Below are 144179 nucleotides of genomic sequence, written 5' to 3'. Positions count from 1 at the left end.
CCTAACATCAAGCCGAATAGAGAGTAGGATGAGAGCTTATACTTTCGCTTATAGAAGTCCACCGTTTCTTCATAAATTCTTCTTTTTCCGCGTCGACCTCTTCCGGCTGACTTTCGTTGGTCTCAAATCTAACTTTTTAGTTATTTAATTTTTTAATTGTATAATTTTAATGCAGTGGTTAAGCTCTAACTTCTCCCCGAATAATCAATATCTACACACATGCATATGTACTGGTGAGAAATGAAATCCCAACACCAAGAACATGTTAGTTTAGAAGAATCCAATTTGGGCTAACCATTTTTCATTGTGTTTGTCAATTTTATTAGAATTTCCAGGCCACAGATTCAAACATGCGCGAAAAGCTGTTTGATATGATGGTATATTATTAAACACTGTAGTTGCGACGATTTTGAATGCAAGCTTGTACACGTGTATGCATTGTGCCAGGCTGGTGCCGGATGTTATTTTGTGAGATGGGGTTCTATGCCTGATGAACTTAATCAATCAAATCACCAGTGGTACTGGATGACGGAAGATTTGTCATCTCACAATTTCCTGTGCGTGCGGAACGGGTGACAGGTCTGGTTAACTCGCAGGCCAAGGCAACTTATCGACACTGTGTTAAGCACATTGGGTAGCAGCAGCGGTATGAGGATGAGCGTTGTGTAGGTTCAGTTCGTCGACACCATAGACAGTTTGGTTTCTGGCGCTTATCTTGCCTCCCCCTTACCAAACGGTAGCCATCACTGGCACCAAGACAGATATGGCCCTCATCTCAGAACACAACAGATATCCACTCCGCCATCCGATGAGCTCTAGCGTGACACCGCTGAAGTCTCAGATGGCAGTGATCCAGAGTTAGTGTCATAAACGCTGCAGGACGTCTGGTTCTAACATACGCTACAAGTAATCGGCTGTGTCACTCTCCTGACAACGGAATGTCTTGTGGCTACTGAAAATGCAGTACGATAAACCAAAGCCATGCACTGAACACGGTCCTTGTGCTGCGAGACCTTCGTCCATTGTTGCCACCGTACATGTATCTCTGTCAATATCGTGGAAAGAACATCCACTTTCTTGTAGCCCTATTACACCACCTTATTCAAACTCAGTAAGGTGTTTACACTGCCTTCTTCTCCTTCTCCTTAAAATCATGTATGGCCCACTCCGATCTCTCGTCAACATAGGATGATTACTAATGTTCACGAAGATTAGAGGGCGTAATTAAGGCAAATTGCTGTGCGAGATCATAGTGGCGTTGCTAGTACCACTCTTCATTGACAAGCGTGCAAAACTGAATAGTCCTCGTTTTTCGGATGTTCAAGCACGCCTTCCGAAATTCGTTTGTTTAGCACACATCCTTAGTGCTGGGATTTCATTTTTACCAGTGAATATATGTATACACGTAAACTCAAACATATTGATATATGTGCTGATTTTTTATAGAAGCTGTATCTGATTTCGTTCCATTCTTATTACAGGGTGGAGAATCCTGAAGCTTCGATGGCATTATGTTGTTCAGTTTGTTTGAAGACCTTCAAAAGTGTAAAAACCCTTAGACAACACCGTATTGTACATAGTGATCAAAGGCCCTTCAGTTGTTGCACTTGTGGAATGACTTTCAAGAGGGCGGCAAACATGGAACAACATAGTTTTCGTCACAATAATATTCGTATTTTCTCCTGCTCTATTTGCGGGAAAACTTATAAAACTGCCAGTGATCTAAGATCTCACTGTGTTACACACAGTAATAAGTATCCATTTTTTTGTTCTGTTTGTGGAAAGACCTTCAAGTCGAAAGCTGAACTTACAAGACATTGTATTACACATAGTGATGATCGGCCCTTTATATGCTCAATGTGTGGAATGACTTTTAAGAGGTTGGCAAATTACAGAGAGCACAGAACCAGGCATTGAGACAGTCGACCTTGTTTATGATCACTTTGTGGACAGACCTTTTAAACTACAGCTGACGTTAGAACCACCGCTGTCTCATTCTCTATATACCGCCTGCTCTGTGCAGCGAGAATTGTGTTTACAGCGATACTGCAGATGACAGCACTTACCGCACCCAGAGCACATATTGGTTAAATGGGAGTCAGTCAGTTATATCAATATAAAATTAAAACTAATCATTAACATCTTATTAATTGAGAAGATACACAGACAGAAACTAACATTTCACATTTGAGCTTGGCTGAAGATGCAGAGACGTAAAGTATATAAAATCTTACCAGTTGCAGTAGATGTATTAGGATCATCCCACTGCTGCATGGTACATAAACATGTCATAATTTTACCGACACGAGAAACAGAGCACCTCTTCAGTATTTACCAGCAGTGGACGCACACATTTTCTATCACTACTTCGGTGACCTTTTGTTCATGACCAGATTTCAGGATACGTTTCATAGCACATAATGCAGTGCGTGCGTCCGTCGTGTCAATATCCTCCACCCTATCTCACTGCATAAATATAGCTTCTATTGCGTCTCCAGAAAACATCTAGTGAGAACATACAGCAACCCATTTGTAGCAAATAAGACACACATTCCACTAGTGATTCCACAGTTAGCGAAACAGCATCTATGGTCTCTTTAGTGAGACACTTCAATTTTCCACGTTATGATTTCAAATTGAATTGTTTTTAACGTACTTGATGAAATCATCATTCAACCATTGTGGTGTTTCATCTGATGGTGATTAGAAATGTTCACAATCTCGATTTTTCTACCGAATTTGCTGATAACTGTCAATGGTGTCGTGGAATGTTAAAAAAATTGTGAATTAATTTAATGAAGCGTCGATTCCGCGTCTGAAATTCTAAACTTGTGTTTAGAAAATGGCGCAGTTCTCTTTCATGAAGCGAATAGCAGCACTAACCGCTGGAGAGATATTTGTACATTAGAATATTCATCTCTTCCAAATTCCTCTGTTCGATGTGTTGTTTCGTAATATCGAACAGTTCTGAATGTCAAATCTCTATGGAGGTGATAAACTTCCTTCACATATTTGTATGTCATGATGCCATTGCTGTCATTTCTCTGTCTAGGAACTGGGATCTCACTTTTTTATCAAGTGGTAATGGTCAAAAATGAAAAGAAGTTTATCACTTGGATCTCATGGATGAGTCACACAGGCCCTCCCTTTTCCCTCTCCAAAATATTGAAACATAGAAACATAGGTTCGATCATTGTCAGTCAACGGCATTATTCATTTCTGAACTAAAAGGTTCGGAGACGTCCAAGCTTTTTACGAGGGAGTAGGCAGTAGGAATAGGGAACTTTTGCAAGTCCGTTTACAACAAAACACAACAGTTTATTCGGGTGAGCAGGGGATTTTCCAGTGTTTGTGTTCCATACACCTTCAGCATTGACAACGCAAGCGAACTCGTCAGTGGTTCGGTCGTCGAGGAGCCGTTTAATCGGCAATTACTGTTACACTCCTCTCTGTTGGTCTGAGACTTTTATATTCAGCTTGATGTCTTTCCTTCACTAATTGGAAAAACCTGACACTACACTCAATTTCTTTTATTTAGGCTACCTGTCCAGAGTACTTTTTAATGGAGCTAACATAAGACCTGGAGTTTCCCCATATTCATAACCGTTTGGGACACTATTCTCCACACAACAGAGTGCCGTGTGATTTGTTCCGCCCGCGCGGATTTTTCCTTGTGAAAATTATGGATTTGATCAAAAAGGTAAGCAGTATTTTGTTCATTATATTTAGCTGCTACCTTTACTCTATTCAGACCATCAATTTCTGGGTTGGCTTTGAATTTGATCTCTAGTCTTTTAAGTTCATTATGGTTAGTCATCACCTTTTATCGCAGTCTCAGAATTCTCGATCGGAGTCTCTAAAGAATGATCTTGTGATGACTGCTGTCATTCATACTTGTTGGAATATTAACTTGAATTGAGACACCGAATTTCGTACTCATAATCCAGTGTATTTCCTGCGGTTGAAGAGCTTGTTTCATCATAGATTTGTTCCGAAGAAACATCTTGTCGCTGTCTGGTCTTTCGTGGAGCTGCTTTCATGTTTTGAAGATAATGGGGATAATTTCAGAACCAACTACGCACGCTCTCTGGCTTCAACACATTTTCTTTTGGTTTCATCTTTTATCTCCATCTCAAAGTTCAGGCTACAGACACGACAATAATCGGATGCAATCCATTGACTACTCTTGGTTTATCATTGCCTTCATATAGCGTTAAGCCAGTATCCCCAAATTTCTTCAGTCGGGGGATTTCATGAACCCTCACACCTGAAGAACTTGGATTCCTTGCTATGATATAAATAAAGCAACACAACAGTTTATTATTTTGCAACTAGAGATACACACACATAAATACTTAATGCAAACACAAGGAACACAAACAGCGTGGGTACTGGGGTAAAGTGGGGGCGTTAGCTGGCGCCCCTAGGTTAGATTTGTGACACTAAGAGCTTACGCCGAGCAGCATGTTAACCACACAACATAGAGCAAGCAGTTTTTAGGATTGGTACGGCGGTGGTTAGAACATACCGTATTGAACATCGTGATAGTAAGATTTTTCTTCCTGAATTTGTGGCATGATTTTTAGAACAGTAGCAGCCCTTTGCCTACACAGTATTACACACTGTGACAGGGCTTCTTTTTGTGCAGTATATGCAAATTTTGAGACTACGCAGAAGTATCGTAATTAAAGGAACTCTTTCTTTTGTTCTATATGTGGACGTCATTCTGGAATATTCATTAACTGAAGACTTACGTTGTCATGCATATGGGAGAGATACTGTAACATTGTTCTACTTGGATGAATGCATTTTCAGGTTTTCTAATTTTACTTCCTCAAGGCGATAGCGGGTCGTCCTCTCATCAAACGCGTCATAAGGCGCTTACAAATGAAGATTGTCTTGGGAAATTATGAGAAATACATACTGAAGGGAATCTCTGCATCTGCCCAATGTGTGGTTCAGCATTCACACTGATGAATACTATATGAGTGCATGTTTTAAGCCATAAGGAGTGGATTCTTCCATGTTAAACCTATGGCAATATCATATGATAGTTTCACTACAAAAGGTAACTTCCAGAGATTCACATTGTGTCTGATTCAGACTAATTCTAAAGATCCATATTTTCATTCCTGAAGATCAAGTGCACAATTTTCAGAAACGACATTTTCCGGAAATTTGAAAAATCTGATTGTCGCTAGACAAAGATTCATTATATGCAAGTTTTTAGTTTTCTATGAACCTGCGACAAGGGTGGATTATCATATTTGATTTCTTGTCAATATCTACTAGAAGGTTCCGAATTTTTCTTTTATTTTAGACCAAATATGATGAGGTAGTCAGTTTGCCAGGCTGTCCGTCTGATGAGATGTGGCAGTTTATTCTCTTTATATCATGGTTTTGTGGCTCTATATTATTTCTTTATGGGTGAATTTATTGAGCACAACTCTGATATTAAGGTATACCAGTTATTTAGTTTGATGTTAATGTACATTTAGTTGACTTTGACTACGCAGATTAAAATATATTTATATTGTGAACCAGTGGATGTAAGTTTCTACCCTCAAGTGACCTGATTTTTTTGGCAAAGTAATTCAAAACCTTGTCGCTCATCGGACGTGTGATATGTATCTTCTTACATAAATTGCATTTTGGGCAGATACTCAGATCTACTATTGATAACTTGCAACACAATTCTAGCTACTGTTGCCGAACTAGTAATATAACCTCTTTTCTCCCCAGAAAAAATTAACAATTTAATGAATCATATGGAATCCCCAGTAGGGGGTAACAAGCCAATAATAACGACGTGACGAGTACAGCGCAGTGAAGGTCATACTGAGCCCTCCCAAGAGAAGAAATCCTTTTAATGACAATATCAGTAGTTTGGGGTAAGAAATAGAAATCAGAAATATTACTAAACGTTGAATTGACGAAGTATACTTAGATTGAGAATATGAATATCCGATACCCATAACTTAAAAATCACTATTGATTCAGAGAATGCACGACCATGTTCTTCCTTTTTAAAATGGATACAAAACGTGACCAACAAATTCTATAATTCATGATTACTTATACACACCAACGTCAACAGGGTTGTCACTCAGGTTTATTTAGGTGCGTAATTTGAGCTAATTACAACATTGACAACTAGATTAAAATCCAAATGACATTTCAATTTACAAAAATGGCGCATCCATAAAGGAAAGAGAGATCATATCAACAAGTCTAAGCTACAGTCTAAACATCTGAACTAATTTTGAATAAATATTAATCAGACAATTGAAGAACGACAAGTCTAGATCCGCGGAAGATTAAGGAAAATCCACACGGACCATTAAAGAGGCCCGAAATGTTTAAAACCCACATATGTCTGTACCATAATGAAAATTTCACTCAATTATTACATGTACTCAGAATATAACCTGCAATATGAAAATACATGTAAATAATGTACAGAAAATATTTAAAGAAATGAATGCCTAGGGTAAGAAAGAAGGACAAGGAGCGAATAGGGTAAATTTTCCAAACTATGTTCATAAACCGCTCAGTCTTTAAAATCGGGCGGGGTATATTGCACCACACACACATTATTCATACTTAGATTTGACGTGCAAAGTTTGAAAGTATCACAGATATACATACGTGACACGGGACCACATAGATCGTTACCGGTAACTCTGGCCGACCGAGCCCGTTGAGGTTAAGTGTAAGAAATATGTGCCCACTAAGGCCAGAAATCAAATAAAGTCTATTGAAAGGAAAAGTTTCTCTCTCTCTCACATCATAATGATGAAAGCGAACACCAGGAGGAGGACGAACTCTATCAGTCTAACTACTGCCGATACATGGAGGGCAGGCGGCTCAAATAGTGTTCGAGAACCATGGTGAAGCAGCTGCTCGGGGATGACGTCGATGACAAAATAATGGCAGGAGAGAGAGAGATTAGTAAACATGCGGGCCGTGAAAGCGGATAGTTCATGATCGAGACCAGATACCAGGAGATCGTCGAAATGCAAGGTGAAATGAGGGTTTTGCAACAGACATCTACAAATGTCACAAACTTTCTTTTATACCGTAGTCTGTGATTGATTACTCATGCTTTGCTCCTTCCATACTATATGTATGCAACCTGCTTATGACAACCGTCACCTAGCAACGTTCTGAACGTCATAACCTTGGAAATAACATTGAACTATATCTAGCTTTGATACTCCAGTTTAAATTGATAGATATTTTCACTGTTTTATGTTTTCTCCTGTAAAATGTGATGATATGCAATATAGTACGGTGTATTCTATTTCCGTAACACCCATATTTATCATTCTTCGTAATTAATCTAGGTTTTAATAGTGTTCGGTTAATTTACGCTTATTAAAGCATGGCTCCATCAAAGAAGAACCCTCCTTATTGCAGATCAACGATTAATACCAGGTTAGTTGAGTTGTACCGCGTTGTGTCGAGTAGTTTTCTGTGCGGTGATTGGACCCTGTGGAGTTTGTAGACCGCGCTTACAAGGTAAGTGGTATGACCAGCTGAGCTTGTGGTACGAGCTATTCTAGAGCAGCAAACCTGCTCAAAAGAAGAGCTTGCTGCTAGTCCGATCACTGTAGTCTAATGTGATAGTAGTACAAGTTGGATGTGCGAAAGGAGGCACAATACAATTGTTCACGTTTGCATGGTTTCTGCTGGAAATATTGTTTCGCACAATGTTAAATTTGAATGTTTGATGTACCGTATGCCAGGAAGGTGGACTATCATGTAATGTAATGGCTGTGCAAACTGCACAAACAGAACGAACATAGCAGTTTATTGCTGATGATTTTGTGAGCCTGCTTTTGAGGAATAGTATTCTTTTACAAGAATTCACACTAGCACTTTTCTATACAGGTGTTACCTTTGCACTATCAAGATTCACGTAGTGTCTTCGTTGTTTACAGACAGGTCAGTGCGCCATACGAAGTAATTTGTTCTCAAGTTTTAATACTCTTCAACCTATATAATTTATTTTAGAATCTTTTTTGCATAATATTATCGTTATTTCCTTATTTCTCGTGTAATCTCCATACTCCTAAATAATTCTGTGCTTTTCTTCCAAAATGAATAAATGAAAATCGGTATCAGAGATAACAATTTAAAATTAAAATGATTGAAATAATAAAATAACGAAGGGAAGGTCAGTAGTGAGATGTACCAATTAAAATAGAAAAATGTTAATGTAATAATTTCCATATAGTAACATTATTACCTATACGGCAATAGATATTTACGGAATCCCTTCCAAGTACAAAATTTTTTATTAAAAATTTGTAGAAGTAAATTAAATTGAAAATTTAATTGCACCGTGTGCCCTAATGAAGTACTATTAAGTATACCAAACACAAAGAAAATTACTTAACATCATACAAGGAAAATCACCATAAAACTGAAGACGATATTCTTCGTTATATAACGTACAAATAAGTCATAAATTAGAACCACCACCAATAATGTACGGTATTTACAGTATATTCCACACCATAAACAAAATCAATCTTAACAACAAATCAATCCCCATAAAAGTACACTTCCACCCGCATAATGGACAAGTAAAAGCCTGCAATAAGTGTCGGAGGAGGATAAAAAATGAACACAGCCACCAAAGCCAAGACAAATGAAGGGCGGTCAAGAATAGACGACTTAAAATCCAAGAATACAGAATTTCAAACGGCATTTATTTGCATTCACACGGACTTAAGATGCCTGAAGAAGGTTTTAGGTCATCAAGATAAAGTTTAAACATCAGTTGGTAAACCAGATGACCGAAACCCAATCAGATACTTGATAATAATAATATAATGATTATAATAATGATAGAAATAGAAGCACGCAGCTCCGGAATAATAAAATAAGGTAAGAAAAGCAGTTAACTAAAATCTGTAGCTGTTCCAGAAGAGAATGATTATGAGTAGATAAATGAACAACAATTTGAAATATCAATAACAGGAGTTAAAATTTGAAACCAAAAGTTATTTTCATATTCGAGAATGCCAATAAGAGCATAATTCGCCCACGCAGCATCAGGTAACGTTATTACATTTTCAAACATCAGTGATTGATGTAACAGATACAAACGGCGTCGAAGCACATCTTCTAGGGTTACAATTTTGTAAGTTTTGAATCAATAGTAGCAATTTTCACTGTAAACTTTTCACTGATTTAACATTTTAACACTCATTTTCCAATAGTGGCCATTAATGTACTCACGTGAATTATTTCAAAACATCACGGCGTGCCTTTAATTCTTGTCTAGTGATTGTTCTGTAAGATGAGAAAAATGTCTTTGATGGCGGAAAATGAGAATTAGCAGAGTTTCGCTCCGCCCACCACAATACAGTTCCATTCCAATGCATAGGCGACGTGGTCTCTCCGCACGCAGTGAGAACAAACGACTGCCTATGTCTAGCCGCGTAAGTTACTTTGGATCGCTAACGTACTCATGTAACAACCATAAATATGCGTAAACATTTCACGGCATACTGTCATAGCAGCTCATGACAAGGAAGGTATTGACGCGAATTTCTAGGATATAGTAAAGTTCGAAAAGCATTAATGGGAGCGAACAAAGTTACTTCTCAAGTGCGCTTGAAAAGGTCAAAATTCAAGGAAGACTGAAATGTTCATAATTACAGATAAAGGTCATCGAACACAATATAAGGTAAATGAGTAAATATACTTCTCAATTTATATGCGTAATTCCATACTTTCTTATAAATTGTAGGTGCCATTCATACCCACCAACAATGACCAATTACTTCTCTTGTTATGGCTGAGATTTAGTAATTTCCGTGGTCTTACCGCACATTTCCTTGTTTTATGTGGATTACTTGAAATATTTCGTGCACCAGGTCTCAGAATCTTGCTTAGAAAGATCCACAAGGCTACAATACATTGTTACTGTCCTCGCTCAGACGGGTCCCGATAGGCTACCAAATGGTTTGGAGTCATAGGACCATGAGGAAGTTGCTGAAGGAGTCGGTAGAAGAACGAACAGATAGATATTCTTCAGGAAAAACGGAGAAGGAATGCCTTCATGGTCGGACGCATACATGTCCTGGCAGCTTCCACAGTCTTTCTGACCAGGCAGCTGTAACAACTAGATTAACAGATTATTAGGTAATATTTACATCACAGTGAGGACATTTATAGTACTTCAAGACATGGATTTATCTCAGTCTCCAGAACAAACAAACTGTCCATAGTTCTGTCGATGGCTTTATCACTTCCCTACGAGAGAAAGCATGGTCTTATAACATGAATGCCCTTATGGACAACGCTTGAACCCATTGACGGAGAAATAATTCCAGTGTAGAGGATTTATGACAGCAGCACTTCTTTAGTCATTACCTCCTCCTGAGAAAAGCAGGATTACAATCTGGTCGCAAAAACATTCTGCGTCCTATTCCGTCCTCTTCCCCACTCTGTTCATGTGGACTTTTCACTTATTTAGAGACGGATATGGAGAATGTGTTCATTATTCCGGTAACTTTCTTGTGAGGGCGAAATGGAAACGTGATTTTGAGATACGGAGTGGATATAGACGCCTCGTTGCTGAAAAATATCTTCGTTTGGTATATACGTGAGTATTTCTATCTATTTAAATAAAGGGCAAAAATATGTGTTATAACCACCGCTATCTTGGATCCTCGGTATGAAAAGTATGACTACATGTCTCGACGTAAAAATGGGTATGATACGTCGTGTTCTTCACGTTGTGAATCTCCAAGAAATTAGTTGTGGTTTCACTGTGCTCCAATGTAGAGAACCGTAATCTTTAAGAGTGTGAAGTGTGGATGATCCCATTTCCCTCCAACCAGGTAGCTGACTTTCTTCGGAAAACGGACTGCCCTATTCTTTCTCAGGAGGAGTATCAACCATGAACATCGTAGTCCAGTTTCCTCCCGAACAGAGCTGTAATGTCTGATAATTTGTAGCCCAGTTCCCTCACAAACGGAAATACAACATTCTTGCAGACTATGGATTAACGTAAATACAAATTAATATTATTCGTATCAATTCGTATATGGTGCGGTTAAAATTAGGTTCCTCTTTCTTAAAATATAAAACATGTCCATAATTTTCAGCTTTAAATGAATGCACTTGGTGTTGTGAGAACATACACAGCCATGTGTAGTTTGTCTCCACCTGCCTTTTTCAGAGCTGAATTATTTTTAAGATTTTCATTACAGTATAGATGTCTGGGAGTGCTGACAAAAAATGAATTTCACTTCGAATGAACAATGTCACGTGCGTTAATAATTTGTTCGACATAAGCACAATGTAGCATATATAAATGGCGGAAATATTGTATAATTCTCATACAAAATGTCACAGAACTCTGCTAGTTTATCGGAAGATGGCATATTGGAAATAAAAACATCTGCAAAACAGTCTTCCACTGACCGTGGATGGAGCAAGCTTAACCCATAGAATCATCTTCAAATCCAATATCAGATGAAGTATTTTGGATTTGTCAACACTATATTCGGTGCTTTCTCAGTAGCAGGATAAAGCCGATTCTAAATCACCAAGTCAGCACCCGAGGTCATTGAGCCCTAGTAGTATGGCTAGGGGGCTCTGACCCGAGGCCATTTACCCCAATTTGAACAGTATGGCTATGGTGGTTCGCGAATTTTTCGTATGAGAGCAGGCCTGACCTCACAGAGGCCATTTTGTAGGGGCCTAACCTCACTCTGGCAGACGTTTCCGGTCAGATGCCCTTCCCTCCCCATCATCGGGTATTCTGCGTACGAGAGCAAGCCTAACTTCACAGAGGCCATTCTGGAGGGGCCTAACCTCACTCTGGCCAAGTTCTACGGTCAAATGTACTTACCTCCTCATCTGTCCTAGTTTCACAGCTAGATGCCCTTGCAACTCATCATCGTGGATTTTGCGTACGAGAGCAGGTCTAACGTCTCAGACGCCATTTTGGAGGGGCCTAACCTCACTACTCCTGATGTAGCGCTGTTTTATGTAGTTTAACCGTCAGATGCTCTTCCCTCCTGTTCTGATCCAGTTTTACAATCAGATGCCCTTTCCTCCTCCTCCTCATCTGGCGTAGTTTTACGGCTAGATGCTCTCCCCTCCTCATCACCGTTGTCCTGATTTGACCCAGTTTTACGGTCAGATGGCCTTCCTTCCTTCCTTCCTCCTCCACATCATCCTAATAGTGTCCTGCTCCTGATCTGGCCCAGTTTTACGGTCAGATGACCTTCCTTCCTCCTCCACATCATCCTAATAGTGTCCTCCTCCTGATCTGGCCCATTTTTACGATCAGATGACCTTCCCTTCTCATTCGACCCAGTCTTTCAGACAGAAGCTCTCCCTTCCTCCTGATCCTAGTAGTATCCTCCTCCTGGTCTAGCTCACTTTTACGGTTTTCTGCCCTTCCCTCCTCCATATTTGGCCCAGTTTTACAGTCAGATGCCCTTCCCTCCTGCTCATCACATCTCTACATAGTTGCTCATCTGTGCAGGAGTTGTCTCTGACAGGAACTGGTCACGTGTCATACTAAGGTCATTCTGTTATAACATGCAGCGAATATGTCTACATGGTTATGCATGTTTAGACTTGTTCGTTATCAAGATCACTCTCTAGTAAACCCAAGCCTTAATAGACGCTATAAGTGTGAATTTTTCTTTAGTCTCTGAGATACTGTGACAGAGAGTAGAGCGCCTCATTCTATCATGAGGAGAACATTAATAGCTTATGTACAAGGCTTTAAAGTGAACGGCAACCAATTTATGTTCAAAGAGGTGGCTGTGTTGGATTGCACAGGGTTGTGGGTGCGAAAACTCATCAGTTTAGTATTTAGCCCACTTTTCCCTTACTGCTTGCAAACAGATGAAGACAAAAAGCAGATACAATGGATATAAAAATTAGGTCTGCAATGGGAAGAAAAAAGAATACCTTATCGCCTTCCAGCTATGATCATGAAAGCACATTTATCAAGAGCAGATCTTGTTTTTTAAAGGGTTGTGAAAAGAAGAAAGGGTTGAATATTTCAAATTCTCAACATGCATGGATTAGGATGTCCATCATTTTAATCTCTTAACATGGAGCATACTGGAGAAACAATTAAACAGTCCTTACGCCATGATGGGAGGTGAAGGACATATGTAAATTGCAGTGTCGAAATGACGTCAATGTAAAAGAAATATTTGTAGAGTGAAGACATCATGTCATTTCTATCTGATACTAAGTGTAACACTGTAACTATTACTAAGGCACTACGCGCAGCAAGAGCGAGAAAGTCGCCAAATTGCAGAGCAATGTATTGTAAACGTGCAAGAATTATTCCTGTTCCAAAACGAGGAGGATTTCTTCCTGCCCTGTTTGCTGGACTAGCAGCTTTATTATCTTCGATGGGTGGTTCTAGTGCTGTAGCAAGAACTGTTAAGGCTGTGGAAGAAGCGAAACAAAAGTTGAAAGAGGGTGAACGTCATAACAAGAAAATGGAGGCATTCATATTGCGAGGCAAAGGCGTACACATACAAAGGCGCCATACTAAAAAGGGCTTGGTATTTTCATATCTCCAAAATACGTCTACTGAATGCACTGCCACATCGAGCTCTAACAAACGAAGAAGCTTTTACGGTTGCTAAACAGTAGTATAAGATACGGGCTCGGCAGCCGCCGCCGCCTCCACCTAGACACGCTCTCGGGAGAGGCCTCCACCGCATTGACTGCGCTGGTTAAGAGCGCGACTCTAACCTCACATCCGCCATCTTGGAGCGGCTTAACCTAACTTTTAATGTGTAAGAGAGCTAGCCTAACCACATGGAGGGTCTAACCTCAGTTTTACGGCTGGATACCCTTCCTGACGCCTAATAGAGTGAGCCTAACCTCACATCCGCTATCTTGGAGGGGCTTGACCTAACTTTCTCCGCGTAAGAGTGATAGCCTAACCTCATGTAGGGGCCTAACTTCAGGTTCACGGCCGGATGCCCTTCCTGACGCCTGAGATAGCGAGCCTAACCTCACATCCGCTATCTAAGAGGAGATTAACCTAACTTTTGACGCACAGGACAGCAAGCCTAACATCATGGAAGGGCCTAACCTCAGTTTTACGGCCGGATGCCCTTCCCGACGCCAACTTCAGAAGATGGCGGCTATACACGGTTCCTGATGAGACACCTTAAGGGTGTTTGTGCAAGAAGGTGGCTACAAGATGGCTTCTATACATAAAATCTTATGAGACGCCCTAGGGATGCTTACTCAAGATGGCGGCTATATATAGCTCCTTATGAGACGGCTTATGGGCGCTTGCACAAGATGGCTGCTGCTCTTATGATACGCCCTAGGGATGCTTGCGTAAGAAGGCGGCGGCAATATGGCGGCTATATATAGCTCCTTATGAGACGGCTTCAGGGCGCATGCGCAAGATGGCTACTATACATAGGCTCTTGTGAGATGCCCTAGGGATGCTTGCGCAAGATGGTGGGTATCTAATTCTACAAGATGGTGGCTATACATAGCTCCTTATGAGACAGCCTAGGGGTGCTCGCACAAGATGGCGGCTATACGTAGCTTCCTATGAGATGGCTTAAGGGCGCTTGCACAAGATCGCTACTATACATAGGCTCTTGTGAGATGCCCTAGGGATGCTTGCGCAAGATGGCGGGTATCTAATTCTACAAGATGGTGGCTATACATAGCTCCTTATGAGACAGCCTAGGGGTGCTCGCACAAGATGGCGGCTATACATAGCTCCTTATGAGACGGCTTAAGGGTGCTTGCACAAGATGGCTGCTGCTCTTATAAGACTCCCTAGGGATGCTTGCGTAGGATGGCGGCTATACGTAGCTTCCTATGAGATGGCTTAAGGGCGCTTGCACAAGATCGCTACTATACATAGGCTCTTGTGAGATGCCCTAGGGATGCTTGCGCAAGATGGCGGGTATCTAATTCTACAAGATGGCGGCTACACATAGCTCCTTATGGGACAGCCTAGGGGTGCTCGCACAAGATGGCTGCTATACATAGGCTCTTATGAGACGCCCTATGGATGCTTGCGCAAGATGGTCGCAGTCTAATTCTACAAGATGGCGGCTATACACAGCTCCTTATGAGACGGCCTAGGGGTACTCGCAGAAGATGGCTGCCATACATAGACTCTTATGAGACTCCGTACGGATGCTTGCGCAAGATGGCAGCTGCTGTCATGCATGCGTTGGAGAGATATTTGAAATTACACTTGCTGTTGTTTGTAAACAAAGTTACGTGCTTTTTGACAGCGACCATCTTTAATCAACAAAGCATCGTGCTGCCATCTTTAACTACTACCTTAAAAATGTGGTGGCGGGCAATTTGAAAAATTCCACATGCTTTTTTGACAGCGGCCATCGTTAATCAACAGAGCATCACGCTGCCATCTTTAGCTACTACTTTAAAATGTGGTGGCGGGCAATTTGAAAAATTATACGTGGTTTTGACACCTGTCAGCCACCAACTTTAAACAACAACGCATCATGTTGCTATCTTTACGGCACTAAGCCTCATCGTGGTGGAAGGTAATTTGAAAAATTCCGCGTGCTTTTTTGACAGCTCCCATCTTTAATCAACGGAGCATCGTGCTGCTATCTTTACAGCACTAAACCTTTGAAATGTGGTAGTAGGTAATTTTTAAATTTCGACGTGCTTCCTTGACTGCTGTCAGCGGCCATCTTTAAACAATGGCGGCTATACAAAGGCTGTTAAGGCCTCCTCCTCATCCTCCTCCTCCTATGTCAAGGCATAGCTTTATCGAACAAATTTAAACCTGCATCGCGAAGGCAAGAGTGTGCACGTGTTGCGGCGATAACATCATTGCGCATGTTTAGACTTGCAGATCACAAAGGAAGTGATTGAAACATAACAAGACTAGAATCAAACACTGTACTCAATGTCGTTAACACCATGCATTTAAAACATTGTTTGATGTGTTCAGATCACTAGAAAAGTGATTAAGACTAGAATCGAACACTGTAATCGATACAAAATGTGTTCAGAACCTGTCAGGGGATACCTTTGTTATAAGAATATCAGATCACTTTCCGTGTTTGCAATAAGACAACAGGTTTTGAATCTATGTTTTTTCTATTGTAACTAAATCAGATTATGATTAACCGAGTGAGTTGGCTGCGCAGTACGGTTGCATTCTGTACTTTTTTAATTTTCGCGCAAGACATATGATAGAAAGCTAATCATTTGAAGTTGCACGTTTCATATATTCATATTATCGTTTACCGAGCGAGTTGGCTACGCAGTATGTGCACTGTCTTATGCATAAGATCCTGTTGTGTGTTCGATAAAGCTATTCCTTAACCGAGCGGGAAGAGGAGGAGGACGTTATAACAGCCGCTATCTTGCACACGCTGTTTAGAATTTTAGTCTTATTATTTTTTTCTGTTCGAATCCTTCTTCTTAGAACAAAGGTATCCCTTGACACGTTCTAAACACATGTTGTAAGTAACGTCATCATGTATGTGTTCTATTATAGTCGTGTTATGTTTTAATCACAACACATCAATCAATGTTCTGATCACATGTTGAAGTTAACGACATCGAGTACAGTGTTCGAGTCTAGTCTTGTTATGTTTCAATCACTTCTTTTCGTGATCTGATATTCTTATAACAAAGGTATCCCCTGACAGGTTCTGAACACATTTTGTATCGATTACAGTGTTCGATTCTAGTCTTAATCACTTTTCTAGTGATCTGAACACATAAAACAATGTTTTAAACGCATGGTGAAGTTAACGACATTGAGTACAGTGTTTGATTCTAGTCTTGTTATGTTTCAATCACTTCCTTTGTGATCTGCAAGTCTAAACATGCACAATGACGTTATCGCCGCAACACGTGCACACTCTTGCCTTCGCGATGCAGGTTTAAATTTGTTCGATAAAGCTATGCCTTGACATAGGAGGAGGAGGATGAGGAGGAGGCCTTAACAGCCTTTGTATAGCCGCCATTGTTTAAAGATGGCCGCTGACAGCAGTCAAGGAAGCACGTCGAAATTTAAAAATTACCTACTACCACATTTCAAAGGTATGAGGTTTAGTGCTGTAAAGATAGCAGCACGATGCTCCGTTGATTAAAGATGGGAGCTGTCAGAAAAGCACGCGGAATTTTTCAAATTACCTTCCACCACGATGAGGCTTAGTGCCGTAAAGATAGCAACATCATGCGTTGTTGTTTAAAGATGGTGGCTGACAGCTGTCAAAACCACGTATAATTTTTCAAATTGCCCGCCACCACATTTTAAAGGTAGTAATTAAAGATGGCAGCACGATGCTTTGTTGATTAAAGATGGCCGCTGTCAAAAAGCACGTAAATTTGTTTACAAACAAGAGCAAGTGGAATTTCAAATATCTCTCCACCGCATTCATAATAGCAGCTGCCATCTTGCGTAGTAGCCTCTAAGCTAGCTTTCTTCATAAGAGTCTGTGTATAGCCGCCATCTTGCGCAAGCATCCGTATGGAGTCTGATATGACCCTTTGTATAGCAGCCATACTGTGCGAGCACCCCTAGGTCGTCTCCTAAGAGCTGAATATAGCCGCCATCTTGTAGAATTAAGTAGCCGCCATCTTGCGCAAGCATCCGTAGGTCGTCTCATAAGAGCCTATGTATAGTAGCCATCTTGTGCAAGCGCCCTTAAGCCGTCTCATAAGAAGCTATATATAGACGCCATCTTGCGGCCGCCATCTTGGGCAAGCATCCCTAGGGCGTCTCATAAGACCAGCAGCCATCTTGTGCAAGCGCCTTTAATTAGTCTCATAAGGAGCTATGTATAGCAGCCTTCTTGTGGAAATAGATAGTCGCCATCTTGCGCAAGCATCCCTATTTTGTCCCATAAGAGCCTATGTATAGCAGCCATCTTGTGAGAGCGCCCTTAAGGCGTCTCGTAAGGAGCCGTGTATAGCCACTATATTGTGCAATCGGCGTTGGGAAGGGCATTCGGCCGTAAAACTGAGGTGATGCCCCTCCATGAGGATAGGCTAGCTCTCTGACGCGTTAAAAGTTAGGTTAAGTCCCTCCAAGATGGCGGATGTAGGGTTAGGGTCGCGCTCTTAGCCAGCGCAGTCAATGCAGCGGAGGCCTCTCCCGCGATCGTGTGGAGGTGGAGACGGAGGAGGCCTCTCTCAGGAGCCTGTGGAGGTGGAGGCGGCGGGGGCCTCTGTGGAGGGGCCTGCGGCGGCGGCGGCTGCCGAACCCGTAACTTATATTACTCCAAACAACTGGGAATTCATTATTTTCGAGGTGCGTGATCAACAAGCAGTTTGCGCACGTGTGCGTGAGAGTGCTGTAATTAAGACCTGGAAATCTATGGTATTTCGATAGTTATGGTGACTTACCTCCACCATTTGAGTTATGCGTTATTTCGGAAGCAGTCCAAACATTGTTTACAGTAAAAACCATATGCAAAATGTCAGTACACGGATGTGCGGGCGATTATGACTTATGTTCTTATATCGAACCCGGAGAGTAGACAAAGAGCATTAGAATGCACGTGATGACTAACGGTGAAAGAACGTTCGCTGTACGCGGAGAAGGACCTGACACAACCGTCTATTTTAGTCCACTAATCGAATTCGGTTATCAGCCACGTAGTTTTGGACTTATGTCGTTTGAAAACTACAATAAAATCTATACAGTGCATGATGGTATAAACACTTTCTGTTACGATAAGTATGTGCTAACGCTACCATCAGGCAGTTATTCAGTAGACGGTATTCATGACTACAATAAAAGTACCTTAATTGAACAGTTTAGTGAAGAAAGTTTTAGTAATAATAACTACAAGTTCTCAATTACTGTGAACAACGTCACACATAAATGTGTTATTGAGTCATCATTCAAGATTGACCTCAAATCACAACCTGATTCGAAAGGACCATTGCTTGGATTTTCAACACGAGAGCTCATACCGAACGTCCGTTACGAGTCGATTCAACCTATAACACTCCACGGTGATCATCATGTAAACATCACTTGTAATATTATTATAGAGCTGAATAGTAATCAACAACTTTCACACACACTGCCCGACTGTATTATTACAGAAGAAAGTGGATATACTATTCGTGAAAAACCGCCAGTAGTTCTTTATCATCCTGTGTCTGTAAAACACATTAGTAACATCATTCTTAGGCTTGTGAATAAACATAATCAGCTTATTAATTTAGATCGGCACACGTATGTAGATTACAAACTCCACCATAAACCAGTATGAAAAATCTATAAAACACGGTGTACATTCCGGAGACATACTACATGTTTTGCGAACACTCAACAAGTTAACAGATGACCTTAAGCAGATTCTCCATGATTTTCGTTGTACGCTACTAAAACAAAATGGAAGACATGCTAGACATTATGAGCACAGTAGAAACACATGAAGGTGTAGTACGAAGTGAGCTCCATTCTCATCAAACGTTTTCGTTTGGACTCGGTAACAATGATGAAATTCGCTTTACCATTAATCAGCAAGATGTATACACCCTACTACACGAAAAGGACGACTAGATAAGGCAGATGGAAGAGGACCAAGCACATCTCCACGAAACAATCATTGTCTAGCTTTTCTCTTTTCTGAAGCGCGATATGAAGTAAGTAATGTGGAAATAGATAAATCGAAGAATGTTCGTATTACAAGTGCAATGAAACACTACCCTCTCACAGTGGTGAAGAAAATAATCTCTCTCGGATGGCAGGATAGTGTCCGAAAGCGAATAACAACCTGGATGATTAATCAGGACGGTAATTTTTTTGGTATGTTACCATTAAAGTATATTCTCGGCCAAGCAGAAGATTTTTAGACGTATTATAATCTACGCAAAACAAGAGCTAATTCTGATCTGTGATCGAAGTGACTACAATTTTCTTAAATCTGCAGAAACACCAGTAGACACGAATTTTACACTTCAACGAATATTGTAGGGTATTCCACATGTAACATTATCTGACCGAGAAAACGTCGATTGCTCAAAAGTGTAGAAAGTGACACACCATTACCTATACGTTTTCGAAGTAGGGAGCTGCATGAATATCCTGTATTACGGCCTAGAAACAAGCATAGCTGGGCTGTTAAAATTGTCAAGTTTTACTGAAAGGCCATTGTACATTATTTGTGAATTTCAAACCCATCTTAAATTCAACCATGAAAAAGAAAGCTCACAATTTGTTCACTGTAAATTATAAAATATTAGGCTATATCTCAAAGGATTTACGCATACATACGAATACATGGACATTAATTTTGAGAAGAATAAATTTGGAATGCCCTGTGACCTGTTTTGTACATTCTAATCATCGTAAGAAGTGGATCAATGTATGTTCTAAAACAGTGGGTGGCGAATCAGCATTATCCCGCGAGGTCATTCAGCCCTAGTTGTATGCCTACTAGGTTATTGACCCCAGTATATTAGTGGTGCAATGCGGATTCGCGTAACGGGGCAAGCCTAACCTCATGGGCCTAACCTCACTTTTACGGCCAGATACCCTTCCCGACGCCGTCTTGGATGGGCCTAACCTCATAGGGCCAAGGTTTTATGGCTAGATATCCTTCCTGACGCCATTTTTCCAGATGCCATTCCTGACGCAATCTGGAAGGGGCCTAACCTCTCAGGGCCAAGTTTTACGTGCAGAGGCCCTTCCTGACGCCATATTGGTGGGGCCTAACCTCATAGAGCATAGTTTTATGGGCAGATACCCTACCCGACGCCATCTCTCCTGATGCCCTTCCTGACACCATCTTGGCGGGGTCTAACTTCACGGGGCCGAATTTTAGGGCTAGATGCCCATCCCGACGCGATGTTGCCAGAAACCCTTCCCGACACAACCATGGAGTGGTCTAACTACACAGAGGATAATTTTGCGGACAAATTCCCTTCCTGTCGCCATTTTGGAGGGGCCTAAGTACACAGTTTTACGGTTAGATGCTCTCCGCGTCACCATTTTGATACTCCCACCAGACGGAGCACATACGGCCTAACCTAGTTTTACGGCCAGAGGCCATTCCCGGCGCTATCTTGGAGGACGCACCTCCCTTGTCATTTTGATAGGGCCTAACAGGGCTCCCCTGTCGATTAACATAGATTTGTCTGCTCAAGGCTTTGGGTCTCCATCCGACGGACAAATAACGTGTCGTCACAGCGTGAGTCATTTGATATGCGGACTTGCGCATGCCTTTAGAGCTGTCACGTTACAGTATGACAAAATTCAAGGCTTTACGTCTCCATCCAACAGATAGATGGCCTCCTCCTCATCGTCGTCTAACACAGTTTTACGGATAGATGCCGTCCTCCTCATTTACTAGCACCGTTTTACGGATAGATGCCCTTCCCTCCTCCTCCTTCTCCTCTTGGTCTGGCTCAGTTTTACAGTCAGTTACCCTTCTTTCCTCCTCACCTGGCGTATTATTTATGCTAAGCTGTTGTCTATCTATCCTCCCCCTTTGTCAACTCTTGTATGACACATCATTTCCTAGGTGGTTGAAGGGCCTAGCAGAGTGAAGCTTCTCCAGCTTTGTGTAAAATATGATCTGACACGAGTTCAAATTTTTATATCGTAACAGTAACATTTTAAAGGTATATGTTTGTAAGCCAATCAGGACGTTAGAAGGTAGAAAACTGCCATTAAGACCACTGCGAGGGTTGTTGCCCCGTCTGAGCGAAGTGTAGCAAGTTTTGTCTACGCTCCTCTGTGAGGGGGTTACAACATCGACCGATCACAGCTCACATTGCAAATACACACACACACTACGGACACCGCAATGACGCAGGTTATCAACAAATTCTACATACATACATACATACAAACATAACGCAACAACAACGACTTTATAATTTGCTGTTATTGAGAGAGCATGAGGCGAATAATGATAATAACAACTCACATCTCCTTCAGTTACTCCATACTTCTGAAGACATACCGCAAAGACAAGTCAAGATCGCGCGCCGAATGTTACCGTTTTACACAGATATTAAGTTTGTTTTCGAACATAATAAACGATCATTATTTTAAGTAATATAATAATTGAATAATGATGGACGCACACGCACGCGCGCACATAACTGTACAAATGAATGTGATTGCAGCAGGCTGGCGACAATACCGAAAACAAATGTCAATGACACAGTGTCCTTGCACGCAGAATGTCTGTCTGCTGTTCGCCGTTCCAAACGGCGGATAGGATAGATGAAAGTGAGGTGGCTAACACAAGTAGAAGCAATGCTGTGTGTCGCCAACCCTCGCTCCAAATTTCAGTGCCCCCCCCCCCCCTTTTATTCACCTCTTACAACAGGCAGGGGATAGCGTAACGCACTTTTGGTTTTGGTCGGAAAGTCTTCGCGTTCGTTTTCCTGTGAATCGTTCGAGATTGTTAATTGTCTCCATACTAAAACAAATACTCACATTAGCCTATTTGGAAAATAACAACGTACGGTTGCTTTTTGTAAGAAGATAAAACATACCTTGAAAAGGTAATGATGTATGCGCCCGACCTTTCTGCGAAGTGGTTACAGCTAAAAATACACAATCTCTGAACGTCAATGTTTATCGTCCATCAGCATTTAAAAACAACGATGAGCACATTGGATGGGGTCCACGTTTACACATTGCCATACACGTGGGACAGAGGTGGGTAGAGGAGATGATTTTGCATGCCACGACATAAATAATCCATACCGCAACAATAGTCAGACATGTTGAATGTGTATACTGACCTTCAGTTTAGTGCGGGGGGGGGGGGTCGTACTGTAAAAATGATATTATTAGTCTGTTGAAATATCAACAAGAAACGCTTGTTTATGAGCCTTTGGGTGCCCCTTTTAGTCGTCTCTTACGACAGACAGCTCAAGTTGAAAGCCCCTGGATGCCCCGGCCTTTTAGTGACCTCTTACGACAGGGGATACCGTGAGTGTTCTGAAGTTGTCAGCCCATGGATGTCCCTTTAGCGTGGGTACTCTCATGTTGCTGTGAGTGCTCCCAAAATAAGAACCCGTGGATATCCCTTTTGGTCACCCATTACGACAGAGAGGGGACACCGCGTGTGTTTATAAGCTGTGAGCCCGAAATACCAACAACATACACTTGTTTAAGAGCTCACGGGTGTCCCTTTTAGTCGTCTCTTACGACAGGCAGGGGATACCATCTCCCAGTTCACAAGTTGAGAGCCCATGGGTGACCCTTTTAGCCACCTCTTACGACTGGCAAAGGACACTGTGAGTGCTCTTAAGATAAGAACCCATGTATATCCCTTTTAGACACCTCTTATGACAGACAGAGGGTACCGTGAGTGTTTACAAGTTGAGAGCCCATGGGTGACCCTTTTAGCCACCTCTTACGACTGGCAAAGGACACTGTGAGTGCTCTTAAGATAAGAACCCATGTATATCCCTTTTAGTCACTTCTTACAACAGACAGGAGATATCGTGTATGCTCCCTTAAAAGTCTTCAACTGCGAATAATTACTCATGATTGTATACCCCTGTCCGGCTACGTAGCTAAATGGTTAGCGTGCTGGCCTTTGATCACAGAGGTCGCGGGTTCGATTCCCGGCAGGGTAGGGAATTTTAACCATAATGTAGGTTAATTCCCTTGACACGGGGACTGGGTGCATGTGTCATCTTCATCATCATTTCATCGTCATCACGAGGCGCAGGTCACCTACGGGAGTCAAATAAAAAGACCTGCACCTGGCGAGCCGAAGTCCTCGGACACAACCCGCCACTAAAAGCCATACGCCATTTCATTGTATACCCCTAACAGCAGGCACGCGAGCGAGGAGGAAGCGAAGGGTCTAATTTCACACAGCGATCACCTTCTCCACACACACATGTTCAGTCTAAAATCTAAAACTAACAGTTACTATTTAACTCCTTTTATCAATCTAAGCGATATGTAATGCAATCCAGACTGTGTGGTGTGTATCGTCCGATCTAGTGGTCTGCGTAATTAGCTGCCACCTACAGAGGCCCAGATTTGATTCCCGGCTCTATTAAAAAAATTAAAATGTAGTAGGAGAGGCTGCAATTGGATTTACATGGACTCGGGAGGTCGACTGCTCTCATCGCAGGGAAGTGCACACAGCTTTAGCGATGCTGCTTTACATTCTCTACTCTTATCTGCACAAGTCCCCTCACTTCTTATGTCCACCACAATTATTATTATTCACATCTCCCCACATAGTCTTAACAAAGCGTAACAGGTAAGGTCATAGCGTAGTGGGGGCGGTAGAATAACACCCACGGTATCCCCTGCCTGTGGTAAGAGGCGACTAAAAGGGGCCTCAGGGGCTCTGAACATTGGAGGGTGCGTTGGCGACCACGGGGCCCTTAGCTGAGTCATGGCATTGTTTCCATTTACTTGTGCCTGGCTCCTCACTTTCATCTATCCTTTAAGACCTCCCTTGGTCAACTCTTGATCTTTTCCGACCCCGACGCTATTAGGTTTGCGAGGGCTAGGGAGTCTTTCATTTTCACGCCCTTCGTGGCCCTTGTCTTTCTTTGGCCGATACCTTCATTTTACGAAGTGTCCGACTCCTTCCATTTTTCTCTCTGATTAGTGCTATATACAGGTTGGTTGCCTAGTTGTACTTCCTCTTAAAACAATAATCACCACCACCACCATAGCGTAGTGGTTGATGTGTTAGCAGAACACTCTCGCTTTAACCGGTTCAATCCTGGCTCAGTCCGGGTGGGTATCAGCCTCGTAACCGATAACTGAATAACACGTAAAAGAACATATGGAGGGGGACTAAATTCCAGAGCAAAATGCGTGCAGAAAAGAGCAGTGAGCATATTATTATTTCCCAGTTCTACGTCTGGAAACATGCATATATTAATTCCATAAGGATATTTTAAATATGAATTTTAAATCACGTAAAATGAAATATTGACAAAAGAGGTTCCATCTTCGATTTGTGACCATAATCCTGCCATGGATTCGAACCCGGAGACCCTCAGAACTGAAGACCGCAACGCTGTTTATTCACAAACGTGATGGGTCAGTAATAATAATAATTGTCGGGGCTGTGTGATACCGCCTCTGTAGTGTAGTGCTTAGTGAGCGAGGAGTGACTTCACACTGCTGGCACGGTCCAGCCGTGACAAACAGGTTCAGTTACTTCAATACAGCATAAAAGGAATCTAGGAATTATCAGTTACTATTTAACTGTCCACAACATGGCAGGTTCGATTCTGGCTTAGTTCGGCAGTATTTGAAGCTGTTCAAATATGTCATTCTCGTCTCGGATTATTCACTACCGTGTAAAAAGAACATATGAAGGGTGACAAAACTCAAGTCTTCGAAAGCCGTAAAAGTAGATGCACATTATTGTTCATCACATTGGCTGATTAGTCAAAATTCAAACCTTCGGTTTAGAAAATCTCGGGTTTGATTCCTGCATAGATAGTGGGGAGGGATTTTATTCGTATGTGATTATTTCTTCTGGCTCGGGGACTGTCAATTTTAGTTTGATCTCCTTTTTATATTCAGTCAACACACGATAGCAATTACACATTACCATATAAGGTTCGATAAAACCCTGGGCCCAGGATGGCAACGGTTTAGATACTGTAGACCCCTCCAAACTGGACACAAGATGGCTACTAAGTAGTTAGGGTCCTCCAAAATCGCGAAGGGGACGGCATCTTTCCGTAAAACTGGCTCCCCTGTGACCGTACAACTAGGCTCTATGTAGTTATGGTCTTCCAAGATGTGTCGGGAGGGGCATCTGGCAAGACCGCATCGGGAAGGGCATCTAGCCGTAAAACTTTGCCCTTTGAGGTTAGGCCCCTCCATGATGGCACCTGGAAGGGCATCTGCCCGTAAAACTAGGCCCTGTGAGGTTAGGCCCCTCAAAGATGGCATCGGGAAGGGCATCTGTCCGTAAGAGTGAAGGTATGCCCCTCCAAGATGGTGACTGTGAGGTTAAGCTTGCTCTCTTACGCGAATCGGCTTTGCACTACTACTATACTTGGGGTCAATGATCTTGGGATCATATCCCGCATAGATACACTACTAGGGTTCAATGACCTCGCGGGAAACTGGTGATTCAGCGCCCATTGTTTTGGAACATACCAGGCTCCACTACTATCGTATTACCTGAAAGAAGTTCGCCCGCTATTTTCGCTTGAAGAATTTGAAAATAAAAGCACCGATTATAGTTATAGACTGCTCTTATCTTGATGAATCTATAAACGAATCTCCTGTCGATATTCCTTTGGAAATTGAAACATCTGAAATTATTCTTGCTAACACAATTATTTATATGAGTGATGTCACTCACCATCCACTAACGAGTATTGTTACAAGACTATAAATAAGGTTAGCACATTATCATAAACATTATTGTGTGCTTCTACACCGTACACTATGGAACGGAAAGAAGAAAAAGACTACACGGTTACAGACAATCGTCTTGTTAACAAACAAAGCTGTGAATGTGCATGCTGCTCGCCTACCAGCGAAACTAATACGCTACATCTTATTTACCGCACTCAAGTACGTGAGGCTATTCAGATGTTCTATGTACATTGAACCTTATATCAGATGCCAAAACATCTGATTCAGTGTTTACAACCAGGAATTTTATCTACGTACGCTGCTCCTTTCTGGGACACCCTACTTCTCCACAGTAAGATGTAGCTTCATGCAGACGACATTACAAGCATCGAATGAGATTGCGAAGATTGTAAACTGTTCACTGTGCATGGATGAACATTTTTCCCTTTTTCAGTAGGTGATAGTGATTCAGAAAGGAGCAAAACACATGGATAGCATTAAGGTAAGAACTGCATCATCATCTTTGCGATGCATGATATGCATGTGTAATATATTGTGAAAACTTAATTTCATAAACAATAAACGTTCTGTTTAATTTAAACGTTGCAGGGGGCATCACAATTTGGAAGCAGGGTACAATATCACATTAACATGATAAGAAGTCCAGCAAACTTGTCGGGAGCATAACCAAGACTGTTGTATAACAGGTAGTAATTTGTTTAATTTTGTAAATAATTACACAATAAATATTTCAATAAATTCAAAATGTTCTACTTATTGCATTCCCCTTGCCTATCGAAGATATTCACACTTATAGCATCTATAAAGGCTTGAGTGACCTTGATAACGAACAAGTCTAAACATGCGTAACCGTTGTTTGATAAGTTGTGTTTGGCTCAATTGATTCATTGGCTGATGATGAGGCACAATGAGCATAGAAAGTAGTACCAATCTTCTTTAAACGACATGTGATATATACTCACATCAATAAATGTTCATTTTATTGAAAAAGGTGGACCCTTAACATTTTACTGTAATGCATAACCATGATGATGTAATCGCTGCATGTCACAGCAGTATGACCTGAGTATGCCATGAGCTCAGTCCCCGTCGGAGACAACTCTGGCACAGGTGGACAACTAAGCAGGAGGAGGAAGCGGAGGGTCGTGTATCAGGTGGGGCAAAAGTTTTCAACGGGAAGGCCTGCGTCTCAACCATCTGAGCCATTCAGCCTGGCAGGCTAAGGTAGGCGGTGGTATACAATTTCTAATTATTAAATTGGTATAACTAACACTGTTAACAGATATTTATCTCTCGGATGGAGTCGAAAAGCCTTGAGCAGACTTCTCAAATACTGTTCAGGACAATCGGTTATAAAAATCCCATCTTATCAGTTTCATCTCACCACAAACAACTGACGTTATGAAGGACAAGTAAACTAGGGAGTAGGGAAGGACATCTGACCGTAAAACTGGGTCAGATCAAGAGGAGTATGCTACTAGAATGATAGTAGTATAATTGGATGGTTCGGCGGCCTCCTCCTCCTCCGGCTCTCGGAAGAGGCCTCCTCCTCAGCCAGTGGCCTCCTCCTCCTCCTCCTCAGCCAGTGGCCTCCCAGTGGCCACCTCCTCCTCCTCCTCAGCCAGTGGCCTCCCAGTGGCCTCCTCCACCTCAGCCAGAGGCCTCTTCCAGTGCTGCCAACTTAACCTAACTAGCGCGAGATAAACAAAGCCACGTGCTTTTTGACAGACAACAACGCACCGCTAACCTCAGTACTGCCATCTTGACGGGCCTAAACCTCAGTAGTGCCAACTTAACCTCACAAGCGCGAGGTAAACAAAGCCACGTGCTTTTTGACAGCCACGTGCTTTTTGACAGATTTGTAAACAAAGCCACGTGCTTTTTGACAGCTGTCATCGACAACAACGCATCGCAAACCTCAGTACTACCATCTTGACGGGCCTAAACCCCAGTAGTGCCAACTTAACCTAACTAGCATGAGGTAAACAAAGCCACGTGTTTTTTGACAGCCACGTGCTTTTGACAGATTTGTAAACAAAGCCACGTGCTTTTTGACAGACAACAACGCATCGCTAACCTCAGTACTGCCATCTTGACGGGAATAAACCTCGGTGGTACCAACTTAACCTAACTAGCTCGAGATAAACAAAGCCACGTGCTTTTTGACAGCCACGTGCTTTTTGACAGCTGTCATCCGCCATCTTTAAACTACAGAGCGCTGTGCTGCCCTCTTTCGTCACCTGTCATCGGCAGTGCTGCCATCTTGGCGGGCCTAAACCTTAGTGCTACCAACTTAACCTCACTAGCTCGAGATAAACAAATCCACGTGCTTTTTGACAGCCACGTGCTTTTTTGACAGCTGTCATCCGCCATCTTTAATCTATAGAGCACAGTGCTGCCCTCTTTAGCTACTTACCTTTGAAATGTGGTGGCGGATAATTTGAAAAATGCTTTTTGACAGCAGCCATCTTGCATCGCAAACCTCAGTGCTGCCCTCTTTAGCTAGATACCTGTGGTAGCAGACAATTCCACGTGACAGCAGCCATCTTTAATCAAGAGAGCACCGTGCTGCCCTCTATGTGGTGGCGGCAAATTGAAAAATTCCACGTGCTCTTGTTTGGAAACAAACTCACGTGCTTTTTTGACAGCTACCATCCACCATCTTTAATCAACAGAGCACAGTGCTGTACTCTTTAGCTAGATACCTTTGAAATGTGGTGGCGGCAATTTGAAAAATTCTATGTGCTCTTGTTGGGAAACAAAGCCACGTGCTTTTTTGACAGCTGTCATCCGCTATCTTTAATCAATAGAGCACCGTGCTGCTATCATGCGGGCAATTTCGTCACCTATCACCCGCCATCTTTAATCTACAGAACACCGTGCTGCCCTCTTTATAGCTACTACCTTAAGCATGTAGTAGCGGGCAATTTGAAAAGTTCTGTTAGCTATCATCCGCCATCTTTAATCAAGAGAGCACCGTGCTGCCATCTTTAGCTAGATACCTTTGAAATGTGGTGGCGGCAAATTGGAAAATTCCACATGCTCTTGTTTGGAAACAAACTCACGTGCTTTTTGACAGCTACCATCCGCCATCTTTAATCAACAGAGTATAGTGCTGCCCTCTTTAGTTTGAAATGTGGTGGCGGCAAATTCCACATGGTCTTGTTTGGTAAACATAGCCACGTGCAGCTATCATCCGCCATCTTTAATCTAGAGAGCACCGTGCTGCCCTCTTTATCGCAGTAGATGTAAATTCGTCACCTGTCATACGCAGTGCTGCTATCTTTAGCTAGATACCTTTGAAATGTGGTGGTGGATAATTTAAAAAGAAAAATTCTACAGCAGTCCTCTCTCGACGCTAATTGCATAAGATGGCGGCTATACATGACTCCTTAAGGGTGCTTACGCAAGACGGCTGCTATACAAAGGTTCTTATGAGACGCCCTTGGGATGCTTGCGCAAGATGGTGGTTATACAAGGCTCCTTATGAGACACCCTAGTGATGCTTGCGCAAGATGGTGGTTGCTCTTATGAGGCGGCTTAAGGGTCCATGCACAAGATGGCTAGAGACGCCCTAAGGATGCTTGCGCAAGATGGCGGACACAAGATGGCGGCTATACACGTCTCCTTATGAGACGCCTTAAGGGCGTGGCGGTTGCTCTTATGAGGCGGCTTAAGGGTCCTTGCACAAGATGGCTAGAGACGCCCTAAGGATGCTTGCGCAAGATGGCGGACACAAGATGGCGGCTATACACATCTCCTTATGAGACGCCTTAAGGGTGCTTGCGCAAGATGGCTGCTGCTCTTAGCTTAGAGGCTAACGTGTCGTGCTAGTTCGATTCATTAAATTTAGGGCTTAAATGCAAAATGTTAAATATCTCGAAAGCAGTGCACCGTAGAGCAAAACGGACAAAATTTTTCTGCCTAATACCTAGGTTCGCAGTATGAGGAACAAGAAAATCATAGTCTAATGATGGGATCAACGGTTCGGTTCCTACTTAGGCCCTTTGGCATTTGCTCTGTTTTAGCTTGTATTGAAGCGAGTCTTCGTAACATGATCAGGTTTAGCTATGGTAGAGAGTATAACGTGCCGTGCAGGTTCGATTCATTAAATTTAGAGGCTTAAATGCAAAATGTTAAATATCTCGAAAACGATGCATCGTAGAGCAAAACGGACAAAATTTTTCCGCCTAATACGTAGGTTCGTAGTATCAGGAACAATAAAAAACATAGTCTAATGATGAGATCAACGGTTCGATTCCTACTTAAGCCCTTTGCCATTCGCAGCTATCTATTTCTACAAGATGGTGGCTGCTCTTATGAGAAACAAGATGCCTTGAGACGTCCTAGGGATGCTTACGCAAGATGGCAGACACAAAATGGTGACTATACATAGCTCCTTATGAGACGGCCTAGGGGTGCTCGCACAAGATGGCGGCTGCTCTTATGAAGAAAGCTAGCTTAGAGGCTACTGCGCAAGATAACAGCTGCTGTTATGCATGTGGTGGAGGGCAATTTGAAATTCTATGTGCTTAAACAACAGAGCACCCTGCTGCCCTCTTTAGCTGAAATGTGGTGGTGGATAATTTGAAAAATTCTTTTGACAGCTATCATCTTTAAACAATGGCGACTATACATAGGCTGTTAAGGCCTTATCATTCTCCTCCTCCTCCTCCTCCTCCTCCTCCCCTCCTCCTCCTTCTCTACCTCCTCCTCCGCCTCTTATGTCAAGGCGTAGCTTTATATCGAACAAGTTTAAACCTGCATCGCGAAGGCAAGCGTGTGCAGCGATAACATTATTGTGCATGTTTAGAATTTCGAAACATAAGAAGAGTAGAATCAAACGCTGTACTCGATACGACATGTGATCAGAACATTGATTGATGCGTTCAGAAAACAAAATAAGTGATCAAGACTAGAATCGAACGATGTACTCAATACATCATGTGTTTAGAATATGTCAGGGGATACGCTTGTTCTAAGAAGATCAGATTGAAACATAACAAGACTAGAATAGAACACTGTAATCGATGTTGTTAACTTCAACATGTGATCAGAACATTGATTGATGTGTTCAGAACACAAAATAAGTGATCATGACTAGAATAGAACACTGTACTCGGTACAACATGTGATCAGAACATTGATCGATGTGTTCAGAACACGAAATAAGTGATCAAGACTAGAATCGAACACTGTACTCAATACAACATGTGTTTAGAACATGTTAGGGGGTACCCTTGTTCTAAGAAGATCAGAATGAAACATAACAAGACTAGAATCGAACACTGTAATCGATGTTGTTAACCTCAACATATGATCAGAACATTTGTTTGATGTGTTCAGAGCAAAAGTACAATTTTGATGATTTGCGCAGCTAACTCGCTCGGTAAACGATGTGGCCAAAGTATAACTTCAAATTATTTACCTTCCATCATTCGTCTTGTGTGTAAAAATCAGTCGAACAAGCTATCGCATAAACATAGCTGAAAAAAAATCGTGATAGGGTATGGAACCCAGGGGTTACATCTTGTCAGAAGAGCAAAAAGGATGAAAGGACTCTTCCTCCTCCTTACCGCACATTCCTTGGCTAAAGGGCTAATGGGCTAAAGGGCTAATGGGCTAAAGGGCTAAAGGGCTAAAGGTGCAACAACCTCGTCGATCGCTATCAGCAAGAACGCTTGTACTTTGTAGAAAATTAATCTTTATTTGTAAATGGTTTCATGTTCAGAACAAGGAATGGAACCTAGGGGTTACGTCTTAACGTAATAAAATCCCCGAGGTGCGATGAGTTACGTTTTTCGAACTAGTGTTTGGAACACTGAACTTTTCAAGATGATAGCAGAGAATTTAGCAATGTTCTGTTGTTGGATTTTAAATTCCGCGCTACAGCATGCATAAGGTGGCAGCCTTGAGGTTTACCGCCGTAAAGATGGCAAGAGTGAGGTTAACAATGTTCTGTTGTTGGATTTTAAATTCCGCGCTATAACATGCATAAGGTGGCAGCCTTGAGGTTTACCGCCGTAAAGATGGCAGCAGTGAGGTTAGCGACGCTCTATTGTCCTTCAAAGTGAGGTTAGGGTTCGTCAAGAAGACAGCTGTCAAAAAAGCACGTGGCTATGTTTACCAAACAAGAGCACGTGGCTGTGACGTCACGGTCACGTAATCAATCCTTAGCTCGACGTCGTTAAGAGCAGTATTAGGGTTAGCTATGCTTAAAAGTCTTGGGAACAGAGCAGCAGTATGAATTGCTATGTTTCAAAGCGTGTACACATGACCTATCGATTTTACATGCATCGACCATCGAACTAAACTTCACCCGCTAGATCGTGCTGCTATCTTAGCATAACCTATACCCATTAAATTAAAGTACAATGAATAGCCATGTTTCAAAGCGTGTACACATCACCTATCGATTTTGCACACATCGACTCTTGTACTAAACTTCTTCCGCTAGATTGTGCTGCTATCTTAGCATAACCTATACGCGTGACCTTAAGGTACAAAGAATAGCCATGTTTCAAAGCGTGTACACATTACCTATCGACTTTGCATGCAACAAATATCGTACTAAACTTCTTCCGCTAGGTTGTGCTGCTATCTTAGCGTAACTTATACACATGAACTTAAAGTACAAAGAATAGCCATGTTTCAAAGCGGGTACACATTACACATTATTATTGCATGCATCAAATATCGTACTAAATTTCTTCCGCTAGATTGTGCTGCTATCTTAGCATAACCTATACCCATGAACTTAAAGTACAATGAATAGTCATGTTTCAAAGCGTGTACGCATCAACTATCGATTTTGCATGTATCAAATCTCGTACTGAACTTCTTCGGGTAGATTGTGCAGGTATCTTAGCATGAACTTAAAGTACAAAGAATAGCCATGTTTCAAAGCGTGTACACATTACCTAATGATTTTGCAAGCATCGACTCTCGTACTAAACTTCTTCCACGAGATTGTGCTAAAATCGTGTAAGTGTGCTGCTATCTTAGCATAACCTATCGATTTTACATGCATCGACTATCGCGAGCATAACTAAGACGCATGAACTTAAAGTACAAAGAATAGCCTTGTTTCAAAGCGTGTACACATTACCTATCGATAATGTATGTATCGAATATCATACTAAACTTCTTCCGCTAGATTGTGCTGCTATCTTAGCATAACCTATACGCATGACTTTAAAGTAAAAAGAATAGCCATGTTTCAAAGTGTGTACACATACCTATCGACTTTACATGTATCGACTCTCGTACAAAACTTCTTCCGCTAGATCGTGCTGCTATCTTAGCATAACTCATACACATGAACTTAAAGTACAAAGAATAGCTATGTTTCAAAGTGTGTACACATCACCTATCGATTTTGCATGCATCGAATCTCGTACTAAACTTCTTCCGCTAGATTGTGCTGGTATCTTAGCATAACTTATACCCATGAACTTAAAGTACGAAGAATAGCCATGCTTCAAAGCGTGTACACGTCACCTATCGATTTTGCATATCTCGTACTAAACTTCTTGCGCTAGATTGTGCTGCTATCTTAGCATAACCTGTACGCATGAACTTAAAGTACAAAGAATAGCCTTGTTTCAAAGCGTTTACACATTACCTAATGATTTTGCACGAAACGACTATCATACTAAACTTTTTCCACTAGATTGTGCTAAAATCATGTAAGTGTGCTGCTATCTTAGCATAACCTATCGATTTTACATGCATCGACTATCGTACTAGACTTCTTCCGCTAGAGCATATAGCAATCGCTTTTGTGTATCCCAAACCCATGTGCACGAACTTAAAGCATAAAGATGAGCTATGTTCTAAAGCGTGTACACATCACCTATCGATAATGTATGCATCGACTGTCGTACTAAACTTCTCCTGCCAGAGCGTACGACTATCGCTTGTGTGTGCACGAACTTAAAGCATAAAGAATAGCAATGTATAAAAATCTTGTAAACAAAGCAGCAGCATTAGGTATAGTCAAGTTTAAATGCGTACACACATCATGTATCCATGATGCACATAGTACTAAACTTATTCCATTAGAATGTACAAAGTTCGCATGTGTTTGTGCTGCTATCTTAGCATAGCCTATGTGAATGAACTTAAAGCATAAAGAATAGTTATGTGTAAAAAATCTTGTGAACATAGCAGAATGTTTACTATGTAGTTGTAGACATTAAACTTTGCATGCTGAGGCGGTATACTACGTGACCGTGACGTCACAGCCACGTGCTCTTGTTTGGTAAACATAGCCACGTGCTTTTTTGACAGCTGTCTTCTTGACGAACCCTAACCTCACTTTGAAGGACAATAGAGCGTCGCTAACCTCACTGCTGCCATCTTTACGGCGGTAAACCTCAAGGCTGCCACCTTATGCATGTTATAGCGCGGAATTTAAAATCCAACAACAGAACATTGTTAACCTCACTCTTGCCATCTTTACGGCGGTAAACCTCAAGGCTGCCACCTTATGCATGCTGTAGCGCGGAATTTAAAATCCAACAACAGAACATTGCTAAACTCTCTGCTATCATCTTGAAAAGTTCAGTGTTCCAAACACTAGTTCGAAAAACGTAACTCATCGCACCTCGGGGATTTTATTACGTTAAGACGTAACCCCTAGGTTCCATTCCTTGTTCTGAACATGAAACCATTTACAAATAAAGATTAATTTTCTACAAAGTACAAGCGTTCTTGCTGATAGCGATCGACGAGGTTGTTGCACCTTTAGCCCTTTAGCCCTTTAGCCCATTAGCCCTTTAGCCCATTAGCCCTTTAGCCCATTAGCCCTTTAGCCAAGGAATGTGCGGTAAGGAGGAGGAAGAGTCCTTTCATCCTTTTTGCTCTTCTGACAAGATGTAACCCCTGGGTTCCATACCCTATCACGATTTTTTTTCAGCTATGTTTATGCGATAGCTTGTTCGACTGATTTTTACACACAAGACGAATGATGGAAGGTAAATAATTTGAAGTTATACTTTGGCCACATCGTTTACTGAGCGAGTTAGCTGCGCAAATCATCAAAATTGTACTTTTGCTCTGAACACATCAAACAAATGTTCTGATCATATGTTGAGGTTAACAACATCGATTACAGTGTTCGATTCTAGTCTTGTTATGTTTCATTCTGATCTTCTTAGAACAAGGGTACCCCCTAACATGTTCTAAACACATGTTGTATTGAGTACAGTGTTCGATTCTAGTCTTGATCACTTATTTCGTGTTCTGAACACATCGATCAATGTTCTGATCACATGTTGTACCGAGTACAGTGTTCTATTCTAGTCATGATCACTTATTTTGTGTTCTGAACACATCAATCAATGTTCTGATCACATGTTGAAGTTAACAACATCGATTACAGTGTTCTATTCTAGTCTTGTTATGTTTCAATCTGATCTTCTTAGAACAAGCGTATCCCCTGACATATTCTAAACACATGATGTATTGAGTACATCGTTCGATTCTAGTCTTGATCACTTATTTTGTTTTCTGAACGCATCAATCAATGTTCTGATCACATGTCGTATCGAGTACAGCGTTTGATTCTACTCTTCTTATGTTTCGAAATTCTAAACATGCACAATAATGTTATCGCTGCACACGCTTGCCTTCGCGATGCAGGTTTAAACTTGTTCGATATAAAGCTATGCCTTGACATAAGAGGCGGAGGAGGAGGTAGAGAAGGAGGAGGAGGAGGAGGGGAGGAGGAGGAGGAGGAGGAGGAGAATGATAAGGCCTTAACAGCCTATGTATAGTCGCCATTGTTTAAAGATGATAGCTGTCAAAAGAATTTTTCAAATTATCCACCACCACATTTCAGCTAAAGAGGGCAGCAGGGTGCTCTGTTGTTTAAGCACATAGAATTTCAAATTGCCCTCCACCACATGCATAACAGCAGCTGTTATCTTGCGCAGTAGCCTCTAAGCTAGCTTTCTTCATAAGAGCAGCCGCCATCTTGTGCGAGCACCCCTAGGCCGTCTCATAAGGAGCTATGTATAGTCACCATTTTGTGTCTGCCATCTTGCGTAAGCATCCCTAGGACGTCTCAAGGCATCTTGTTTCTCATAAGAGCAGCCACCATCTTGTAGAAATAGATAGCTGCGAATGGCAAAGGGCTTAAGTAGGAATCGAACCGTTGATCTCATCATTAGACTATGTTTTTTATTGTTCCTGATACTACGAACCTACGTATTAGGCGGAAAAATTTTGTCCGTTTTGCTCTACGATGCATCGTTTTCGAGATATTTAACATTTTGCATTTAAGCCTCTAAATTTAATGAATCGAACCTGCACGGCACGTTATACTCTCTACCATAGCTAAACCTGATCATGTTACGAAGACTCGCTTCAATACAAGCTAAAACAGAGCAAATGCCAAAGGGCCTAAGTAGGAACCGAACCGTTGATCCCATCATTAGACTATGATTTTCTTGTTCCTCATACTGCGAACCTAGGTATTAGGCAGAAAAATTTTGTCCGTTTTGCTCTACGGTGCACTGCTTTCGAGATATTTAACATTTTGCATTTAAGCCCTAAATTTAATGAATCGAACTAGCACGACACGTTAGCCTCTAAGCTAAGAGCAGCAGCCATCTTGCGCAAGCACCCTTAAGGCGTCTCATAAGGAGATGTGTATAGCCGCCATCTTGTGTCCGCCATCTTGCGCAAGCATCCTTAGGGCGTCTCTAGCCATCTTGTGCAAGGACCCTTAAGCCGCCTCATAAGAGCAACCGCCACGCCCTTAAGGCGTCTCATAAGGAGACGTGTATAGCCGCCATCTTGTGTCCGCCATCTTGCGCAAGCATCCTTAGGGCGTCTCTAGCCATCTTGTGCATGGACCCTTAAGCCGCCTCATAAGAGCAACCACCATCTTGCGCAAGCATCACTAGGGTGTCTCATAAGGAGCCTTGTATAACCACCATCTTGCGCAAGCATCCCAAGGGCGTCTCATAAGAACCTTTGTATAGCAGCCGTCTTGCGTAAGCACCCTTAAGGAGTCATGTATAGCCGCCATCTTATGCAATTAGCGTCGAGAGAGGACTGCTGTAGAATTTTTCTTTTTAAATTATCCACCACCACATTTCAAAGGTATCTAGCTAAAGATAGCAGCACTGCGTATGACAGGTGACGAATTTACATCTACTGCGATAAAGAGGGCAGCACGGTGCTCTCTAGATTAAAGATGGCGGATGATAGCTGCACGTGGCTATGTTTACCAAACAAGACCATGTGGAATTTGCCGCCACCACATTTCAAACTAAAGAGGGCAGCACTATACTCTGTTGATTAAAGATGGCGGATGGTAGCTGTCAAAAAGCACGTGAGTTTGTTTCCAAACAAGAGCATGTGGAATTTTCCAATTTGCCGCCACCACATTTCAAAGGTATCTAGCTAAAGATGGCAGCACGGTGCTCTCTTGATTAAAGATGGCGGATGATAGCTAACAGAACTTTTCAAATTGCCCGCTACTACATGCTTAAGGTAGTAGCTATAAAGAGGGCAGCACGGTGTTCTGTAGATTAAAGATGGCGGGTGATAGGTGACGAAATTGCCCGCATGATAGCAGCACGGTGCTCTATTGATTAAAGATAGCGGATGACAGCTGTCAAAAAAGCACGTGGCTTTGTTTCCCAACAAGAGCACATAGAATTTTTCAAATTGCCGCCACCACATTTCAAAGGTATCTAGCTAAAGAGTACAGCACTGTGCTCTGTTGATTAAAGATGGTGGATGGTAGCTGTCAAAAAAGCACGTGAGTTTGTTTCCAAACAAGAGCACGTGGAATTTTTCAATTTGCCGCCACCACATAGAGGGCAGCACGGTGCTCTCTTGATTAAAGATGGCTGCTGTCACGTGGAATTGTCTGCTACCACAGGTATCTAGCTAAAGAGGGCAGCACTGAGGTTTGCGATGCAAGATGGCTGCTGTCAAAAAGCATTTTTCAAATTATCCGCCACCACATTTCAAAGGTAAGTAGCTAAAGAGGGCAGCACTGTGCTCTATAGATTAAAGATGGCGGATGACAGCTGTCAAAAAAGCACGTGGCTGTCAAAAAGCACGTGGATTTGTTTATCTCGAGCTAGTGAGGTTAAGTTGGTAGCACTAAGGTTTAGGCCCGCCAAGATGGCAGCACTGCCGATGACAGGTGACGAAAGAGGGCAGCACAGCGCTCTGTAGTTTAAAGATGGCGGATGACAGCTGTCAAAAAGCACGTGGCTGTCAAAAAGCACGTGGCTTTGTTTATCTCGAGCTAGTTAGGTTAAGTTGGTACCACCGAGGTTTATTCCCGTCAAGATGGCAGTACTGAGGTTAGCGATGCGTTGTTGTCTGTCAAAAAGCACGTGGCTTTGTTTACAAATCTGTCAAAAAGCACGTGGCTGTCAAAAAACACGTGGCTTTGTTTACCTCATGCTAGTTAGGTTAAGTTGGCACTACTGGGGTTTAGGCCCGTCAAGATGGTAGTACTGAGGTTTGCGATGCGTTGTTGTCGATGACAGCTGTCAAAAAGCACGTGGCTTTGTTTACAAATCTGTCAAAAAGCACGTGGCTGTCAAAAAGCACGTGGCTTTGTTTACCTCGCGCTTGTGAGGTTAAGTTGGCACTACTGAGGTTTAGGCCCGTCAAGATGGCAGTACTGAGGTTAGCGGTGCGTTGTTGTCTGTCAAAAAGCACGTGGCTTTGTTTATCTCGCGCTAGTTAGGTTAAGTTGGCAGCACTGGAAGAGGCCTCTGGCTGAGGTGGAGGAGGCCACTGGGAGGCCACTGGCTGAGGAGGAGGAGGGGGTGGCCACTGGGAGGCCACTGGCTGAGGAGGAGGAGGAGGAGGCCACTGGCTGAGGAGGAGGCCTCTTCCGAGAGCCGGAGGAGGAGGAGGCCGCCGAACCATCCAATTATACTACTAATGATGTGGAGGAGGATAGGGCATCTCACTTTAAAACTGGGTCAGATAAGGAGGAGGGAAGGGCATCTGACCATAAAATGGTGCCAGATCAGGAGGAAGACACTAGTAGGATGATGACCAGGAGGAATGAAGGGCATCTGACCGTGCAACTGGGCTACATGAAGAGGAGGGAAGGTCATCTAACCTTAAAACTGGGTCAAATCATTAGGAGTTCAGTACTAGGGTGACGCTGAGGAGGGAATGGCATCTAGCCGTAAAACTAGGCCAGATGGGAGGGAAGGGCATCTGGCCATAAACTGGGCCGGAGTGAAGTTAGCCCCCTCCACAATTGCGTCTGTGATGTTAGGCTTGCTCTCGTATGCAAAATCCGCGAACCACCATAGCCGTACTACTCAAGTAGGGGTCAATGACCTCGGTGATTTAAAATCGGCCCTTCCTCCACTATGCCTGCCGTAAATAAAAGTGGCAACCAACGATCTCAACATTTGTAAACATTGTTCTCAGTGCACTGCGGATAGCAATTTCGAAGTCGGTGGACTCCATAAGATGCCCACTGCACAGCCTCCCGTATATTGTACGTCACACACATCTACTCGACAGCATAGGCAGTAAGATTGAGGCTACCTCATGTCCGTGGAGTGTTCATCGAACCAATCAACTACAGTTCGGGGGCGACTGGACAGAAAACCGCCCTAATGTACTGCAGTGTGCTGGAGGTGAACAAGGTTCCTGTATCGTTCTCTATTGAGTTAAGTTGAATGATCTTCCAGGGGTCCCATGTGAACATTCCCCACACGATGGTACAACTACGTCATTAGGTCTGTACCTGTTAGAAGCACAATAAATAAATAAATAAATAAATAAATAAATAAATAAATAAATAAATAAATAAATAAATAAATAAATAAATAAATAAATAAATAAATAAATAAATACATCTATATAAATAAAGTTGTTGGGTTCCGCTGTCTGTGGTTTCGTTTGTTTTGCCAATTCTTCAGATATTTATCCTTTTTAGGTCAACTCAAGACCGAATCAGTGGTTTTTATTTTTCGTGCCTGTTTGTTTGTTCCACCATCACGGCGAAACGGCTAAATAGATCTCGACCAAACGTCATGTTTAGAGTATACAAATCCCGGAAAAGGTTTTGATATGCATATGATTTTAAAATCTTTGAGTAGATGGGGGTGTATAGGAAAAGCAGAATAGTTTTCCTCCATGTTCTCTTACATTATTGATTTTCTCTGAAATCCGTGGATTGTAAGTGAAACGTCTCTTTTTATAAACAACTTTCATTATGTTCATAATTTAGCTTGCTCCCCAAATTACTATATTATGCGGTTATCATGCTTTGTGTTGAGTGAGCGACAGAACGACAACGAACCTACAGGTTACCATGGCAACGTCTCTGACTGCTTGCCAGTAGGGAAGTAACGTATTGCCATTTTCGTCATAATTCCTGTAAACTCGTGGTTGTTCCTTAGGTAGAAAGCAAGAGAGGCGTCAATCAGCCATTTTTGCGGGATATTGGCGGAAAACCCTTGGAGATTATAACCTTCCTCGGACAGCTTAAGTCATCCTGTCTTCTGTTTACCTAAGAATCCCTGTGCCTAAATGTGTCCTCTGTTGCCGCTTTCTTATATCCGTAATTCATACCATCATAATTTGTTGAGGGACATTTGATTTTTCCAATACATCGACTTGGTATGTACATATTTGTCCTATCCGGCACTCCTCAGTTATAATCCTATTTTCTATTATTTCAACTTTCTTAACTGTATTACTTTCTTCCTTAATTTCTCCGCATGTATGCAAGTGCTAATCCCGATACCTGGACACAGGAAATTTCCAAGGTGTTGAAATGGTATAAATTTTCGCCCCGGAAAATATCGAAATATGGATACATTTTAATAACGGTGCAGACCTTCGTTTCGGAATAACTGGTGGCTAAACGGTAAGTCGTATTAACAAATCAGATAGCACAATCGCCGTTCTATTGTTGATACGATTGCTCAAAGGTTAGATAGCGCTGCATGTCTCGATTATCATCGAATCTTTCGAACTCGATTTTGACTTGCATTAGGAAAATAGTGAAAATTATCCATCTCTGTTGTGAATGGCAGTTGCTAAATGAGGCAGCCGTTATAGTAGAAACTCCCGAACTCGACTGTGATTGACAGTAGGAAATGTGGCCTGCCATTATACTCAGAACTTCCCCAATGCCTACCTTAAATCGGAAACAACGTATTCTGCCCTCCGTGCTTTGTTTCTAGGATAGCGCTAAGAGGCATGCAATTTAATGTGACCCTACTCACTGCCTTTACAGTTATTTAAGGAGAAATCCATATATAGAATATAGAATACCGTAGCGAAGCACGGGTACAATGCTAGTAAATAAACAAATAAATAAATGAATAAAATTCAACCTCCAGCCTGAACTGTACTCTGGTGACAAGAAAATCTATGGCTTCGATTGTTTGGTGACGCTCTCGTAACTGGTACCACGTCTCATTTGTTGAGGTGATCTTCCTCTGTGCCTTGTGACGTGCTGTGTGGCTTCTGGTCCGTGATGTGACCAGTCTATCCAGTCTCAGTCGACGATGACCGCTGCCAACAACACGTTCTACTGCTCGGCAGTATCGTCGTACTCATGGTGCATTCGGAACACGGTGGCCCCTTGAAGGCTCATAGCAATCACAACCTGGAACGAGCTGAGCTCGTGCGAGGTCTGACAGCACATTCTCCCAGCCGACCACAGCGCCATTTTACCAAAACGGCAGCAGTCTGTAATTCTTCAGCGAATGTGGACGACAAACGGCTTCACAATAATAATAAACAGGTTGGAGAAAGTTGGGTGGTTTGTCAGAGTTCCAGAAGGTCCAAAATAAGCAACGTCGAGGGTCATAAGGACCATAAGGGCCGAGCAGTGTTGGAATTCATTGTGCAGAAGATGTTTAATCCCACACTGTCCAGATACAAACCCTTTCATCTTTCACACAACGAATTTTCTGAACCTTTGTCTGTTTACTGAAGTAAGCTCTAACACATTCATTTGACATTTCTGCATGAACATGAATTATACGAGCTAGCTTCTGAAAGTGGACCGTTACATTTCTCTAGCTCTGATTTTCCCGCAGCTCATGCCCGTCACATCCAGACAGAACAACTGTCCGACTTCAGTGGTCCACGTTCTTCTAGTCCATTCATGAATCTCTGAGGGTCCAGACTTTCCTTGGCTTATGCCTTTCACGTCACAATCTTCACTCCGCCACGTCTCACAGCGACGAGTCAATGCCATTTGAGTAGTCACATACTTTCGGTACATCAAGTGAGGTGTAATTATCACTAATTTCCTTCGTGCCTAGGACAAGTGGAGTAAGAAATATTTAATGGGACTGATGAAATTGTGCTTCTCATTTAGTTCAGCAGTGCCGGTATTGGGTGCAACTGTTATGTATTCCAATGTTCAGTCTTCAAATTTCTGTGAATTGACTAGCCGCCTCCACAATCCTCTATTTGGAAGAAGGTCTGCGGCCTCTTTTGGTTATGGATCTCTGACCATTAAATCGTTTAAAACTGAGTCTGACCACCTGTGATATGGTCTTCCTCTACTTCGGTTACTCTCCATGGTCGACTCCATTATACTCGTAACTATTCTCATCCATTCGCCTCACATGAACCCCCAGAACCGAGATTGGTTTATTCGTGAAGTTTTATCTATGAATGTCATTTCCGTCGAACTTTTATCTCATCGTTCCGAGTAGCCCTGCCATTGTTCCTACCAGAGTTATCTACAATTATTACGTTACCTTCATGTGATTAACTTGTAACTTATGAATGAGATATTTCGAATTCACCCAGATTTCAGTCCTGTACATTTCTGTTTATAGACTGACGTGAAGATAGTTTCATTCCGGGGCTCACTTCTTTCTTTAAAAAGCGTTGATAACAACTGCGAACACACTGCATTAACTTTGCTCCACCTGGAATCTGTTTTGCTTATATACAACCATCCGTTGAGAGAACACACTCTGAGTACTTGAAATGATCCAGCTGTTCCAGTTTTTTTTCCCTACCTGGCATTCAGTGCTCGCAGGTTTCTTCTCTACTGATATCACTTTCAAATCAAACCTGCTACACCCGTTTTCATTACACTGCAGGCTTTCACCACAGTCTGCCATTAAGAGGGAGACTGTATTGGCGAAAATTGCGCATCTCATTACACGGAAGTGAATACCTCCTTGTTAGTTTACACCACACAGCAAGTGATCCATGTACTATGAGCAATAAAAGTGAATTCTGTAACTGCTATAAAATTAGGTTCATTCTCACTGCGGCTCAATCGTTAACAAATTGTCAATACATTTGATTGCCTGTAAAAACCACACAGTACGGTTAACATCTTTCGGTGTGTCCTCACTTGATCTAATAGTAATATACGGCTCCTTAGCGTAGTGCACAGTGCAATAGCCTTACGATACGCGAGAAACTGGTTGGACTCCCGGTCAGGTTGGTGATTGGTTAATTCCTTCAGCTCGGGGACTGGGCATTTTTACGAACAAGACATAACAGACAGTGTCCCCGTTTCTACCATCAAGGTAATTTTCCCCAGACTAGTCAGACGATCCCAGGTGTTCTCAGTCTGAACTATGAAAAAAATAATGCCATAAAATTACATACACCCTAGATTTTGATGGGCAACATATAACTAAATATGGACACGGTGAGGTCCACTAAAGACTATAAATAAAGAAAGGCGAGGCATGACGTCAGTTTTTGGACGAAAATCCGTTTATTAAAACAAACAAGAACATATTTTTTTAAAGAAAGCAAAAAGTATCAAATGATCCAAGTTTTTACATGAGTGTGATGTTTTCTTTCAGCTTGATAAAGTCCATCTTGAGGATCAGAAATGTACAATGTACAATGTACAATGTATGCCGACACACATACTTAACATATCAAATCAAATCTTGAAGTTTCATTAATTTTAACACCCGGGCTTGCGTGCTCGCGCCACGCTCCTGGCTTTACTTTTAGTTGACACTTTTAACTGTAGATGAGTAGGTTCCCCATTTCTACGCACTTGACATTGCAGTGGCGACCCTAACATTAAGAGAGACGTGATATAATGTGCAGAAATGAGAGACAAATAACTAATCTAACTGTACAATATATAACACGCTAAGGGGTAAAATATACTACGCACAAATTTATACATCTCGAGCCATGAGCAATCTCATGAGCATAACAAACGATGTGGAATGGAACCACACAAAATCAAAATCACATAAATGGCAAATGTACACATTAAACAAACATGATGTCATATTTTCCAGGGCTCACCAAGAAAGCATGCGGCATTCACGCAACTCTCATTCACTCATATCCTCCATGGAACATATAAGAAAACGAATTACACTTGAAGCAACACTTCCTATTCAACGCAGGTTCCTGAAATAAAATTACATGACACAAATTTAAAAAAAATAACTAACACATAATTCAACGTTGTATCCCGGAAAAGATTACGTGACACAAAGTAATCCTCAGCGCGGTTATATCATAAAGAAAATCCAACAAAACGTCGCGATATAAAACTCTTGTCAACTGCAACAACCGTAGAGACATGGACAAAAACACCAAGTATAGGCCGCTCAATAAAACTCTCCTCGGTAGACAAACATATCACCCTCGCCAACACAAAGCGGAGATTCACGTCTCCCAAAATAATGCAGCAAACATCAAAACCACAGGGTCAAACGCTTTACACCCGCTGCTCAACAGTCTTCCCAAGGCAAGTCACACAATAAAAAAAAATGCAGGCCTTTCAGATGAGGAAAGCGTCCTCTTACTCAAAATCACACTAAATAATATCATGTCCTAAAGACGCCGGATCTGGAAAAGTATATAAAATGACGTCGTCTAACATACGCTCGCATGAACAGAAACAAGACCGCGCTGGTCACAAATCAAAGCACTCGCGCTCGTAAAGTTAAACATGATTAATAAAATGGCCACCTCTGTAATGAATATGATACACTGGAACTAAGAAATTGCCACATTGACAATCGATAATGTCTGAACATCTGAAAGTTACTGAAATATCTCAATCCTACAACTCGAGAAACTCGCCTTGATAATAATAGTAATAATAATTATGCAAACAATAATAAATTTTACAGATTTTTTCGAATATTTGTAACTCGAAATACGAATACTCGTGAATCAACTACTAATTTACTATCTAGATATAGAAATAGTCGAGGAGATGACGCTATCAAAATTTTGTGGATCCAAACTCCAGCGTATCACAGATTATCATTCACACATCATGCAATAAATCCCAGAAAACGTGACGGCATGTTTACGTACAGTTAAAGCTCCCATTAATAATACTCTAATCTAGTCCTTCCTGACTATAATTTGAATCCTTATTTACATTTATATTTAAGCCCCGAGACGTACACTGCGTCTCAAACATCAAAGCAAAACAAATCAAAATATATATGAGGCTAAAATAAATAACTGACTCGTAAAAGAATAATGACGCTAACCACTCAGCTAAAAAATCAGAATAAAATGTAAGAAAGCAAGCTGCGACCTCATGCAAACGGTCCACATTTGCGTTACAGTTATATTTACGTTAACAAGCTCCCTAACATTTACTTTAAATAGGACGTAGTCTTTCTAAACAAAAAGCTAAATCTACTGAAATTAAATATCAAACTAACCTATCCCCTTTTGCCACATTAAACACGTTCACACTCACATAATTACATTAAAAACTCTGTACTCATCTGTTATGTTGACTTATCGCTGCCCGCCATCAGGAAACAGCCGACCCCATCTTGTTTTAGCCAGCCATGATTATGCCTTCAGAAAGACTTGGATCAGTCCTTTGGTCTCCATCGAGGTGTAGAAAGTTATGTCGTACTTTTCGTCGCTGCTTCTGCTTCTGGATGTCGTCTAAAACATCCCCTTGTTCACGATGTAGAAACTAGGTCAACATTAACCTGCCGGTTACCAGAATACGACAGCCGGGGTAATATCCACTGACCGTGATATCAGTTCCCATTCAGTCGCGGAACCACTTCTCGTATCTAATCGCGTAACTAGGTCAGATATTTCCCTTTTAAAAGCTGGACTAGGAATTGTAAAGTTTATGCCCTCAGGAAACCTTTTACACAGGCAGGCTACTATGCATTCGACATGATTAAATGAAACTGTTCTCTATCTCATGAAATCGAAAGTTAAATGCCATTCTCCCAGTGTTAGAAAACTTGAATAGATTGACTGGGCGTCTTCCAACAAAATTTACAAGTCCCTACACGATCACTCGCGTAAATGGAAACTTATTCTCACGATATTACCTGCACAGTATTTCGCCGAATAATAGATTCACTAACTGACGCGGTCCTCGTTTTTATTAATTCGTCCTCGAAGACGCTGTTGTATCCTCGATCGGGGCCATCACTTCCCTAGACCAATGCTTAGTCGTATGGACTGTAGCTGTATCATTTCATTGGTCCAACACATCGCGTACCTGACGCTAACTTTAAACATCTCTCGCAGGCTTCTCTAGCCTCTCGCCGGGCATCCGAAATGTTGTCCGTTGGAGTTCTATTGTTTCCACGTACAGCTTTGTGTACGTCATTGTCGAAATTCCATATTCCAAACTTAGGTAGCAAGCATCAAACCCGAGCTCCAAGCTCGCTGCAGAAACGGCGACATGTGCTGTAGAATGTAGATGTTTCCTGCCAGTTACAAGTACTTAATAAAATGCAATATTCTCTGTACATTGGAGTAAATTACTGAATTGAGCACTTCAATAAGGGCTCGACAGGTAGATGTAGTACTGAGCAGAGTAATTCTCTCCTCGTAGAGTTGACATCCGATCATATTCACTTTAATATTGTGAAATGCTCGAGAAGAAGATACACGACCTTTCTGTGTTGCGGGCTTGTTATTGCACAGCGAGGTGGGGCAGGACAGGAGTGCAAGGGTCTTAGTTGCTGTACGGCCCCAACATTTGCCTCGTGTAAAAACTGAAAACCACGGAAAACCGTCTTCAAAGTAATCCTGGACAAATTACTCACTGATGGCAAGTGAATTATTAGTTCTAAGCATATCAAACCAAGTATTACTCACGGAGGAAACTTACTCTTAACGAACTTTGCTATTTAGCTAAATAGCAAAGAGATAGCGTCCTCTCTGCTGTTCAAATAATCTTCCCTGCTGTGACGGAATGAGAATTTCCATTCAAACAGAGAAAACGATTTTTACAGATGTAGATTCAGCAATTCAGTTGATGACGTCTTAATGCAGGTCATTGACAGAACTCAGTATCTTAGACAGAATTATGTAGATTATATTGAGTAGCTGATGAGAGACTACAAAGTCCAAGGGAAGATTTCAGTGCTAGCCAAGACGAAGTGCTATGCGAACATTCAATGTCTGTGACTTACTGACAGCTGTTCTCGTGATCCCATGGAGGATGGGGATATAATGACATGAGAGGTGCAATTAGAATGTTTTTAAACCTGGCTCCATCATTCCAATGCTGCTGTCAGGATCAAATTACTGTGGTGAAAGCTTACCTAGCACGAGCTACATTGTTGTAAATGAATCAGAACCTGATGAAGATAATATATCTTTTTAAGAGAAGGAAGAAAGAACATTATTTGTCTGATGATATTGTTATTTTCAAATAAGAAGCCGACAATATTATACACATCTGAATATTTTTTTTATAATTACAAAAGTCTAGATAGTATTATAAGTCTTATGTCCTGGAAATTTCTAAGCGAGGGAGAAGCAAGATTCTGTGAGATAACCTTGTTAATTTTTAAACAAGAGAGGAAGAACATAATATATGTCTTGACATAGTTAGTTTCCAAAGAACGGAGGGAGAATAATGCATATCTCATGACCGCGTTATATTATAAGGATGTTAGCCTATTTTATGTCTGATGACCTTGTAATTTCTCAGTTACGATGGTCGAAGTTTCTATGTCTGATCGCCTTTCTATTTCCCAATCAGGATGGTAGAAATTTCAATGGCTGATGAACCGGGAGGTGCACCTTAACTCCGCATATTTAAAAGAAGCGCCTTAAAGAACTCTATCTAACAAAACGTGAAACAACTAATGAATGAAGATGGGACATTGACCAGAAGATGTCACCATAGAATTATTGAGCAATGTGTTATTTTGAAGTTGCCTAAACTGTCTGTATTTATTTGTTTTGTTTTGGTTTACGTCGAGAGGTTTGAGATTTTTTCCATACATGTCATTATAAAAACCTGAGGTAATGCACTCTGATGCAAGGTAAAAAATTAATGATTTAAGGAAGTTTTGTGTTCTTATGTTTTCTCAACTAAATTAATGTCCATTTATTTTGATATTCCAAGGTTTTCAAAACGTTTCTCATCCCGCTAGCATTTGAATCTGGAAAATAACAATTTTCTGTAATATTTTTTTCAGCCAATCTCTGTCTTCTTGTGGATTCTGGCTTAACCAATAAAATTGAGATGGTGTGTCCGGATTTAGTCCAGAAGCCTCTCGAACCGTCCCCTCGGGTATATAAGCTGAGGGTTTTCTGGCTACCTTGTCTTATTGACCGTCGTCTTACTGAGTGTGTGTGTTAAGCCAGGAGGCGGGGCGCCTCATTCTTTGCCAGGCAGTTCAACAATCAAGGTAATGGCCACCAGTCTTATTTTTCTGTAGCTACATTCGCAGACTTACAGGAGGGGAAGGTTCTAATTTCTAACCATGTAACCACCTGTTTCCTAAAATGTAAACCTTCTTTCAGCTAATGTAAAATTTCATGAAGTCTTTAACCGTAAATCGGGAACAGGGAGTGCTTGACCCTCTCGAGTTCCCCTTCAATTTATCTTGAGGTGACTACGTTTTTCTAACATTTTTCTCCTTAAATTACCAAGTTACTTGTTCTTCTAGTCACCTTAGCAGTGTGGGATTAGCCTCTGCACCATCGGGCCAAAAGTCCAAGTAGGTTTTTAAACCGAGTATTCAAGGAGTGCAAGTGTAAGCCTCCATACATTTTGTTTTCGCGCCAATAATTTAACCTGTTTTTCCTCTCCACTAAGGCCCAGTACTTTGGGTAATAGATACCCCTGTGTGCAAATTGTAAATTGGCCTAGAGAGGCCAGAAATTTGTAAGATTTTTGGTGTAATGTTACCGCCGTAAGTGGGATGTAAGAAACTGGGAGCCCAGTCTCCTTGGTTAAAGTTGGAGAGCTTGTAAGCTCTCTTCTGTAATTGCTAATTCTACTGTAATATTGAGGTGTGCCTCTGGAAGGCTGTAAATGTGTATTAGCTGGAGCAAGGTGCTCAGTCTTGGCAGATTTCTCTCCTTATCTATGTAAATTATACTTTGGTGGCATTGTAATTGTAAATTAGGGGCTTGAAGCCCAAATGTCTTAAATAGCCTATTCTGGGGTCTTCTATTGTGGTATTTAAATTATCATTGTATCTTATGCGTTGGTTTTCATTCGCTAAGTGAAGACTTTGTTGAATTTTGAGATTCTAAAAGAAATATAATCTTTCTTTAAAGTTTATGTGAATTTTGATATCATAGATAGACCCATTCAAGCCCGCACCATCTTCCATCTCTCTGCGATTCACAAAACACGGTAACAAGTGGTAGCAGAGCGTGGTTGAATGGGTCCAGTTTAACACGTTCGCGGCCGCTCGGATATCAGCAACCATTACCGTGGTACCGTAATACTTTTTTGCTTAAAGGACTTCATTTCCGTGTCCTTATGCATTTTAGATTATTATTTTAATTATTTCAATATTATTTTTGTGCATACGAGCCATGACGCACACGCTGCGTCAGCGGCACTACCGATGTGTTTTTCGCCTTCGGTGCCGTTTGACGCAGCGTGTGCGTCATGACTGGTAATGAAGTGAAACGAGGAAAATAATGTTTTGTTCGATTGTAGAACTTCTTTACAACAGAAAAACGAGTTTTTGAACATTTCACACAAAGATACTGTGGAGTAGAATCTTATTATTGCTGTGTGAACAATGGATAGGCCTACTTACATTAGGCCTACTCCATAAGCTGTACAATGTAACTAGTCAAAACAGTGTGCTACATTTCACTGACATTTCCTCGCAAAAATAACTCTTCTGAAAATGCGTTACATTCAGTTGCAATGTTATTCAGCAAGTTGTAATCTGCAAGCAAGCGAAAATAATATATGGGTTTCGCGTCACTTGGCAGTGGAACCTTCATTCCCGGCCGACCAATAAAGTTTACTTGTTTCATTGAGGACGAATCTGAATTCCAAGAAAGACCCCTAAAATATTTGGCGGGAGATTTGGAGATGAGATATTGCTTACGTCTTCCTCATCTTCCGTAATGTGAGAATTGGGAGTAGACACTCGAGACACACATCCGTGATAAAGATTCTGACTCAGATGGCTACAGTCACTTTTCACACTGTCATCACTATCGTCACTGGCGTCCAGGAGAGCTTTCACACTATCATCACGCCAGTTCATCCCGCTAAGACGGGGTTTCTTCCGGGGAGAAGGTTCTGAAACTTCACTGTTCTCCCTTGACATCGCAGAAACGTATGCCGACTTGTACTGGCTACAGGGATTCTAACTAACAATTGAGCTGATGCCCGGATGGCGCATATGTTTAATAACACCATAAGACCTTACGAGTTGCGAAGGAGCCCTCTCCGTCTTCTAACAGTAATCCAAACTCTCACCACCCGCAAATGTTGTGCTTGTAGTTCAACGGAACATCTTCGAAATAAATGCCCATTGATAACATCGAGTGGGACGAAGAATGGAGCAGGTTCATCTCAAGGTTGTTTTAAATGCGGCTCATTTACTCAACTCGCCACTAATTGCATTAATGTCAATAGCGCCCCCTCCTGCTCAACTTCTGGTGCAATCTCCGCGAACTAGTGTCATCGGCTGAGTCAGTATGTGCACCTTCCCGAAGCTCAGCCCCTCTTAAACCCAGTGAAGGTTCTGGTAAGTGTAAAGTTTCTACTAAGTTATCATTTGATGGCCCAAGTTAGTGCCTCAGTATTGTGGCAGAGAACCCCGCATTTGTGCCATTCCTTAAAATTGAAGTGAACTCTGAACCTGTCACTGCTCAGGGAGTGTGATTTGCATTATTTCGGCTGTATGGTACTCTAAATTAAAAACTGTTTGTAAGTTTCCGAACTATAGTTCATCTTCTGTTAAATGTGTTTCGGCTAACTCCTCTCTATTAGAAATTTTAGGCTTCATTCTTGCTCAAATTCGTATTTCGATGTTTACTTGGAAGGTGAAGTTATTTGTTGCTAAACATTTGTCTTGTCCTGTAATATTGGGGACCCATTTCATGTCTTCTACTGGTCTGGTTCTCGACATTCAGAGCAAGTCGTGCACCTTCAAATTTGCTAATAACTGTAAGATTCCCCTTTTGAAGTGTAATTTTGTGTCATGTTCATCTGTTTCGCCTACCCAGGATGAGATATTGTTAGTTCTTAGACATCTACCTGAGGAGCAGGAAAGTATTCGTAAGTTGTGTCAGTCCTTTCCTGATGTATTTTCTGATACTCTGGGTGTTACTGACCTCATCGAATATAAGATTGAGGTTACGGATTCGATTGCAGTTAGGTTTCTGCCTTATCGACTGTCCCCACCTGAAATGAAGGCTCTTGAGTAAATCATCGATCAGATGTTAAAGGATGGAATAATTCAACCTTCTAAGTCAGCGTATTCATCGCCCATTTTTCTTGTGCCGAATCCGCAAGGTCTCTTCAGGCCTGTAATTGATTAAAGGGCTTTGAACCGTAAGGTGGTGTTACAATCTGTGCCCCTCCCTGATCTTCACTCTTGTTTTTCATGGTTTCGGAAAGCCAAGATCTTTACTATCCTGGATCTTAATCATGCGTACAATCAGGTAGCTCTAGCTGCAGAATCGAAATATCTAACAGCTTTTGCCACAGATTGGAACTTGTATGAGTAAAACCGCGTGCCTTTCGCGCTCCCCACGGGGGTAGCTGTTCTTACTAGACTGCTAGATAGGGTCTTCTCGGACATCAAATTTGAATACCTGTACCACTACCTCGATGATGTCGTTGTATTTTCTGATACCTTTGAGGAACATTTAGATCATCTAAAGGAAGTACTCAATCGCCTTCGTAAGGCTGGGTGACCGTGAAATTATCTAAGGTAGCTTTTGCTAAACCTTCCATGTCGTTCGTAGGGCATATAATGTCGCCCGATGGTATTTCCATCGATTATACTAGAACACAGACTATCCGTGAATTTAAACCACCTAAGGACGTCAAAGGCATTGCCAAGTTTATAGGCATGGTGAATTTCTTTAGGAAATTTATTATTAACTTCGCTAACAGAGCGGAGAATTGAACTTACTCCGTAGAAAAGGTGTCAAATTTCAATGGGCAAGCCATTTTGAAGATCTACAATTAGCTCATTGTAACGCCCCTGTATTACCAATGCCAGATTTCTCGACGAAATTCATCGTTCAAACAGACGCATCGTCATCAGCGGTTGCTGCTGTCCTTCTTCAGGAAACGGAACTTGGAAGGAGACCTATTGCCTATGCCTTTAAGACATTATCGGCTCAAGAGGCCAAATATTCTATCTATGAACTTGAGGGTTTGGCAGTTTTTTTTTGCACTAGAGAAGTTCCGCCTCTCTCTTGAACATGCCAAATTCGACCTAGAAAGGGATAACCAAGCCTTAAGTTGGGTATTAGCTATGCCGCTTCGTACTGGTCGTATAGCCCGCTGGGCCATCAGGATTTCCGCTTTCCAATTTGATGTGAGGCATATTAGAGTATCCAAAAATTTACTTGCGGATGGACAAGCCGCATGTTTTCTCATGAAGTGGAGACGATCGAACAGGAAGAGAGTTCTCCTATTCCCACCCCATACCTTCGGGTATTAATGCTATTCTAACTGATGCCCTTTCGGGGCATAGAAAAATATCAACGTGAAGATCCTGTGCTGGCTCCTATTATGGAAACCCTTTCTTCTGTGGAACATGTCCCTTATGTGTTGAGGAACGGGGTCGTGTGTTGCCCGTCGAGGCACGATCAAAAGATGAAAGTAGTAGTTCCAGCTGTGCTTGTGCCTAAGATCTTCAAATACTACCATGAGACCCCATTAGGGGGAATTTAGGCATCTTCAAAACTCGGAAAAAGAACCGAGAGTTGTTCATTTAGAGAGGTATCGACGGTGAGATCAGAGAATTGGTAAAAGCTTGCAAATCTTGCTTACTTAGTAAGCGCACCTTGTCCACTAAGCTAGGTCTATTGTAATCTCATCAAACGTCTCGCCCCATGGAACGTCTATATATAGATTACGTCGGACCTTTACCGCAATCAAAAGGGAATGGATATAAATTTATTCTGGTGTGTGTGGACGGCTTCTCTAGATTTTCTTGGTTATTTCCGACTAAGCTGGCAACCGCTCAGTCTATAATATCTTTTTTGAATATTATTTTTCTTCCTTTGGTCCTTGTCAATATATATTTTCTGATAATGCTAAGGCATTTATGTCTAACTTATTCCGTAAATTCTGTTTGACCTGTCTACCTCACACGTAACACCTTCTGCTTATTACCCTCAACCATCTCTGGCTGAGATAATTCCGGGTTTGATACGTCACTGCATTGGTTAGCTTTTGCTTTTGCTTTAAATTCGGCAGTTCATGAATCACACAGGTTCACTCCAGCATCTCTCATGTTGAAGTTTGGTCCTAACACGCCGCTCTCTAATCTTTGGTCACTTAGCGACATATTACCAGAGACAGCTGATCCCGATAATATTAGATCTCGATGGAAGAAGGCTAAAAGCAACCTAAAAGTGTTCCACGATAAAGTTAACGAAAGATATGATCGTGAATGGAGGCCCACCAATTTAAATGTCGGAGATCAAGGCATGGTTAAAAATTTTGTTCCTGCAAGCAAACTTGCCCCCAGATTCCACGGGCCGTGCATCATACTAGATTTTCTAACATCTGTTATATTATTTGTTAGTAACCCAGGTACGAAGAGGATATTTAGGGTTCACCTCTTTCAGGTGAAACCAGTGTAAATTCATGGTTGTTTTCCACTCGCCCCTTTGGCAAGAGTCGATGGTTATGTTTCTTTAAGAAGCGCCGTACTGCTTATAATATTGCAATGGTAATAGCAAGGCCTTTTGCCCCGCTTTCATATGTAAATTTGTACTGCCCAATCTTCCCCTCTGATAACTCCTGTCGTCAATTCCCTGGTGGCTATTACCTAGCCTCCGTCTCCTTCATCCACGCATTGCTGTCACATACTCGCAATCAAGGCCGCCCGACTCTCTGCCTCGTATAAATAAAAGTTCTACTCACTCCAGCAAAACTATCCCTGTCGCCCGGATATTATTGTTTAAGTAACCCCTCAGCAGTTGGCGGCCGCGTCCCAACATCTGGCGAGCGATACCGCAGTGGGGTATGGGCCCACTCCACTCTAGTGAGGCCTCCTTTTGAAAGGCGCGCCGGAGTCCATCTTTCCGGCTAGGGCTAAAGTGCGGTAACTCTACCGCCAACACATCTGGGGACTGCACATCTACATCTGATCTGCGGCGAACATCACCACGACTACCTCTCTCATAGTAGCGGGAGAGGTGTATCTGAGGGTATTTGGGGGTCCACGTGACCTCACCTGGGTATCGGCAGCGGCGGCAGGTCTTGCCGTCAAATTTAATCGGCATATCATAAACTGATACGATCACAAGAAGACTTCAATTCTTGTTTTCCAAACTAATTTTCAGAAATGGACTTTCAGCAAGATATTTCTCACCTGTAAAATTGCAATGTGAAAATTTCCTTCTTTCAAATTTCTTCTCTGTCACCCCTAAGGAAGAACCTTTGGGGGGGGGGGGTCTGTACATGGAGGTACACCTCAACTCCGCACATTTAAAACAAGCGCCTTAAGGAACTAACAAAACGTGGAACAACTAATGCATGAAGTTGGGACATTGAACAGAAGATGTTACCATAGAATTATTGAGCAATGTGTTATTTTGAAGTTGCCTAAATTGTCTGTATTAATTTGTTTTGTTTCAGTTTAAGTCAAGATGTTTGAGATTTTCTCCACAGGTGTCTTACAAAAAGGCACTCAGGTGCAAGGTAAGGAATTAGTGATTTAAAGAAGTTTTGTGTTATTATGTTTTTGTCAAAAATTAAATAATTGAAAAGGAGGTTCAACCTATTCAATACATAAACGAAAGGAATGTAGTAATTACATTCTTATTTAAATGGGACCGGTTTCGACCTTAGTCCAGGTCATCATCAGCCGTAAAAACATGTACAATGTTTATGAAGGAGAACAGTCAAATACCGTAGGTCAGTTTCACACTCTGATAGGCACAAAGACACGACACCACACTCTGTAATGCACAAAGTCACAATAATATCAAGTGATATACGAAGATCATAAATAACGAAGTCGCAGACGAATAGATTTGTAGTAGAAAGCCGCCAGCTCCTGGTGATCAGCGCGGCACATTCAAGGTCATGCGCTGCGGTCGAAACGCCAAAGTAGAGTGGAGAATGTTTTGAAGGTCCAGAATTTGTCACGGTTGCGGGAAGTTAAGTACGTATATAAATATATGAAGCAAATCAGTATAATTGAATGAGTAACTGTTCTCCTTCATAAACATTGTACATGTTTTTACGGCTGATGATGACCTGGACTAAGGTCGAAACCGGTCCCATTTAAATAAGAATGTCCCATTTAAATGAGTAACTCATTCAATTATACTGATTTGCTTCGTATATTTATATACGTACTTAACTTCCCGCAACCGTGACAAATTCTGGACCTTCAAAACATTCTCCACTCTACTTTGGCGCTCGACCGCAGCGCATGACCTTGAATGTGCCGCGCTGATCACCAGGAGCTGGCAGCTTTCTACTACAAATCTATTCGTCTGCGACTTCGTTATTTATGATCTTCGTATATCACTTGATATTATTGTGACTTTGTGCATTACAGAGTGTGGTGTCGTGTCTTTGTGCCTATCAGAGTGTGAAACTGACCTACGGTTTTTGACTGTTCTCCTTCATAAACACTGTACATGTTTTTACGGCTGATGATGACCTGGACTAAGGTCGAAACCGGTCCCATTTAAATAAGAATGTAATTACTACATTCCTTTCGTTTATGTATTGAATAGGTTGAACCTCCTTTTCAATTATTTAATTTTTAACATCAATACTTTCAATACGGAACAATGAAATTTTTATTTTTAATTCTTATGTTTTTTCAACTAATTTACTTTGATATTCCAAGGTTTGCAAAACTTCCTTCTCATCCCGCCAGCATTTGAATCTGGCCAATAACAATTTTCTGTAATTATTTTTCAGCCAGTCTCTGGCTTCTTGTAGGATTCCGGCTTAACCAATAAAATTGAGATGGTGTGTCCGGATTTAGTCCAGATGCCTCTCGAACCGTCCCCACGGGTATATAAGCTGAGGCCTTTTTGACTACCTTGTCTTATTGATCGTCGTCTTACTGAGTGTGTGTGAGCTAAGACAGGAGGCGGGGCGCCTCATTCTTCGTCAGGCAGTTCAACAGCCAAGATTATGGCCACCAGCCTTTTTTATGTAGCTACGTCCGCAGACTTACACGAGGGGAAGGTTCTAATTTCTTCTAACCATATAACCACCTGTTTCCTAAAATGTAAACTTTCTTTCAGCTAATGTAAAATTTCATGAAGTGTTTAACTGTAAATCGGGAATAGGGAGTGCTTGACCCTCTCGAGTTCCCCTTCAATTTATCTTGAGGTGACTACGTTTTTCTAACATTTTTCTCCTTAAATTACCAAGTTACTTGTTCTTCTAGTCACCTTAGCAGTGTGGGATTAGCCTCTGCACCATCGGGCCAAAAGTCCAAGTAGGTTTTTAAACCGAGTATTCAAGGAGTGCAAGTGTAAGCCTCCATACATTTTGTGTTCGCGCCAATAATTTAACCTGTTTTTCCTCTCCACTAAGGCCCAGTACTTTGGGTAATAGATACCCCTGTGTGCAAATTGTAAATTGGCCTAGAGAGGCCAGAAATTTGTAAGATTTTTGGTGTAATGTTACCGCCGTAAGTGGGATGTAAGAAACTGGGAGCCCAGTCTCCTTGGTTAAAGTTGGAGAGCTTGTAAGCTCTCTTCTGTAATTGCTAATTCTACTGTAATATTGAGGTGTGCCTCTGGAAGGCTGTAAATGTGTATTAGCTGGAGCAAGGTGCTCAGTCTTGGCAGATTTCTCTCCTTATCTATGTAAATTCTACTTTGGTGGCATTGTAATTGTAAATTAGGGGCTTGAAGCCCAAATGTCTTAAATAGCCTATTCTGGGGTCTTCTATTCTGGTATTTAAATTATCATTGTATCTTATATATTGGTTTTCATTCACTAAGTGAAGACTTTGTTGAATTTTGATATCGTAGATAGGCCCATTCAAGCTCGCACCATCTTCCATCTCTCTGCGATACAGAAAAACAAGGAAACAGTTGATATCCTTGTTATTTTCTGAACATAGAACTATGAAATTTCTTGTCTGAAAATCTTGTTGCTTTGTACAATTATCCGTTCAGTTACTCGTCAAATGCGACAAAGAATTTCGTGACAACTTTTACAGTATCTTTATTAAATATGAACAAGATACATCGGAATTCTCAGTGATCTCTGGAAGCTGATGAGAGTCTTACAGTGGGATCTCGCAGATGAAGGACCCGGTAGAGGCACAATCCCAGTTCCCCAGCAGACCGGTTGGGATAGCATAGGCACAGTTACGGGCAGCATCCTTCCTCGGGTAACCAGGACACCACCAGGTACTGAGAGCAGGCTCACCTGGACATACAGATACAATTTACGGAATTATAAAAGTTCATCTTTGTTCAGCTTATCCCAGGTATTTCTGAGCTCACTGGATCCACTCAGCCTCATTATGGCCGGATGCCGTTCCAGACGCCACGTTAATCCCGAGATGAAAATCTCAACCCGGGATGGTCTGGGTTTCGAACCTCAGCCTTTCATGTGGAAAGCTGGCATCTAAATCATGAGATGGTCAGGCTTATAATTCAAAAACTTTTTGATGAATTAAATATACAATATCTAAAGTGGATATTTACTGCATCAACCAGATAAACTTCAAATTCACTAGTGATACATTCTTATAAACCACATACTGATGAAGTTATGTGCATATTATAATAAATTTTATTACAGCCAATGGCCAAACAATGAATTTATATTAATAAATAGCAAATGTACCCGTGCTTCGCTACGGTATTCTACATTGTATACGGATATCGACGTAAATACTGTGCGTTCATCAAATGAGATTGTTTTAAAATTGCATGTCTCTTAGCCTTATCCGAGAAATAGCATGGGGAGGTCCACATACGTTGTTTCCAATGTAAAGTGAGGGTTGCGGAGTTGTGATGATAGCGGCAGGCTCACTTGCCTACTGCCATTCACAATCGAGTTGGCAAGTTTACATTATAATTGCAGGCCCCAATGCCTACTGCGCGGTCACAATCGTTTTGGGGAGTTTTAGTTACAATGGCAGACCCATTTCCTACTTTCAGACAGGTTACAGTTGAGGAGTTTTTATTATAATACCAGGCAACTTCCCTACCACCAGTCAAAATTGAGTTGTGCAGTTATTATGATGACAGTCCCTTTTTACTGCTGCTAGCCAGCTTACTGCCAGTCACACAGAATTAGTGAGTTTCCATGAAAATAGCAGGCCACTATGCCTAATGCTAGTCAAATTTTAGATTGGAACATTTGTTTATAATGGCGGGCACCCTGGCCTAGAGCCAAACACAATAGAGTAGGGGACTTTCGAACAAAACTGCATGGTCCCTTGCCTTCTGCAAGACAAATCGAAAAGTGAATTATTCATTAAAATGGTAGGCCCTCCTTACTAATGCCAGTTACACAGGAGTTGGAGAAGGACCCCATTCCTACTGCCAGCAGTCAAAGTCGTTGTAGGGAGTACTGATTACAATAGCAGACACATCCTTTCTCGATCGCTACAAATCGACATAAATGAATATATACAGATGGACATCCGAAAGTATATGAATGTTTACAATATTGCGGACCTTCATTTACAGATTAACTGCTGCTAAACGGTACGTCATATCGACAAAGGACCGTACCGTAAGGACCAGTATTTAGTGATCTAAATGGCTGGTCCTATGATATTTTCTCGCATCTAATCTATTCATGGGTCAGATTGAATCAGAAACGTTGAATAGGTTGAAATTTGTGTAAGAATATCTTACATTGCATTACTTTTCGGATAATTATGTGACATAGCATTTGGCTCACATATGGGTACTGGGCGGGCCAATGTTCGTGTAGAGTTTGATCATACTATCTTTCCTGTAAGTGATTGAAATGATGCACAAGAGAAGAAAAGGTTTGGAAATTAATTTCCATTAAGGCAGGTAGATTTCCATTAAGTTTTGTTGTGTGTATTTTGAGGGAGTGCAAAATCACGGTTTCGGTTTCGTATAAACCCCCAATTAGTTCAGGGATTTAGAAACAATATTTGCCCTAAAAGCTCCCCAAAGGCCAGGTGGATTCTAAATATGAAGTTTGGTGGAAATATATCCAGTAGTTTTCAAGTTAGAGAAAGACAAACAGACCAACAAACAAACAAACAAACAAACAAACAAACTAACTAACTAACAGACACCAAGGAAACCTACCCTCGGACAGATGGATGCTATATATAAAGTTTGGTTCAAATATCTTGTTAGTTTTCAAGTTGTAAGAAGTACGCTTTACACGCACCCGCTCTTGCGTAAAGTCCGCTGGGATTTGTACCGAAAAACGGTCCGTTAATGATATCTCCCTTACTAAATCCTGTAATCGAAATGATGCACATGAGAAAAAAAGGTTTAGAAATTAATTTTCATTAAGGCAGGTTGATTTCCATTAAGTTCGGTTGTGCATACTTTGAGGGAGTGCAAAATCACGGTTTCGGTTTCGTAAAAATCCCCACTCAGTTCAGGGATTTAGAAACGATATTTGCGCTAAAACCTACACAAGGACAGGAGGATACTAAATATGAAGTTTGGTGGAAATATATATTTAGTAGTTTTCAAATTATAGAAGGACAGACAAACAGACAAACAGACAAAGAGACAAAAAGACAAACAAACAGACAGACACCAAAGCCAAAAATGATGCAGATGGTCATTATTACACCTGAAACGGATAACTGTACGGAAATTTCGCCAAAATAATCAATGTACAGACACACGGTCGTTACGATTTTATTTTTTGCGCTAAAACCTACCCAAGGACAGATGGATTCTAAATATGAAGTTTGGTGGAAATATATCCAGTAGTTTTCAAGTTATAGAAGGACAGACAAACAGACAAACAGACAAACAAACAGACAAACAGACACCAAAGCTAAAAATGATGCAGATGGTCATTATTACACCTGAAGCGGATAACTGTACGGAAATTTCGCCAAAATAATCAATGTACAGACACACGGTCGTTACGATTTTATTTCTATATATGACGGATAAGCATGGGCACGTCGAAAAATGCAGACTTCCACTTCGAGATTCATATCCCCTAAACGGTTTATGATATTAAGAAACGGTTTGCGCCATCAGACGCCTCATTTATCGCTCTAAATATTTGTTTCTAAACCATATCCTCGTATCTCCCATATTAAGGGGGTAAATTGAGTTCAAATGTTGAATAGGGTGAAATTTGGGTGCATTTTTAACATCTTACATTACATTTTGCCTACTTATGTATAAGCTAGAATCATGAAATTTGGTACACATATGTCCCTTAATCGTGCCAATGTGCACACCTAACGCGATCATCCTATCATTCTTATAAGTATGTCAAACATTGAAATTTACTTGTAAAAATCACCAAATTTACGAACAATCCAGAAATACGGCCAAATTTAACGTATAAGGGAGAGAGATACGACAAAATGTCACAGGACCAAAGTTGTAGATCACTCCGAATTGAAGAGACATTGTGCCATCCGTTTTGTGATACGACTTACCGTTTAGCCAAAAAATAGCTCAAAAGGAATGTCTGCACAGTCATTAAAATTGCCTCCATATTTCGATATCTTTGGGGGTAAAAAGTGAAAAATTTGAACATCTTGTAATTTTCCCGTCCGTTAGGGACCAAAAGCTATATATTCACCAAATTTCAATTGTCTACCTCGTCTGGCAGGTTGTGCCGCCATCTTGATTTGGGGGGATAGGGGATAAAAATGAGGAAATTCCCGAAAATTCTTAAGCCCACGAAACCTATAGGTTATCGTTTTGGATGTACTATACGACTGTGTTCTTATGCTGAGCCCAAAATTTGAGCCCCCCCAGCGTGCCCCCTTCAGGGAATTTTGAGAATTTCCGATTTTTCTAGGGATCCTGGGGTCATCAGTTTCCCTCGTACCAAGTTTCAAATTTATGAGATTTCTGGAAGTGCCTCATTAATTCACGTCTTTTTTCATTTTTAAATATTTATATATACATCGCTCCAGCCCGACTTGCTTTTATATATATAGATAGATGACGGATAAGCATGAGCACGCTGAAAAGTGCAGACTTCCACTTCGAGATTCATATCTCCTAAACCGTTTATGATATTAAGAAAGGGTTTGCGCCATCAGACGCCTCATTTATCGCTCTAAATGTTTGTTTCTAAACCATATCCTCGTATCTCCCATATTAAGGGGGTACATTGAGTTCAAATGTTGAATAGGGTGAAATTTGGGTGCATTTTTAACATTTTACATTACATTTTGCCTACTTATGTATAAGCTAGAATCATGAAATTTGGTACACATATGTCCCTTAATCGTGCCAATGTGCACACCTAACGCGATCATCCTATCATTCTTATAAGTGTGTCAAACATTGAAATTTACTTGTAAAAATCACCAAATTTACGAACAATCCAGAAATACGGCCAAATTTAACGTATAAGGGAGAGAGATACGACAAAATGTCACAGGACCAAAGTTGTAGATCACTCCGAATTGAAGGGACATTGTGCCATCCGTTTTGTGATACGACTTACCGTTTAGCCAAAAAATAGCTCAAAAGGAATGTCTGCACAGTCATTAAAATTGCCTCCATATTTCGATATCTTTGGGGGTAAAAAGTGAAAAATTTGAACATCTTGGAATTTTCCCGTCCGTTAGGGACCAAAAGCTATATATTCACCAAATTTCAATTGTCTACCTCGTCTGGCAGGTTGTGCCGCCATCTTGATTTGGGGGGATAGGGGATAAAAATGAGGAAATTCCCGAAAATTTTTAAGCCCACGAAACCTATAGGTTATCGTTTTGGATGTACTATACGACTGTGTTCTTATGCTGAGCCCAAAATTTGAGCCCCCCCAGCGTGCCCCCTTCAGGGAATTTTGAGAATTTCCGATTTTTCTAGGGATCCTGGGGTCATCAATTTCCCTCGTACCAAGTTTCAAATATATGAGATTTCTGGAAGTGCCTCATTAATTCACGTCTTTTTTCATTTTTAAATATTTATATATACATCGCTCCAGCCCGACTTGCTTTTATATATATAGATGACGGATAAGCATGAGCACGTTGAAAAGTGCAGACTTCCACTTCGAGATTCATATCTCCTAAACCGTTTATGATATTAAGAAACGGTTTGCGCCATCAGACGCCTCATTTATCGCTCTAAATGTTTGTTTCTAAACCATATCCTCGTATCTCCCATATTAAGGGGGTAAATTGAGTTCAAATGTTGAATAGGGTGAAATTTGGGTGCATTTTTAACATTTTACATTACATTTTGCCTACTTATGTATAAGCTAGAATCATGAAATTTGGTACACATATGTCCCTTAATCGTGCCAATGTGCACACCTAACGCGATCATCCTATCATTCTTATAAGTATGTCAAACATTGAAATTTACTTGTAAAAATCACCAAATTTACGAACAATCCAGAAATACGGCCAAATTTAACGTATAAGGGAGAGAGATACGACAAAATGTCACAGGACCAAAGTTGTAGATCACTCCGAATTGAAGAGACATTGTGCCATCCGTTTTGTGATACGGCTTACCGTTCAGCCAAAAAATAGCTCAAAAGGAATGTCTGCACAGTCATTAAAATATGCCTCCATATTTCGATATCTTTGGGGGTAAAAAGTGAAAAATTTGAACATCTTGGAATTTTCCCGTCCGTTAGGGACCAAAAGCTATATATTCACCAAATTTCAATTGTCTACCTCGTCTGGCAGGTTGTGCCGCCATCTTGATTTGGGGGGATAGGGGATAAAAATGAGGAAATTCCCGAAAATTTTTAAGCCCACGAAACCTATAGGTTATCGTTTTGGATATACTATACGACTTTGTTCTTATGCTGAGCCCAAAATTTGAGCCCCCCCAGCGTGCCCCCTTCAGGGAATTTTGAGAATTTCCGATTTTTCTAGGGATCCTGGGGTCATCAGTTTCCCTCGTACCAATTTTCAAATTTATGAGATTTCTGGAAGTGCCTCATTAATTCACGTCTTTTTTCATTTTTAAATATTTATATATACATCGCTCCAGCCCGACTTGCTTTTGTATATATAGATAGATGACGGATAAGCATGAGCACGTTGAAAAGTGCAGATTTCCACTTCGAGATTCATATCTCCTAAACGGTTTATGATATTAAGAAACGGTTTGCGCCATCAGACGCCTCATTTATCGCTCTAAATGTTTGTTTCTAAACCATATCCTCGTATCTCCCATATTAAGGGGGTAAATTGAGTTCAAATGTTGAATAGGGTGAAATTTGGGTGCATTTTTAACATTTTACATTACATTTTGCCTACTTATGTATAAGCTAGAATCATGAAATTTGGTACACATATGTCCCTTAATCGTGCCAATGTGCACACCTAACGCGATCATCCTATCGTTCTTATAAGTGTGTCAAACATTGAAATTTACTTGTAAAAATCACCAAATTTACGAACAATCCAGAAATACGGCCAAATTTAACGTATAAGGGAGAGAGATACGACAAAATGTCACAGGACCAAAGTTGTAGATCACTCCGAATTGAAGGGACGTTGTGCCATCCGTTTTGTGATACGACTTACCGTTTAGCCAAAAAATAGCTCAAAAGGAATGTCTGCACAGTCATTAAAATTGCCTCCATATTTCGATATCTTTGGGGGTAAAAAGTGAAAAATTTGAACATCTTGGAATTTTCCCGTCCGTTAGGGACCAAAAGCTATATATTCACCAAATTTCAATTGTCTACCTCGTCTGGCAGGTTGTGCCGCCATCTTGATTTGGGGGGATAGGGGATAAAAATGAGGAAATTCCCGAAAATTTTTAAGCCCACGAAACCTATAGGTTATCGTTTTGGATGTACTATACGACTGTGTTCTTATGCTGAGCCCAAAATTTGAGCCCCCCCAGCGTGCCCCCTTCAGGGAATTTTGAGAATTTCCGATTTTTCTAGGGATCCTGGGGTCATCAATTTCCCTCGTACCAAGTTTCAAATATATGAGATTTCTGGAAGTGCCTCATTAATTCACGTCTTTTTTCATTTTTAAATATTTATATATACATCGCTCCAGCCCGACTTGCTTTTATATATATAGATGACGGATAAGCATGAGCACGTTGAAAAGTGCAGACTTCCACTTCGAGATTCATATCTCCTAAACCGTTTATGATATTAAGAAACGGTTTGCGCCATCAGACGCCTCATTTATCGCTCTAAATGTTTGTTTCTAAACCATATCCTCGTATCTCCCATATTAAGGGGGTAAATTGAGTTCAAATGTTGAATAGGGTGAAATTTGGGTGCATTTTTAACATTTTACATTACATTTTGCCTACTTATGTATAAGCTAGAATCATGAAATTTGGTACACATATGTCCCTTAATCGTGCCAATGTGCACACCTAACGCGATCATCCTATCATTCTTATAAGTATGTCAAACATTGAAATTTACTTGTAAAAATCACCAAATTTACGAACAATCCAGAAATACGGCCAAATTTAACGTATAAGGGAGAGAGATACGACAAAATGTCACAGGACCAAAGTTGTAGATCACTCCGAATTGAAGAGACATTGTGCCATCCGTTTTGTGATACGACTTACCGTTCAGCCAAAAAATAGCTCAAAAGGAATGTCTGCACAGTCATTAAAATATGCCTCCATATTTCGATATCTTTGGGGGTAAAAAGTGAAAAATTTGAACATCTTGGAATTTTCCCGTCCGTTAGGGACCAAAAGCTATATATTCACCAAATTTCAATTGTCTACCTCGTCTGGCAGGTTGTGCCGCCATCTTGATTTGGGGGGATAGGGGATAAAAATGAGGAAATTCCCGAAAATTTTTAAGCCCACGAAACCTATAGGTTATCGTTTTGGATATACTATACGACTTTGTTCTTATGCTGAGCCCAAAATTTGAGCCCCCCCAGCGTGCCCCCTTCAGGGAATTTTGAGAATTTCCGATTTTTCTAGGGATCCTGGGGTCATCAGTTTCCCTCGTACCAATTTTCAAATTTATGAGATTTCTGGAAGTGCCTCATTAATTCACGTCTTTTTTCATTTTTAAATATTTATATATACATCGCTCCAGCCCGACTTGCTTTTGTATATATAGATAGATGACGGATAAGCATGAGCACGTTGAAAAGTGCAGATTTCCACTTCGAGATTCATATCTCCTAAACGGTTTATGATATTAAGAAACGGTTTGCGCCATCAGACGCCTCATTTATCGCTCTAAATGTTTGTTTCTAAACCATATCCTCGTATCTCCCATATTAAGGGGGTAAATTGAGTTCAAATGTTGAATAGGGTGAAATTTGGGTGCATTTTTAACATTTTACATTACATTTTGCCTACTTATGTATAAGCTAGAATCATGAAATTTGGTACACATATGTCCCTTAATCGTGCCAATGTGCACACCTAACGCGATCATCCTATCGTTCTTATAAGTGTGTCAAACATTGAAATTTACTTGTAAAAATCACCAAATTTACGAACAATCCAGAAATACGGCCAAATTTAACGTATAAGGGAGAGAGATACGACAAAATGTCACAGGACCAAAGTTGTAGATCACTCCGAATTGAAGGGACGTTGTGCCATCCGTTTTGTGATACGACTTACCGTTTAGCCAAAAAATAGCTCAAAAGGAATGTCTGCACAGTCATTAAAATTGCCTCCATATTTCGATATCTTTGGGGGTAAAAAGTGAAAAATTTGAACATCTTGGAATTTTCCCGTCCGTTAGGGACCAAAAGCTATATATTCACCAAATTTCAATTGTCTACCTCGTCTGGCAGGTTGTGCCGCCATCTTGATTTGGGGGGATAGGGGATAAAAATGAGGAAATTCCCGAAAATTTTTAAGCCCACGAAACCTATAGGTTATCGTTTTGGATATACTATACGACTGTGTTCTTATGCTGAGCCCAAAATTTGAGCCCCCCAGCGTGCCCCCTTCAGGGAATTTGGAGAATTTCCGATTTTTCTAGGGATCCTGGGGGCATCAGTTTCCTCCGTACCAAGTTTCAAATTTCTGAGATTTCTGGAAGTGCCTCATTAATTCACGTCTTTTTTCATTTTTAAATATTTATATATACATCGCTCCAGCCCGACTTGCTTTTATATATATAGATGACAGATAAGCCTGAGCACATTGAAAAGTGCAGACTTCCACTTCGAGATTCATATCTCCTAAACGGTTTATGATATTAAGAAACGGTTTGTTCCATCAGACGCCTCATTTATCGCTCTACATGTTTGTTTCTAAACCATTTCCTCGTATCGCCCATATTAAGGGGGTAAATTGAGATTAAATTTTGAATAGGGTGAAATTTGGGTGCATTTTTAACATTATATATTACTTTTTGCCTACTTATGTATAAGCTAGAATCATGAAATTTGGTACACATATGTCCCTTAATCGTGCCAATGCGCGCACACAACGTGATGATCCTATCATTCTTATAAGTGTGCCAAACAATGAAATATACTTGAAAAAATCACCAAATTTACGAACAATCCAGAAATACGGCCAAATTTAACGTATAAGGGAGAGAGATACGACAAAATGTCACAGGAGCAAAGTTGTAGATCACTCCGAATTGAAGGACATTGTGCCATCCGTTTTGTGATACGACTTACCGTTTAGCCAAAAAATAGCTCAAAAGGAATGTCTGCACAGTCATTAAAATTGCCTCCATATTTCGATATCTTTGGGGGGTAAAAAGTGAAAAATTTGAACATCTTGGAATTTTGCCGTCGGTTAGGGACCAAAAGCTATAATTTCACCAAATTTCAATTGTCTACTTCGTCTGGCAGGTTGTGCCGCCATTTTGATTTGGGGGGATAGGGGATAAAAATGAGGAAATTCTCGAAAATGTTTAAGCCCACGAAACCTTTAGGTTATCGTTTTGGATATACTATACGACTGTGTTCTTATGCTGAGCCCAAAATTTGAGCCCCCCCAGCGTGCCCCCTTCAGGGAATTTTGAGAATTTCCGATTTTTCTAGGGATCCTGGGGGCATCAGTTTCCTCCGTACCAAGTTTCAAATTTCTGAGATTTCTGGAAGTGCCTCATTAATTCACGTCTTTTTTCATTTTTAAATATTTATATATACATCGCTCCAGCCCGACTTGCTTGAGAGATACGACAAAATGTCACAGGAGCAAAGTTGTAGATCACTCCGAATTGAAGGGACATTGTGCCATCCGTTTTGTGATACGACTTACCGTTTAGCCAAAAAATAGCTCAAAAGGAATGTCTGCACAGTCATTAAAATTGCCTCCATATTTCGATATCTTTGGGGGGTAAAAAGTGAAAAATTTGAACATCTTGGAATTTTGCCTTCGGTTAGGGACCAAAAGCTATAATTTCACCAAATTTCAATTGTCTACTTCGTCTGGCAGGTTGTGCCGCCATTTTGATTTGGGGGGATAGGGGATAAAAATGAGGAAATTCTCGAAAATTTTTAAGCCCACGAAACCTATAGGTTATCGTTTTGGATATACTATACGACTGTGTTCTTATGCTGAGCCCAAAATTTGAGCCCCCCAGCGTGCCCCCTTCAGGGAATTTGGAGAATTTCCGATTTTTCTAGGGATCCTGGGGGCATCAGTTTCCTCCGTACCAAGTTTCAAATTTCTGAGATTTCTGGAAGTGCCTCATTAATTCACGTCTTTTTTCATTTTTAAATATTTATATATACATCGCTCCAGCCCGACTTGCTTTTATATATATAGATGACAGATAAGCCTGAGCACATTGAAAAGTGCAGACTTCCACTTCGAGATTCATATCTCCTAAACGGTTTATGATATTAAGAAACGGTTTGTTCCATCAGACGCCTCATTTATCGCTCTACATGTTTGTTTCTAAACCATTTCCTCGTATCGCCCATATTAAGGGGGTAAATTGAGATTAAATTTTGAATAGGGTGAAATTTGGGTGCATTTTTAACATTATATATTACTTTTTGCCTACTTATGTATAAGCTAGAATCATGAAATTTGGTACACATATGTCCCTTAATCGTGCCAATGCGCGCACACAACGTGATGATCCTATCATTCTTATAAGTGTGCCAAACAATGAAATATACTTGAAAAAATCACCAAATTTACGAACAATCCAGAAATACGGCCAAATTTAACGTATAAGGGAGAGAGATACGACAAAATGTCACAGGAGCAAAGTTGTAGATCACTCCGAATTGAAGGACATTGTGCCATCCGTTTTGTGATACGACTTACCGTTTAGCCAAAAAATAGCTCAAAAGGAATGTCTGCACAGTCATTAAAATTGCCTCCATATTTCGATATCTTTGGGGGGTAAAAAGTGAAAAATTTGAACATCTTGGAATTTTGCCGTCGGTTAGGGACCAAAAGCTATAATTTCACCAAATTTCAATTGTCTACTTCGTCTGGCAGGTTGTGCCGCCATTTTGATTTGGGGGGATAGGGGATAAAAATGAGGAAATTCTCGAAAATGTTTAAGCCCACGAAACCTTTAGGTTATCGTTTTGGATATACTATACGACTGTGTTCTTATGCTGAGCCCAAAATTTGAGCCCCCCCAGCGTGCCCCCTTCAGGGAATTTTGAGAATTTCCGATTTTTCTAGGGATCCTGGGGGCATCAGTTTCCTCCGTACCAAGTTTCAAATTTCTGAGATTTCTGGAAGTGCCTCATTAATTCACGTCTTTTTTCATTTTTAAATATTTATATATACATCGCTCCAGCCCGACTTGCTTGAGAGATACGACAAAATGTCACAGGAGCAAAGTTGTAGATCACTCCGAATTGAAGGGACATTGTGCCATCCGTTTTGTGATACGACTTACCGTTTAGCCAAAAAATAGCTCAAAAGGAATGTCTGCACAGTCATTAAAATTGCCTCCATATTTCGATATCTTTGGGGGGTAAAAAGTGAAAAATTTGAACATCTTGGAATTTTGCCGTCGGTTAGGGACCAAAAGCTATAATTTCACCAAATTTCAATTGTCTACTTCGTCTGGCAGGTTGTGCCGCCATTTTGATTTGGGGGGATAGGGGATAAAAATGAGGAAATTCTCGAAAATTTTTAAGCCCACGAAACCTATAGGTTATCGTTTTGGATATACTATACGACTGTGTTCTTATGCTGAGCCCAAAATTTGAGCCCCCCAGCGTGCCCCCTTCAGGGAATTTGGAGAATTTCCGATTTTTCTAGGGATCCTGGGGGCATCAGTTTCCTCCGTACCAAGTTTCAAATTTCTGAGATTTCTGGAAGTGCCTCATTAATTCACGTCTTTTTTCATTTTTAAATATTTATATATACATCGCTCCAGCCCGACTTGCTTTTATATATATAGATGACAGATAAGCCTGAGCACATTGAAAAGTGCAGACTTCCACTTCGAGATTCATATCTCCTAAACGGTTTATGATATTAAGAAACGGTTTGTTCCATCAGACGCCTCATTTATCGCTCTACATGTTTGTTTCTAAACCATTTCCTCGTATCGCCCATATTAAGGGGGTAAATTGAGATTAAATTTTGAATAGGGTGAAATTTGGGTGCATTTTTAACATTATATATTACTTTTTGCCTACTTATGTATAAGCTAGAATCATGAAATTTGGTACACATATGTCCCTTAATCGTGCCAATGCGCGCACACAACGTGATGATCCTATCATTCTTATAAGTGTGCCAAACAATGAAATATACTTGAAAAAATCACCAAATTTACGAACAATCCAGAAATACGGCCAAATTTAACGTATAAGGGAGAGAGATACGACAAAATGTCACAGGAGCAAAGTTGTAGATCACTCCGAATTGAAGGACATTGTGCCATCCGTTTTGTGATACGACTTACCGTTTAGCCAAAAAATAGCTCAAAAGGAATGTCTGCACAGTCATTAAAATTGCCTCCATATTTCGATATCTTTGGGGGGTAAAAAGTGAAAAATTTGAACATCTTGGAATTTTGCCGTCGGTTAGGGACCAAAAGCTATAATTTCACCAAATTTCAATTGTCTACTTCGTCTGGCAGGTTGTGCCGCCATTTTGATTTGGGGGGATAGGGGATAAAAATGAGGAAATTCTCGAAAATGTTTAAGCCCACGAAACCTTTAGGTTATCGTTTTGGATATACTATACGACTGTGTTCTTATGCTGAGCCCAAAATTTGAGCCCCCCCAGCGTGCCCCCTTCAGGGAATTTTGAGAATTTCCGATTTTTCTAGGGATCCTGGGGGCATCAGTTTCCTCCGTACCAAGTTTCAAATTTCTGAGATTTCTGGAAGTGCCTCATTAATTCACGTCTTTTTTCATTTTTAAATATTTATATATACATCGCTCCAGCCCGACTTGCTTGAGAGATACGACAAAATGTCACAGGAGCAAAGTTGTAGATCACTCCGAATTGAAGGGACATTGTGCCATCCGTTTTGTGATACGACTTACCGTTTAGCCAAAAAATAGCTCAAAAGGAATGTCTGCACAGTCATTAAAATTGCCTCCATATTTCGATATCTTTGGGGGGTAAAAAGTGAAAAATTTGAACATCTTGGAATTTTGCCGTCGGTTAGGGACCAAAAGCTATAATTTCACCAAATTTCAATTGTCTACTTCGTCTGGCAGGTTGTGCCGCCATTTTGATTTGGGGGGATAGGGGATAAAAATGAGGAAATTCTCGAAAATTTTTAAGCCCACGAAACCTATAGGTTATCGTTTTGGATATACTATACGACTGTGTTCTTATGCTGAGCCCAAAATTTGAGCCCCCCAGCGTGCCCCCTTCAGGGAATTTGGAGAATTTCCGATTTTTCTAGGGATCCTGGGGGCATCAGTTTCCTCCGTACCAAGTTTCAAATTTCTGAGATTTCTGGAAGTGCCTCATTAATTCACGTCTTTTTTCATTTTTAAATATTTATATATACATCGCTCCAGCCCGACTTGCTTTTATATATATAGATGACAGATAAGCCTGAGCACATTGAAAAGTGCAGACTTCCACTTCGAGATTCATATCTCCTAAACGGTTTATGATATTAAGAAACGGTTTGTTCCATCAGACGCCTCATTTATCGCTCTACATGTTTGTTTCTAAACCATTTCCTCGTATCGCCCATATTAAGGGGGTAAATTGAGATTAAATTTTGAATAGGGTGAAATTTGGGTGCATTTTTAACATTATATATTACTTTTTGCCTACTTATGTATAAGCTAGAATCATGAAATTTGGTACACATATGTCCCTTAATCGTGCCAATGCGCGCACACAACGTGATGATCCTATCATTCTTATAAGTGTGCCAAACAATGAAATATACTTGAAAAAATCACCAAATTTACGAACAATCCAGAAATACGGCCAAATTTAACGTATAAGGGAGAGAGATACGACAAAATGTCACAGGAGCAAAGTTGTAGATCACTCCGAATTGAAGGACATTGTGCCATCCGTTTTGTGATACGACTTACCGTTTAGCCAAAAAATAGCTCAAAAGGAATGTCTGCACAGTCATTAAAATTGCCTCCATATTTAGATATCTTTGGGGGGTAAAAAGTGAAAAATTTGAACATCTTGGAATTTTGCCGTCGGTTAGGGACCAAAAGCTATAATTTCACCAAATTTCAATTGTCTACTTCGTCTGGCAGGTTGTGCCGCCATTTTGATTTGGGGGGATAGGGGATAAAAATGAGGAAATTCTCGAAAATGTTTAAGCCCACGAAACCTTTAGGTTATCGTTTTGGATATACTATACGACTGTGTTCTTATGCTGAGCCCAAAATTTGAGCCCCCCCAGCGTGCCCCCTTCAGGGAATTTTGAGAATTTCCGATTTTTCTAGGGATCCTGGGGGCATCAGTTTCCTCCGTACCAAGTTTCAAATTTCTGAGATTTCTGGAAGTGCCTCATTAATTCACGTCTTTTTTCATTTTTAAATATTTATATATACATCGCTCCAGCCCGACTTGCTTGAGAGATACGACAAAATGTCACAGGAGCAAAGTTGTAGATCACTCCGAATTGAAGGGACATTGTGCCATCCGTTTTGTGATACGACTTACCGTTTAGCCAAAAAATAGCTCAAAAGGAATGTCTGCACAGTCATTAAAATTGCCTCCATATTTCGATATCTTTGGGGGGTAAAAAGTGAAAAATTTGAACATCTTGGAATTTTGCCGTCGGTTAGGGACCAAAAGCTATAATTTCACCAAATTTCAATTGTCTACTTCGTCTGGCAGGTTGTGCCGCCATTTTGATTTGGGGGGATAGGGGATAAAAATGAGGAAATTCTCGAAAATTTTTAAGCCCACGAAACCTATAGGTTATCGTTTTGGATATACTATACGACTGTGTTCTTATGCTGAGCCCAAAATTTGAGCCCCCCAGCGTGCCCCCTTCAGGGAATTTGGAGAATTTCCGATTTTTCTAGGGATCCTGGGGGCATCAGTTTCCTCCGTACCAAGTTTCAAATTTCTGAGATTTCTGGAAGTGCCTCATTAATTCACGTCTTTTTTCATTTTTAAATATTTATATATACATCGCTCCAGCCCGACTTGCTTTTATATATATAGATGACAGATAAGCCTGAGCACATTGAAAAGTGCAGACTTCCACTTCGAGATTCATATCTCCTAAACGGTTTATGATATTAAGAAACGGTTTGTTCCATCAGACGCCTCATTTATCGCTCTACATGTTTGTTTCTAAACCATTTCCTCGTATCGCCCATATTAAGGGGGTAAATTGAGATTAAATTTTGAATAGGGTGAAATTTGGGTGCATTTTTAACATTATATATTACTTTTTGCCTACTTATGTATAAGCTAGAATCATGAAATTTGGTACACATATGTCCCTTAATCGTGCCAATGCGCGCACACAACGTGATGATCCTATCATTCTTATAAGTGTGCCAAACAATGAAATATACTTGAAAAAATCACCAAATTTACGAACAATCCAGAAATACGGCCAAATTTAACGTATAAGGGAGAGAGATACGACAAAATGTCACAGGAGCAAAGTTGTAGATCACTCCGAATTGAAGGACATTGTGCCATCCGTTTTGTGATACGACTTACCGTTTAGCCAAAAAATAGCTCAAAAGGAATGTCTGCACAGTCATTAAAATTGCCTCCATATTTCGATATCTTTGGGGGTAAAAAGTGAAAAATTTGAACATCTTGGAATTTTCCCGTCCGTTAGGGACCAAAAGCTATATATTCACCAAATTTCAATTGTCTACCTCGTCTGGCAGGTTGTGCCGCCATCTTGATTTGGGGGGATAGGGGATAAAAATGAGGAAATTCCCGAAAATTTTTAAGCCCACGAAACCTATAGGTTATCGTTTTGGATGTACTATACGACTGTGTTCTTATGCTGAGCCCAAAATTTGAGCCCCCCCAGCGTGCCCCCTTCAGGGAATTTTGAGAATTTCCGATTTTTCTAGGGATCCTGGGGTCATCAATTTCCCTCGTACCAAGTTTCAAATATATGAGATTTCTGGAAGTGCCTCATTAATTCACGTCTTTTTTCATTTTTAAATATTTATATATACATCGCTCCAGCCCGACTTGCTTTTATATATATAGATGACGGATAAGCATGAGCACGTTGAAAAGTGCAGACTTCCACTTCGAGATTCATATCTCCTAAACCGTTTATGATATTAAGAAACGGTTTGCGCCATCAGACGCCTCATTTATCGCTCTAAATGTTTGTTTCTAAACCATATCCTCGTATCTCCCATATTAAGGGGGTAAATTGAGTTCAAATGTTGAATAGGGTGAAATTTGGGTGCATTTTTAACATTTTACATTACATTTTGCCTACTTATGTATAAGCTAGAATCATGAAATTTGGTACACATATGTCCCTTAATCGTGCCAATGTGCACACCTAACGCGATCATCCTATCATTCTTATAAGTATGTCAAACATTGAAATTTACTTGTAAAAATCACCAAATTTACGAACAATCCAGAAATACGGCCAAATTTAACGTATAAGGGAGAGAGATACGACAAAATGTCACAGGACCAAAGTTGTAGATCACTCCGAATTGAAGAGACATTGTGCCATCCGTTTTGTGATACGACTTACCGTTCAGCCAAAAAATAGCTCAAAAGGAATGTCTGCACAGTCATTAAAATATGCCTCCATATTTCGATATCTTTGGGGGTAAAAAGTGAAAAATTTGAACATCTTGGAATTTTCCCGTCCGTTAGGGACCAAAAGCTATATATTCACCAAATTTCAATTGTCTACCTCGTCTGGCAGGTTGTGCCGCCATCTTGATTTGGGGGGATAGGGGATAAAAATGAGGAAATTCCCGAAAATTTTTAAGCCCACGAAACCTATAGGTTATCGTTTTGGATATACTATACGACTTTGTTCTTATGCTGAGCCCAAAATTTGAGCCCCCCCAGCGTGCCCCCTTCAGGGAATTTTGAGAATTTCCGATTTTTCTAGGGATCCTGGGGTCATCAGTTTCCCTCGTACCAATTTTCAAATTTATGAGATTTCTGGAAGTGCCTCATTAATTCACGTCTTTTTTCATTTTTAAATATTTATATATACATCGCTCCAGCCCGACTTGCTTTTGTATATATAGATAGATGACGGATAAGCATGAGCACGTTGAAAAGTGCAGATTTCCACTTCGAGATTCATATCTCCTAAACGGTTTATGATATTAAGAAACGGTTTGCGCCATCAGACGCCTCATTTATCGCTCTAAATGTTTGTTTCTAAACCATATCCTCGTATCTCCCATATTAAGGGGGTAAATTGAGTTCAAATGTTGAATAGGGTGAAATTTGGGTGCATTTTTAACATTTTACATTACATTTTGCCTACTTATGTATAAGCTAGAATCATGAAATTTGGTACACATATGTCCCTTAATCGTGCCAATGTGCACACCTAACGCGATCATCCTATCGTTCTTATAAGTGTGTCAAACATTGAAATTTACTTGTAAAAATCACCAAATTTACGAACAATCCAGAAATACGGCCAAATTTAACGTATAAGGGAGAGAGATACGACAAAATGTCACAGGACCAAAGTTGTAGATCACTCCGAATTGAAGGGACGTTGTGCCATCCGTTTTGTGATACGACTTACCGTTTAGCCAAAAAATAGCTCAAAAGGAATGTCTGCACAGTCATTAAAATTGCCTCCATATTTCGATATCTTTGGGGGTAAAAAGTGAAAAATTTGAACATCTTGGAATTTTCCCGTCCGTTAGGGACCAAAAGCTATATATTCACCAAATTTCAATTGTCTACCTCGTCTGGCAGGTTGTGCCGCCATCTTGATTTGGGGGGATAGGGGATAAAAATGAGGAAATTCCCGAAAATTTTTAAGCCCACGAAACCTATAGGTTATCGTTTTGGATGTACTATACGACTGTGTTCTTATGCTGAGCCCAAAATTTGAGCCCCCCCAGCGTGCCCCCTTCAGGGAATTTTGAGAATTTCCGATTTTTCTAGGGATCCTGGGGTCATCAATTTCCCTCGTACCAAGTTTCAAATATATGAGATTTCTGGAAGTGCCTCATTAATTCACGTCTTTTTTCATTTTTAAATATTTATATATACATCGCTCCAGCCCGACTTGCTTTTATATATATAGATGACGGATAAGCATGAGCACGTTGAAAAGTGCAGACTTCCACTTCGAGATTCATATCTCCTAAACCGTTTATGATATTAAGAAACGGTTTGCGCCATCAGACGCCTCATTTATCGCTCTAAATGTTTGTTTCTAAACCATATCCTCGTATCTCCCATATTAAGGGGGTAAATTGAGTTCAAATGTTGAATAGGGTGAAATTTGGGTGCATTTTTAACATTTTACATTACATTTTGCCTACTTATGTATAAGCTAGAATCATGAAATTTGGTACACATATGTCCCTTAATCGTGCCAATGTGCACACCTAACGCGATCATCCTATCATTCTTATAAGTATGTCAAACATTGAAATTTACTTGTAAAAATCACCAAATTTACGAACAATCCAGAAATACGGCCAAATTTAACGTATAAGGGAGAGAGATACGACAAAATGTCACAGGACCAAAGTTGTAGATCACTCCGAATTGAAGAGACATTGTGCCATCCGTTTTGTGATACGACTTACCGTTCAGCCAAAAAATAGCTCAAAAGGAATGTCTGCACAGTCATTAAAATATGCCTCCATATTTCGATATCTTTGGGGGTAAAAAGTGAAAAATTTGAACATCTTGGAATTTTCCCGTCCGTTAGGGACCAAAAGCTATATATTCACCAAATTTCAATTGTCTACCTCGTCTGGCAGGTTGTGCCGCCATCTTGATTTGGGGGGATAGGGGATAAAAATGAGGAAATTCCCGAAAATTTTTAAGCCCACGAAACCTATAGGTTATCGTTTTGGATATACTATACGACTTTGTTCTTATGCTGAGCCCAAAATTTGAGCCCCCCCAGCGTGCCCCCTTCAGGGAATTTTGAGAATTTCCGATTTTTCTAGGGATCCTGGGGTCATCAGTTTCCCTCGTACCAATTTTCAAATTTATGAGATTTCTGGAAGTGCCTCATTAATTCACGTCTTTTTTCATTTTTAAATATTTATATATACATCGCTCCAGCCCGACTTGCTTTTGTATATATAGATAGATGACGGATAAGCATGAGCACGTTGAAAAGTGCAGATTTCCACTTCGAGATTCATATCTCCTAAACGGTTTATGATATTAAGAAACGGTTTGCGCCATCAGACGCCTCATTTATCGCTCTAAATGTTTGTTTCTAAACCATATCCTCGTATCTCCCATATTAAGGGGGTAAATTGAGTTCAAATGTTGAATAGGGTGAAATTTGGGTGCATTTTTAACATTTTACATTACATTTTGCCTACTTATGTATAAGCTAGAATCATGAAATTTGGTACACATATGTCCCTTAATCGTGCCAATGTGCACACCTAACGCGATCATCCTATCGTTCTTATAAGTGTGTCAAACATTGAAATTTACTTGTAAAAATCACCAAATTTACGAACAATCCAGAAATACGGCCAAATTTAACGTATAAGGGAGAGAGATACGACAAAATGTCACAGGACCAAAGTTGTAGATCACTCCGAATTGAAGGGACGTTGTGCCATCCGTTTTGTGATACGACTTACCGTTTAGCCAAAAAATAGCTCAAAAGGAATGTCTGCACAGTCATTAAAATTGCCTCCATATTTCGATATCTTTGGGGGTAAAAAGTGAAAAATTTGAACATCTTGGAATTTTCCCGTCCGTTAGGGACCAAAAGCTATATATTCACCAAATTTCAATTGTCTACCTCGTCTGGCAGGTTGTGCCGCCATCTTGATTTGGGGGGATAGGGGATAAAAATGAGGAAATTCCCGAAAATTTTTAAGCCCACGAAACCTATAGGTTATCGTTTTGGATATACTATACGACTGTGTTCTTATGCTGAGCCCAAAATTTGAGCCCCCCAGCGTGCCCCCTTCAGGGAATTTGGAGAATTTCCGATTTTTCTAGGGATCCTGGGGGCATCAGTTTCCTCCGTACCAAGTTTCAAATTTCTGAGATTTCTGGAAGTGCCTCATTAATTCACGTCTTTTTTCATTTTTAAATATTTATATATACATCGCTCCAGCCCGACTTGCTTTTATATATATAGATGACAGATAAGCCTGAGCACATTGAAAAGTGCAGACTTCCACTTCGAGATTCATATCTCCTAAACGGTTTATGATATTAAGAAACGGTTTGTTCCATCAGACGCCTCATTTATCGCTCTACATGTTTGTTTCTAAACCATTTCCTCGTATCGCCCATATTAAGGGGGTAAATTGAGATTAAATTTTGAATAGGGTGAAATTTGGGTGCATTTTTAACATTATATATTACTTTTTGCCTACTTATGTATAAGCTAGAATCATGAAATTTGGTACACATATGTCCCTTAATCGTGCCAATGCGCGCACACAACGTGATGATCCTATCATTCTTATAAGTGTGCCAAACAATGAAATATACTTGAAAAAATCACCAAATTTACGAACAATCCAGAAATACGGCCAAATTTAACGTATAAGGGAGAGAGATACGACAAAATGTCACAGGAGCAAAGTTGTAGATCACTCCGAATTGAAGGACATTGTGCCATCCGTTTTGTGATACGACTTACCGTTTAGCCAAAAAATAGCTCAAAAGGAATGTCTGCACAGTCATTAAAATTGCCTCCATATTTCGATATCTTTGGGGGGTAAAAAGTGAAAAATTTGAACATCTTGGAATTTTGCCGTCGGTTAGGGACCAAAAGCTATAATTTCACCAAATTTCAATTGTCTACTTCGTCTGGCAGGTTGTGCCGCCATTTTGATTTGGGGGGATAGGGGATAAAAATGAGGAAATTCTCGAAAATGTTTAAGCCCACGAAACCTTTAGGTTATCGTTTTGGATATACTATACGACTGTGTTCTTATGCTGAGCCCAAAATTTGAGCCCCCCCAGCGTGCCCCCTTCAGGGAATTTTGAGAATTTCCGATTTTTCTAGGGATCCTGGGGGCATCAGTTTCCTCCGTACCAAGTTTCAAATTTCTGAGATTTCTGGAAGTGCCTCATTAATTCACGTCTTTTTTCATTTTTAAATATTTATATATACATCGCTCCAGCCCGACTTGCTTGAGAGATACGACAAAATGTCACAGGAGCAAAGTTGTAGATCACTCCGAATTGAAGGGACATTGTGCCATCCGTTTTGTGATACGACTTACCGTTTAGCCAAAAAATAGCTCAAAAGGAATGTCTGCACAGTCATTAAAATTGCCTCCATATTTCGATATCTTTGGGGGGTAAAAAGTGAAAAATTTGAACATCTTGGAATTTTGCCGTCGGTTAGGGACCAAAAGCTATAATTTCACCAAATTTCAATTGTCTACTTCGTCTGGCAGGTTGTGCCGCCATTTTGATTTGGGGGGATAGGGGATAAAAATGAGGAAATTCCCGAAAATTTTTAAGCCCACGAAACCTATAGGTTATCGTTTTGGATATACTATACGACTGTGTTCTTATGCTGAGCCCAAAATTTGAGCCCCCCAGCGTGCCCCCTTCAGGGAATTTGGAGAATTTCCGATTTTTCTAGGGATCCTGGGGGCATCAGTTTCCTCCGTACCAAGTTTCAAATTTCTGAGATTTCTGGAAGTGCCTCATTAATTCACGTCTTTTTTCATTTTTAAATATTTATATATACATCGCTCCAGCCCGACTTGCTTTTATATATATAGATGACAGATAAGCCTGAGCACATTGAAAAGTGCAGACTTCCACTTCGAGATTCATATCTCCTAAACGGTTTATGATATTAAGAAACGGTTTGTTCCATCAGACGCCTCATTTATCGCTCTACATGTTTGTTTCTAAACCATTTCCTCGTATCGCCCATATTAAGGGGGTAAATTGAGATTAAATTTTGAATAGGGTGAAATTTGGGTGCATTTTTAACATTATATATTACTTTTTGCCTACTTATGTATAAGCTAGAATCATGAAATTTGGTACACATATGTCCCTTAATCGTGCCAATGCGCGCACACAACGTGATGATCCTATCATTCTTATAAGTGTGCCAAACAATGAAATATACTTGAAAAAATCACCAAATTTACGAACAATCCAGAAATACGGCCAAATTTAACGTATAAGGGAGAGAGATACGACAAAATGTCACAGGAGCAAAGTTGTAGATCACTCCGAATTGAAGGACATTGTGCCATCCGTTTTGTGATACGACTTACCGTTTAGCCAAAAAATAGCTCAAAAGGAATGTCTGCACAGTCATTAAAATTGCCTCCATATTTCGATATCTTTGGGGGGTAAAAAGTGAAAAATTTGAACATCTTGGAATTTTGCCGTCGGTTAGGGACCAAAAGCTATAATTTCACCAAATTTCAATTGTCTACTTCGTCTGGCAGGTTGTGCCGCCATTTTGATTTGGGGGGATAGGGGATAAAAATGAGGAAATTCTCGAAAATGTTTAAGCCCACGAAACCTTTAGGTTATCGTTTTGGATATACTATACGACTGTGTTCTTATGCTGAGCCCAAAATTTGAGCCCCCCCAGCGTGCCCCCTTCAGGGAATTTTGAGAATTTCCGATTTTTCTAGGGATCCTGGGGGCATCAGTTTCCTCCGTACCAAGTTTCAAATTTCTGAGATTTCTGGAAGTGCCTCATTAATTCACGTCTTTTTTCATTTTTAAATATTTATATATACATCGCTCCAGCCCGACTTGCTTGAGAGATACGACAAAATGTCACAGGAGCAAAGTTGTAGATCACTCCGAATTGAAGGGACATTGTGCCATCCGTTTTGTGATACGACTTACCGTTTAGCCAAAAAATAGCTCAAAAGGAATGTCTGCACAGTCATTAAAATTGCCTCCATATTTCGATATCTTTGGGGGGTAAAAAGTGAAAAATTTGAACATCTTGGAATTTTGCCTTCGGTTAGGGACCAAAAGCTATAATTTCACCAAATTTCAATTGTCTACTTCGTCTGGCAGGTTGTGCCGCCATTTTGATTTGGGGGGATAGGGGATAAAAATGAGGAAATTCTCGAAAATTTTTAAGCCCACGAAACCTATAGGTTATCGTTTTGGATATACTATACGACTGTGTTCTTATGCTGAGCCCAAAATTTGAGCCCCCCAGCGTGCCCCCTTCAGGGAATTTGGAGAATTTCCGATTTTTCTAGGGATCCTGGGGGCATCAGTTTCCTCCGTACCAAGTTTCAAATTTCTGAGATTTCTGGAAGTGCCTCATTAATTCACGTCTTTTTTCATTTTTAAATATTTATATATACATCGCTCCAGCCCGACTTGCTTTTATATATATAGATGACAGATAAGCCTGAGCACATTGAAAAGTGCAGACTTCCACTTCGAGATTCATATCTCCTAAACGGTTTATGATATTAAGAAACGGTTTGTTCCATCAGACGCCTCATTTATCGCTCTACATGTTTGTTTCTAAACCATTTCCTCGTATCGCCCATATTAAGGGGGTAAATTGAGATTAAATTTTGAATAGGGTGAAATTTGGGTGCATTTTTAACATTATATATTACTTTTTGCCTACTTATGTATAAGCTAGAATCATGAAATTTGGTACACATATGTCCCTTAATCGTGCCAATGCGCGCACACAACGTGATGATCCTATCATTCTTATAAGTGTGCCAAACAATGAAATATACTTGAAAAAATCACCAAATTTACGAACAATCCAGAAATACGGCCAAATTTAACGTATAAGGGAGAGAGATACGACAAAATGTCACAGGAGCAAAGTTGTAGATCACTCCGAATTGAAGGACATTGTGCCATCCGTTTTGTGATACGACTTACCGTTTAGCCAAAAAATAGCTCAAAAGGAATGTCTGCACAGTCATTAAAATTGCCTCCATATTTCGATATCTTTGGGGGGTAAAAAGTGAAAAATTTGAACATCTTGGAATTTTGCCGTCGGTTAGGGACCAAAAGCTATAATTTCACCAAATTTCAATTGTCTACTTCGTCTGGCAGGTTGTGCCGCCATTTTGATTTGGGGGGATAGGGGATAAAAATGAGGAAATTCTCGAAAATGTTTAAGCCCACGAAACCTTTAGGTTATCGTTTTGGATATACTATACGACTGTGTTCTTATGCTGAGCCCAAAATTTGAGCCCCCCCAGCGTGCCCCCTTCAGGGAATTTTGAGAATTTCCGATTTTTCTAGGGATCCTGGGGGCATCAGTTTCCTCCGTACCAAGTTTCAAATTTCTGAGATTTCTGGAAGTGCCTCATTAATTCACGTCTTTTTTCATTTTTAAATATTTATATATACATCGCTCCAGCCCGACTTGCTTGAGAGATACGACAAAATGTCACAGGAGCAAAGTTGTAGATCACTCCGAATTGAAGGGACATTGTGCCATCCGTTTTGTGATACGACTTACCGTTTAGCCAAAAAATAGCTCAAAAGGAATGTCTGCACAGTCATTAAAATTGCCTCCATATTTCGATATCTTTGGGGGGTAAAAAGTGAAAAATTTGAACATCTTGGAATTTTGCCGTCGGTTAGGGACCAAAAGCTATAATTTCACCAAATTTCAATTGTCTACTTCGTCTGGCAGGTTGTGCCGCCATTTTGATTTGGGGGGATAGGGGATAAAAATGAGGAAATTCTCGAAAATTTTTAAGCCCACGAAACCTATAGGTTATCGTTTTGGATATACTATACGACTGTGTTCTTATGCTGAGCCCAAAATTTGAGCCCCCCAGCGTGCCCCCTTCAGGGAATTTGGAGAATTTCCGATTTTTCTAGGGATCCTGGGGGCATCAGTTTCCTCCGTACCAAGTTTCAAATTTCTGAGATTTCTGGAAGTGCCTCATTAATTCACGTCTTTTTTCATTTTTAAATATTTATATATACATCGCTCCAGCCCGACTTGCTTTTATATATATAGATGACAGATAAGCCTGAGCACATTGAAAAGTGCAGACTTCCACTTCGAGATTCATATCTCCTAAACGGTTTATGATATTAAGAAACGGTTTGTTCCATCAGACGCCTCATTTATCGCTCTACATGTTTGTTTCTAAACCATTTCCTCGTATCGCCCATATTAAGGGGGTAAATTGAGATTAAATTTTGAATAGGGTGAAATTTGGGTGCATTTTTAACATTATATATTACTTTTTGCCTACTTATGTATAAGCTAGAATCATGAAATTTGGTACACATATGTCCCTTAATCGTGCCAATGCGCGCACACAACGTGATGATCCTATCATTCTTATAAGTGTGCCAAACAATGAAATATACTTGAAAAAATCACCAAATTTACGAACAATCCAGAAATACGGCCAAATTTAACGTATAAGGGAGAGAGATACGACAAAATGTCACAGGAGCAAAGTTGTAGATCACTCCGAATTGAAGGACATTGTGCCATCCGTTTTGTGATACGACTTACCGTTTAGCCAAAAAATAGCTCAAAAGGAATGTCTGCACAGTCATTAAAATTGCCTCCATATTTCGATATCTTTGGGGGGTAAAAAGTGAAAAATTTGAACATCTTGGAATTTTGCCGTCGGTTAGGGACCAAAAGCTATAATTTCACCAAATTTCAATTGTCTACTTCGTCTGGCAGGTTGTGCCGCCATTTTGATTTGGGGGGATAGGGGATAAAAATGAGGAAATTCTCGAAAATGTTTAAGCCCACGAAACCTTTAGGTTATCGTTTTGGATATACTATACGACTGTGTTCTTATGCTGAGCCCAAAATTTGAGCCCCCCCAGCGTGCCCCCTTCAGGGAATTTTGAGAATTTCCGATTTTTCTAGGGATCCTGGGGGCATCAGTTTCCTCCGTACCAAGTTTCAAATTTCTGAGATTTCTGGAAGTGCCTCATTAATTCACGTCTTTTTTCATTTTTAAATATTTATATATACATCGCTCCAGCCCGACTTGCTTGAGAGATACGACAAAATGTCACAGGAGCAAAGTTGTAGATCACTCCGAATTGAAGGGACATTGTGCCATCCGTTTTGTGATACGACTTACCGTTTAGCCAAAAAATAGCTCAAAAGGAATGTCTGCACAGTCATTAAAATTGCCTCCATATTTCGATATCTTTGGGGGGTAAAAAGTGAAAAATTTGAACATCTTGGAATTTTGCCGTCGGTTAGGGACCAAAAGCTATAATTTCACCAAATTTCAATTGTCTACTTCGTCTGGCAGGTTGTGCCGCCATTTTGATTTGGGGGGATAGGGGATAAAAATGAGGAAATTCTCGAAAATTTTTAAGCCCACGAAACCTATAGGTTATCGTTTTGGATATACTATACGACTGTGTTCTTATGCTGAGCCCAAAATTTGAGCCCCCCAGCGTGCCCCCTTCAGGGAATTTGGAGAATTTCCGATTTTTCTAGGGATCCTGGGGGCATCAGTTTCCTCCGTACCAAGTTTCAAATTTCTGAGATTTCTGGAAGTGCCTCATTAATTCACGTCTTTTTTCATTTTTAAATATTTATATATACATCGCTCCAGCCCGACTTGCTTTTATATATATAGATGACAGATAAGCCTGAGCACATTGAAAAGTGCAGACTTCCACTTCGAGATTCATATCTCCTAAACGGTTTATGATATTAAGAAACGGTTTGTTCCATCAGACGCCTCATTTATCGCTCTACATGTTTGTTTCTAAACCATTTCCTCGTATCGCCCATATTAAGGGGGTAAATTGAGATTAAATTTTGAATAGGGTGAAATTTGGGTGCATTTTTAACATTATATATTACTTTTTGCCTACTTATGTATAAGCTAGAATCATGAAATTTGGTACACATATGTCCCTTAATCGTGCCAATGCGCGCACACAACGTGATGATCCTATCATTCTTATAAGTGTGCCAAACAATGAAATATACTTGAAAAAATCACCAAATTTACGAACAATCCAGAAATACGGCCAAATTTAACGTATAAGGGAGAGAGATACGACAAAATGTCACAGGAGCAAAGTTGTAGATCACTCCGAATTGAAGGACATTGTGCCATCCGTTTTGTGATACGACTTACCGTTTAGCCAAAAAATAGCTCAAAAGGAATGTCTGCACAGTCATTAAAATTGCCTCCATATTTAGATATCTTTGGGGGGTAAAAAGTGAAAAATTTGAACATCTTGGAATTTTGCCGTCGGTTAGGGACCAAAAGCTATAATTTCACCAAATTTCAATTGTCTACTTCGTCTGGCAGGTTGTGCCGCCATTTTGATTTGGGGGGATAGGGGATAAAAATGAGGAAATTCTCGAAAATGTTTAAGCCCACGAAACCTTTAGGTTATCGTTTTGGATATACTATACGACTGTGTTCTTATGCTGAGCCCAAAATTTGAGCCCCCCCAGCGTGCCCCCTTCAGGGAATTTTGAGAATTTCCGATTTTTCTAGGGATCCTGGGGGCATCAGTTTCCTCCGTACCAAGTTTCAAATTTCTGAGATTTCTGGAAGTGCCTCATTAATTCACGTCTTTTTTCATTTTTAAATATTTATATATACATCGCTCCAGCCCGACTTGCTTGAGAGATACGACAAAATGTCACAGGAGCAAAGTTGTAGATCACTCCGAATTGAAGGGACATTGTGCCATCCGTTTTGTGATACGACTTACCGTTTAGCCAAAAAATAGCTCAAAAGGAATGTCTGCACAGTCATTAAAATTGCCTCCATATTTCGATATCTTTGGGGGGTAAAAAGTGAAAAATTTGAACATCTTGGAATTTTGCCGTCGGTTAGGGACCAAAAGCTATAATTTCACCAAATTTCAATTGTCTACTTCGTCTGGCAGGTTGTGCCGCCATTTTGATTTGGGGGGATAGGGGATAAAAATGAGGAAATTCTCGAAAATTTTTAAGCCCACGAAACCTATAGGTTATCGTTTTGGATATACTATACGACTGTGTTCTTATGCTGAGCCCAAAATTTGAGCCCCCCAGCGTGCCCCCTTCAGGGAATTTGGAGAATTTCCGATTTTTCTAGGGATCCTGGGGGCATCAGTTTCCTCCGTACCAAGTTTCAAATTTCTGAGATTTCTGGAAGTGCCTCATTAATTCACGTCTTTTTTCATTTTTAAATATTTATATATACATCGCTCCAGCCCGACTTGCTTTTATATATATAGATGACAGATAAGCCTGAGCACATTGAAAAGTGCAGACTTCCACTTCGAGATTCATATCTCCTAAACGGTTTATGATATTAAGAAACGGTTTGTTCCATCAGACGCCTCATTTATCGCTCTACATGTTTGTTTCTAAACCATTTCCTCGTATCGCCCATATTAAGGGGGTAAATTGAGATTAAATTTTGAATAGGGTGAAATTTGGGTGCATTTTTAACATTATATATTACTTTTTGCCTACTTATGTATAAGCTAGAATCATGAAATTTGGTACACATATGTCCCTTAATCGTGCCAATGCGCGCACACAACGTGATGATCCTATCATTCTTATAAGTGTGCCAAACAATGAAATATACTTGAAAAAATCACCAAATTTACGAACAATCCAGAAATACGGCCAAATTTAACGTATAAGGGAGAGAGATACGACAAAATGTCACAGGAGCAAAGTTGTAGATCACTCCGAATTGAAGGACATTGTGCCATCCGTTTTGTGATACGACTTACCGTTTAGCCAAAAAATAGCTCAAAAGGAATGTCTGCACAGTCATTAAAATTGCCTCCATATTTCGATATCTTTGGGGGGTAAAAAGTGAAAAATTTGAACATCTTGGAATTTTGCCGTCGGTTAGGGACCAAAAGCTATAATTTCACCAAATTTCAATTGTCTACTTCGTCTGGCAGGTTGTGCCGCCATTTTGATTTGGGGGGATAGGGGATAAAAATGAGGAAATTCTCGAAAATGTTTAAGCCCACGAAACCTTTAGGTTATCGTTTTGGATATACTATACGACTGTGTTCTTATGCTGAGCCCAAAATTTGAGCCCCCCCAGCGTGCCCCCTTCAGGGAATTTTGAGAATTTCCGATTTTTCTAGGGATCCTGGGGGCATCAGTTTCCTCCGTACCAAGTTTCAAATTTCTGAGATTTCTGGAAGTGCCTCATTAATTCACGTCTTTTTTCATTTTTAAATATTTATATATACATCGCTCCAGCCCGACTTGCTTTTATATATATAGATAGATAGATAGATAGATGACAGATAAGCATGAGCACGTTGAAAAGTGCAGACTTCCACTTCGAGATTCATATCTCCTAAACGGTTTATGATATTAAGAAACGGCTTGCGCCATCAGACGCCTCATTTATCGCTCTACATGTTTGTTTCTAAACCATTTCCTCGTATCGCCCATATTAAGGGGGTAAATTGAGATTAAATTTTGAATAGGGTGAAATTTGGGTGCATTTTTATCATTATATATTACTTTTTGCCTACTTATGTATAAGCTAGAATCATGAAATTTGGTACACATATGTCCCTTAATCGTGCCAATGTGCGCACACAACGTGATGATCCTATCATTCTTATAAGTGTGCCAAACAATGATATATACTTGAAAAAATCACCAAATTTACGAACAATCCAGAAATACGGCCAAATTTAACGTATAAGGGAGAGAGATACGACAAAATGTCACAGGAGCAAAGTTGTAGATCACTCCGAATTGAAGGGACATTGTGCCATCCGTTTTGTGATACGACTTACCGTTTAGCCAAAAAATAGCTCAAAAGGAATGTCTGCACAGTCATTAAAATTGCCTCCATATTTCGATATCTTTGGGGGGTAAAAAGTGAAAAATTTGAACATCTTGGAATTTTCCCGTCGGTTAGGGACCAAAAGCTATAATTTCACCAAATTTCAATTGTCTACTTCGTCTGGCAGGTTGTGCCGCCATTTTGATTTGGGGGGATAGGGGATAAAAATGAGGAAATTCTCGAAAATTTTTAAGCCCACGAAACCTTTAGGTTATCGTTTTGGATATACTATACGACTGTGTTCTTATGCTGAGCCCAAAATTTGAGCCCTCCCAGCGTCCCCCCTTCAGGGAATTTTGAGAATTTCCGATTTTTCTAGGGATCCTGGGGGCATCAGTTTCCTCCGTACCAAGTTTCAAATTTCTGAGATTTCTGGAAGTGCCTCATTAATTCACGTCTTTTTTCATTTTTAAATATTTATATATACATCGCTCCAGCCCGACTTGCTTTTATATATATAGATAAAATCACATTATTCATCTTTTCAAAAATCTGTTAGACATTCGTGCGGACAAGTATAAATCATACCATGGTAACTCTCACACATCTTGCAACAACGTTCACAAACTCGTCACGTGACACTGTTGTATGCAAAGAGGGCTTCGTGTCTGAAGGAACATCGTTAACTAGAAATACAAGATTCCATATATAGCCTATACATATCGGGATATTTAAATGCTACTTTCGAATGTTGTGTTGTTTAATATGACAACTATTTTCCGCTCTAAATCCAGTATTTCCTGTGTAGAAACTGTGCTAAGGAGATCGGTATTCAACTTACCTTTCACAGTCATCCAACCGTCTCCATCTTCGGGAATGTAAACTCCCAACCATGGCTTTGAACTCCAGCTGACACTGTTAAACAGTGGAATGTACACGTCGTTCCTCTCTCGCACGGAATCGACCACCATGAGGTCTCCTCCGTCACTCCTGCACTGCTGTCTGGCGTCACTCCAGGTCTTCCTTTCATCTCTTGAAGGGAATGCCTTATAACAGTTGAACTCTGGAAACAGGTGGTATCCTGTGGACAGTTAGAACATTTTAATAGCATTATATCCTAGTCCCAGCTAGCGTGTTATCTCAGGCGTGGCCGGGTGCAGTATTTCTAACTTTTACTTTCTAGGCTAAAGTACATTGCTACATATGTCAATATTATGATAGTTTTCTAGTTTACTCCTAGCAAACGAAAAAAAGGGATAATTAAATCATAGTTTAACTTTTAAGCAAATATGCCGGGAGTAGTGTCAGTAAAACCTCTGCATTGCTCTATGCAATACCTGCTTCGGGTGAACCGGGAACCGATCCCGGGACGCCCTGGGACAAACGTCAGCGCGCTAACCTTTTAGCCACGGAGTCGGAAACAATAATAATGATAATCGTATGGCCTCAGCCTCAGCCTTCTCGTCGATTTCGACATTGAGCTTTACTCTAGGACCACTAGATGGCTGAGTTTTAATGAATGTTGTCCGGTAAACACGAAATGTGTCTTTGACTTGCCGACATCGTACGCCATGGAGTGTCGAATGGACTACCTCTGCCGGGTTTGAACCCGCTACCTTGTGACCCGGAGGCTGACTGATCCACAGAGGGAGCTTTATATCGTACGATGCAGAAGATTCTTAGTTCAAGTCCCGTGAGATGCTGTGTACGGATCACTGCAGTGTGGAAATGCAGTCATTTTTTACCTTTCCGACAGCGAAGATGATAATAGAGATATCATGAACGGGTTTAGTGATTCTTCATGCAGAGCGCCATTACTTGGAAGCGGGCCAAGGACTCTACAGTACTACACAATCTGAAATTACGCTCATTCCATCCAGGCTTGGTTGAGAATTGTCGCACGATTCCGGAGAATAGATTTCAGCGTTGTAATTAACTTGTGGATGGAGCCAAGGAACTTCGCACAAGACATGCAAACTGCTGGGTACAGATACAAGTAAATAAACAGTGTTACCGCGCGAAGAGCTAACAACAGCCTACATCCAGGACCAAACCTCTCGTCGGGCGTTCTGCAGAGCTCATCACGTCATAGAAACAAATGACAATGCACTTGACTTGACCGAGCTCGGGAGATAGTGGGTTCCAGCCCCGCTGTCGGCAGCCCTGAAGATGGTTTTCCGTGGTTTCCCATTTTCACACCAGGCAAACGCCGGGGCTGTACCGGCCGCTTCCTTCCACTTCCTAGGCCTTTCCTATCCCCTCGTCGCCATAAGACCTATCTGTGTCCGTGCGACGTAAAGCAAAAAACACTTGACTTGGACGTCCCGTGGACTAGTTTCTTGTTACTTTCATTCTCTACCTGCACAACTCAGATAATGTCACCGTAGGAAAGGACCAGAAATGGGGAGGTTGGAGCTAAGACATAAATACACACGTAACCAAGAAGCCGCGGATATTCATCTTTTGGGATGCTGAACGTGTGATTCGAGCACACTATCTCTCTAATCCAAGCCTCGTGCCACACATAGCGTCTCCTAAGTGGGGAATGGTGGTCACAAGCCTATAGAATTCTGCCGACACTTCTGTAAATCAAGGCGGCGATGTCGCATCCATGTTAATATCGTTTAGATCGCAGGTGTATTTACGTCAGCTGCAAATGCTACCAACTGTCTCTGAACAAATTAGTCGTTTTATCTGTTCATGTTCTTCCCTGTTGGATGATTGTTGGTGTCTGCAGTTTCAAGTACCTTCACGCGTCCGTTGTTCGCACAACAGCCGCAATGACGGGTACTACATCTCACATACACGCAGGTACTCAGCACCTTCAGTTCAACAACATGTCACCGTAGCTTGTTCAAAGAAGAATCCATCTCCACCGATCACATCAGCATATCTGAAACCAGGAGGCACATTCATTTTACGCCGCCCTGACGACATGAAACTAAGCAGCCGGTTTGAACTTGATCCACAGATTCGAAGTTCAGTCTCTTGGCAACTGTTTGTCGCATCGAGCTGAAGCTAGTCTCATCGAGGTATTGTGAAATATAATTGCTCAATGTTATCACTTTCAACAGTAACTACAGAGTTTGTTTGTTTGTTTCCGACCAGTGACTGAACTGCTAGAGTATTCTTTGTTTCTCACTCAAGCGCCAATTGGAACGGTCTATCCCCATTTTATGCACAATTCTGGTCCTCGCTTTAGACTGTGCGATTTTCCCGGAAAAGGTTCGAAGAGAAGTGTTTTAAAGTCTTGTGCTAATCGAAGCCATTTTAAGATTTGTCTATGATAAAAATTCCATCGTTTTCTTTGCTTCTTTCGACGATGAACATTTATTGACATATAGGACTAGAAAAGCGAACCACTTGCAACGTCTCCTGGGTTCTGTTCGAATGCGTCAACCACAAAGGAATATATTGTGAAATACAATGACTGAAGCCTTGGTTTTTCCACCTCAAAGACAGGATCTAAATGTTCAAGAAGCATAACTTCGTGTAGGGTCACTAATATTATAAACACCGTACGTTGTACCGCGGTAGGCACTTCCCACTGGTGTTTCGCTTTATGCAATCTACATATACAATCTCTGTAAGCCATTAAAAGTTTATTACTCACCCGAATGGGGACAAGACTTTCGTGTGGTGGTAGGCGTAGTAGTAGTAGTAGTAGTAGTGGTAGTAGTAGTAGTAGTAGTAGCAGAAGGTGCAGTAGTAGAAGAAGGTGAAGTCGGATTTATAGCTCCAGGTATCGAGATATCTGGAAGAAAATATCGCACATACATGTTAATAATAGTGTTATGCCTTTTAGCGATCAGTCTGCAAGCCTCTCTGAATTTACTAAACGCCGCCACAATCCTCTACTCCTAACTAGCTCTGTGGCCCTGTTTAGTTCTATACCTCTTATCTTTAAATCGTTAGAAACTGAGTCTAACCATCGTCTTCTTGGTCTCCCTCTACTTCTCTTACCCTCCATGATCGAGTTCATTATTCTCGTGGGTAACCTGTCCTACACCAGTCACCTCATATGACCCAGTTTATGCGTGCAGCTTCACCAATCGATTCACTCCTAATTTAGCCTCTATCACCACATTCTGACTGCCATCTTGACGTTGCTTCCACCTGTTGGTAAGAGCGATCATTCTTGTTCTAGTTCCTTCCATGTCTGTTATTTCTAACTTATGAATAAGGCATCCTGATTAGACCCAGCTTTCTCTCTCGTAAAGCAATGTTGGCCTGAAAACAGACAGGTGTAAAGGCGGCATCGTCCGGGAGCCGACTTAACAGAATACCGTTGATCACACCTGCGAAGCCACTGCGGTACCTTTGCTTCATCTTGAACCAATCTCATTGTCCATCCTGGGCGAATACATATCCTAAATACCTGAATTTGTCTACCTGTTTCAACTTTGTATTCCCAACCTGAAAATCAATTATTGTAGGTTCCTTAACTGCTGATCATTTTAGCCCTGAAAGACTTTCATACCATACTCATTGCACCTACTTTCAAGTTCCAAGATAATAGACTGCAAGTTTTCAACGCAATCTTTCATCAAGACCAAGTTGTCAGCATAGTTCAAACTGCTAACTACATTTCCACCTAACTAAATCCCTCCAGGTCTCTGTCAGTAGGTGATACATGTAAACTATGAACAACAAAAAGGAAAGACTTTAGCCTTGTCTATCCCTGTAAGTGCATAGAACCAAGAATTATTTCAAGCATCAATTCCACTCAACTCAATTGTAAACATACATGTCTTTGACTGGATTTAATAATCTGCCCTTAATCCCATAGTCCCTTCGTACAACAAATATCTCTTCCTCGGTAGTCTGTTATATGCCTTTTCTATATCTACGATGCATAAACATAACTGACTATTCCTCTCGTAGTATGCTTCAATTACCTGGCGAACACTGAAAATCTGATCCTCACGTCCTACCGAGGTCTGAAACTACACTGGCTTTCATCCAACTTACTCTTGACCACTGATCACACCTTCCCTTCCACAAGGACAGTGAACACCTTGCCTATAATGATACCTCTATTGCTCCATCCTGTTCCCTTGTTTATACTCGTTGATAGGTGTAACTACCGATCTTGTTCAGTCAGTGGGTATTTTATTAACACTCAATGCTAATCCTATTACTTTATTAACCAATTTCATCCCTGCCTTGCTACTACATATTTCACAATTTCAGGTCTAATTTCGTATTTTCCTGCCACTTAATGGCAACGGTGTTTATTTACAATCCCTCTTACTTCCTAAGGAGTAATTTCACCAACATCCTTCTCCTCCTCCCCATGAGCTCGGTTGTTATCTATGTCACCAAAAAGATTTCCTTTTACATCGAGACGAAAAAAAATCGTTTAAACTGTTATGTATTACCCCGGCATCTATTGTGAGTTTCCGCAGTAGCTACAAACCTCTCTTCTAGTTTCCCTCATATCCATTGTATAGTCTCATTAAAATCTCCGATCGCCCTCTTTTCCGCATCCCTACTACACAGTATCCGTTCCTTTTAAATTCTGCCGTGCTGCTATAACAAGATCCCACAAATCCACAACAATGTTGGTACATATTCATACTTTCCTTACGTTTTTGGAACCAACTTGAAGAAATGCCACATTTTCGTCACCCTCCTCCTATTCTACTTTCCTCAAAATCTGCCTTAATTTAATTCCTGGGTTGAATTTCCCTACAAAGTTCCACATAACCAGTGCCTCGACCCCACCCAGCTCATTAGATCCGCTCCAGTATTTGGCTCCCTAATCTTCCCTCATGACTGTTAACGTCCTTCTTCCGATCCTCTACTCAACGTTTCCGTTTCCTCTTATCTCTCACCTCCTCCGTAATACATCACTCTTCCCCATTTTCCCTCCGTGTTCTACCCACAGTGAGTAACTCGGACTACTCACCGGTACGTCTCGTGAAATGCTTTCTTGACTTAATACCTTAACCCTCACTTTCTTTCCTTTTAAACATTACTCTACCTGTCTTTTCAGTCTACTCCCGATTTTCCCTCCTCGTCTACTTACCGTTTCCTGTTGATTGATTGAGCAATCTTAACTTCATTACTATCTCTGTTGTAGTCCCGGGTTTGATTCCCAGTACTTCCAGTAATGTATGATTGGCAGAAACGCCGGTATGTTGTTAAATGTAGCTCACCTTCATGCGGGGTGTCCTTGAAAGTAACTGCACAATCTCAAGGTAGTTCACGAGTAGGCTTCGCTCTCATGTACGGGACAAGCGCCGGCTTCATTTCTGTTTGTGATGAGTTCACTTGTTATATTACTTCCTACGTAACTCTACTTAGTGATTACACGTCCTAGTTTAATAGTAGAATATTCTACCGCGTTTGTTTGCTTTAATTTCGAATTCGGTTTTCAATACTTGTCCATTCCATTCAAAATCTCACCATGATCTTCAGCCAATTCGGACAATATTAGTACAGTATATCATCAGAGGCCCTCCACATTCCTCCCAGGTTCTTGTAATCGCGTGCCCTGTCTCGTGGACTTTGATCACAGCATTAATTACATCCATTTGACACAAATGAGGAGAAGCAATGCTGCCAACCAAGGTTCCCTAGTTGAGAGCCTCGAGATTTTACAAAGGAGGGACACCAACACGTCCCACTAGGGGGTTCTGCCTACAGATGAGACTGAGTGTGAAGGAGAGTAGAAATATTTAGTTTTTATTACAGTTATCAGATACTCCAACCATTTGACCTACCATGTAATGACGGATACACAAACGTCACTGAGACCATCTGCTCACTTTCCTTGCTGCCACATAATCTTGTTTCTTGGTGGACATTCACGGTTAATTCCCTTGGGTTCGCCTTCATTATGAACCGCCGAGTGTCAACCTGCAACGAAGAATGAAGTCCTCAGGTACAAGTTGAATATGGAGCGCCTCACACTGGAGTGCTTGTGCCATGTTGAGCTTCCGACCTAGAAAGATCTTGTACCCCTACTTGCTGCAGTATATGTGAGGAACCTGCGTGCATTTTGTAAATGGCGGAAGTGTAAAATGTTGAATGTGAGGAAAGAAACGTTAAGGACGACACAAACATCCAGCCCCAAGGCCAGGATTATTAATAATTTACAATTTAAAAACCTGATCCAGCCGGTAATCGAATCCGTGGCCGCCAGGTGACAGGCGGACGCGCTGCCCCCTACACCGCGGGGCGGACAATTCCAGACGTTAGCAGTTCAGCAAATCAACAGCCAATCAAAGTGCATTCTGATCGGCCACTTTCAAGGAAACTCAGTGGAGCAGTTAAGGGACACGTAGAATATCAGAGTAAATATATTTACGTTCTAATACAATGATCAGAAATCCCAACCCTTGCATTTACCGTGTAATAATGGATATGCATTGGCCACTAAGACAAACTCCTGTTCAATTTAATTGCTTTCGCATTATCTTTGTGTTTTGGCAGACATTGAACTGACTGTTGATTCGCGAAATTCTGGAGGTCAATATCAATGTGGCCGAGTGAAGCTCGCTCGCAAGAAACTTTTGGCGAATTCATTTCATTGACGAAGAAAGTATTGTCCTAAGGTTGAACGAGGAAGTTGCGCATAAATGTGTTTTGTTCGGAAAAGCATTCTGACGAAAGCTTATAGATTCGCAGGGTGTCTTTAAAAGTATAAGAATTTGTTGCCGTAGATTTTTAAATCATTAAGTAAAAATGTAGCAATCTGATTGGCTATTCCGTTCGCCTGAACCGTGAGAGCTCTGAGCAGCGGGCAAGCGTGCTCAGTCAGTGTACACAGGAATCCGCTGTGCTGCTGTTCAGCAGAGTTCGGTGTCTGGATCCAACTCAGCTGACGATAAGCATGGATCAACATGAGATAAAGCCTCAATGGCAAATAAGTAATTCATTAAAATATGTGAATCGTCTCCTAAAATATGTCATCGGATAACGTCAATCCACTTCTTCTGCTGCGAAAATTACTGCTCTTGTTGTGGGGTGGGCGGGGGATTTCATAGACGTTTCGCCAGTTTTGCCAAATGCTTATCACCTTCAATTATTTACTAATAATATTATATTATCGGTTATATAAATGATAATAATTAGGGTTATAGCGAAGGGTGATTGGCTCGGGCGAAGACTAGGCTGTTTAGTAAATTAAAGGTAAGGATTTTTAAATGTATAATTCCGAGGGTAATTAAGTGTAAAACAAATTAATTTTGTTGATTAATGAGAAGAGTATTCCTTCCTCTGTGTTTTTATTAAACTACTACAACAAATGGTAATAGGTATAAGTTGAGCTACGTTGAATTTAGTGTTGTTTGTAGGGATTTGAGTACTTTGTTCTAAGCGTAAACGTTTACTATCTATATTATTAAGTTTCGAGTTTATTGTATTAAATTAATTTGGGTTATTTTATATCTTTAATTTTTTCATTCTGAGCTTCATGAGTTTTTCTAACATTTTCCGTATGTGAGCGAACGCTGGGGCTGTCTGTATCTTCTTTTTCTATCTATATAAATAAAATCGTAACGACCGTGTGTCTGTACATTGACTATTTTCGCGATATTTCAGTACAATTAACCGTTTCAGGTGTAATGATGACCTTCTGCATATTTTGAAGCTGTGATGTCTGTTTGTTTGTTTGTCTGTTTGTCTGTCTTTCTATAACTTGAAAACTACTGTATATATTTTTACCAAAATACATATTTAGAATCCACCTGTTCTTGGGTAGGATTTAAAGCCAATACTGTTTCTAAATCCCTGAACTGACTGGGGGTTTATAGTAAACTGAAACCGTGATTTTGCATTCCCACGAAATATACACAACAAAACTTCATGGAAATCTACCTGCCTTAATGGAAATCAATTTCTAAACCTTTTTTCCTCATGTGCATCATTTCGATACGAGGATTAATAAGGGAGATGTCCTTAACGGACAGTTTTTCGGTACGTCTCCACCGGACTTAAGAGTAGGTGTGAGTAGAGCGTATTTCTGATAACTTGAAAACTACTGAATATATTGCAACCAAACTTTATATTTAGCATCCACCTGTCCAAAGGTAGAGTTTAAGGCCCATACCATTTCAAATTCCCGCAAGTGACTGGAGGTGTATAGGGAACCGAAATAGTGACAGCATGTGTTTTGATGAACCGTTTTTTTCTCGGTAGAAGACAATGACAATGAATTTCAGAAGATTGTATCCAATTTTGCTGCTAGTTCACCAGATACTGAAGATGACCTTGTGTTCAGGAATAAGGAGGTGGACCGAATTATCTCTAACTTGAACGACCAAGAAGCACCTGGACTAGATGGAATTTCAGCCAATATTGTTAAACATATTAATTACTGTCTTGCGTCTATTTTTATAGGTAATTCTTATTATTATGTGCCTCAAGTTATGTTTCTTTCCCACCTGCTGGAAGAAATCTGTAGTCAAAGTGATTCCTAAGGAAAACGCTAAAAATCAGTGGCGGCTTGTGGTTTAAAAGTTCAGTGGTGCACAATTTTTACCAATGCTATAATATGATTACAGGCTATTCAAATCTAGATACATCAACAATACTTTTTTATTATTAAGAATAAAACAAAAATTTTACATTTCTGTTTTCAGGAATATTACTATAACGCATTAACATTTTTTTGTTTTAAAATTATTTTACCATATTGAAATGAAACACTTTGAGGTAGCCTAATTCCGGTATTGAAAAAATGTCCTCTTGTAACGTATCTGCTTTCGAAATTAAACGTCGCGTGGGTCTTCCCATTCGTCTCACCTCGGATTGTTCCTCGGCAGTCCGTTGTGGAAACGGCCCAGACATTAAAGACTGCACCGAATTCATGATCTGGTAAAATACCACTAACTGATAAAAACACACAATAATAAAAACACACACATGCTGACACGAATGTTTACACAGTGAAATCAATAAGCTCCTAGGCTTGTACGCACATAACAAAGCTCACAACTATACTGAAAGAAATGGCGGTGTTTATTATCAAATTTAGAGATATTAGTTATATATCCAGCCACGGCCGACTTGATGCGTCGCTCTAGGTAGCTCCTTAGCGCAGCGAGGGTTCCAGTGGGCCGTGGTACGAGGAGCCAGGTTGATAAACCTCCATTTAAGCAATGTATAAGAAGCCACGCCTATCTTTTTCTTTCCCCGCGCACCCCTCGAGCAGCCCAAGTTTCATCCTACCTCAGGTTGACTTCCTGCCGCAAACTTTTCTGCTCCTGCAGTGAACATATAAGAATACCGGCTTGTAGTCTCCTGTAGTCAATATTTGCTCTTTCAAGCTCTTGAAAGGTTTGTCTTGTTGAATGAAAATACAGTAGTTGAGTAATACAAATGATAAAACTTTACCTAAAATAAACATAAAAATATAATGGGGGTAGCGCAAACCTGCAACCTTATGGAGGAACCGCCCCTGCTAAAAATGTATTTGCCGTCAATGCATTCCGACCATTATGTCTGTTGGCTTTGCTTGGAAATTTTTTATAAAAGCTGTTAATTGATCGTATTATGCATTTTCTTCGTGCAAACAATTATTTGAGTGATAAACAATTTGGATTTTCTCCACAAAGATCTACAGAAGACTAAGTAACATATGTTGTTGACTGGGCTAAGGAAATCTTCTTACATCAGCAAGTTCGCTTACTGGTATCTCTGTACCTTTCTGGTGCATTTGATAATGCATGGTGGTCCAAGATTCTTCATCAACTAAAAATTAAAGCCTGTCCAAAGAATTAACACAGAGTTATTTTAGTAATCGCAGTGTACAGTTAACAATAACTAGGACTCTTGTTAAGGGATGTCCTCCAGCTTTCTGGACTATACTACATGATGATTTACTGCAACAACCTCTTCCACAAAATTTAATATTGTAGCTTATTCTGATGATGCTCTTCTCTTGGTTAAGGCTAATACTGCGAAGGAATTGAATATTTCAACAAATTCTGCTTTAGAAATCATATATAAGTGAGGATGTGATAACAAATTACAATTTAATCCTAACAAAACTACTGCAATGTTAATAACATGCCTTTGCTGGCAGGACCTAGTGTTTACAGTGCACTATGTCTTCTGGTAAAGGCTAGAACAATTTTGTTACTTTCATTCATCTGTCTCTGTCTTATCCTTGGCTTTGACAATAGGAAAGTGACTGAGGTATGAGCGATGCTAGTAATGCCATTCCTTTTGCAGCCAATTCCTGCTATGAATGGTGTGAAAACGTTGCTCATAGGGTCGGTTGTTGCAGCATTTCAGTGGTCATGGCAGACTGATATGTAATAGCAACTTCTGGCTCGGTGAGGAAAGCAACGGGAAACTACCTCGCTCCTCATTTCCCCAGTACGACTCTTCAGTGATGCCTAGGCCATTTATGACAGCTGATGGCAGAGTTGTTGAGGATCCAACCAGCCTTAGGGCTGAAGACTGAACACACATGTTAATAACAAGAAAAAGAAAAGTGAAGAAATCAAAGATCAGATTGAACTCAAAACAATTAATATTTCCAGACAAAATATCTTACTTGGGAGTCATAATAGACAGTAAATTAACTTTTCAACCTCATTTTCAGTGCTTAGCTGAAAAGGCTGGTAAATTCTTGCAAGGGTTATCTATTTCTTGTAAACCATCTTGGGGTCTGAATTCAGATATCTTACGCATAATATATCATGGATTGTTTGAGCCAATGATATTATATTGTGCTTCAGCATATCAAAATATCCTGGAGAAGAAATGGGCTCAATGTAAATTTGCACAAATTCAGAGAGGATTTATACTCAGGATAAAACGAGGTTATAGAACAATATCTAGAGATGCTGCTTTTATTATAGCTGGTATAGAACATTCGAAAGCCATAGCCAAAGCTGAATTGACTAACATTAAGAAAGGAAGACAATGCAATAAGGTAATACAAGAATATGATATTGAGCAAAAAGTAAATATCCTTGAATGTGGTCATGTTATCACTGAATGTTTTCTCTACAAGTTTACACAGATGGCTCAGGAACACCCAAAGAGGATTGTAGTAGGAAGTGCCTTTGTTGTGTACAAAGATGAAGCAGAAATGTATTTTAAGACTATGAAACTTTCCTCCCAGTGGTCCATTTTTCAAGCAGAACTTCTTGCTATAAAATACGCAGTTCAGTGGATAAAAGAGAGGAAGTTTAGTGGATGTATACATAGTGACTCGCAAGCAGCTCTGAAATCTATAAGTAACAAATATAATTTAAATTTTGGCATGTAGCATTAGAACAGATCTCTCACTGTATGGAAGACATACTGTATCTGTTTTAAGTGGGTTAAAGGGCATGAAGATCTATTAGGTAATGAAAGAGCAGATGAGCTTGCTAAACTTGCAGCATTTAATGACAATGGAACTGTATATAAAAGAGCCCCTATATCAAAAGTGAAAGGTGAATTATATAAATTCACAGTCAGTGAAAGGTCAAAGTTGTGGAACTCAAGTAATAAGGGTAAAGTTACAAGAACAATCTTTCTTCCCACGGTACAGGACCGTTTGGACTGCACTTTATTGAAACCAAACTTCAACAGCACTCAGTTTCTTTCGGGTCACGGAAAATATAAATTTTATTTATATAAATTCAAAATTAGTAGTAATAACAGTTGTGTTTGTGGAGATAAGGAAACTGCAACTCAAATTATTTATGATTGTCCATTCTTCAGCAAAGCTAGATATATTTTGGAACAACACTTAAATTGTTGTACAGTAATGTTAGTCAAACCTATTTTTAGGATATTTCACAAGATCTGTTGTTTGAAAGAATTTTTAAGTTTATGCAGTTTATTTTAGAAAAAATTAAGAATAGTTTTACTTTTCTCCCAGTTTAATTAATTGTGTGTGTAATCACTCACTTCAAAAATTTTGTATTATATGTTTGTAATATTTGTTAACTAGTTATAACCTACAGCCCTAATATGCTAGACAAAATAGGGCTTTTTCGTGGATAATAAATAAATAATAAGAGTGACTTTACACTCCCATAATATATACAAGACTAACCTGACTTGAAATCGATCAACCTTGATGGAAATCCGTTTGTAAAACTTTTTTCTCATGTGTATTTTTCGACAGGAGGTTTAATAACGGAGATATCATGAACGGTCGGTTTTGCAAGCTAAGTCCAGTGGACATAGCCCAAAAGGTTTTTGTACGTGGAGCTGATTCCTGATTCCAAGGAATGTTGGATTAGAGACATTGGGAGTTCATGAAATCGTACGTCCAGTTACTACACATCCAAGTATGTCAGAAATTCAAATAACTCGCTCAACCAAATAAATACCAGACAAAGGATTGAAGGTACCAGCCAGCTCAGAACCCCGTGGTATCTCATTAAGTTACGGTTGATGAAAGGGTGTCGTAGCACGAAATACAGAATTAAATAAACATCGCAGTATCTTCAGGCAGAGGATAAATAAATGTAAATAAATGGAGAGAAACATCAATGATAGGATTATGTATCGGAGGCCATGGAATGAGTTGGATCAAATGGATCAAGTTCAATCTATATATGGTGGCCATACCTTATCTATCTAGTCGGATATAATTCGAGAATCGAGACTCGTAATGAAATAGTCGACTGGTACACCAATGTCAGTGATTGTTAGGAGCACTCTGTATCAAAGAGGTTACGTGTTTAACGTCAAAAACATATTGGAAGAGTCTTCAAATGAAAACCGACTTTTATTATTGCAGTCTAGCATTAGCTTCTGTTAATAAAAAAGAGAATAGTACAGTTTATTGAAGGGATTGTATAAGCATTAGAAGGGTTGAACACGGTTTAGAAGGGAATCATATGAGAATCTGTATTTAATTGCGATATTGTCATTAGCAATAAGAATAATTCATTGTAAAGAGGAAATATATATATCTGATTCTCTCTAAAATACTAAGGCCAGTGTTGGATAACAATAGTGTAAATGATATTCATGTGTGTACCTAATAGCATGTTACAAGTTTCAGGTGTCATGATGTCGAGTACCAATGAAGATGTTCATTGCACCAGCCGGTACCGTCCTTTGAGCTGGTACGAGTACAAGACAAGGTAAATAAATACATAAGGATGAAATTAAGCACTGGGCACATACGCCACACCAAAATAATTACCAAGTAAAGAAAACTTACCTTTAGATAACAAAAGTTCCCGTGGATACTAGAATAAAACTGGTACAGTATTAACTGGTACAACTAATTGAAAGAAAGACCAACCGGATATGGAGTATGAAGGAATTTAATTTTAAAATATAGAAGAATGTTTAACAACAGGGAGAAAAGCAATGTAATTAAATTAGGCTCAATGAGCTGCAATGTAACGAAGAAAATGAATTAGTTAATTAAAACTTAGATAACTAGGAAATTAAAAGAAGAAAATAAAGGTAAAATCACAAATTCAACAACGGACATCAATTAAACAAACTAAAAGAAAACAATCTGGTTTTTTAAGTAGGCCTACGGCAGGAGTTAATTTACCTATCTGCAATCTCAATGAATTTCCAACAATATTTGGAATTAAATTTAAAGTTTCAGAAAACACTTGACGAAATTCAATTTTATTGCCATGAGCTTTCACAAGCGTCAAGATTTTAAAAGGTCTCAGTTATGAACCCGAAATAGGCCGAAAAACCACAACAGAAAATCGGACGAAAATAAACGGAGATTCCCCGAAAGGGTAATTAAAACACCAATCAAGAATCCGAGTACACCCAAAAAATAGCGCAGAATGTCGAAGTCATGCTCCGAAGGAAAAGTCCACCTTCAACATTAAGTCCAACCATCATTAACAATCAATAAAAATTCGTAAAACGTCGCCATCGTTACGGTGCAGGCAAAATTTACGAGGCACCAATCCCAAGGATCCCACAATAATCGAACACGAGAAAGAACAAAAGAGACTCAAGGATAATGAATAAACAGAAATAAGGTAAAATAGAGAGAAAGCATGACACCAAAATAAAAAGAATCAACAAGGGACTGAAAACTAGAAATAGACGCTTGTGCGAACTCTTTCAGGCATTACACAAATGAATTATACATTTCTTTGGGGCGAAACAAAACCACCCCGTAACTCCCGAGAACATTACTTTAAATATAACATAACAATAGCCAAAATTTTGGGAGCAAACTTTTAGAAAATTACAAATGAGAGACCCATGTTTCAGTAGGAAAATTACCAAAACTGAAATGTTCCTTCCTTTCATTTTTAAATGATTACATTAATTTCAAGCATCCGATGATTTCCAAAACACCGCTTAAAGTTCGGAAAATTTTGGAAGAGGAAGATTATTTGAAGTCACAGACCCATTGATGATGAAGACTAGATGCATGAAAATGTAACCTACAGTTCCAATCTAGTTTCCATGTTCTGGAGACGCGTTGTTTACATACTCACAAATTTATTCGCCGTAGTCGTAATTAATCCACTAGTAGGAGGCATAACCAATCTATATATATAAAAGCAAGTCGGGCTGGAGCGATGTATATATAAATATTTAAAAATGAAAAAAGACGTGAATTAATGATGCACTTCCAGAAATCTCAGAAATTTGAAACTTGGTACGGAGGAAACTGATGCCCCCAGGATCCCTAGAAAAATCGGAAATTCTCAAAATTCCCTGAAGGGGGCACGCTGGGGGAGCTCAAATTTTGGGCTCAGCATAAGAACACAGTCGTATAGTATATCCAAAACGATAACCTAAAGGTTTCGTGGGCTTAAAAATTTTCGAGAATTTCCTCATTTTTATCCCCTATCCCCCCAAATCAAATTGGCGGCACAACCTGCCAGACGAAGTAGACAATTGAAATTTGGTGAAATTATAGCTTTTGGTCCCTAACCGACGGGAAAATTCCAAGATGTTCAAATTTTTCACTTTTTACCCCCCAAAGATATCGAAATATGGAGGCAATTTTAATGACTATGCAGACATTCCTTTTGAGCTATTTTTTGGCTAAACGGTAAGTCGTATCACAAAACGGATGGCACAATGTCCCTTCAATTCGGAGTGATCTACAACTTTGGTCCTGTGACATTTTGTCGTATCTCTCTCCCTTATACGTTAAATTTGGCCGTATTTCTGGATTGTTCGTAAATTTGGTGATTTTTACAAGTATATTTCATTGTTTGACACACTTATAAGAATGATAGGATCATCACGTTGTGTGCGCACATTGGCACGATTAAGGGACATATGTGTACCAAATTTCATGATTCTAGCTTATACATAAGTAGGCAATAAGTAATGTTAAATGTTAAAAATGCACCCAAATTTCACCCTATTCAAAATTTGATCTCAATTTACCCCCTGAATATGGGAGATACTAGGAAATGGTTTAGAAACAAACATGTAGAGCGATAAATGAGGCGTCTGATGGCCCAAACCGTTTCTTAATATCATAAACCGTTTAGGAGATATGAATCTCGAAGTGGAAGTCTGCACTTTTCAACGTGCTCATGCTTATCCGTCATCTATATAAATAAAATAATAACGACCGTGTGTCTGTACGTTGATTATTTTGGCGAAATTTCCGTACAGTTATCCGTTTCACCTGTAATTATGACCATCTGCATCATTTTTAGCTTTTGTGTCCGTTTGTCTGTCCTTCTATAACTTGAAAACTACTGGATATATTTCCGCCAAACTTCATATTTAGAATCTACCTATCCTTGGGTAGGTTTTAGCGCAAAAAATAAAATCGTAACGACCGTGTGTCTGTACATTGATTATTTTGGCGAAATTTCCGTACAGTTATCCGTTTCATGTGTAATAATGACCATCTGCATCATTTTTATCTTTGGTGTCTGTTTGTCTGTTTGTCTGTTTGTTTGTCTGTTTGTTTGTCCTTCTATAACTTGAAAACTACTGGATATGTTACCACCAAACTTCATATTTAGAATCCACCTGTCCTTGGGTAGGTTTTAGCGCAAAAAATAAAATCGTAACGACCGTGTGTCTGTACATTGATTATTTTGGCGAAATTTCCGTACAGTTATCCGTTTCAGGTGTAATTATGACCATCTGCATCATTTTTAGCTTTGGTGTCCGTTTGTCTGTTTGTTTGTCTGTTTGTCTGTCCTTCTATAACTTGAAAACTACTGGATATATTTCCACCAAACTTCATATTTAGAATCCACCTGTCCTTTGGGGAGGTTTTAGGGCAAATATTGTTTCTAAATCCCTGAACTAATTGGGGGTTTATACGAAACCGAAACCGTGATTTTGAACTCCCTCAAAGTACACACAACCAAACTTTATGGAAATCTACCTGCCTTAATGGAAATTAATTTCTAAACCTTTTCTTCTCATGTGCATCATTTCAATCACTTACAGGAAAGATAGTATGATCAAACTCTACACGAACATAGGCCCACCCAGTACCCATATGTGAGCCAAATGCTATGTCACATAATTATCCGAAAAGTAATGCAATGTAAGATATTCTTACACAAATTTCAACCTATTCAACGTTTTTGATTCAATCTGACCCATGAATAGATTAGATGCGAGAAAATATCATAGGACCAGCCATTTAGATCGCTAAATACTGCGCCTTACGGTACAATCCTTTGTCGATATGACGTACCGTTTAGCAGCAGTTAATCTGTAAATGAAGGTCTGCAATATTGTAAACATTCATATACTTTCGTATGTCCATCTGTATGTCGATTTGTAGCGATCGAGAAAGGATGTGTCTGCTATTGTAATCAGTACTCCCTACACCGACTTTGACTGCTGGCAGTAGGAATGGGGTCCTTCTCCAACTCCTGTGTAACTGGCATTAGTAAGGAGGGCCTACCATTTTAATGAATAATTCACTTTTCGATTCGTCTTGCAGAAGGCAAGGGATCATGCAGTTTTGTTCGAAAGTCCCCTACTCTATTGTGTTTGGCTCTAGGCCAGGGTGCCCGCCATTATAAACAAATGTTCCAATCTTAAATTTGACTAGCATTAGGCATAGTGGCCTGCTATTTTCATGGAAACTCACTAATTCTGTGTGACTGGCAGTAAGCTGGCTAGCAGCAGTAAAAAGGGACTGTCATTATAATGATAACTGCACAACTCAATTTTGACTGGTGGTAGGGAAGTTGCCTGGTATTATAATAAAAACTCCTCAACTGTAACCTGTCTGAAAGTAGGAAATGGGTCTGCCATTGTAACTAAAACTCCCCAAATCGATTGTGACCGCGCAGTAGGCATTGGGGCCTGCAATTATAATGTAAACTTGCCAACTCGATTGTGAATGGCAGTAGGCAAGTGAGCCTGGCGTTATCATCACAACTCCGCAACCCTCACTTTACATTGGAAACAACGTATGGGGACCTCCCCATGCTATTTCTCGGATAAGGCTAAGAGACATGCAATTTTAAAACAATCTCATTTGCTGCACGCACAGTATTTACGTCGATATCCGTATACAATGTAGAATACCGTAGCGAAGCACGGGTACATTTGCTAGTTCTAAATATAAATAAAGTTCTTGAGGATGAACAACATCCTCGCACATCAACGGTTTTATCCCAAATCCATGGTTACACACATTGCTCGCGTAGAGCCACAATGAAGTTCGCTTCTGATCGCCATGATAGCTTCCAACAGACAACGGGCCGCTACCAGCCAGAGAGAGAAGTTCATTAAGTAACAATCCTCGCTAGTCCTGATTGCCAGCGACATAGGCACGGCTAGAGCCTGGCTCGCTTGCGCAGAAGGCAGACACTAGTTTACCGCTGTTTGGCACAGAATACGCGAAACACAAACAGGCAGTTCTTGAAATAAAATGGAACAGAGAGTTTTAGGCAAGTCAAAAGAATAAGTTAGGAGTATGGCCTCCAGTAACTTAGAATTAGTCGTAGAAACAAGTTCGAAAGATGAGCATGATGTGATACAAATTTCTATAGCGCTAGCCAGTCCAAAACATAAATGGGGAAGGCTAAAAACGTTACCTCGGTAACATTCATAAATCCAAGCATGGATAACTAACTTAAGACACGGTCTTGAATGATTTGAGGAGTGTTGGGATGGATACCAACTAAGACCGGAGAATGAGAGGTGTCTTCCTCCTGAAGTCAGCGGCCGATAAGTACTCAAAATAAATGTCTTATTTATCCTGCTATGTAGTTGCTTGAAGTAGAGTAGTATAATTTCATGATGTCAAAAATGTGACATGCATAGACACAACTTGAATGCAACCGTTTAGTCGCCAATCATTATCTTACGATGGGTGCGAATATTGTGAATACTCCTGAAAGTTATGATCTGCTTCACGTTGTGTTATGAGAATCTAAGCGGCCACTAGTAAGTGTTATGCTGGTAAAATTTAAGCATGGATGACGCATGTGTTAAGGTTGTGTCTTTACAAATTAACCTCAGTTTAATTTACGGTTCAGGCATATGTTTTGAAAGGAATCGTGTAGTAATTATGTGTGCGTGATTTAGAGTCATCTACGATAATATTTTATATTAGGCGTAGTATTCGCGAATGTGATAGTGATATTATCGCGGTAATATTGTGTTAATAGTTGTATTAGGATGAATAGTCTTCGTAATATAAGCTGCCTGAGTATGTTTGAAATGTAATGAGAATTCGTTGAGCATGATCTGTGTATAAAATGATAAGAGGTTTATTGTGATAGGGTCGTCGAATAATGCGAGTGATTAATGTTATGTGGATCGTTGAAGAATGTTTCATTGGGATTAAGCATTCAGTGTTAGAAGTCCCGGTGATATTTGTCGTTGTGAAGATTGCTTTCGTCAAGCATATGAATTTGATTGTAGTAATGATTAATGACTACTTAGCCATAAAGGTAATATTTGCGATAATGTTTTGAGACACTTGTATGATGTTCGTCAAAGATACCTTGATTTAAGATACAATATCGGAGGATGATATAAGATCTTCATTAGTTGATGACGCCATGCAGATGTGAATCATGTCACAGATGGAACGTGTAACTTCTACTTGTGAGTAGTGTGTAGATTGATCTCCTTGCTAGCTAATTTCTTCTTAGAGATCATAGAGTTGCGCTTAGAGCTGAAGTAGATTTGTTAGGTCTCTTTCACGGAGGATGCCAGGGTGGCTGTCATCGTAGATATTAAGTCGTTGTAGTTGGTGATGATTGTATTTTCAGATATCTGTTATTTAGGTGCAGCTGCCAATGGAATTCAGAGGAAATTGATTTCATTTGTATTGCCCAAGTTTAATGTTTTTGAAGGATTGTAATGTTGTCCTATGTTTCTTTGATCATTTTTGACCTGAACGATAGCGATATGAACAGGTTATTGGTGGGTTCAAGTTGTTTAGCTAAATTTTTGATGAATTGAATGGTAATTCCAAACTAATAACGGGATATTAAGACATGTATTTTGAAATCATTGAATAGGTGTGCCAAAGAAACACGATTCCGTAATTTTAACCGTGAGATAAAAGATAGATGTGATGAGTGACGAACGTATGTGTTAAATTAAGCCTTCAGCAATGCTAATGATGGTTATATTTTGATTTTCTTGCGAATCTTAAAGATAGTTTTTATTATTGCGACCAACGTGTTATGATAAGTACATGATGATGTAAGATTGAATCCTAACAACAGTCAGGGATTAGAATTGTTTTCTTTTGATTAATTTTATGTTCAATCACTACTGACGTCCATTTGTGTTGCTTTACTCTTATTAATATTGTAATTTTTATTCCGAATATGATTATTAAAAGGAACATCCTCCCACGAAAATAAATATTTCGAATTTCTCGTTTAATAGAATAAGGTAATATCATGATGCCTTAGGTTAAGGTATTAATTCACAAACATCCTCATACGTCAGTCAGATCTAAAATAAAGGCCAACGGTGAGATTTTGTGACCTAACTCGTTGAACCTTCACGTCCCTTGAGTAGAATCTTTTACATCTCCGCATGGCACCAGCCGAGGCATAACTTTGAACCAGAACCAAGAATTCAGAGATGCGCGAAAGGTCACAATATATGTAAATAAATAAAATGTGCTTTTCACATGAATGTTACGGAGTTTGACAAACTTATAGGAAATATAGAGTAATACTGTAATAATAATGTTATTTGATTTACGTCCCACTAACTACTTTTACGGTCTTCGGAGACGCCGATGTGCCGGAATTTAGTCCCGCATGAGATTTTTACATGCCAGTAAATCTACTGACACGAGGCTGTCGTATTTGTGCACCTTCAAATACCATTGGACTGAGCCAGGATCGAACCTGCCAAGTTGGGGTTAGAAGGCCAGCGCCTTAACCGTCTGAGCCACTCAACCCTGCGAAATATAGAGTCATCAAATTTGGTACGCACATTGAAACGATCGAAGGCCATACGTTTTCCAAATTTCATGATTCTAGCTCTTACATAAGTATTCAAAAAATGTAAACCGTTAAAAATGTACCCTAATTTCATCCTACTCAAATATTCGAAATCAATATAACCCTTAAATATGGCAGATAAGAGGAAATGTTTCAGAAAAACATGTAGAAAGAGAAAGGGGGCGTCTGATGCCGCAAACCGTTTGTTGATATGATGAACCGTTTAGGATTAGTAAATCTGGAAGTGGACGTCTGCACTAATAAACGTGCTCATGCTTATGTCATGTAGGTCTGGAGCGATCTACATATAAAGGTATAAAACAGAAAATAGACCTCAATTAATGAGGCACTTCCTGAAATCTCAGAAATTTGAAACTTTGAACTGGAGAATCTGATGACTCCATGATCCCTGGAAAAATCGAAAATTCTCCAAATTCCCTGAAGGGGGCACGCTGGGGCCTTCAAATTTTGGGCTTAGCATAAGAACGCATAATTTATCTAAAGCGACATCCTATAGGTTTCTTGGGCTAAAAAAATTCAGGGATTTCCTATTTTTTATCAACCTTCCCTCCAAATAAAGATGGCGGCTCAATCTGCCAGACGAGCTATAAAATTGAAATTTGGCGAAATTATAGCTTTTAGCATCTAACCGACGGAAAAAATCCAATATTTTTAATTTTTTCACTTTTACTCCAGAAAAATATCGAAATATGGAGGCAATTTTAATAACTGTGGATGCATTCTTTTTGAGGTATTTGTTGGCTAAACAGTAAGTCCTACCACAAAACTGATGGCACAAAAGCCGCTCAATGTGCAGTGACAACTTTGGTCCTATGACTTTTTGTCGTCGTATCTCTTCAACTTACACGTTATATTTGGCTGTATTTCTGGATTGTTTGTAAATTTGGCGAGTTTTACACGTATATTTCATTGTTTGATACACTCATAAGAGATATAGTGTCATCAGGTTTGGCGTAAATTGGGAAGAACGATCGCCAAATTCGAGCCAAATTTCATGATTCTAGCTTGCACTTACGTATGCGAAAAATAATGTATAGTGTTCAAAATGTACCCAAATTTCCCCCTATTCAAACGTTCTAACTCATTCTAACCCGTAAATACTGGAGACACGAGAAAATGTTTTACTTTGTAGAACCAAACATGAATAAAAATAAGAGCGGCGTCTGATGACGCAAACCGTTTGTCGATATGATGTACCCTTTAGGAGCAATAAATCTGTAAATGAATGTCTGCTATATTGTAAGTGTTCATATACCTTCCTATATCGATCTATATTCATTCGAGTCATTTTGTATCGATCTAGAAAGGAGTGACTGTCAGCAGGAGGGCGTCCATATGTACTTTGACTGGCAGTAGGATTGTGGTCGTCCTCCAACAACTGTGTAAACCTCCCCTACCCGAATCTGTCTGGTAGTAGGCAAGGGTGCCCGCCATTATAAACAAGTTTACCCATTTAAAATGTGACTGGCGTTAGACAAAGTGGCCTGCTATTATAATGATATCAGCATAACTCAATTTTGACTGGCAGTCGTGAACGTGCCTGCCGTTATAATGATAGCTCCTCAACTAGAACGTGCCTCGGAGTAGGAATGGCGGCTTGCCATTTTAAGGAAAACAATCGAGTTGGGAAGTTTCATTATAATGACAGGCCTGCCGTTATCATCACAGCACCTTACAGGGGAAACAACATACGGGAACCCCATGGCGTTTCTTCGATAACGCTAACTGGCATGTAATCTAATAAAATCTCAATCACGGCGTGTAAAGTAATTTACGTAGAAATCCGTATACAATGTTGAAACCCGCAGCGAAGCACAGGCACATTTTCTAATTAGTATCTATAATTCGTACATACGGTAAGGACTTTTCCGCACATTCATAATTTTACAACGTTAAAGTTTATTTATGATTTTATTTTCAATCCCGCTGTTTTTACTGATTATTGATGGGTGGTTCATTCAAAAATCAAATCAAATCAAAATCAAAATCTCTTTATTTGCAAATGAGGTGTCTACCTCGGTGGCAAATGGTACACTAAAATACATTATTGTCAAGCATTAAATTTTAAATTAACAAGAGACGAAGAAAACTTTCCTAGAATACAATATTATACAATTTACGCTAATAATTTGTTCTATTAAACACACACATCATCCTTAATAAATTTATATTGTTTACAAAATTCTACTTATAATATCTTACAAACATAGTCAACTCATATACAGTATGTGAAATTACTTCTAATAATAATATACAACTGGTATAAGATTAAAATTTAACATTGAATTTATTTACATATTTATATTTTACCCATTTTGGAACCTAAGTAGCATAACGACCTGCTGCGTCTTAACCAGAGCCCCTTTTGCCACCACTTTTCAGAGTTCCTGAAGGGCCTTCACAGCTACCGTAGCGGTCCCAGGGCCCTCGAAGTCCCCACTGTACTTCACCCCTACAGGCAGTCCCCTACTTGGGCTGTCCAAACTCCATAGACCAGGGGATGGAATTAAATTAATCACACATATTTTTTATTTACAATATCCTGCACTGGTCGAATGCCCTCTAACATTTCATTTATTTTCTCTGTTGCTGTTTATTCTCTTCTTGAATATCTGTACAGATTTTGGAAAAGGATCAAACACTACCCCTGGTAAACTGTTCCACTCCTTCACGCCCTTCCCAATGAATGAAAATTTACCCCAATCGCTTCTGCTAAAATTCCTTCTAATTTTGTACTTGTGGTCAGTTCTACCAATATAATTATTTTCCAACTGAAGCCTCTCACGGATATCTCTCCATGCTTCTTCTCCTGTATAGGCTCTATATAATCCTATAAGTCTAGTTTTCTCCCTTCTCTTACTTAAAGTTTCCCAACCAAGTTCCTTTATCATTTCTGATACACTACTCTTTCTCCTGAAATCCCCTGTTACAAACCTTGCTGCTTTCCTCTGCACACCATCTAGTTCTTTTATTAGGTATTCTTGGTGAGGATCCCAAACACTGTTTGCATATTCCAATAATGGACGAACCATACTTAACTAACTTTTTTCTTTTAATTCTTTGTTGCATCCTTTAAGTAGCCTCATTATGACATGTAACGATCTGTATGCTTTCCCAACAATGTCATCAACATGACCCTTCCAGTGCAAATTACTTTCAAATCTTACACCTAAGTATTTGCACTTGCCATCTTTAGGGATAACTACCTCATCCAAAGTATATTCAAATTCAGTTTTAAAGCTCCTGTTTGTAAATGTTGTAACAGTTGATTTGCCTCCATTAATCTTCATATTATTTTCTTCAACCCATTCTTGGATACTCTCAAGGTCCCTTTGTAATTCTGAGCAATCCTCAATGTTATTTATTTCCCTATAAACAATTATGTCATCTGCATACAATCTTATTTTCGACGTTATATTGTTCCCTAAATCATTTGCGTATATTAAGAAAAGTAACGGACCGATTTTACTACCCTGTGCAATTCCCTTCCAAACTTTCTCTTCCTGTGATATATTATTTCCTACTTTGACTTTCTGAACCCTTGAATTTAGAAATGTTCTTATCCAACGTATAACCCTTACGTCCAATCCTATTCCCTCCAATTTCTTTAATAATATTCCATGTTTCACTCTATCAAAGGCTTTGGAAAGATCTATGGCTATGCAATCTAACTGGCCTCCTGAATCCAACTGATCTGATATGTCCTGTTGAAATCCCACCAGTTGTGCCTCGCAAGAAAATTTCTTTCTAAATCCATACTGGCTCCTCATGAACCAATTTTTATCATCACATATCCCTCTGATGTACTTTGATATTAAACTCTCCAGTATTTTACAAACTATACTCGTCAGGCCGATTGGTCTGTAGTTCTCTGGTTTCCTTTTATCACCCTTTCCTTTATAAATTGGTATTATTATAGATTCCTTCCATTCCTTTGGTATTACACTATTATTTATGACATAGTCAAAGAGAAATTTTAAATAAAGCACTATGTACCACCCCTTTGTCTTTAATACCTCCCCAGTAACTTGATCACTTCCTGCTGCTTTTCCTTGCTGAAGAAGTTGGATTTCTCTGAAAATATCTTCATTTGTGAATGAGAAGCTTCTTGTTTCCCTATGTGTATCTCCCTCTCTCTCTCTTCTGTTATGGTTTCCAAGTCCTGACAATCTTCTACTGAATCTCTGAATTCCCTACTGAAGAGGTTTGCTTTCTCAGTATCTGTTAAATAGTGTTCACCCCCTTCTCCCACCATTGTAGGAATTTGGATTCCTTTTCCTTTTTGATTCCTGATATATGAATACAGCTTTTTCCATTTCCCTTTGTGGTCATTACCCTCTTGAAGAATGCTATTCATATAATTCTCTTTTGCTTCCTTTTTCACTCTATTCAGTTCCCTCATTAGCTGTTTTCTAGTTTTTTACTCTCCCTACCTGCTTTGATTTTCCTGTTTATTCTACATTTTCCTTTAATTTTCTTATTTCCCTTGTATAATAAAAAGGGTCTGAGGTCATTTTACCCTTCTTAACAGGTACAAATCTCTTCTCTCCTTCCCAAATGATTCCTTTAAATTTAGCCCAAAGTGTATCCACATTACTCCCTTCACTTATCCAACAACTGAATTGTGATTTATGGTATGTCCCAAATTCATCAACTCTAGTTTTTCTGTATATTTTTTGTCTTGTGTGACCCTCTTATTAAGCCTTTTTGGTACCAGTCCTACATCCATTATTACAGCCTTATGGTCAGCTATTCCTTCAATTACCTCAGTTTTATCAACAATTTCCCATGGTTTAACCAAGAATACATCTATTAAGTTATTGAGACGAGTCGGTTCATGTACTACTTGTGTAAATCCTCGCTCCCAAATTAACTTATTTGCCAGTTTCTGTTCATGGGCTTCACATGCAGCTCCATTCCATTCAACTTCAGGCAAGTTTAGATCTCCCCCAATTATTACCATATCATTATTATTGTTTTTATGAGTATAATCTATTATTTTCTCAAATATTTCCATGTCTCTTTTCTCTCTTCCAGGCCTGTATGTTCCTATAATTCCCACCTCCTTCATATTATGACAAACTAATTTTATCCCTAATATTTCATTCCTTGATACATTGTATGTATTTTGTGTTTTAAAATGCGTTTTATGTGGTGATTACTGTAATTTGAGTTATTATTTTGGTTGTGATATTTTATCTCATGGGCATATTTTATTAAGTTTTGAATTTGCGCTTTAATAATTACAGCTAGAGAGTTGTGTTTATCGGGTTGTCCGTCCTTCAAAACACGCCGCTTACATAAAAACAAGCGTGCAAAACCACATGAAGATGGAATTTGCTTACTTTTTGCAAGAAATCTGTAACGGGGACGACCCCTCTGTCGATGTGATGGATGAAATGTTATTGAACTGCAAGCCAGAATTTTAGCACTTGTTCATATCGTGACTGATATTTATATAAAAATGTTCACTCTGCGAGAGATGACATACTTTTCTAGAAATTTGTCATTCCTAATTAAGTTGAAAGTCATTGGTCTTACACGCGGTAGTTCGAAACCATACACTAGCGTCAACAGGTTAATATTGAAGATGAAAGCTAGCTACTTCATTTTTCTGCATCATTCTTGGATTCGTTCGAATCAATAGTTTGCCCCCACTTATTCATATTAGAGCCATAGTTATGCTCCTGAACGTTTCCCAGCGGCCTCTAGGCGGAACCAGATAAAGCCGGACGGAATTGCCTTAACAACATCCGATAAAACACTTCCATTTGCTTTAAAAAGGCATCAATTTGCAAGTCGCTTTTAATTTTGTGTCAAGGGACGTGAAGGTCTCTGTTTCGTCCATGTCCAGTTAAATGTGAGAAGAGCGACATTTTAAAGTTTCAATACTGCCACGTGGCTGCGTGGCTATCAGCTGGCAGCAGCTCTCTACATGGCTTTCCGTGGTTTCTCATTTTCACACCAGGTAAATGCTCGGGTTGTGTTTGTATGAAGGCCGTGGTCGCTTCCTTCCCACTTCTAGCCATTTCCTATCCCACTGTAGCTGTCTGTGTTGCTGCGATGTAAAGTACAGGAATGCCATGTCAGTTAGTTACGAGCAGATTGTGTTGAACGAGTCAGTATGGGCAGGTAATGCCAACTACTGGATAAATTATACCTGTAGCACTATACATGAACTGGCTTGACTACTTTATTCAATTCTAGAAGACGAGGTCATTCCTTCCACTGAGTTCGCTCTACTCAAGGACTTCACCGTGAATCAGGAAGGAGCCGTTACGAGCTGGACCAAGGTTTCTTGTTAGACGAAGGGATCAGTTTCCCTCCTCGTATTCTCCAACTCTTTCTTACTTGTAAATTATTAGTCCTATAACGTTTAACAAATTCAGTGACGGCTTAGTAAAATTTGTTCGTCATAAAAACGAAATACGAAATGCACACGGAAACTCAGAGGTATAGCTTGTAGAAGACCGTGATGAGAATTTGAAATATGATAAATAATTGTTAAATACCGGTATTAATGTTAATATTCTAGGGGCAATGATAACAATTAACGTAGAAAAGAGCAGCGATGACCCTGAGGGAGTTTGGAAGGCGACGGAGTCTCTAACGTTCGAGTTCAAGTCGTGCTGCCAGCATCACCAACTAGCAGACTCAATGTCTTAAGGGGGCGGTCCTTACCGGGATAGAGTACGGCGAGCTTCCTCTCTCAGACAGAGGAGATTGGTGTTGGTTATGTGATTCACGCAGAAGGTGAGGTGCACTGTACTAGGAATGGGAAACCACGGAAAACCTTTCTCGGGACTGGCGACGTCTGGGACCAGCCCTCTGCCTCCCGAATGTAGAACTGCCTATTCTACTCGCTGTTTCTCAGGGCAATCACGTAATAAGTCTCAGCAATAACACTAACTACTTCCTTGTCAGCTTACTTGTGAGAAGGTGTATTAGATTATTTAAACTGTAGTATGAGATATTTGGTATATAAATCATTATATTTATTGCAATATGTTACCCATCCAACAACTCTGCAATTGAGAATATACGGTACCGTTATGATCCAGTGTCCGGAGGCATTCTTCAGGCTGTGGAGAGACAGGTCGATAGTGGAGCCAGGAGACGATACACACTGCTCGGTGTTTGCCAGTGAAAATGCTAGCATGAAGGACAAGATAACCTGGAACAAGTGCAGAGGTCATCACATAAGGGATCATCACACAAAATTAGGTCGTTTTGGATAGTATACAGATTCTAGTTTCATTCCCATAGCACTGGAATCCATCCTTAGTCGAAAAATCACATTACTATCAACAATGAGCCAGCCATGTTTGAAACCTTTGATGGCCATTTAATGGAACAAGGTGTAGTACTACAATACGTTCAATAATCGTCTCCTTCCCTCTATTGCTTTTAAGTATTCTGACAGAGCTTTGCGTACTTTTCCTAAGGATATGTCCAATACCCTAATGAAGGGTTCAAGAACTTGGTCCTAAACATATGTTAAATAACCTGATGAGGATTTTCTGAACTTGGGTCTAAGTATATGTTAAGCTTCCACACAATTTCACGTCTCTTACTGCCAGCTCATAAAGAAGTAGATCATGTTTCCACCAAGCTCTTGACATTTGGGCATCAATGTCGTCTTTAAAATGATTGATTTTGAGACTGCTTCATTAATATTGTTAAAACTTGATTCGATTCACTACCATTGAGGAATAATGTATAACCTAAATATTGAAAATGGGCCATCGGTTTCAACGAAGAATTTCCTATAAGTAGTAGGGCAAGGGGGATTCTAAAACAATGGGAGCTGAATCAGCACTTTCCCACGAGGCCATTGCCCTGGGTCAAGGTCATTGACCTCATGACGGAATGACCACGTAACCATGACGTCACGACCACGTAGCCTTGTGTGTAAACAAAACCACGGGCTTTTTGACAACTCTCATCTTGGCGGACTCTTACATCACTCTTTTAAGCACGTGGGCGCTGCTACCCTCACTGCTGCCATCTTGACAGGCCCGAACCTTACTTTTCGTGAACAAGTGAACGTAGCTACCGTCACTGCTGCCACCTTAAACACGTGGGGGTGCTGAATTTAAAATCCACGTGCTTTTGACAGCTGTCAAGATGACAGCGGCCATCTTGACCGGTCCTAACAACCTGGGCGCGGAATTTAAACAAGTGAATGTGGCTAACCTGACAATGCTATTCGTCTGACAATGGACAGGGTTCGAATCCATGAGTTCTTCAGGGTTCGAAATCCAGGTATTGGAGATTTTCTATTTTAATGCTGAACAGAGAGAGACCAGAGTTCGAATCTAAGATTTTTATTCTGTTTACGGTGTCTATTGCAAGAGAGAGCTGGTTTTAATCCATGCAATTATCATCTGCCTGCATGTCAATTTATCTTGATACCGCGCGCCCTCCTTCTATCAGGGTAAGTTTTTCGGTTTAGAACACTATAGGAATGTATGTTGTCTATACAAATATTTACTGTAAGATAATAGCAGGCTATTTTGTACATGTTCTATATCCTATGTAACAGGATTGAACCTGTACAGATTGTCAACATGTTCCGTCTTGTTCAGGCTACGTAAAGCTTTAGCGGCGGTGTAGATAGAAGGGCCATCTCGCGCAGGAAGACATCTGTCTGTAAGACTGTGAGGAGGAGGAGGAGGAGGAGGAGGAGGAACGCGGCTATGTCCCGTCGGAGGAGGAGGAACGCGGCTAAGCCCCGTCAGATGAGGAGGAGGAACGCGGCTAAGCCCCGTCGGAGGAGGAGGAGGAGGAGGAACGCGGCTATGTTCCGTCGGAGGAGGAGGAGGAACGCGGCTAAGCCCCGTCGGAGGAGGAGGAGGAACGCGGCTAAGCCCCGTCAGATGAGGAGGAGGAACGCGGCTAAGCCCCGTCAGATGAGGAGGAGGAACGCGGCTAAGCCCCGTCAGATGAGGAGGAGGAACGCGGCTATGTTCCGTCGGAGGAGGAGGAGGAACGCGGCTATGTCCCGTCGGAGGAGGAGGAACGCGGCTAAGCCCCGTCAGATGAGGAGGAGGAACGCGGCTAAGCCCCGTCGGAGGAGGAGGAGGAACGCGGCTATGTTCCGTCGGAGGAGGAGGAACGCGGCTATGTTCCGTCGGAGGAGGAGGAGGAACGCGGCTATGTTCCGTCGGAGGAGGAGGAACGCGGCTAAGCCCCGTCGGAGGAGGAGGAACGCGGCTATGCCCCGTCGGAGGAGGAGGAGGAACGCGGCTATGTTCCGTCGGAGGAGGAGGAACGCGGCTATGTTCCGTCGGAGGAGGAGGAGGAACGCGGCTATGTTCCGTCGGAGGAGGAGGAGGAACGCGGCTAAGCCCCGTCGGAGGAGGAGGAGGAACGCGGCTATGTTCCGTCGGAGGAGGAGGAGGAACGCGGCTATGCCCCGTCGGAGGAGGAGGAGGAACGCGGCTATGTTCCGTCGGAGGAGGAGGAACGCGGCTATGTTCCGTCGGAGGAGGAGGAGGAACGCGGCTATGTTCCGTCGGAGGAGGAGGAGGAACGCGGCTATGTTCCGTCGGAGGAGGAGGAGGAACGCGGCTATGTTCCGTCGGAGGAGGAGGAACGCGGCTAAGCCCCGTCGGAGGAGGAGGAGGAGGAACGCGGCTAAGCCCCGTCAGATGAGGAGGAGGAACGCGGCTATGTCCCGTCGGAGGAGGAGGAACGCGGCTAAGCCCCGTCAGATGAGGAGGAGGAACGCGGCTAAGCCCCGTCGGAGGAGGAGGAACGCGGCTAAGCCCCGTCGGAGGAGGAGGAGGAACGCGGCTAAGCCCCGTCGGAGGAGGAGGAGGAACGCGGCTATGTTCCGTCGGAGGAGGAGGAGGAACGCGGCTATGTTCCGTCGGAGGAGGAGGAGGAACGCGGCTATGTTCCGTCGGAGGAGGAGGAGGAACGCGGCTATGTTCCGTCGGAGGAGGAGGAGGAACGCGGCTATGTTCCGTCGGAGGAGGAGGAACGCGGCTAAGCCCCGTCGGAGGAGGAAGAGGAGGAGGAACGCGGCTAAGCCCCGTCGGAGGAGGAGGAACGCGGCTATGTTCCGTCGGAGGAGGAGGAGGAACGCGGCTATGTCCCGTCGGAGGAGGAGGAACGCGGCTAAGCCCCGTCAGATGAGGAGGAGGAACGCGGCTAAGCCCCGTCAGATGAGGAGGAGGAACGCGGCTATGTCCCGTCGGAGGAGGAGGAACGCGGCTATGTTCCGTCGGAGGAGGAGGAGGAACGCGGCTATGTTCCGTCGGAGGAGGAGGAGGAACGCGGCTATGTTCCGTCGGAGGAGGAGGAACGCGGCTATGTTCCGTCGGAGGAGGAGGAGGAACGCGGCTATGTCCCGTCGGAGGAGGAGGAGGAACGCGGCTATGTTCCGTCGGAGGAGGAGGAGGAACGCGGCTATGTCCCGTCGGAGGAGGAGGAACGCGGCTATGTTCCGTCGGAGGAGGAGGAGGAACGCGGCTATGTCCCGTCGGAGGAGGAGGAACGCGGCTAAGCCCCGTCGGAGGAGGAGGAGGAACGCGGCTATGTTCCGTCGGAGGAGGAGGAACGCGGCTAAGCCCCGTCGGAGGAGGAGGAGGAGGAACGCGGCTAAGCCCCGTCAGATGAGGAGGAGGAACGCGGCTAAGCCCCGTCGGAGGAGGAGGAACGCGGCTATGTTCCGTCGGAGGAGGAGGAGGAACGCGGCTATGTCCCGTCGGAGGAGGAGGAACGCGGCTAAGCCCCGTCAGATGAGGAGGAGGAACGCGGCTAAGCCCCGTCAGATGAGGAGAAGGAACGCGGCTATGTCCCGTCAGATGAGGAGGAGGAACGCGGCTATGTCCCGTCAGATGAGGAGAAGGAACGCGGCTAAGCCCCGTCAGATGAGGAGGAGGAACGCGGCTAAGCCCCGTCGGAGGAGGAGGAGGAACGCGGCTATGTTCCGTCGGAGGAGGAGGAGGAACGCGGCTATGTCCCGTCGGAGGAGGAGGAACGCGGCTAAGCCCCGTCGGAGGAGGAAGAACGCGGCTAAGCCCCGTCAGATGAGGAGAAGGAACGCGGCTATGTCCCGTCGGAGGAGGAGGAACGCGGCTAAGCCCCGTCGGAGGAGGAGGAACGCGGCTAAGCCCCGTCGAAGGAGGTGGAACGCGCTAAGCCCCGTCGGAGGAGGAGGAACGCGGCTATATCCCGTCGGAGGAGGAGGAAAGCGGCTAAGCCCCGTCGGAGGAGGAGGAGGAACGCGGCTAAGCCCCGTCGGAGGAGGAGGAACGCGGCTATATCCCGTCGGAGGAGGAGGAACGCGGCTATATCCCGTCGGAGGAGGAGGAAAGCGGCTAAGCCCCGTCGGAGGAGGAGGAGGAACGCGGCTAAGCCCCGTCGGAGGAGGAGGAACGCGGATGTGTCCCGTCGGAGGAGGAGGAACGCGGCTAAGCCCCGTCGGAGGAGGAGGAACGCGGATATGTCCCGCCGGAGGAGGAGGAACGCGGCTAAGCCCCGTCGGAGGAGGAGGAACGCGGATATGTCCCGTCGGAGGAGGAGGAACGCGGATATGTCCCGTCGAAGGAGGAGGAACGCGGCTATGTCTCCACCTTATCGACTTCATTATCAGATACTCCTTCCCTCCTCCTCCTTATTAGTCGCAGTTTTGCACATAGAGAGTTGTTATTTGCCGGTTGCAGTGCAAAACTATACATCATATCTACCTAAGTGTGCACATTAACAGTGAAACATCTATTACGTGTATGTTTATGTGTAATCATTGCAGTGCGATTTTTTCAAAACTTGACAATCATCAACGACATAAAGCTGTAAAGCATCACTTCTGAATATTTTCATGCAAACAATGTACTGCTACATTTATCAGGTGTGGTAATCTCACACAACATGTAAATTATAAACACATTAGCTTGAGCAATCTGCCTGAAGAAATCACAGAAACTTTCATTAAATGTCGAAAACGCAATATAAAAAAGCGTGATCCAAACGTTAAAACATCGTTTCAGCTTATTACAAGTTCTGTTACTAACCTAACACCACCAGGTAAAGAGGAGGTGCATAAGGAAGAAGAAAAATAACACAACGTTTCTTTTCCATCGAAGCCTTTTCATTCTACTGTACTTTCTAAGCCGATTACATGTTCTATAGCTGTGCAATCATCTCATAAAGAGAGGCAAGATGTAAGATACTGTAAATACATTACATTTCTCGTTGAACGATTAAGACTCCTAAAAGCTTATCAAGATGTTGGATACACAGTCTATGAACGACAGATTCAAGAAATAGAAGACGAATCACGTCATAGGCGAATTATTGTGTAATAGCACTAAAGACGCACATCAGTTACAACAACGATTTAATTGCACCTACCGTGATAGACGGTGACATTACATGTAGAAATAGGATAAAAAACCAGTAGTAGTTCGTAAATAAAAACATACATACGTACATTATCATTATAGACTCTTATGCCTTTCAGCGTACAATCTGAAAGCCTCTGTGAATTTACTAAACGTCGCCACAATCCTCGATTTGCAACCTCTTATCTTTAAATCTTTCGACACTACCATCGTCGTCTTGGTCTACCTCTACTTCTCTTACCCTCCATAACAGAGTCCATTATTCTCCTAGGTAATCCATCCTTCGCCATTCACCTCACATGACCCCACCCCGAGCCGGTTTATGCGTACAGCTTCATCCATTGAATTCATTCCTAAATTAGCCTTTACCATCTCATTCCGAGTACCCTCCTGTAATTGTTCCCACCTGTTTGTACCAGCAATCATTCTCGCTACTTTCGTGTCTGTTACTTCTGACTGATGAATAAGATATCCTGAGGCCCCCCAGCTTACGCTCACGTAAAGCAAAGTTGGTCTGAAAACAGACCGATGTAAAGATAGTTTCGTCTGTGAACTGACTTTCTTCTTACACAATACTGTTGATCGCAGCTGCGAGCTCACTGCATTAGCTTTACGACACATTGATTCAATCTCACTTACTATATTACCATCCTGGGAGAACACACAAACTAAATACTTGAATTTATCGACCTATTCTAGCTTTGTATCACCAATCTGACATTCAGTTCTGTTGAATTGCATACCTACTGACATCAATTCAGTCTTCGAGAGGCTAATTTTCATACCATACTAATTGCACCTATTTTCAAGTTCCAAGATATTAGACTGCAGGCTTTCGGCGCAATCTGCCATTAAGGCTAAGTCGTCAGCAGAGACCAGACTGCTTACTACATATCCACCTAACTGAATCCCTCCCTGCCATTTTATACCCTTCAGCAGATGATCCATGTAAACTACGAACAACAAAGGTGAAAGATTACATCCTTGTCTAACCCCTGTAAGTACCTGAACCAAGAACTCATTCTACCATCAATTCTCACTGAAGCCCAATTGTCAACATAAATGCCTTTGATTGATTTTTAAAATCTACCTTTTATTCCTTAGTCCCCCAGTATAGCAAACACCTTTTCCCTCGGTACCCTGTCATATGCTTTCTCGAGATTTACGAAACATAAACACAACTGCCTATTCCTCTCGTAGCATTTTTCAGTTATCTGGCGCATACTGAAAAACTGATCCTGACAGCCTCTCTGTGGTCTGAAACCACACTGGTTTTCATCCAACTTCCTCTCAATGACTGATCGCACCCTCCCTTTCAAGATGCCAGTGAGTACTTTGCCTGTTATACTAATCAATGATATACCTCGATAGTTGTTGCAATCCTTCCTGTTCCCTTGCTTATAGATAGTTGCAATTACTGTTTTCTCCAATCTGAAGGTACGTTACCAACACTCCACGCTAATTTTACTACTCTATGAAGCAGTTTCATCCCTGCCTCCCCACTATACTTCACCATTTCAGGTCTAATTTCATCTATTCCTGCTGCTCTATGACAATGGATTTTGTTTACCATCCTTTCCACTTCCTCAAGTGTAATTTCTCCAACATAATTTTCCTCCTCCCCATCAGCTTGGCTGTTTGCAACACCACCAGGATGATTTCGTTTTACATTGAGAAGATATTCAAAATACTCCCTCCACCTCTCCAGTGATTCCCTGGGATCTATTATGAGCTCACCTGAATTACTCAAAACACTGTTCATTTTCTTTCTCCCTTCCTTCCTAAGATTCATTATTACTGTCCAGAAAGGTTTCCCTGCTGCTTGACCTAGCCTTTCCAGATTATTTCCAAAATCTTGCCAAGACTTCGTTTTGGATATGTGCCGGGCGGTACACCTCCACGCCGCTAATTCAAACATTGCGCCAGTTGAAACTCCTCTACAGGAGAAAGCCTGAACTTTAACAACCACATCAATACTTGGGTTTCTCAGAAGATGTCGCTAGTGTAAATTTTGTATTGTTCTGAACTGTGTCTTTTTCGATGTATATTTGTTTGCTCCGTAGTAAGAAGTGTGAGCATTCTCTTCTAGATGGCACTACTGAAGAACTACAATTGTGCACCCTAATGCGAAGTGAAAGAACGGTTTTTTGAGAAATTTTGTGTTCATAAGTTTGTTCTTTGTTAAATTTCTTTCAGTCATGTGTTTGGGTTGGCAGTATAACCCTTCTCTTTCCGCTTGCTTTGAATTTAGCCAATCCCGAATTTCTCTAATTAATTTTCCACCAATAATGTGTTTCTTCCTCATCTGGTGTAGTGGTTTTCGTTGTTAGCCAATAAAATTTTGTGGGCGGGTTGTAATCATTCATGAAACGTCTCGAATTTTCCGCGAGGGTATATAAACTGCTGATTTTCTGGTCTCCTCGCCACTTCAGTAACATCTTTCCTAGTGTGATTATATAGCAGGGGGCGGGAAGCGCCTCTTTCTTCGGGCACCAGTTCAACCATCAGGTAATGGCCGTTTTATAGCTTATTTTCTTGCTAGCTCAGCAGTTTAACCCTCGGGGCGGGTTCGAAACTCTCCTCATGTAACCTATACTTAAAATGTAAAAGACACTTGGTATAAATTCAGTTTCTTTAACTACAAATTGGGATAGAGAGTGCCTAACCCTCTCGAGCTCCCATTCATTTTGTTTTGAGGTGACTACGTTTTTATAACAGTTTCCCTTATACTCGTAATGTCATAACTTTTTTCAATCGTGTCACCTCCGTAGTATGGGATTAGCCCTTGCATAAGTGGCCTAGTGCCAAATAGGTTTTAAAGAAGTGTATTAGGAGTGCAGTTACGCCTCCTCTCAAGTTGGTATTTTGAGGCCATGTCATTGTCCTGTTTCTTTACTGAATAGGCCTCCGTAGGTTGGGTATTTTTACCCCTGGTTTTATGTGTCCGGAGGACAGCTTGAAGGTGGAGTTTGGTGTGTCCGTTGATGGGCTTGAACTTTGAGAGCGGTTGCTCTTTCTTAAATTGGGTTTCTGTGTACCTCAACTAGGCTTTACCGAGTAATAGGGAGCGAGTGCTCCTGGGCATGATTGGGGTTTTCTGCCCCTTTGTTAAACCTTGTGTATAAGTAAAGTTGGGCTCATTGCTCAGGGATTGTGTTTCTGGAACTCGAAGCCCAAAATACATTAATAAACTGTAATTGTACATTCTTATTTAGTTGCTATTCAACTGGGTTTTTGTTATACTTGTCATTTCTTGATCTCGAAAAGAAAATATAACCTTGGTGAAATTTTGAATTAACTTTAATTTCGTAGGTTGAGACCTGTTCATCCCAGCACCTTCTTTCACCTCTGCTGTTCCACAGATACCTCGGAACAAGTGGTAGCAGAGCGTGGTTGAATGGGTCTCAATTTAGCCCCTTTTGTCGGCTGAACATTGTTTTTGATTCGAACTCTACCAATTTTCTCAGTTGCTGGATTTTTTTTTGAATTTACTAAAACATTTCTGTCATCATGTCCGGCCCTCGCGAGGTTCTTCATCCTTTCTATTTGCGTAAAGAGGAATTAATTTATGAACTATCTGTCAGAAACGTTCAATCTGGGGGCACGGTTGCACTCGACTCCAATAGGCTAAAAGATTCCCTTGATTTACCCATTACCATCCCGACTTTGGGAGAAAAAGAGATTGACGATGCTCTCTCCACGATCAATGGCAATACTACTGAGCTAGCATCTGTAGTTAGTTTTTTTGAAGTAAGTGATCCATCACCTAATCAACTCAAAAGAGTACAGGCTAGGTTGTACCACTTTTATAATAGGGTGTGTGACCTATTGTCTCTGAAGTTAAATGACCTTCAGGGTAAGGAAGCTAGTGTCCTTGCCGAAAACTTGTCTGAAATGTCTAGTAAAGTTAGTCAGTTGTTATCTGGACCTGCCATCCCTAAAGTCGACCAACCGATGGTAGTAAATATTGTTAGTGGGGAGGATTCCTCTAAAGAGGAAGGAAGTAGTACTGAGGCGACTACCCAACGTACATCTGCCCCATCAGAAACGATGTCCGATCGTCGCAAGTCCATTCCACCCTTCGTGTTAAATAATGTTCCTTCCAAATCAGCTTCTCCGCCACTTAGGCTCCTTCCTACCACGTCTCCGGGTTTCAGCAGTTTCCCCCATCCTTTAGCAATGTTGCTCAGAGGTATTTCTAAGTTTTCTGTTAACTGTACCAGTGACGTAATTTCTTTTTGAAGGTTTTTAGTTGAGTTTCAGGATCACGCCCTTGTTTTTTCTCTTTCTGCGTGTCAGATTTTGCAAATCATCTATCCCTATGCCATTGGGGTTCTCTCCGACAAGATAGTTAGGGCAATTGCCGAACAGTCATCCATAGAAGACTTCCATGCCCATCTGTTGGCAAATTTTATCCCCGCCCGAGCTAGGTCATCGCTCATTCAAAAGTAGTACTACCGAGTACAACGGTTGGATGAGAATTTGGGTGACTTCATCCAAGACATTAAGTTTTATACTAGGGTATTTTCCCTTCATTTTCCCGAAGATCAAATTGTACAAGCCATTGTGGAAGGCATTTCCCCATCGTACAGATCGTACTTGTGTTTTGCGTCGCGTCCGCAAACTTTCGTTGAGTTAGAGGCCATGGCTGTCTCAGCCGAAGGAGTTAGATACGCCGATACCTTGCGTGTCGCGAAAGAACCCCCTCCATCCTCTAGTAATTTTCGGCCTCAACCTCGCCGAACCGTCACTGCCCGTAATGTTATGCTTGTGGGTCGCCTGACCATCTTCGGGAGAAGTGTCCTTTAATTAAAGCTAGTAGGACAAGGAATGGAGCAGGGTCGTCTCAAGGTTGTTCTAAATGCGGCGCGTTTTCCCATATCGCCAAGAACTGCCCTAATGCTAACAGCACTCCCTCCTGATCAACTTCGAACAACAATCATAAGTGACTAGTGGCTTCGGCTGAATCGGCGAACCCATCTTCCCGAGGCTCAGCCCCAAGTAAACATGTCGAAATTTCAGGGAAAACTCAGTCTTCAAATGTATCTTTTGAAGGCCCTAAAGAATGCCTTAGGATTGCGGCGGATATCCCCGCACCTGTTCCATTTCTTAAGATTGAATTGAATAATGAGCCTGTAACGGCTCTATTAGATTCTGGCAGTGTTTGTTCTATTATTTCGGCTGAATGGTACTCTAAATTGAAAACAGTTTGCAAATTTCCTGATTTTTGTTCGACCTTGGTTCAATATGTTTCGGCTAATTCTTCTCTTTTAGAAATTTTAGGCTCCTTAAAAGCCAAAATTCGGATTTCTAAATTTACTTGGAAAGTTAAACTGTTTGTGTCAAAGCACTTGTCTTGCCCCATTATATTGGGAGCCGACTTCATGTCCCATACTGGTCTAGTGCTCGATCTTCAGAGCAAGTCGTGCACATTCAAATTTGATTCTAACTGCAAAATCCCTTTACTTAAGTGTAGTTCTGTATCATGTTCATCTATTTCGCCTACCCAGGATGAGATGTTGTTAGCTCTTAGACATCTACCTTAGGAGCAGGCTGACAGTATTCGTAAGTGGTGTCAGTCGTTTCCAGAGGTGTTCTCTGATACTCTTGGTGTTACTGACCTTATCGAATACAAGATTGAGGTTACGGATTCGATTCCTGTCCGTTTTCCACCTTATAGGCTATCTCCACCTAAAATGAAGGCGCTGAAAGAGATCATTGATCATATGCTGAAGGACGGTATTATTCGGCCCTCTAAGTCGGCGTATTCTTCGCCTATTTTTCTAGTCCCGAAACCCCAAGGGGGCTTCAGGCCTGTCATTGATTATAGGGCTCTCAATCGGAAGGTGGTGTTACAATCTGTGCCCCTTCCAGACCTTCACTCGTGTCTTTCATGGTTTCGTAAGGCTAATTTCTTTACTATCCTAGATCTTAATCAGGCCTATAATCAGATTCCTCTGGCTGAAGAATCTAAACATCTTACAGCGTTTGCCACGGATTGGAATTTGTATGAATACAACCGCGTGCCTTTCGGGCTCCCCGCGGGAGCAGCTGTACTTACGCGACTGCTAGACAGAGTCTTCTCCGACATCAAATTTGAGTACTTATATCATTATCTGGATGATGTCGTCGTATTTTCTGAGACCTTTGAAGAACATCTAGATCATCTGAAAGAAGTTCTCAATCGCCTTCGTAAGGCGGGGTTAACTGTGAAGTTGTCCAAGGTTGCCTTCGCTAAGCCCTCCATGTCATTCCTAGGGCATATTGTGTCGCCCGATGGTGTCGCAGTCGATCACTCTAGAACACAGGCCATCCGTGATTTCAAGCCTCCCAAGGACATCAAAGGTATTGCTATGTCCATTGGTATGGTGAATTTCTTCAGGAAATTTATTCCAAATTTCGCCAATAGAGCGGCGCCCTTGAACCTTCTTCGTAGGAAAGGCGTCAAATTTGAGGGGGGACCTTCTCAACAAGCCGCTTTTGAAGATCTTAAATTAGCTGTGTAATGCCCCTGTTCTGGCTATGCCCGATTTCTCCAAAAAATTCATCGTCCACACCGACGCATCGTCGTCGGCGGTAGCGGCAGTCCTTCTTCAAGAGACTGAACTAGGGAGGCGACCCCTCGCCTATGCCTCTAGAACTCTATCGGCTCAAGAAGCCAAGTATTCCATCTATGAGCTCGAAGGTTTGGCAGTCTTATTTGCCTTAGAAAAGTTCCGTCTCTATCTGGAACACGTTAAATTTGACTTGGAGACCGATAACCAAGCCTTAAGTTGGGTCTTAGGTAGGCCGCGTCGTACGGGTCGTATAGCCCGGTGGGCCATCCGAATTTCTGCCTTCCAATCTGATGTTAGGCATATAAGAGGTACTGAAAATGCTGTGGCTGATGAACTAAGCCGCATGTTTTCTAATGATGTAGAGACGCCTGCTCTGGATGATAGTTCTTCACCTCCCGTGTCCATACTATCTGAGGTTAATGCCATCTTAACAGATGCTCCCATGCTCTTTAGGGATATTGAGAAATATCAACGTGAAGATCCGACGCTGGCTCCGATCATGGAAACCCTTTCTTCTGGGGAACATGTCGTCCATTATGTTTTGAGGAATGGTGTTTTATGTTGCCCGTCGAGGCATGATCAAAAAATGAAAGTTGTAGTTCCAGCTGTTCTTGTACCAATGATTTTCAAGTACTATCATGAGACCCCATTAGGGGGGCATTTAGGCATCTTCAAAACCCGTGAAAAGATTCGTGAAATGTTCATCTGGAAGGGTATGGACGGAGAAATCCGTGAATTGGTAAAATCTTGTAAATCATGTTGGCTTAGTAAACCCACTATGTCCACCAAGGTAGGTCTATTGTCTTCTCAGCAAGCATCACGCCCAATGGAACGTCTCTACATCGATTACGTAGGACCCTTCCCCCAGTGAAAGGGGAACGCCAACAAGTTTATCCTTGTATGTGTAGATGGTTTTACAAGATTTTCTTGGTTATTTCGGACTAAGCTGGCTACCGCTCAGTCCACCATTACTTGTTTAAATTCGATCTCTGCTTCTTTTGGTCCGTGTCAATATATTGTGTCTGACAATGCTAAGGCGTTCACATCTAACCTATTTCGTAAATTCTGTTTTGATCTGTCCATATCTCATGTAACTACTTCTGCTTATTATCCGCAACCATCTCTGGCTGAACGGGTCCATCGTAATCTGAGGTCGGCCCTTATTGCCTATCATCACGACGATCATTCTAGGTGGGACACGTCCTTGCATTGGTTAGCTATTGCTTTGAATTCGGCGGTTCATGAATCTCATAAGTTTACTCCAGCTTCCTTGATGTTCAAGTTTGTTCCAAACACGCCGATCTCTAACCTTTGGTCTCTTAGTGATATTCTTGCTTATTGTTTTAAGGGGCCTAACATCGAAGGTCATCGGCCCTAGTGATATTCTACCGGAGACAATAGATCCAGAGAATATTAAAGATCTTTGGAAGAAGGCTAAAGCCAATCTTAAAGTGTCTCATGAAAAGGTTAGGGAAAGATATGATCGTGGACGTGTTTCCGCGGGCAAGCTTGCCCCCAGATTTCATGGGCCGTGCATAATCCTAGATTTTCTTACGCCGGTTACGTTGTTATTAAGCAATCCAGCCACCGAGAGGATATTTAGGGTTCACCTGTCGCAGGTGAAACCTGTGTAACTTCCGCGCTAACGTAGCTGATTTTATATTTGTTTTAACATTTTGAAAGTATTCGGAAGGTTATATTTTTGGGGGTTTCATTTTGAGGCCTTCTGCCCTTGGAATCTGGTTCTTTGTATTTAAGCATTTATTGTAAAACCTTCCCCGACCAGTTAAACTGCCATCCTGTCCTTACCATGGCCATTACCACGCTCCCGTCTCCTGCTTAACTACACACAGTGGCTATTTAAATGAAATAAATATTTCCACGCCGCTGGCCCCTCAGCCCCACCACAAGTACTGTACCCGAAAATCATTATGGTCCAACAAATTCTGCCGCCGAGATCTTAATGTTTCAGTGCCTCCGCAGCCGCGCGGCGCCGTGCCTCTCCTGGTGTAGAGCACGGGCCCGATCTACTTCAGTGAGGACAACCAGTGTGCGGCGAGCCGGAGCCCTCCTCCCGGCCAAGACTGACGTGCGGCGCACCACCTGTTTCTTGCCCGAGGTCTGTAAACATTCGCCGCGCGTGCAGCGTGCTTCATCACCACTACCCCTCTCATGGTGCGGGCGAGCGGTATCTCAGGGTACTTGAGGGATCCGAGCGGCCTCCTCTGGACACAAGCAGCGGCGACTGGTCTGGCCGTCAAACATAATCAACAGCTAATGTTCTTCTTCTCATACATAGACATTCCATTTCCACGATTACTACTATTTTTGGATTCAACTGCAACATCTGGTGGACTTTGAAGTTTTTTTTTGTTCCCTTCAAGAATTAAAAGTTTTCCTTCTGAATTCAACTACTGAAAGCATAAAGACATTACATCAAAAGTTACTACAAAGAATTTTAAAACTGGATCAAACCACCTTAAGAAATTTTGTTTGAGAATCCTTCTGCAATTAATTTCCATATCAACATCATAACTTGGACCTCATTTTAAAACTAAAGTTAGTGCTCTTCTGTGTTACCCCTTAGAGGGACTTTTTGGGGGGGGGGGGGAGGTCTGTACCGGGCGGTACACCTCCACGCCGCTAATTCAAACATTGCGCCAGTTGAAACTCATCTACAGGAGAAAGCCTGAACTTTAACAACCACATCAATTCTTGGGTTTCTCAGAAGATGTCGCTAGTGTCTCTAATTAATTTTCCACCAGTAATGTGTTTCTTCCTCATCTGGTGTAGTGGTTTTCGTTGTTAGCCAATAAAATTTTGTGGGACGGGTTGTAATCATTCATGAAAAGTCTCGAATTTTCCGCGAGGGTATATAAACTGCTGATTTTCTTGTCTCCTCGCCACTTCAGTAACATCTTTCCTAGTGTGATTATATAGCAGGGGGCGGGAATCGCCTCTTTCTTCGGGCACCAGTTCAACCATCAGGTAATGGGCCGTTTTATAACTTATTTTCTTGCTAGCTCAGCAGTTTAACCCTCGGGGCGGGTTCGAAACTCTCCTCATGTAACCTATATTTAAAATGTAAAATACACTTGGTATAAATTCAATTTCTTTAACTACAAATTGGGATAGAGAGTGCCTAACCCTCTCGAGCTCCCATTCATTTTGTTTTGAGGTGACTACGTTTTTATAACAGTTTCCCTTATACTCGTAATGTCATAACTTTTTTCAATCGTGTCACCTCCGTAGTATGGGATTAGCCCTTGCATAAGTGGCCTAGTGCCAAATAGGTTTTAAAGAAGTGTATTAGGAGTGCAGTTACGCCTCCTCTCAAGTTGGTATTTTGAGGCCATGTCATTGTCCTGTTTCTTTACTGAATAGGCCTCCGTAGGTTGGGTATTTTTACCCCTGGTTTTATGTGTCCGGAGGACAGCTTGAAGGTGGAGTTTGGTGTGTCCGTTGATGGGCTTGAACTGTGAGAGCGGTTGCTCTTTCTTAAATTTGGTTTCTGTGTGCCTCGAGCAGGCTTTACTGAGTAATAGGGAGCGAGTGCTCCTGGGCATGATTGGGGTTCTCTGCACCTTTGTTAAACCTTGTGTATAAGTAAAGTTGGGCTCATTGCTCAGGGATTGTGTTTCTGGAACTCGAAGCCCAAAATACATTAATAAACTGTAATTGTACATTCTTATTTAGTTGCTATTCAACTGGGTTCTTGTTATACTTGTCATTTCTTGATCTCGAAAAGAAAATATAACCTTGGTGAAATTTTGAATTAACTTTAATTTCGTAGGTTGAGACCTGTTCATCCCAGCACCTTCTTTCACCTCTGCTGTTCAACAGATACCTCGGAACAGGATTCAACAACAATTTTTTTCGTTCTGTTTGTTTCATCTACGTACAAATCCCTGACTTTCTCTGTCCTTGATTGGAGCCATTTCTAATACGCCTTCTTTTTACGTTTACAAGCTGCTCTCACTTCATCATTCCACCAAGATGTTCGCCTTTTCCCGTCTTTTCACACAGTTGTTCCTAGGCATTCCCTTGCTGTTTCTAGTACAGCATCCCTGTATGCCACCCATTCACTTTCTATATCCTGAACCTGCTTACTGTCTACTGTTCGAAACTTCTCACTAATCATATCCATATACTTCTGTGTAATTTCCTCGTCCTGGAGATTTTCTACCTTTATTCGTTTGCAGACAGATTTCACTTTCTCTACCCTAGGCCTAGAGATACTTAGTTCACTACAGATCAGATAGTGGTTTCTATCATCGAAAAATCCCCGGAAAACACGTACATTCCTAACAGATTTCCTGAATTCGAATTCGGTTAAGATATAGTCTATTGTGGATCTGGTACCCCTAGCCTCCCATGTGTAGCGGTGAATAGCCTTATGCTTGAAGAATGTATTCGTAACTGCTAAACACATACTAGCACAGAAGTCCAGCAAACGCTTCCCATTCCCATTAGCTTCCATATCTTCCCCACATTTACCAATCACCTTTTCGTATCCTTCAGTTCTATTCCCAACTCTCGCATTGAAATCGCCCATTAGCACTATCCTATCCTTGCTGTTGACCATGACCACGATGTCACTCAATGCTTCATAGAAGTTGTCAACTTCACCCTCATCTGCACCCTCACATGGTGAATACACGGAGACAATTCTAGTCCTAATTCCTCCAACTGACAAATCTACCCACATCATTCGCTCATTTACGCGTCAAGATAACAGCAGTGAGGTTAGCCACGTTCACTTGTTTAAATTCCGCGCCAACGTAGTTAGGACTCGTCAAGATGGCCGATGTCATCTTGACAGCTGCCAAAAGTACGTGGATTTTAAGTTCCGCGCCCCCGCGTGCTTAAGGTGGCAGCAGTGTTTTTAGAAACAATGCCACGTGGTCGTGACGTCACGGTCACAAGTTCATCACGTCATGGGGTCAATGACCTCGACCAGGGTCAATGACCTCGTGGGAAAATGCTGATTCAGCTCCCATTGTTTTAGAATCTCCCTTGCCCTACTACTCCTAGAGAGTACCATTGTTCCTATGTTTCCTCCAACTGATATTGGATTCGTTTTAGAAATGATGATTTTGACGTTATACTCAATATGTTGGGTATAATGTTTTCGATCTTGATGGCTACTAAAACAAGTCATCAATGAAGGCTAAACTACTTGCTCGTATGGGCAGTTAGATTGCTGAAACCTACCACGAGTACGAACCTGATCTTGGAGATTGCCAGTAACAGCCTACCCATTTATATGGCTAACATGTATCTTTTGGTATTCTGTCATACACCTTCTCCAGACGCGCCAAACTTAGGCATAACTATCTGTTCTTCTTACAGCGTTTCGCTAACTGACGTACGGTACACTGGTCCTGGAAGCCCATCTCTGATCTGAAACGGCACTAATTTTGCTCTCGCTAGCTCTTCAGTACGGATAGCACTTTCCACAAAATACCTGCGATCACTGTATCTCGTATAGTGATGAAAGAAACACCACCACTTCCTAATTTCGTCCAATCAAAGGGTACCTTACTCGAATTTTGTGCTAAATCTGTTATTTTGTTGAGCCATTTCATCCCGGACTTTCGACTATTTCTGACATAATTTCACGTCGTACTGGTCCTCAGTTTTTTTCAGTGAGCTTGAAGGGTTAACAATTCAGAGCGCCTTGTTATCTATTACAGAAATAAGAAACTTACCATGGGAGTTGCCATCTCGCTGAGTGTTGTATTGAATTTACTTCTTCTGCTTGTCATTTTATATCAGAAAGTCGAAAGCTGGGGAAGTCTCGGATGCTAACTGAAGCTACAGATTGGCCGACCTCCGATAACCCCGAGTATGACGTTCCGATAGCCGAGAGAAGATAAGTCTGGCTGGGAAATTATAATGACGAAAGCATTTCCAACTGTCTCTTGGTTACACCAACTTACAGAATCGCGTACTGAGGTAGAAACTACGAAATGCGGCCAGAATTTAGCAAAATATGATTAATAATGTGACCCCATATTGCATTTGAAAAGATAGATAATTTTCGATTATCAGAGATAAATCTTAAATTGTGTTTCCTGATTAACGGTGAAAATACTTGGGTCCTTGGTGATCGTCCAGGCCTTCCAGGAACTTGAAGTTTATTTAGTACATACCATACAATTAATTCCTTTTTATCTTAATTTACCAAACCGAACCAAACCAAACTAAATAATAATAATCATATGGCCTCAGCTACCGTGTGCAGACATTGCAATTTGACGCCGTCTGGCTGTCTGCTCGTCAATTTCGACGTTCCGTTTTACTCTAGGGCCACTAGATGGCGGACCGAGTAAACCGAAACTCTCCTGGGCGTCCATGAATGAGATTTAATTAATTTTGTCGGGTAAACACCAAATATGTCACCAGAGATCTTTTACATGCCGACATCGTACGACATGGAGTGTCGAATGGAAATTTTTTCCGCCCTTCAAAAATCCGACTACCTCTGCCGGGTTTGAACCCGCTATCTTGGGATCCAGAGGCCCTCGCCGTTAGATGGCTCCTCAATTCTAATTACATAGGTTGAGTGAACATCGAACCAGCCCTTAGGTCCAGGTAAAAATCCCTGACCAGGCCGGTAATTGAACCCGAGTCATCCGGCTGAGAGGCAGCACGCTATCCCTACACCACGGGGCCGGCTTTATCATAATTACATTTATGTTTTAGTATGTTCTTAACTACGGATATTAGTCCCTCTGGTTTTCTATCAATTTCTGATTCACCTGTCCTTCCTAGATTAATTTATTTACCATTTCACTCATTGGTGTTGTTTCTCACTTAACTGATTATCTCATCAAATAATTGTGCATCATTGTCAACATGATCATTTCCCGGTCTCCACACACCAAAAACATGAAGCTGCCTACTACCCTTAGAGATGAGCCATACACCAAGAATTTCGTGCTTTTCGTCCTTAAAATTCCATAGCACGAAAATCATTCTTTCAGAAGAACAATACGCTCGCACTCGTACCGAAACAATCCTGTTTCTACGATAAACACTGCAGTTCCGTAAGAAAATATCTACAAGCATAATATGAAGAATTCAACTAAATATAACACTAAGACAAGCATAATTCACATATGTAATGTAACAATAACCAGGTGTATACGTGAGGACTTTCAGCAGTGCATCAAGATAATTTCCAGCTAGACGAGGATACTTAAACTGGCGAAGTACAGGGATTGATCTATGATAATAAATGTCTCTACAAAAGGTTACGAAAGTTAAAAGGCAAAAAAGCAGACGGAAGTGAAATGTTTTCTGAGGACATAATTAAGGCGGTGAATCGGGATGTAGTACCACATTACTGTTTACGTGGTCGCTGTCTGGACATCTTTTGGCTTTGATCACGATGATTATAGTTTCAACGTACGACTGGGCAACAATCCTCCACTAACAGTCATCAGAAGGAGAATGGAAGAGATTGAAGGTATCGTTAAAAGGAATAGAAGGGGCAGGAAGGGTTTGAAAACAAAATAACCTGCAGACTTCACAATCATAATACTTTCGTGGTCAGAAGAGAACAAGTACTGATCGAGGGAGATCGAAAGAAAAGATTAAAGAGCCTGGTACAACAATCAGCTCGGACCCGTTGGTCGGCAACACTCAATCCCTAGTTTTTCGTGCTTTTTACCATTTGCTTTGCGTCGCCCGGACACAGAAATGGCGACAAGAGTTGGGAAAGGGGTAGGAGCGAGAAAGAAGTGACCGTGACCTTAATTAGGGTACGGCTCAGCATTTTCCTGGTGTAAAAATGGAAGCCAGAAGAACCTTCTTCAGGACTGCTACCGAACTCACTGTCTGCCTCTCACTCCGTCAGTCCCATGTTGTGAGCCACTGGGTTCTTCCGACAAGCTGCAGACAGTGGTCCCTTCCCACTCTCGTCCCTTATCAGTTCTGCCCGCACATTCCTAACACATTTCTGAATTCAAAGTCTCCTATTATGTAGACCTAGTCTATATGGATCTAGTGCCCTTAAACTCCCATCCGTACCGATGAACAGTCTTATACTAGGGAAATGAGCTAATCCAATACCAGTGCAGACGTCCAGCCAAACTTTCCCATACCTGCTGACCAGCGATACATCACTCAGTGCTTCAGAAAACTCGTCAAATTCACTCTCATCTGATTCCTTATACGGTTAACACAGTTCTCATCATTATTCCTTACACCCCCAAATCTATCGATATCATTCCCTAATTTACGTGCTTCACATAAACTACTCGTATGTATGCATATAACGGTTTTCCTAGATAGTATTCCCACCCCACAATCCACCATTATCCTTAGAAATACTTATAATTTCTTCGTGGTTATCTCCCCTAATCCGAACAACATAAACTTCTAATACATCCAGACGCATCCTATTTGCTGTCTCAGCCATTTCTCTTTCCCGTAAACCCCGTTAACATTGATAGAAATTCACTTTCATTCACCATGTTGTTTCCTAGGAGTCCCGGGCTTCTCTCATACGTTCTGAGTCTGCTCGGTGATGAAGGATGCTACCTTACTTGCACATAGTCCCAGTGTGACGCGTTACGGTTTACCGGTGTAGCCGCTTGAGCAAGGGATGGCCACAACTCGGAATATGTCCGACCTGTCCACACCTATTCCATAGCAGCTGGTATCCCGACATTTAGAACCACCTACTGGGCCACTCAGCCTGTTCTCCACGGTTCACAGCATGAACCGCGAGTAATTTTATAATCTGTTAAAACTGTGTAAATGTGATCCCATGTCCTATATACTTCTCACATCTGACCACTATATAATACTAGTACATAATAGCTCTTCAAATGGTCTAAGTTTAATTGCAAATTAAATAAAGCAACGTGAACTGTATTTTGGACCTTAATGGCATAAATATCTTGATGGAGGCTTATGAACTAGGTCGAGCGCATCCTTAAACATCCTGACAGGATCTTTATGAACTACCTACTAAGTATCTTTAAATGTCTTCACGGGGCGTGATAAACTTCTTTCTAATTGTCTTACCGTATCCTGATGGAGGTCTTATGAACTCGGTACTAAGTATCATCAAGTATCCTGAAGAGGGGCTCTTGAACTTGCTTTTAATATCTCAAGTATCCTGACGAGGGTTTTTTTTAATTGCTCCCAGTTAAATTTAAGTATTCTGTCGAGAGCTTTACGAACTTTGTACTCTGGGTCTTACAAGAATCCTGGCGGGGTCTCCATGAAATTTGTCCTAAGTCTGAGGAGAGCTGTACAAACTTCTTCCTAAGAATTTTTTAAGTAATCTGAAGGAGCTTTTTGAAATTGGTCCTAAGTACAGTTTAAGTATTTTGACGTGGGCTTTAAGAACTCTGTTGGAAGTGTATTTTAATTATCGTAACGGTTGAGTTGTGTGTTTCATCTTATGTACCTTTTCATTATTCTGAAGGGGCTTGGTGAGATTCATCATAAGTATCATACTTCACGTGAATTCTACCCAGACAAGAACTTAGTAAACAAGGTGTGCGGGTTAAAGTTATAATAATATAAAATTTAATAACTTGAGAAGTATTGGAGGTATTTACTTGCGGTTTGTTTCTACAGGTAGGGTAACTCAAAATGCTTGTTTATATACCAAATAAACCTCGATGTGTGCACCATTAGCGTGCTACAGATATCTAATCTGTATTGCACTTCTCTCCAAGTGTTCTGCAGCATAACATTTGCGATAGCTGCACGAATGCGATGACGCATTTCTGGTAGATCACGAACTGGTGTCTTGTACACTTGATACTTGACAAACACCCACAGGAAAAATTTAATGGCGTAATAGTGGGGCTTGTAGTGGACCAAGCAATTGATGGACAACCTCTCCCAGTCCAGCCATCTGGGAACTCACAATTCAAGAAATCCCTCAGAACTTCCACATAATGGCAAGGATCACGTCACGGGGAAGTTGTGGCACAACATACTGCTCCAACATGTCTAGGTAACGTGTTCCATTAACTGCAGGTCCCGCGAAGAAGAATGGGCCAATAATCCTGTTCTTCAACAATCCACAGCACACATTCACTTTCAGAGAGTCCCGTTCCAACTCTTTCACTACGTGGGGGGGGGGGGGGAGGGTTCAGATCCCCATATGCGGCAATTGTGCTTGTTTACCGTGCCGGAAATATGGAATGTAGCCTCGTCCGAGAAACAGACCGAATCGAGGAATGCCTCGTTTCCATCAATTTTTGCCAGAATTGTCTCCGCGAATGCCTTCCGTAGCGGCCTGTCCTGAGGTTTGATTTTCTGATGAAGCTGCAGTTTGTACGCCCGTAGGCGCAATCTTTTGTGGAAGACATTATGTACTGTCGAACTGCCTACTTGCTTGTTGAATTGACTTACGAGGGCTCCGCTTGAACGACTCACGGATTAAACTGAAACTGCGTGCTTGGCGTGGCGGCCCGACGTCGACAGCGAAGGCGCCTGTCCCACTTCATGATTGTTACGTAAGTGGGAACATCATCAGTTGGTAACAGTCCATACTCACAGCGGATTTTATCTCCGCGAGCTGTGGAGTCCACATGGTGAACAATGCGCATGCGCAAGCGAATACAGATAACATTTTGAGTTACCCTGGCTGTAGAATCAAACCGCCAATAAATATCCCTACATTATTTCTCAAGTTAATAAATTTGATATTATGATGCCTTTAACCCGGACAGCTTGCATTTGTCTCTCCTATCGTATGTCCAGGAGGGCAGATAAATGTTTACCAACAAATTATTTCCACACTGTGACTTAAATTTAGCCCCGTCCGTTCAGTTGGAAATATTAAACTTCCCATTCGAGTCCTATACTCGAATTGAGATCTTACGTGCCCGCTGCTGGTTACAGCAGGAGATGTTGACACTGGTCTACTTCAAATATGTGATGTTCGTAAGAATCAATGATTAAAGATTAAAAATGAAGTAAAAGTACTTTGGCCGGGCTGAGCGGCTCAGACGGCCTTCTGATCCCACCTGGCTCAGTCCGGTGGTATTTGAAGGTACTCAAATACGTCAGCCTCGTGTCGGTAGACTTACTGGCACGTAAAAGAACTCCTGCGGTACTATATTCCGGCACCTCGGCGTCTCCGAAAACCATAAAAGTAGTCAGTGCGACGTAAAGCAAATAAGTACTTTATATGGAGGATAATTTCATATTCTCTCGTACGTTATCAGAGTTCATCTTTATCTGGAGTATTGTTACTAAAACCAAACTTGTCAGATCGATTTCATTCCTCATCTGGTTCCCTGAACGTATTTCCTACCACCTAAGTGAATAAAGTATATTTTGTTGATACATGGACATTTGTCTTCGAGATTATACACATTCAATACTGCATTTGAAATAATCAAAACCACAGATAGTTAGCAACACACTTCTAACTGCCTCTGTTGCAATTTTCTAGCCTCAGTCATAACTTATATGCGACCACCCTCCACCACTTTTGGACGACTCTTGGAAAATCCCTCTTATTTGGGAGTAATGTGAACATTTCTAACCTAGATTCCTACTGGTATACCATCCAATAAAATACCAACATCCCTGTCAATTAATCCGGTACATTATACGAGATGACAGACGAACGGACCAACAAGAATAAACCGGGAGGAATTCGTCATTATTCCCTTACCTCGAGATAAAAGTGAAGTATTGGACTAAAATTCTAAATTCCCATGTAAAGATATAATGTTTAGTGTAGTCAGTTCTGTTACAAATACAAGTAAATGTACTGAACCTAGGCTGCCTATTTGGAGGTTATAGTTATTAATGTGGGGAGATTCAGATGTTTTGTTTGTGTCATTACTTATGTCAGAACTTGAAAGCGGTAAGTACAACTTCTTATAACTCTATATTCTTCTCAGGATCACCTCCTTAATGCCACATTCACTTTACTCCATCGCACATAGATAACTCTATGGTCGATTGATTAGTGAAGTGCCTCGTGTAGTTTCATCCCTTCTTGTGTCTCAAATTATTTCAGTAATCTGAAGTAGAATGACCTCATTGACCTTGTTACCCGCTACAGAGAAACAAACTCACCAGGTGATGCGTCATCCTTACCAAGTTCCATAGCGACAATACTTGTTCTCATTTATTATTTATACGATTAAATTCCCATTTGTAGAAGTCCCGCGTGTTGAATGACCTCCAAGAGGTCACATTTAGATAACTGAGAGGAGATATGCCAACTCATTCGCTGACCCAAAGCTACGGAATACGAGCCGGTTTGTGTTTCGTGACCAGGATTTCCTGTATTTTATTCCATTTTCAAATCCATAATAATAATGGCGTAGAGTTGCCCAGCCCCCGAGCCAGAGGAATTAAAGGTCAAATGAGCGAACCCGCCCCCTTGGTCCAAAGACCAGCCACGGAGCTAGACACAGGTTATGGGCGCGCAGCTTTGAGCTTACATTCGGAAGATAGCGGGTTTCCGTGGTTTCTGATTTTCATGCCAGTACTTAATGAAAGCCACGGCCACTTCCTTCCCGCTCTCGTCGTCGCCATAAGAACGTATCTGTGTCGGTGCGACGGAAAGCAAGTTGTAAAAAAAGAGGAACATAGTAAATTGTTAATTTAAGTCAATTAAGAGTATTAACATATCTGAAATGCCTACATCTTCATTACAGATTGTTATGCCTTTCAGCGTTACTACATGCCTCAACAACACTCTATTTGTAACAAGCTCTTTGGCCTCTCTCATCCTTAAACCATTGGAAACAGAGCCCAAACATAGTCGCCTTGGTCTACCTCTACTTCTCTTACCCTCCGTGATCGAAGCACTATTCTATTCGGTAGCCTATCCACCTCCATTCGCCGGTTGTCCGTACAGCTTTATCAATCCAGTTCAGACTTTATCTCTTCATTACAAAGTTTGTTTCTGAACTCTCCGAAGAGCATCCCAATAATAAGACGTGTTCACTGAGCGGTTCGACTTGCTTCATGTGAGGAGTTTCTAGGATGCCAGTCAATATGATTTTTAAAATGACTATACGTTTTTAAGATGCTACTGACAGTTCGTAGGTCATTGGTTTTGGGCAAATACATACGTTTGTTTTTGTATCTTACAAACATTTAATTCTTTGTTATTTGACATGCAGTGCACATAAGCAACCAGCATGTGATCTTTCAACTTCGTGCGTCGAACAGTTTTGGAGCCGTGAATATTCTAATCTGAACTCACCTTTATTTAAATCCTCTTAGGGTTGCAATATTTATATAAAGGATCAACTATCGCGTGAAATGTGAACTTTTACGTCCAACCAGCTGTAGTGTCCTCATATTGCACACCTCATATTGTTCCCCAGATTATGAGGCATCTAAGTGGGCATGCCTCTCTCTGTCACAGCCACATTCGAGGGGGCGCACAAGGGTTAATGAAAGGTTGGACCACCAACCTTATACGATCCTTTGCAGTATGACAATGGAGGGACTTTTACCTCGAGCAAGTCGTTTGTTCTTATTCTGTATGTGTGAATGTGAAGTCTTGCTACTTGTTGTGGTGTGTTATGCCAGTTGCTCACGGTAAATTTTTTTAACAAATTTATTACACAACTCGTTGTACAATAAGGAGTGACTGTTGCTAACGGTCAAATTTTACTCAACACCTGATTTGATAAAATATTTTGTCTAATCATGGTCAAATAGAGCAAGTCCTATTTTCATAAAATTATTTGATACAACAGCCAATCAGAGCAGCGTATGAGATGAAGTAGCGATCTGGTAGTGAGTCTCTGAAACTCAATTCGCAAACAAAATTGGCTGGCTGGACGAAAGAAGCAGTGGAAATTCTAATTGAAGAACGTAGAAAGTACGAATATTTATATGTAGTTAAATCTCCCCTATATCACAACAGAAATGCTAGAAAGGCACTTAGTGAAGTCCGGCCAAACTCTGATTCTCGAGAAGTGAAGGCCTGAGAACACAAAGGTTAGTACAGTATTTATCCTTCACTTTACTAATATTTCAGAATCTAAATTTAATACACAATGAGGAATAATACCGCTCCTTTATTGTAGTTTGTACTTGGCCGGTTGGCCTGTTATAAATTATTAAATGGTTATGTTGCATAAATAGTTCAGTCTAGCTTTTCATAAATAGGGCCTATTTTGTTTAAGATTCAGTAACCACATACTGCCTATGTTTTAATTGTTTAACATTATGATTTCAGAAATAAAGTTATCAAGCTAAAAACCGGAATGAGCCATCATTTATGTGGTACAACATGTTGATGTTTCTTGCTGACCACATCATGCCAAGAAGCAGTAAATCAAACCTAAACATGTCACAGATCACTGAAATTGGATGTATTGAGTCTGCGGTCATGGGATGTGCACTCCTTTAGTATATTAAATAATTAAATAAATAATTGCATTCTAATCATCATCATAAAATATGCCTATGAAAATGAAGCACCATAATTGAAGTGAACGTATAAGAAATGTTTTATTTTTAAATGAATGATGTCACCGTGATTCTAACGGTGTTAATTTTGTAATTGTATAAATTGTTCAATATAATATGATGATAATTTTTACTGTGGAGAGTTTAATGTCAGAAGAAGTATAATGTAAAATTAACTGTGGTGCTTCTTATTCATAATGGTCTCTACTTTTGAAAGTGATGCTAAAGATTACAAGTGAAAAATTCTATGTGCAGTTCTAGGAATAATCTGGTTACTCAGTTGAAACACTTGGATTACTGAGTTGCAAATCATTGAGGTCTATTGTTTGTAATAAATATAAATCACTTCCCACTTGTGAATTATGCTTTGGTATATTTACACAGATTATGTGACTAATTAACAATACAGAAACAAAACAAGTATTACCAGTAGTGATATCAAAAGTAAGATTTCGTTCTACCTTCAAAACCGGTAGCTATTCACACAGCATTCTTGCCACTTCACTTGTTCTACTCCACTGAAATAAACTTTAAAATTATTTCTAATGTTCAATGGTACTTAAGCTGCTCTGTTTCCACATTGTCTCCCAATTCCCTCCATTGACTGACCATTTCTGCAGTTTCCATGCTCCAGTCTTCATTTGTGTTTTCTTCCACAAGGAAGATATGCAAAACTCACGTGGCTTGAAAAATAGCTTCCACTTTGTCCAATGAGAGGTTTATCTGACTTAAAAGAACTCTGAATATATTAACCATAATTCCAAAGGCATTTTCCACAACACACCTTGCCCTGCTCAACCTGTAATTGAAAATCTTATCCTCTATTGTCAATCCTCTGTATGGAAAGGGTTTCATTATGTTTGTGGACAGTGGAAAAACATCATCAGGTACAAAAACAAAGGGACACTCATTGTCACATGCAGGGAGGTGGCGAGGAGGAGGTATATTGAGCATTCCATCACGCACTGCCAAAAATAAATCACTTTTGTGAAACACACCCCCATCACCCACACAACCATTACTTCCTATATCCACATAAATGAATTTGTAACTTGCTTCAGCCACTGCCAGTAAAATAATGCTTGTGATCGTGAAGTTGCAAACTGAACATGTTTCCTATCATTTGCTCCTATGCAGTTTGGCAAGTTCCACTTTTCTTCAAATCCTAGTGCAATTAATTTCCATTTTTCATGTGTGCCTGTAATCTGAAATGAAAATTCATTTCGTACAGGATTTTGAAGGTGGCTCCATGATTACAATGAATTATGGCATACAACTAGATGATGATGATGGTGTATTGATGGTTCAGGAGTCTGACATAGACACGCCTGCTTCCAGTACTCGCAGTGTTATGAACCAGCCTCCACAGAAAGAAGGTACAGAGCAATATGTAC

General features: G+C 40.9%; 1 protein-coding gene across 1 annotated transcript; it reads right to left on the bottom strand.

The window, feature by feature from the left end:
* Positions 1-57899: 57899 nt before the first annotated feature.
* Positions 57900-134166, bottom strand: LOC137498975 (hemolymph lipopolysaccharide-binding protein-like). Its single transcript, XM_068226911.1, has 6 exons — positions 134067-134166; positions 116494-116619; positions 94830-94965; positions 91715-91855; positions 88943-89182; positions 57900-58133 (listed from the first exon to the last, which is right to left on the bottom strand). The coding sequence occupies exons 1-6, from the start codon at positions 134121-134123 to the stop codon at positions 57988-57990; spliced, it is 846 nt and encodes a 281-aa protein (XP_068083012.1). The 5' UTR covers positions 134124-134166; the 3' UTR covers positions 57900-57987.
* Positions 134167-144179: the final 10013 nt, after the last annotated feature.

Source organism: Anabrus simplex, chromosome 3 (genome assembly GCF_040414725.1).
Source record: "Anabrus simplex isolate iqAnaSimp1 chromosome 3, ASM4041472v1, whole genome shotgun sequence".
Lineage (NCBI taxonomy): Eukaryota > Metazoa > Arthropoda > Insecta > Orthoptera > Tettigoniidae > Anabrus > Anabrus simplex.
This window is presented reverse-complemented; position numbering and strand designations above follow the sequence as displayed.

What these genes read in the sequence shown, in the direction of transcription:
- LOC137498975 (XM_068226911.1), bottom strand. Translation starts at nt 134,123, where the DNA reads ATGACAAGCAGAAGAAGTAAATTCAATACAACACTCAGCGAGATGGCA. An exon ending in TGTGTATCCGTCATTACATG is followed by an intron (nt 91,856 to 94,829) that starts GTAGGTCAAATG and finishes ATTTTCTTCCAG; the next exon opens with ATATCTCGATACCTGGAGCT. An exon ending in CGGTTGGATGACTGTGAAAG is followed by an intron (nt 58,134 to 88,942) that starts GTAAGTTGAATA and finishes CTGTATGTCCAG; the next exon opens with GTGAGCCTGCTCTCAGTACC.